Consider the following 144,179-nt stretch of genomic DNA (forward strand, 5'->3'; position numbering starts at 1 on the left):
AGAGCAGCAAAGACAATAAATATCTCAGACTTTTTGTCAGAAACCACACAAGTCATAGACAATGGAATATCCTTAAAGTGCTAAAAGGAAAATAACTTGCTAACCTAGAAAGCTAAAACCAATGAAAATAGCTTTCAGAACTGAAGGCAAGAATAAACTTTTCCAGACAAACAAATGTTGGGAGAATTTGGGTACAGCAAACTTGCGCTACAATGAATGTTAAAGGAAGTTCCAGACCCAAGTGGTTACACTCATGAATTCTATCAAACACTTAACAGAAATAACACCAATGTGGCAAAAACTATCTTATAAAGTAGAGGATAAAGTAATACTCCTAACTAAGTTTCTAAGGCCAGCATTAACCTGATACCAAATCCAAACAAAGACATTATAAGTAAAGAAAACTACAACTAAATATCCCCCATGAACATAGACACAAAAATCATTTACAAAATATTAACAAATCAAACCCAGCCAAAAAAAAAATTCTTGAGTACATGAACACACACACACACACACACACACACAGGTTTATCCCTTGCCCAGGAATGTGAAGTTGAATTAATGTGCAAAAACTAAGCAGTATAGCTCACCATATGACAGAATAAAACAGAAAAATTCATACGATTATCTCAATAGAACAGAAAAGGCACTTGTCAATTCAAAATTCCAAGCAAAGTAAGAATAGAAAGGAATGTCCTCAACCTGATAAAGGACATCTACAAAAAACCCCACAGTTAATATTATACCTAATGGTGAAAGACTGAATGCTTTCCCCTTCGGGTCAGAAACAAGGCAAAGATTGACATTCTCATCACTTCTGTTTAACACTGTATTAGAGGTCTTAACCATTTTAACAAAGCTCAAAAGAGAAACAAAAGGCATACAGATTGGAAAAGAAGATAGAAAATTGTCTATATTCACAGATAACACGTTTCTCTACACGGAAAATTTTAAGGAATAAATGATTTAGAAAGGTCTTAGGATCTGAGGTCAAAGCGCTAAAATGAGTTGAATCTCTACAATGCTAAAAAGAAAAAACTGTAAAATGAAACTTTAAAAATACTACTTACGGGCTCCCCTGGTGGCGCAGTGGTTGAGAGTCCGCCTGCCGATGCAGGGGACGCGGGTTCGTGCCCTGGTCCGGGAAGATCACACATGCCGCAGAGCGGCTAGGCCCGTGAGCCATGGCCGCTGAGCCTGTGCGTCCGGAGCCTGTGCTCCGCAACGGGAGAGGCCACAACAGTGAGAGGCTCGCGTACCGCAAAAAAAAAAAAAAAAATACTACTTACAATGGCTTTCAAAGATATGAAATATCGGAACTCCCCTGGTGGTCCAGTGGTAAAGAACCCACCTTCCAATGCAGGGGGCACGGGTTCCATTCCTGGTGGGGGAACTAAGATCCCACATGCTGCGAGCCAACTAAGCCCTTGGGCCACAACTACTGAGCTCACATACCTCAACGAGAGAGCCCACCTGCCACCAACTACAGAGCCCACGCGCCCTGGAGCCCACACACCACAACTAGAGAGAGAAAAACCTGCATGCCACAAGTAGAGAGAAGCCTGCGCACCGCAACAAAGAGCCCGTGCCGCAACAAAAGATCCCCCATGCCTCAACGAAGACCCAGTGTTCCACAACTAAGACATGATGCAGCCAAGAAAAATGAAAGAAAATAAGAAAAAAAATCTAAAAATAATATAAATGAAATATCTAGAGATAAATTTAACAAATTATGAACAAGAGCTGTACATGAAAACTACAAAATATTTCCAAGAGAAATGAAAGAAGACCTAAATAAATACATATAGAATGTTCATGGATTAGAAAACTCAATATTGTTAAGATGCCAAGCCTCAAAATAATTTATAAATTAAATGCTATCTCAATAATAATCCAAGCCTAAACTTGTTTTTTATAGAATTTGATAAACTGATTCAAAATTGTGTTTGGATATGCAAAAGATCTAAATGGCCAAACCAACACTGAAGTAGTACAATAGAGTAAGAGGATTTATACTACCTGATTTCAAGACTTATTATAAAGCTACAGTAACCAAGACAGTGTGATATTGGCACAAGGAGAGATATAAAGCTTAATGTAACAGAACAGAAAGTCTAGAAATTGACCCATATATATAGGGTCAGTAGATTTTCAACAAAGCTGCCGAGGTAATTCAGTGAAGAAAGGATATTCTTTTTGAAAACAAGTCCTGGAATAACTGGATATCCATATGAGGAAAGTGACTCTCAACTCTTACTTTATACCATACACAAAATTAACTAAAAATGTATCATAGACCAAAACATAAAAGCTGAAGCTATAAAACTTCTAAAATAAAACAAAGAGGAAACTATTGCAAATTTGGGGGTAGCCAATTATATCAATATTTTTAGAGAGGACACAAAACATAATAACAAAAAATAAAAATTAGGTAAGGGAACCTGATCAAAATGTAAAACATCTGCTCTTCAGAAGGTATCATTTAGAAAATGGAGGGCTTCCCTGGTGGCACAGTGAATCCGCCTGCCAATGCAGGGGACACAGGTTTGAGCCCTGGTCCAGGAAGATCCCACATGCCATGGACTAACTAAGTCCATGCACCACAACTACTGAGCCTGTGAGACTAGAGCCTATGCTCTGAAACACGAGAAGCCACTGCAATGAGAAGCTCGCGCACGGCAACAAAGAGTAGCCCCTGCTCACCATAACTAGAGAAAGCCTGCGTGCAGCAACAAAGACCCAGAGCAGCCAAAAATAAATAAATAAAATAAATTATTTTATTGGTGGTGTGATGAATTGGGAGATTGGGATTGACATTTATACACTAATATGTATAAAATGGATAACTAATAAGAACCTGCTGTATAAAAAATAGAATTCAAAAAATTCAAAAAAAATTAATTAATTAAAAAAAAGAAAAAGAAAATGGAAAGCTAAGCCACAACATTATTACTCATCAGGGAAATGCAATTTAAAACTGTTGTGAGGTACTACACACACCTATCAGAATGGTTAAATGTGAAAATATTGACAACACCAAGTGTTAGCGGGATGTGGAGCAACTGAAATTATCATATTGTGGGTGGGAATGGAAAATGGTACAACTACTCAAAAAAGTTTGACATTTTCTTAACAAGTTAAACGTAACTTACCATTATGACCCAGCAATGCTACTCCTAGATATTTACCCAAAACAAATGAAAATATATGTCCACCCAAAGACTTGTACACTAACATTCATAGCAGCTTTAGTCATAATATCCCAAACTGGAGACAACCTAAACATCCACTAACAAATGAATGGAAAACAAACTGTGATAAAGTCATACCATGGAATACTACTTAGCAATAAAAAGGAATGAACTTTGATACATACAACAATGTGGATAAATCTCTAAACAATTGTGCTGAATGAAACAAGCCGGACACAAAAGACTACATAGTGCATGATTCCATTTATATGAAATCCTAGAAAAGGAAAAATTTATCTAAAGTGGGAAAAAATGGGAATGAGTGGGAAGGGGCCGGGGACAGTTTGGGAGTGATGGAAATGTTCTATATTTTGATTATGGTGGTAGTTATTGGGTTAGGCATATTTGTTGAAATTCATTGAACTGTATGTATACTTGTAGGAGAGCATTTTATTCAATGTAAGTTATGCTTCAATAAAAATGATTTTAAAAAGAAAGAGTGTGTGCAAGCAAGCTAAGGGTCAATGGAGTCAAGTAACCTAAACTAGGCCAGCCATCAATAACACTCCATCCAACCATGTGACAATTTCAAGAAGGGGCAATCAGGGCTTCCCTGGTGGCGCAGTGGTTGGGAGTCCGCCTGCCGATGCAGAGGACACGGGTTCGTGTCCCGGTCCGGGAGGATCCCACGTGCCGCAGAGCGGCTGGGCCCGTGAGCTATGGCCGCTGAGCCTACGCATCCGGAGCCTGTGCTCCGCAATGGGAGAGGCCACAACAGTGAGAGGCCCGCGTACCGCAAAAAAAAAAAAAAAAAAAAAAAAAAGAAGGGGCAATCAGAGCCCACCATGAATATTTCAGTCTGCTCCTAGAAGGGAAAAGCTGCTGGTGGCCACATGCTCACTGCGTGGAGAAATCTCTTCCCCGGAAGAGCAAAAGGTAGAGAAAGGAGGTGGCAGCCAAGGTGGAGGTACAGGCTGTGCTGAGCCCCTGGTTCTCGGCTCTTGCAAGGCCTACTCATCACCACTCCCGCTCCTCTGACACTTTTAGTTTAAGCTAGTTTGGTTACACTCCTGTCAGCGGCCACCAGAAGGGTTTTTATAGGAAAAGAACACTGAGCTTTGAAGAAAGCACGTCCCGGATTCCAGCCTTGTCCAGTGGCCAAGAGAGAAGGAATGTTGGGATGGAGTGGGCGGAGGGCCAGGGAGGGGCAGCTCTTGCCTCTGTTTAGTAAACACAGAGCCGACTGGGAGAGTGAACTTTTGGTCAGTGCCTGACGCTGCCAAGAGCGGGGACGGGGGACGAACAAACAACAGAAGCCTTGTTCAGGACGAATACGGGAGAGGCCAGGGGGCTGCACTCCGGGTTTTCTGCAGCCACAGTTGGACCACAGCTGTAGCGACATTGCCAGCCTTCCCCAGCCCCAGCAGAGCTCCCCGTGTGGCCCTAGGTGGCAGCACTGGGCCAAGGAGGGCCACCCCCATCCCTGAAAGCACTCCTTGCCTTTCCTGCCTTCTTCTGCTCAACCCAGGTTACCCCTCCCCCCACGATAGATACCCTACCCCAGAAATGATCTAAGACAGCCTGAGACCTGACAGAATCAGGGCTGGACAGACCCCAGTTGTCCCGCCAGGCAGGGGTCTCCACCTGCATGAGGTCAGTGACTGCACCATTACCTTCCTTACAGTTACCCAGCCAAGAGCCCTGACAGCCCCCCAACACCGAAAGGGGCCCCCTACATTTACATGCAGGATTTTTTTCCAGTGATAACTCACCTGTGCCTAGAGCTCTGCCCTTAGGTACATGACTTCATGTCACTTTCACAGCAACTGTGTGTTTGCTGTGAAAAAGTAATTTCTACAGAACTGAGGAGGGAATTAGCTCAGAGAGGAGGGCAAGGGACCACCCAGTCACATGGCACCGAGTGGCAGGTGGATTCCATTCTAGGGTGATTGTTTCTCCCCTATATTCCTCCACCTCCCTAGTGTGTAGTCGGGATGGGAGGCATTGTACAGTTCAGAGCAGGAAAGATCCTTCTGGTTAGATACCTGACATGACAAGCTTACCTGATGTGCCCCTCCCCCTCTTAATAATAGTCCTTGAGCCCTCGGAAAAAATCCCTTCTCTCTTCTGAGCCTGTTTCCTTCACTGTAAACTGGACGAACAGCCTCCAGGCCAGGAGTCATGAACTTTTTCTGTACTGGGCTAGCTAGGCAATTACTAGTTTTGTGGGCCATACAGTCTCTGTGGCAACTACTCCACTCTGCCCTTAAAGCCTGAAAGCAGCCGTGGACAATACTTACCTGAATGAGCATGATCATGTTGCAATGAAGTTTTATTTAGGGACGCTGACATTTGAATTTCACATAATTCTCATGTGTCAAACTATTTTTCTTTTTATTTTCTTTCACACATGTAAAAATGTAAAACCCATTCTTAGCTCTTTCGGCTGTATATCAGGCAGCTGGCGGCATTTTGTCGGCTGGTCAGAGTTTGCGAACTCCTGCCCTAGCCTGCAGGGTTTCTGCAAGGGCGAAAGTTGGTCAGGTGCGCTGATGCACCACCGGCGGTGGAAGGCACCTTGGGGCCAGCCGGGCGCTGGGTTGCTTCGAAGCCGCCTAGACGAGGCAGTGCAGTGTCCCGCCGTGGCTGACCCTCGGCTGGCACCCGGTCCCATCCTAAACGGCCGGCCCCCACCCGGCTCCCAGTGCGCACTCACCCAGGGCCCCCGCGCACAGCACGGCGCAGACCGCGAGCCTCATTCTCCTCGGCGGCGCGCGACTCCTACCCGGCTCCCGGGGCCTCGGCCAACTTTACCTGCCCGCGAGGGGGCGGATCCGCCTCCTCCGAAGGGTTCGCCCTTCCGGCCCATCGCCCTCGCCACACCCCCACCCCTCGACCAGACAGCTCGCAGGGGCTCGCCGCGGCTGCACCTCTGCCCAGCGTCCGGAGCTGAGAGGCTGGATCTCTGCTCGCGGGCTACGAGTCCGCACCCCGCAGGTACGAGCCGCAGCAACCCCGGAGCCCGCTAGAGAGAGAAGCCGAGGCCCAAGATGAGAGTGACCGCCTGGGCCCCAGAGTAGTTACTAGAATGCGGGTTCCTTGACCCCTGGACCTTCATCTAGACAAGCAACTCTTCGATGTCTCCAACACAGACTCTTCGGGACTGAGGGGCGGTCCACGAGGTGAACACTGTGGACCCTTCCCCCAGGAGAGCAGGTGCACACGCATACACAACGTTTTGACCTCAATTTTCAGGTATCCTCAGACTCTTCCTCCAAAAGCGTCTCGGTTGCCCACTCCGGGTCCCTCCCCCACCCCCAATCCCCCTGTCACGGTCTCCTGCGACCCTGGCTGAAGGCTGAGGTCAGGTGAAGCGCTGAACCCTGGGAGGGCTGCTTCTACTCACCAGTGCAGCCGGCAGCCCCACCCTCCTGAAGTCTATGAGCTCTGCCTGGGGGAAGTCTTCCGAATTTAGACTTTTCAAGAATTTTCTTGAAGTGTAATAAACATACATAAAACTTAACATATCCTAAGTATACAACTTGAGCAATTATCACCAAGAGAGCACACCCATGTAACCAGCACCCACATCAAGAAACAGAACGTTAACAGAGCCGGGGCGGGGTGGGGGTGGGTCTTTCCTCCAATTACCTACCATCTCCCCACAAAGATATCCATTATCTTGACTTCTGGCAACATAGACTAATTCTGCTGATTGTTTTACTTTACAGGAATGGAATCATACAGTATGTACAATGTTGCATCTGACTTCTTTCTGGTTACATTTGTAAGATTCATGCATGTTGTTGTGTATAGTTGCCCGTCAGGAGATCTTGGTGTTGCATATGACCCCATATTGTATATGCAGGACTTGCTATTTATCCTGCCTGTTGATGATAGTGGTTTCTAGTGGGCTCTTATAGTGTGGGCTGCTGTGAACATTCTAGTACATGTCTTTTCCTGCACATAGGTATACATTTCTGCAGGATATTTTCCTGGGAGAGTAACTGCTTGGTAATAAAGTAGGCATATGTTCAACTCATAGATACTCCCAAACACTTTTCCCAAGTGGTTGAACCAATTTCCACTCCCACATTAAGAGTACAAGAGTTTGGCTATTCCACACTTTTACTGTTTTGCTGGGAGTGTGGGTGGTTTTGCACCATAATTTTGAGTTTTTCTGATGACTAATGAGGTTGAGTATCTTTATATGCTTATTAGCTATTTAAATGCCCTCTTGTTCAAGTCTTTTGCCCTGAATACATTTTAAGTAGACTTTCTCTCAAATGAAGTATTACGACTGGCAATATAGTAATTCAAACTACAAACCAAGACTGTAAGAGTGTGTTATAATGGAGTTTAAACAGTTGATTATTTTAGCCCACCATAACCCTTTACTCTGCCCCCTTCTTCTTGTGCGCAAAGCGTGACTCTTTGCTAAGGAAATATTGTTGTTTGTTTCAGCTCCTACCAAAATTATGAAAAGTTCTTCCCTCTGTCAGAGATTAACCCTGCCTTCCACTGAGGCCAGAGATAGTCCTGAGGGAGTAGGAAGAGGTTGTAAATCACAGAATTCACAAGGTCAAAGGCATGAGACTATTATACACAAACCTGGGCTCTCCTCCCCTTCTCTTGTACATACACACACACATTCACACATATACCTCAAAGTAAACAATGTGTCCTCTTCCTTCCATATCTTACAGACATCACCACCATTGGACAACCAATGGGAGAGTGTCCCCATTCTCTCCCCCCTCACACCACCTCTAGCCAGCTAAGTTGAGATTTCAATTCAAGAAATGTATTGTCTCTATGTGCCAGATAACTAGGGACAGGATAGAGTGAGGAGGGGACCTCTCACATCTGATCAGCTTTCGAGGTGACCGTCTGGGCTTTGGAGTAAGACCAGCTGGAGGGCACGGAGAAAGGCTTAGGAGCCTCGGTCGCACAAGGTCCGTGCTGTGCAGAGAGGCTGTCGGGGTCCCTGAGACCACATCCCATATGTTCATGAGCTGGAAATAGCCAGCATATTTCTGGTCAGAGATTAAAGCAACCTCTAGACCAGCAATCTGCTGAACACCATCTCAAGGGAAAGGATGAACATGTCCCCTCCTTGGTGAGACACTCATCAGGGGGTTCTTGGCATGGGGTTTGTCCCAGAGACTGCTATGGGGTAAACCCTTACTCTGGGCCTGCTGTGAGGGTGACACAAAGTCCTGAAGGCCACCTGCTGCCCCCCCATGCCAAAGACACTAGAGGCCAGAGATTCCACGTTGGGACTCTCAGCTACTTCTGTGTCTCCTTCCACTCAAGGAATCCTTTGATCTTTAGAATTTTTGAAAATGAGAATAGCAGTCCCTTCCTCTTTTTAATCTAGAGAAAAAAAAGGATTTATATCTTTTTAATGCGAACCTTTTATTGAACTTATACATACATATAGAAAGTGTACACATCATGTGTACAACCTATGGATTAACACGGCATGAACACACCATGTAACCAGCACTCAGATAAAGAGACTATTACCAGCTCCCTAGAAGCCCCCTCATCCACCTTAGAGTCACCAGTGATCAAAAGTAATCATCATTATTCCGATTTCAAACACCACAGATGTTTCACCTGTTTTTGTATTTCACACAAATGGAATCATAAAGTAAGCACTGCTTTCTGTCTTGCTTCTTTGTCCAAATGTAATATTCGCAACAGTCAACCATGCTGTTTCATACACTGTAATTTGTTCATTCTCATTACTGTGTGGTATTCCAATAGTGAATATATCAATGGCTATTGATGGACATTTGGGGTTTTTTGTTTCTCAATTTGAGGCTATTATGAAGTAATACTGCTGTGAAAATTTTTGTACGTGTCTGTTGGTGAGCATGTGTCTGCATTGCTGTTGATTATACACACAAGGGCACGATTGCTGAATCACAGCCTATGCCTATGTTCAGCTTTAATAGGTGCTGCCACACTGTTTTTAAAGTAGTTGTACACTTCCCACTCTCCTCCCACTCCCACCAGCATATGAAAGTTCCAGTTGCCTCACATCCTTGTCAACCCTTGGTTTGGGCTGACTTTTTAATTTTAGCTCTCCTGGAGCATATGATGAAGTTCCCTGTAGTTTTAATATTAATTTCCCTGATGATTAATAAAGTTGAACACTTTTTCACATGTTTATTGGTGATTCAGATATCTTCTTTTGTGATATACCTATTTTTTATTGGATTATTTGCACATTTTTTGTGTTGTAGGAGTTCTTTATTTATTCTAGATATGAGAACAGTGTTGGACATATGTATTTCAAATATCTTCTTCCATTTTATGGGTTTTCTTTCACTCTCTTGATGGTGTCTTTTAATAAACAGAAGTTTTATATATTTCTGAGTCCTATTTCAACATTTTCCTTTATGTTTAGCACTTTTTGTAAACTGTTTAAGAAATCTTTGCCTGTCCCAAGTTCATGAAAATATTCCCTTATGTTTCCTTCTAGAAGCTTTATAGTTTTACCCCTCACATTTAGATCTAGAATCCACCTGGAATTGATTAAAAAAAAAAAAGAGAGACATTTATTTTCCATTCATGTGAAAGAGAAATTAGGTTAAAAGAAGTGGATGGGGGCTTCCCTGGTGGTGCAGTGGTTGAGAGTCCGCCTGCCGATGCAGGGGACACGGGTTCGTGCCCTGGTCCGGGAAGATGCCACATGCCGCGGAGTGGCTGGGCCCGTGAGCCATGGCCGCTGAGCCTGTGCGTCCAGAGCCTGTGCTCCACAACGGGAGAGGCCACAACAGTGAGAGGCCCGTGTACCACAAAAAAAAAAAAAAAAAAAAAAAGAGAAGTGGATGACTTTTCTTAACATGACATTTTTTTGCCCCAAATATTCACTCAGTAGGTCTCCTGGCATTTAACAAATGATGTATAGACCCTCTAATTTGTGCTATAGAACGACAGTTATAAACTGAATAACTTAGTGAGCTAGCATGATGTCATAGAAGACAAGGCTAAGGCACATGGCCTGGATCTTTTTGGAACTGATATTTGTGAATGGTATGGGATAGAAGCCTGTATTCATTTCTCCTTCCATATGTGCGCCCAGTTGACCCGGCACCATTTACTTGAAAGATAATTCTTTTTTTACTGCACTTTAGTATAAACTTTGTCAAAAATCAGGTAACTGTCTATGTGTTTCTAGACTCTCCACTCTGTTCCACTAAGCTGTATATCAACACTTACACTTATATCTGTCTCAGTATCTGTAGCTTTATAATAAGTCTTGATATCTCAGTGAAGACACCCATGTCTAGAGTTTTATTAGTGGAAAGGTTTTCAATTCCAGATTAAATTTCTTTAATAGCTAAAGAAATGTTCAGATTTTCTGATTCTTCAAGTCTTGGTATTGCTAAGTTTTTCAAGAAATTTACCCATTTCATCTAAATTTCAAATTTATTGATGTAAAGTTGTGCACAATATTACCTTTATTCATTTTTTACGTTTACCAGTTTATTATAAAGGATATAGATGTACAACCAGATGAAGAGGTTCATTGGTGAGGTCTGGAAGGGTCCTGTTACAGGAGCTTCTGTCCCTGAGAAACTGGGATGCACCGTCCTCCCAGCGCGTGAAAGTATTCACCAACCTGGAAGCTCTTATACATTTTTAATGTGTGGAGGATCCTTGCTATAATTTTCTTTTTCATTTCTGATATTGGTAATTTGTGTTTTCTCTTTTTTCTTGATTAGTATTGCCAAGGTTTTATCTATTTTATTAATTTTCATAAGGAGCCAACTTTCGGCTTTGCTGATTTTCTCTATTGTAAACTCACTTCTTGATTTCTGCTTTCTTGACTTTCTTTGGGCTTTGTTCTTTTTCTGGTTTTTATAAAAGGAAGTTAAGATCATTGATTTTCAGCCTCTCTTCTACTCCAATATATGCATTGAAGGCTATAAATTTCCTTTTTCTTGATATATTATTATATCTTTATGATTATCTAAAATATATTCAAATATATATTCTAATTCAAAATATATTCCAATTTTCATTGTGATTTCTTGTTTGACTCATAGTTTATTTAGACATGTATTGCTTGATTTCCAGTGTTTTCAATTTCCTGGTTATCTTTTGTTATTTATGTCTAACTGAGTTCCACTGTGGTACGATAACATACTCAGAATGATTTCAGTCTTTTGAAATGTGCTGAAGATTGTTTGGTGGCCCAGCATACAGTCACTTTTTGTTGTTTAGTATGCATTTTAAAATAATGAGTATTCTATGGCTGTTGGGTAAAGTGTTTTATTTATAATGCTATATATAAATCAAATACATACATATGTGTGTGTTTTATATATATATATACACACACATTGAAAATTGTGTTGTTCAGCTCTATAATTTTTTTAATTCAATTGTTCTATTAGTACTGGAGGAAAGTGTGTTCCCCACTATGATTGTGGATTTGTCTATTTCTTCTTTTAACGCTGCTGACCTTTGCTTTATATATTTTAAAACTATGTTTTTGAGTACATACATATTTGAGATTGTGATACCTTACTGTTAGGTTATTCCCTTTATAATTCTAATCGTTATGAAGTGCCTCTCTTTATCTCTAGTAATGTTTCTTGCTTTAGAGTCTTGTCTAATATTGGGGTAGTTACACCAGCTTTCTTTTGGCTATTGTATGCATTGTATATTTTTTAATCCTTTTGTGTTCAGTGTTTCTGTGTCCTTATATTTAAAGTGTCTTTTACAAGCAGCATATATTTTAAAAACTCCATCTGACAATCTTAGACTTTAATTGGCATATAGTTTGTTGACATTTAATGTAATTACTGATATGTTAGAGTGTTATCTGCCACCTTATATTTATTTTCTATTTGGCTAACCTGTTTTCAATGTGCAAATCTTCTGGCAGAGCATTTTCTCAGGATTTTTAATGTTTTAACTAACAGTTTGTAGAGTTTGTTCTTTTCTTCCATAACTTTAATAATGTCACTGTATTGTGTTCTTTTGTCCATAATTTCTGTTGAGAAGTCAACTGAGGTCAACTGTTGTTCCTTTGAAGGTAATTTGTCTTTTTCCTCTGGCTGCTTTTAAAATATTCCCTTTATCTTCTTCATGTTCTTTGGTTTGACCGTCATATGCCTAAGTGTGATTTTACCCTAGCTGTGAAGGTTTGGGCTATTTTTTTAATCACTTTTGGAAAATTCTCAGCCATTGTTTGTTTAAATATTCCTCCTGCCTATTCTGTTGATTCTGCTTCTACAACTATAATTGTATGTGTAGTAATCTTTTTTTAAAATATTTATTTATTTATTTTGGCTGGTCTTAGTCACGGAACATGGGATCTTTATTGCGGCATGCAGACTCAGTTGCAGCATGCGGGATCTAGTATCCCGGCCAGCGATTGAACCGGGGCCCCCTGCATTGGGAGCGTGGAGTCTTACTCACTGGACCACCAGGGAAGTCCCTGTAGTAATCTTTTTCAAATGCACACATGTATCATGCCTTTTTCTGTATTTCCATTTTTTTTCTTGTGTTTCAGTTTGGATATTTTATATTAAACTAACTTTCCGTTTACTAATCCTCTCTTCTTTGCATCTATTGTATTGTTAAATCTACTTAATGAGAAATTAACATAAATTATTGCCTTTTTCATGTAAACTCACATTTCAGACTTTTTGTGGGGAGTAAAACAGGCTCTTTGCTGTTTAGAAGGTTATTTCTGAGTTGCAAAAATTCTCTTTCCATGGTTTTGTAATTCCTGTATTCCCCCATTCAGTCTTGGCTGCCACAAGTGCAAAGACACTTTTTCTTGCATCTTTAGTGGAATGATTGCCTTTTTCACTGCTAGAATGTCCATTTTTATTTCTTCTTCATAGATTCCAATTCTCAAATGAAATTCTCCACTTTTTCACCCTTTTATTCTACTAAGAAGATAAAATGGGGACTGATCACTTTCATCCAATCGAGGTTTAGCTGAATCAAGACTAGCCTGCAGTTTTGATAGGCTCCTATGTCTTCCCACTGAAAGCCTGGTGTGGTGGGCAGAAAAATGGCCCCCTAAAGACATCCATGTCCTAATCCCACAAACTGTGAATATGTTATGCTACATGGCAAGGGAGGATTAACGTTGCATATGGAACTAAAGTTGCTAGCCAGGCAATTTGGGAATAAAGAGATTATCCTAAATTATCTGCGAGGGTCAATGTAATCACAAGGGTCCTTTAAATGTGGAAGAGAGAATTAGAAGAGTTAAGTGTCTGAATAAGGCAAAGAAAGCCTGCAGTTGCTGGCTTTGAAGATGGAATGGGCTGCAGTCACGAGCCAAGAAATGTGAGCAGCTCTAAAGCAGGAAAAGCCAGAAAATGGATTCTCCTATGGAGCCTTCAGAAAGGAGAGCAGCCCTGCTGACAACTTGAGTTTAGCCCAGTGAGACCCATTTCAGACTTTAGTCCTACAAAACTGTAATATAATAAATCTGTGTTGTTTTAAGCCACTTAATTTGTGGTGATTGTTACAGCAGCAATAGGAAACTAATACACCTGGTATATTCTTTGGGACCTCTCTAAGGTGTGGAATTATATTTTTTGCCTCCCTTTCCATGGAACTTCAAATTGTGCCAAATATCTTAAGGGGAGAACTGGTCATTTATCAGGCTTCGTTCTCTGCACCTCCCTTCTCATTGGGATCTTGACTCCACTTGCGTTTTTCCAGCCGTGAGACTGCCAAAGCTCTGCTAGCAGGAGCCCTCTGCTCAGGCAAAGCCAGATACCTCTTACCTTGTACCAGGAAGTGGCAAATTCCCCCAAGGAAATGTGGTTCCAGAATGTCATCTCACCTCCCTGGGTTACCCCTTCCCTTTTCCAGAAATTTGGCACCTCTAATGTCTAATGTTCTTAAATAGGTTTTCTGGTGCTTTATCCACATCTAGATGTGCTCAACAAGAGCACAGTTCTTGAACAAGCTACTTCACCATTACAGAAGCACAAATGAGGACATTAACTACAATTTTTAATCTTTATTTTTGAAGATTCTAGTATATTGTTACTGAATGAATGAATTTTACAAGTTATTGTGCTCACAACTGCTCTAACACCTCATTTATTCATACCTTTGAAAGGAAATAGGGTCTATGAGGGCAGAGACCACATTCTTCTTGTTCAGCACGCTAACCATGGGTTGGAAAACAGTGCCTGGTATAAGATTCAAAAAAAAAAAGATCAAATATATGATAATTATTATGAATAAATGCATGTAAAGGATTGACTCAAAAGTAGGTTGAACAATCTTCTCTGTAGGCCTGTGGACAAAAACCAAATAGGGTCAAGAGGTGAGCATTGCTCCTAAGGTTAATGATCTACCTAAAGCTAACACAGCCTAAATCCAATAGACCAAGATGCCCTCTGACCTCTGAGTGGAGCAAACTCTGGAAAATTCCTATGTACCGGAACAAAGTCATATTGCAAAGGAAGGACATCCATAGTCCTAAAGCCATCTCTGTTGTTTTGGCACAATCTCTCATAACAGCAGAGCAGGAGGTTAGGAGATTGTATTGTAGGAAACAATGTAAAGACTTCACTATGGCCTTTGGAAAATTAGGAATTTGTGAATTTATCATTAACTGTGTGCGAGGCACTGAGCTAAGTGCTTTTCAGGTATTAATTTATAGCAACTCCATAAGGTAGGGGCTATTGTCATCCCCATTTCATACAGGAAGAAAGCGAAGCACAGAGAGGTTAAGTTACTTGCCGAAGGTCAGACAGCCAGTGCATGTCACAGCCGGCCATCAAACTAGGCAGCCTGCTTCCAAGTCCAAGCTCTCCCCATGTGGCCTCTGGCATTTGTCTCTGAAGCAGTTTCACTTTCCTCTTTCCAAGGGCCTTTGTGGTAATAAAAAGTTTTTGAAGTGGCAGCACATTTGTTTAAACCCCGGCAACTTCAGAATTGATTAGGTTGGTACTAGTTGACATAACAGATGAAACTCCCAATCTCAATGGTTTAACATAATGGAAGTTGGCTTCTTGCTAATATAAAACCCAGATGGCAGCAGTGGTCTTGGTTTGTTGGAGAGGCAGGGATGGGGAGTTCACCTTCACAGCTCTGGTCAGTCATTCAGAGATCCAGGCTAAGAGATGCTCTGCCAGTTTCAACGTGTGGTTTCCAAGATTGCCTTGTGTATTGACATCTAGAATAAGGAATTGTGTAAGGCAGTACAAGAAGTTTCCATGAGCCAGGCCTGGAAGTGCTAAACATCACTTCTACCTATATTCTATTGGCTATAACTCAGTCACACGATCCCACTGAGATGCAAATATGATGGGAACTGGAATCCCTGGCTGGGCAACTTTGTCCCAGCAACAACACACACTATCAAAGAGGACTGCATGCCTTGGGTCTTCTGTCTCAGTTTGAGTTTCCCCAGAAAGCACACTTTTAGACAAGCCTTTCTAAATGTTTTATTTGGTAAGTGAAGAAACAAAGGTTAGAGAATGGGGAGGGGAGACAGGGATAAGAAGGCATCCAAAGGATGTACTGACAGGTCAGTTACCACTGTGGGGACTGGGGCTTAATTCCACTGGGGAAACTCTGGGAGCCAGGGTAGAATATTCCATTAAGAGGCTTGCAAACAAGAGTCTTTATACACGAACTCCTGTCAGTCATTGTTTGAGGGTTTTTTCCCATGGGTCATAAATCACCTTGCCTTCTAGGATACTGTGCAGGTGGCTAAGCAGACTTCTGGTCAGAGAATGCCTTCATGCAAAGGAATGCAGGTGCTGGCAGTTGGAAGTTTCCCAATATGTCTGTGAGTGGTAAGGCTGAGGGGATATGTATGGGATACTAAGGATCTGCTACACAGTCTCAGCCAGAGTCCACCGGATGGTCCAGTGACATGTGGACTAACAAGACCAGTTGTTGCCCACCCCTCACCCCGACCCAATCGCATACCTGATATACAGTGGTGGAGCAGGGACGGAATAATTACAATAAAATTCCTTTTCAGAAAGGGAAGGAGGGGAGACTCCTAGCTGTTGCTGATCAGCATTAACTTTGAAGTCCTACTGGGCAGGCATTGGGTGGTTCCTCGGCCTGATTAGACCCAGGTTCTGCTCTCTGAAAGCAGGTCCTTTGCTCATTGCTCTCCAAGGTCCCTGGCCCCTCCCTCTGGGATGGTCTTCCTTTTCTATCAATATTATCCTCTCTAGCCAGGTCTGGATGGGGTACTGAGGAGCTTGTGCTCCCTGGGGGCTGTATGACTTTTCACCCACTTCCCACTATGCAAGCTTGAAGGTTGTACAAAGTTTGAATCCTCCAGATTTCTGGTTTTCTTCACAAAACAATGAACCTTCAGAACCTTAGCAACCTCCAGATCTATTTGCTCCCAGTCAGTTTCACACATACAAGACAAGGTCAAGGGCAAGGCCTGACTGATGAGGCTGGTGAAGATACATGAGACACGTTGATTGTTCCACAGATAGCAAAAAGGAAGAAGCCAAAGGTGCCGACTCCCTGGGTCCTTACCACACACCAAAAAGGATGACACTGAAGGGTCTGGTGACTGCAACTTGAGTTGTGGGAAACCCCACCACTGGGGAGCCACATCTAGATGGTAGCTAAGTCGTTTTATATTCTGTAGCTCTATTCTGAGGGGAGTGGTGCAGAAAGCCCCACACTTCATCAGAATCTGGGAGGTGATGAGAAACTATCTGAGGACAGCCTTCCGGGGGAGGCAGGAAGACAAGTGGGAGGTGGCCTCCATCCTCCCATGTTCCTGCAGGATCACAGGGTGTTTTGCCTCACATATGCTGCAATCCCAACCTTAGCCTGCATGGATGTGTGCACGTTTGCCAGGAAGCCATGGCAGAGCTGCTCCCCTACAGTAGCTGCCACACCCACAGTTCTCTCCTGGACTAATTTTCATGCCTGATTGCTATCCTTGGCCCCAAACCTTTCTCTCTCAATTAATGGTGCCTACCCAGCTTGGGTGGGAGGACCAGACTCTTAACTAGGTCTTTTCCACGGGGATGGGTTGTAATGTACGTTTGTTCTGGAAAACCTCTCTTGGGTTTCTCTCTCCCTTTTAGAGCCTAGATGCAGTCAGCTTTTCCAACCCTGCAAATCGCCAGTTTTGGACTTTTTAATTCCTTTTATTTTTTGCTTGCAAACAAGCCAGTTCTTCCCTGAGTTTATCACTTTCTTATAATGCCTAATTAAATGCAGCCAATAGCAAACAGCACGTGCCACTAACACTCCATGTTACCTCCTCTTCCCAACACTTCAGCAGACTCAGTAGAGGCCTATGTTCTGCCTTCCAGGTGGTACTGAAGACAACAGTTTAAATAAATATTTTGCCGCTGCAAAGACTATTTCTGCAGCAATAAAGATCATTTACTAATCTCATTTTTAAATTATACATCCCCTTATTTGTACATATTTATTCATTTATAGCACTGGAAACAAATCTAAAACCCTATCACTGAAAAAAAATCTACTTTTAGTTTATGTTTTAGTTTTGAGAAATCTTACGTAGCAAAACATAACAAGAAATACTCATATTCCCACCACTCATATTTTAAAAGTAACCATTTTGTGGGCTTCCGTGGTGGCGCAGTGGTTGAGAGTCCGCCTGCCGATGCAGGGGACATGGGTTCGTGCCCCGGTCTGGGAAGATCCCACATGCCACAGGGCGGCTGGGCCCGTGAGCCATGGCCACTGAGCCTGCGCGTCCGGAGCCTGTGCTCCGCAACGGGAGAGGCCACAACAGTGACAGGCCCGCGTACCGCAAAAAAAAAAAAAAAAAAGTAACCATTTTGTCATATTTGTTTCCTGTATTTTTTCATTTTACAAACAGATAAAGTTCCCTTTAATTCTACTCCAAGCAGGATCTGGAGTGACTGGCTCTAGGTGACAGAAGTGCCAAGGAAACAGGGAAGGAAAGGGGTGGCTAATGCCCAGACCCCAACTTCAGAGGCAGCTGCCTGAGGACACATCACAACTATTCCCGGCTGTCATCAACATCTTCATGGACCACAACCCATATAATCATTTTCACCTTTTCCTAAGGGACTGCTATTCAAGCAAACGTTAATATGCATCAGAATCATCCCGAGGGCTTGTTAAAACACAGAGCAGCGGCCCCATCCTGGACCCCAGCAGACCTGTGGTCAGACTCAAGAACACTCACATCTAACAAGTTCTCAGGTGACGCTGATGCTGCTGGTCCAGACACCACACTACGTAGAGAACCACCGCTCTAGCCAATGCCCAAGACTAGGTACCTCAGGGACAGACACAGAACCTCTCTGCCCATGTGGAGACACAGAGGGGAAAACTTGTCACCTGGCCTCCTATTCTGAAGAGGTCAACTCCCCAGCTATTCCAAGCCAGCCACGAAAAGCTAAAGGGTCGATTTCATTTTCATCCTCCTCCTCTTCAGTAGCAGCATCTATGACTCCCCTTGTCCTCCGCTGAGCATCCACTGGGCCCCAGAAATGTCAGGAACGGGCTCCCGCCCCGGTGCAGAGATGGGTGGCAGGATGTGACAGGGAGCACTGCGGTGGGTCAGGAAGGGCAGGGGGGCTCCAGTCACGGCGCCTCTGCTCAAACCCAGGTGCAGCCACCTCCCGGCTGTGTGGCCCTGGGCAAGTCACTCCGTCCCGGAGCCTCACCTTCCCATCTACGTGATGCGGCCAGCGACGCCCATGCTCTAGAGGACTTCCGAGCAGAGTGAGCAGAAGCAGTGCAAGCATGAACCCTCTGTCCACTGTGACATGCCCCACGATAGACCTGCTCCTTCACGGTGGACTGCGGCTGTGCCATCTCTCTCTCTTTCTTTTTTTTTTTTGTTTAACAACTCTAATAACTTTGGTTTCTTTGTAAGGCTTTCCTCACTCCCTCCCTGACAACAGGCCTTTACCTTTGAGCCCCAGGGTTACTGATTCTGACTCACCTCCCACAGGTGTGTTCACACACTGCTGCTCTTTGCCATCTTGAGATACTAAAAACAATTGAAGTACAGGTCATGAAACTGTCACATTACTCAAGTCCTGATTTTCTCAGTCTCAATAGTCAAGAATAAAATGAGGAAAAACGCTAACTAAGCAGTTTGTCATTGGCCATCAACAAGCGGAGATCCTGCAGTCCTATTTCACCTCCTCTCCCCTGACCTGTGCTATCTGAACATTAGGTTCCATCCCAGAATCTGCCCAACACTCGGGGAATTACAGAGAAAGAAAATGAGATGCTCACTGAAGGGGGTGGTGTGGCACTCCTGAAGAAGTTGGCAAAGACCCCTTTGCACCAGGTGTGTAATTCACGTCATCCTGACATCTTTCTTCCCTTTAGACCTCTTGGCTGTGGTAGCTGGTGAGTACATTCGGGGTATACTGGAGGAAAAAGAATCCAGTCTGCCAGTCCATGGAGTCAAAAAGACCGGGATGCAGTCTTAATTCTACCACTTACTGTGACCTTGAACACATCATATACCTTCCCTAAGCCTCAGTTTTTACATCTGTAAAATGGAGATACCACTATTTGCCTCACAGAGTTGTTTTGGATGATAATATATGGTTTCTCAGTATAAACTATTTATTAAAGAAACCTCTTCCCTGCTTATACTTTTGGATGTGTTAGGGCCTCCTCTAAGGCACTTCTGGCCTGCGGCCCCACCCGCTAGCCGTGGGCGCTTGGCCAGCTCCCAGCGGAGCACAGGCCCGCGCTTGCAAGCCCTGATCACGAGGCTCCGACCTCAACGATCCTGGTAACTCTCGCCCCTGGCCCAGCGCGCCACGCGCTCCACCCACCTCCGCCGCCTTACGTCTCCGCCCTCCTCCCGCAACTGCGGTGCCGTCACTTCCGCAGGAAGGGGCGGGCGCGTCCGCGAGGTTGGCGCGAAAGTTGGGTGGCGGTTAGGCAACTTCCGGGTCTGCGCTTGCTAGGGTCGGGGGCGCTGCCGGGGGCGGCGGTTGTGTGCCGGCCTGGCGCCCAGCCCCAGCCGCCGTCCCGCCGGCCGCGCGGCTCCCCACTCGCCGCCTGGAGACCCCCAGGCTCCACGGAGGTGAGTGCGGCTCGGAGTAAGACACACCCGCTGGGGTGTCGCGACGCTGCCTCTGGCCTTCCGAGCCCTGGTTTCCGGACCTTGTAACCGGCCCCTGGACCGGCGGATAGGACTTAGACGCCGGAGAGGGAGTAACTGCGGCTGGACTGAGAGCTGGGGCTTTCCCTGGGACCTGGGGAGCTAGAGCGTCCAGCCTTTTAGGCGCCTGACTTTGCTGGCTGGCTTTCATGTTTATATTTGAAGTCCGTTACTAAGGGCTGAACCTACCTCGAGGGCCGCGGATACCCGCAGGGACCGATTCGTTCTGAGCATCCTTAAGCTTAATGCAGTTGAATGACTGTTGGCTTAGGGGACTTAGCCCCAGAGCAAAGGTCCTAGATGTATTCAGTTTAGCGACATTGATTTGCAAGGATTGGTGTTGTCATCTTTTTCCTTGATTGTGCCCACGTTCCAGCGTTTCTTACAAATCGTAATGGACGAATTCATGGGCAAGGCCGGAATGTTTTTCCTGGGGCATTCTTGTCTTCGCAGAAAAATAGGTGCTTTAAACATTTAACTTAATATGTAACGTGTTTTTGTTCTTGTTAATGGTTCCTTTATTTTGACAGTTCAAAAATGTCCCCAAATGACAAAGAACCGTTTTTTGTGAAGTTTTTAAAGTCTTCAGACAATTCTGAATGTTTTTTTAAAGCTCTTGAGGTAAGACTACTTGAAAATGTCTTGTTTGATGCTGTGAATCCATTTTCTTGTTTTTAGTGTTTTTGATTTATTAGGCCTTTTTGTCTTAGTCATAGTTATTTTATTTTCATAATAGTTTTTACTGTAGTCTACATTCATAGGTATCTCATTGTTACACATTTTTGAATTGACATTAGTATATCATTATGTATTTTGGGGGGCTTGAAATCTTTAATGACATTTCTATTGAAAGTGATGGACCTACTATTCTTGAAAATTGTTTTCTTTTGTCTACTAACCATAGACCTTTGTGTGCTGAAAAAATTTGAGTCAGTCCTATATTGGTTACACTTCATTTTTGTTGTTGTTAATTGTTAACTATGTCTCATTATGTACAGTATTATATTATCTAGGTAGTGTAGGGCCTTGCTACTCACAGACCACAGTAGCATCACCATAGCCTGAGAGTTGGACCCCAACTCAGACTTACCAGTTGGAATCTGCTTTTTAACAAGATCCTGTGTACTTTAAAGTTTAAGGAGCACTGTTGTAGCAGGTTTTTCTTTAAAGTTCATTCATTGAGCAAACAATTATTGAGTGTCCATCATCTAAGAAGCACTGTTCTAGTACTTGGGATATATCAGTGATGAGAGCAGGCAAAGATCCATGCTTTCTCAGAGCTTACATTCTATTCTAGCTGGAGGAAATAGACATTAATCAGACATATAAATGAGTAAACTCTAATGTTAAAGGTGCCAAGTGCTATGGGAAGAGAAAAACAAAGCAGGTTAAGGTGTTCTGGAGGTTGTTTGTTGGGGGAGAAGGGAAGGTTACAATTTATTTTAAATGGAGTGTGATCAGGGTAGACTTTATGGAGAAGATGATATTTGAGTATGCTTGAAGGAGGTGAGAAAATGAGGCATGTGGATATCTGCAGAGGAAGGTTTCAGGCAGAGGAAATAATCATACACAAGCCCTGGGAAAGTGCTTGCGGTGTCTGTCCTGCTTTAGTGTGGCTATAGTGTAGTGAACAAGGGATGTGGAAAGAATGCTAAGGTATGCTTTAAAGAGTAAGAGTAAGGAGGTCATGAAGGGCCTTGTGGGCCATGGTAAAGACTTTGGCTTTTTCTTCCAGTGAGATGGAGAGCCACTGGGGACTTAATTGGAAGAGTAACATGATCTGACTTAATCGTTTTAAAAGGATCACCCTAAGTATTTAATGTAAGGACTTCAAAATTTGTTCAGAAAATATTCGAGTGTTTACTGGGAGCCAGGATATTTTGGCAGACAAGATAGATCATGAAATTTTCATTCTTAGAAGGGAGAGAGACAAAAACAGTATGTGTATACGTGTGTGTGTGTGTGTGTGTGTGTGTGTATGTGTATATATATATATATAATATCTATGTTATTTTTTTTTTTTTTTTTTTTTTTTTTTTTTTTTGCGGTATGCGGGCCTCTCACTGCTGTGGCCTCCCCCGTTGCGGAGCACAGGCTCCGGACGCGCAGGCTCCGGACGCGCAGGCTCAGCGGCCATGGCTCACGGGCCCAGCCGCTCCGCGGCATATGGGATCCTCCCAGACCGGGGCACGAACCCGTATCCCCTGCATCGGCAGGCGGACTCTCAACCACTTGCGCCACCAGGGAGGCCCCTATGTTATTTTTTCTTCATAAAATACACTAGAGGGATAGGGAAAGAGTATTTTAGAAAAGGGTGATAAGGAAAGGCATCTCTGAGGAAGTGACATGTGAGCAGATATGGTTGAAGTGAGGTAAGTCAGGTGAAGTCCTGGGGGGAAGAGTATTCCAGGCAGTGGGAAAAAGAGTAACACCTCTAAATGAGGTTATGCTTAGTTTGTTCTAGGTTACAAAAGAAAGCAGGAGTGGCTAGAGGAGAGTGAGCAAAAGGGTTTAGAGGAAGAAGGTAAGTGTGGGGAGACAGACAGGGTCCAGACTCTACGGTCTTGTAGGCAATTGTAAGAAACGTGGATTTTATTCTGAGTGTGGTGGGAAGCTGCTGGAGGTTTTGAGCAGGGTGATATGACCTTTTTTGTATTGTTAAGAGATTACCAGCTGCTGGCTAGAGAATAGATTTAGGGGAAAGGAGGGAGAAGGAACCCCTTGGAGACTTCTGCACAGGTCTAGTGAGAGATGACGGTTCCTTTCAATAGGAGAAAGGCTGGGTTTGAGATGGATTTTAAAGATAGAGTTCATAGGGCATAAATACAGGTGAATTATTTCATATGCATTCTTACTTTTTCTTTCAGTCAATAAAAGAGTTCCAATCAGAAGAATATCTTCAGATTATTACAGAAGAAGAGGCATTGAAAATGAAGGAGAATGATAGATCACTTTATATCTGTGACCCTTTTAGTGGCAAAGTCTTTGATCATCTCAAAAAGGTTTGCTAACTTTTAGTGTGTTCTTTCAGGTAGTCTGTTTTTTGGGTTGTTTTTGCTTCAGTGGACATAAGTTCTTTACTGATCGTGAAGTATTTTGCAAATTATGAATTGAGAGGAATCCTTTGGTTTTGGAAGACCAGAATAGTATTTTTCAAGGTTAATCATTACAGTAGGCTTTGGTTAGTATGTAATTTTTATATTTCAGGGAATTTAACTTCACTTAGAATAATTTAACCCTGTAGTAATGAAGCATTTTATTGATGAAGTACTACTGTACTTAAACTCAGTTTGATTGCAAGATATATTAGGGAAAAATAGTAGAGTAGGAAAAGACTTCAGCATAATCCTTGGTTACTTACTGTCTTTGCGATGTGCTCTTGAATTTTAGTACCTGTACTTTGTATAGGGTCTGAAAAATGATATGCTAAAGGAAGCATTTGGGGGCCGAGCATTGCTAATATACCATTGAGCCATCTTATTTCTTTTTGTTGATTCTAGAGTCTACTGACTCATTACTTTTTTGGTGTCTGGAGAAGAGAGAAGCATTGAAATAAAAGTAAACTGGCTGTAATTCCATCCAGATTACAAAGAAGTGATTCTTGTTTGAAGGAGAAGAAAACATAGAAGAGTAGGTAGCTGCAGTACTATCTGTGCAGTATATGGAAGGTCTGTGCCCACCTTTGCCAAAAGCATTGTTGGTCTTACCCTCCTTTTGGAAATAACACCGCTTGTAAGATAGAAGCAATAGCATCGGAAACTCAGTTTTCTTATGACTGACTGGAAAGATAGTCCTCCTTTACCCTGTAGATGTCTGCATCGGTCATGCTTTGGTGACTTTGGCAGCTGTAGGCTTTTTAGTCTGGGTTGGATGTGCTGATGTTGAGCAAGATTGTCACATTTCTCAGTTATCAATGAAAGTGATACCTTAGGAGAAGTCTTTGTGGGTCTTCCTTGGAAAGACATTGTGTTGCGAACAAAGTATTTAAAAAACAAATGTAGGAACTGCCTAGGATACATTTTTTGTAGCAGAATAGGTTTTTTAGAGGGGGGTTAGTTGGGCTCTCAACACTTTTTAACTGCTTCATTGGCTGGCTGCTTCATTTGAAAAGTAAATGTAGATATATCCTAATTATTATGGCATAAGACTGTTACTCATATCCCCTATCACTAAGATTGTGTTTGTTTCAGAGATTAAAATTTTAATGGCAATTTTGAGTCAGTGTGGCTTTTGGAGCCTATTTCTTTTGATAGCCTGCATTGTTTGATTTGCTTGTGTGTGTATGTTAACGTGGGGTGTGTCTGAGAAATTATGTAGTGGTTATTTTTTTTTCTTGTAACAATTTGGTGGTTTTTCTGCAGTGGTCATCAACTTCTGTAAAGAATTGGTAAATACAGTATTACAAAATGTAATTTTATAAGACTGGAGGTCTTTTTCTACTTAGTAAAGTTTCTCTGTTTTTGTAGCTTGGCTGCAGAATTGTTGGTCCTCAAGTAGTCATATTTTGTATGCACCACCAACGATGTGTCCCAAGAGCTGAACATCCAGTTTATAACATGGTTATGTCTGATGTAACCATATCTTGTACAAGCCTGGAAAATGATAAAAGGGTAGGTGTTGCGGTATTGAGTGAAATATCATGGTCAATATGTATGTATTTCCACACTTAACTTTTCACTGTGTAGGGGATATTTTGAAAGACCTTGACTTGGTGTTTATGACCGATAACCAAGTCAAGATGACAGTGTATACCTTTTTTTATTTTTTAATAAATTGAATACAGTGGAATCTTTTATTGCAATCTGGCTAGTTGAAGTTTTTTGTTTTGATTTAAAAAGGAAACTCACTTTTTTCCCTGTGTAATTTTCCCTGTTTGTTTTTGAGTCACATTTTTCCACCATAGTTGCTTAATCTTTTAAAAAAGGATTGAGATTTACATATAATATATGTTTTTATATATTCTATATATAATTTGTATATTTTTAAGTATCAATATGTATGTAGCATATTAAAATATATAGTGTTTACTGTAGAACCAACATACTTAAATTCATGGAGTTGCAAAAGATAAATGTAGGAAAATAATGTATATAAAGGTAATTATTCTAAAATGTATACTTTATCTTCCAAAAAGTAATTTCATTAATTATTTAACTTTATAGTGGTGAGAAACATTTGTGCATTCAAGCTAACAACAACAAAAGATGTTTATGGGATATTGTATAAAAAAATGGAAGAGATATTGTTTGTTTCAGTATTAATAATATATTTTCTTTTGGGGCTACAGGAAGAAGTTCATAAATATGTACAAATGATGGGTGGACGCATATACAGAGACCTTAACGTATCAGTAACTCACCTTATTGCAGGAGAAGTTGGTAGCAAAAAGTATTTAGTTGCTGCAAACCTGAAGAAACCTATTTTACTTCCTTCTTGGGTAAAAACACTTTGGGAGAAGTCACAAGAGAAGTAAGAAAGATATTCAGATATTTTCTAGATTTGAATAAATGATACATTCAATCATTTTGGCACATTGTGGGTTTTCATAGGGGAGGTCTTATGGTATCCTGTTTGGATTTGTTATTTGGGGACAAAAATAGGATCATTACTCTTCTCTCCAATGAAAACAAAAGATAATCTACAAGCTCTTATTATCAAGGTATAAGTTGATAGGTGGAATGGGCTATGGGCTTTAGCATTAGCTACAAGGTAAGAAATGCTTTGATAATAAAATGGTTTTCAGAAGTAAACATTTATAAAATAGTTGAGAAAATCAGTGTGGCAACTGTAGCTTTTTTTTTTTTTTTTCTTTTTGCGGTATGCGGGCCTCTCACTGTTGTGGCCTCTCCCGTTGCGGAGCACAGGCTCCGGATGCGCAGGCCCAGCGGCCATGGCTCATGGGCCCAGCCGCTCCGCGGCATATGGGATCCTCCAAGACCGGGGCACGAACCCGTATCCCCTGCATCGGCAGGCGGACTCTTAACCACTGCGCCACCAGGGAGGCCCGCAACTGTAGCTTTTATGCTGCGTTTATCCTTCAGTACTGTGCCAACATGTTAAGATGGAGAGTAAATTTTAGCCACTTTGGCATTCGTATTCCCTCCCAAAAGAGACATATTTAAGGTTGAATATAAACACATATAAGCCATTAACTGAGATGTGATCATTCAGTAAACATTAACTGAGCCCATTTTATGTACCTGGCTTGAGTTAGGCATTAGATATAAGTGGAGAGCAGAACAGGACAGCATCCCTGCCCTCATGGAGCTTAGAGCCTATTTCAAAGGATAGAATTGAGTTTCCATTAGAATTAGATTAACAACCAATAAGTGCAGGTACCACTGTTTGAATTAAACAGGCATTTTCCAGTCTTCCTTTCCACACCATCTAGCACATCCTAAACACGTCTCCACGTTGGCACCCTCATTCCTAGCCTGTTTCGTCAGCACATCTGCCTAGCACGGCAACAGAATGATAATGATATTTTTGTTGGCATTCTGCCCAAAATCATTCCTTATTATTTGTATAGTATGGAAAAATTAAAAGTCTGTTTTTCTAGTAGGCAACCAAAGAAGCTTTGGGTTTTTAGGTAGAAATTTAGACTTACAATTTGGAAAATGCACCACTTTCACCAGCATGGATTTACAGTTAATGAAATGTATATTTTCCCGTAAAACAGTTTTATTTGAGAGACTCTGAAACATTAGTTTTTATTAGAGGCATGGTGTGAGCTAGATGAGCAATTAGTATCATTCGAAGTGTGTTTATCAGTTTCCCTTTTCTTAATAATGATTAAAATCCTAAAAAATGAGGAAAGCATTAGTGATATTTCTGTTGTTTTCATTATTCTTCTGGTATATTTAATTTGTTAATGTTTTTTCTTTTTTATTGTTTGTTTTCCCCAGAAAAATAGCTAGATATACCGATATAAACATGGAAGACTTCAAGTGTCCTATTTTTCTTGGTTGCATAATCTGTGTCACTGGCTTACGTGGCTTAGACAGGAAAGCAGTTCAGCAACTCACAGTTAAGCATGGAGGTCAATACATGGGACAGTTGAAAATGAATGAGTGTACACACCTCATTGTGCAAGAACCAAAAGGTAAAACTGTTTCCCAAATGAACAAATGCAACATTTTCTTCTATTTAACATTTTAAGGTCATCATAGAATACCTTTTACTTCTGACATGTCATAAATCTGCTATGATTTTTTTTCTTGCAAACATAGTTTGGTTTATAATCTTTAGAAAAATTGCATGACTTCCCAAGTCTTTATCAGGTCATTGAATAAATATTAAAAAACAAAAATTTCCAGTGGTGTTTTATCTAAATTTATTTTCAGATCTTTTTTTTTTTTTTTTTTTAAGTCCCCACACGGTTACCCATTACTTAAGAGATGAGAGATTTGGATGAATAACAAGAAAGCTAATAGATGTCACTAAATTACATTTCTTTCTAATTATAAATTTTAAAGGCTTGTCTTAGTTTTTAATTGAATGAATCAACCTTACTCAATGAACTACAAGTTTTAACTTGAAGATGCACCTTGCAGAACATGAGACAACTAAAAGAAGAAAAATATATTACCAAGAAGAAGAATTCCTTAAAATTGCAGTTAATTTTAGTGTTCTATAACCTTTATTCTGGAGAATATTTTTTACCAGTACTCTTAAAATGTATAAAAATTGATAAGAGCAGAGTTTTATTAATATTTTATTATATCTTTTTATACTGTGTTTTATTAAGCTCCCTAAATAATTAAAATTAAGGAAAAAAATTAAAATCAATTAATAATTGTTGTTAAGTGAGAACTTTGGGTATGGCCAATTATGATATTATGATTGTGAGTAAAGTTGATAACTGCTATTGGTTTTCTGAATCTGAAGACAGTACATCTCTCAGCTCTCAAGAACTTCAAAGAAACCTTTCTTGTTATTGTTTACTATATATTGTCCTCAGTTTCTCTATACCGTTTCAAAATACATTGTGTTAAAAAGTTTTTAAGGCAATAAAAGATACGTATTTTTAATATGACTTATTTAACTGTTTGCCTCTCTATCCTGGACTTCAAGTAGAATCCTTTTGACATAGGAGTAGTCTCTTGAAAGTTGGTGTTTTTTATATTGCAGACATTTATAATTTTCATGGTTATTTTATACAATTTATTAAACCACATAATTCTGTGAGTTATCCCCATGTTACAGATTAAGAAAATGGTTTAAAGAATTTAAATGATGGAGGCTGTACTCGAAAATACTGAGTTAACCCCCAGTTGCCTCTGTCTCTGTGAAGTTTTGTAAAAGATAACCCCCCCCCCACATAGCATGTGTATTTAACAACACATAGAAAATACAATTGAGCAATAACCTAATATATTACCTTTTAATACACTGTATAGCATACTGTTAAAAGTAAGAGTAATTGCTAGTAACTTTAATTTTGTCCCAGGTAGATTTTTTTTATAACCTGTCATTTAAATATTTCTGCAAAGATTTTAATGGTTTGCATTTCTCTCTCTCTCTCTGTTTCTCTTTCTTAATGAACATAATAGGTCAAAAATATGAATGTGCCAGGAGATGGAATGTACACTGTGTGACTGTGCAGTGGTTTTTTGACAGTGTTGAGAAAGGTTTTTGTCAGGATGAATCCATATATAAGACAGAGCCTAGACCAGAAACAAAGACTGTGCCTGCTACTTCAACTCCTACTAGCCAGATCAACACAACTAGTAGTAAGTCTTTTTTGGATTAAAGTAAACAATCAGCTTTGAGACAGTTTTCTGTGTAAGAATTGATTTGTTAATAGGATCAGGGAGGTACAGTAGGGAATTCCATCTTTTTTTGCTATGCTTCCAGGTATAATTGTATAATAAAATAACCAAATTGTATTAAAAAATTAGTCCAGAACTCCTGATATTTCTTTTTATAATGTGTACTTTCATACCCTCATGTAATGCACAAGATTATTAAAGAAATTAAGAATATTAATAAAGACTTAAGAGAATTAATTTATTAGTTTGCTACAATTGTTATAGATCATCTATATTCATATAAAATTTAAAACCATTTCTGTTTTGGAGGTATTATGTTGGCAATTTAACAAATGTTATAAATTTTTTTTTTTTTTTTTTTTCTTTTTTCTTTTTGCGGTATGCGGGCCTCTCACTGTTGTGGCCTCTCCCGTTGCGGAGCACAGGCTCCGGATGCGCAGGCCCAGCGGCCATGGCTCACGGGCCCAGCCGCTCCGCGGCATGTGGGATCCTCCCGGACCGGGGCACGAACCCGTATCCCCTGCATCGGCAGGCGGACTCTTAACCACTGCGCCACCAGGGAGGCCCTATAAATTTTTTTTTCAGATGTAACTTTGCTGGACCTTAAAGCCAGCAACTTCAGATTTTTATTGGAAGCAAGTCACTATTAAGAGAATGTATTAAATATATTTTCATTTAAATAAGATATGAGCCTTAATTAGTTTCATTTTCCCTTTTCATACTTTGCCATCAAGATTTCAGTAAAAGCATTTGAATCTTACTTTAGAAATTGTTCATGGCTCTTTTTGTATAAGAAAAGTTCATGTGTAGGAAAATATGTAATCACTGTTATTTTATCTCCATAAATTACATCTTTCTTTTTAATATGTAGGTTATGCTCTTTCAGATGTCAGCCATATTTCCAACAGCAGTGCAAGTTGCATAAATGAATCGATATGTAGTTCAGTTCTTAATAGCAAAGTGGAGCCTATACTTGAAAATCTGTTTGTCAGTGCATTTCAGGCACCTGAAGATTTATTAGATGGTTGTCGGGTATGTCTTTATCATGTAGTAAATGCAGTAAGTGATAATATACTTTAGTACTTGTAGCTTCACTTTGAAGACCCTTCAGAGTTGGGCTTGTTCCTTATTTACATAAGCCCTCCACTCTAGCTAAGCAGATGCACTCATTAGGCCATGTCTATCTTTTAGCTTAGGGGCTCTCTGCCTGGGATGTACCTTCATCTCTCATCCATTAAAAGTTCATATCATTTTTTTCAACTCTTCTCTGAACATTCCTAATAACTACCTTAATCTTCCATCTGCTGTGTTTTGAGAGCATTTAGTTTCTGAACCACTTAATGGATTTTTATTTATAGCTATCATTTATTAAGTGTTTATAATATGCTAGACACTGTGCTAATTATTTCATATACATTGTTGATACGTTTTATATATAATCCCATTTAATTCCCACAAATAACTCTAAAACAGATAATATTGAGACTGATACTTAGAGGATTAAAGTTCCTGTTCAGAATCTCACAGACATTAAGTAGCCAGACATCTACTCCAAAGCCTGTATTCCTAACCATTAGGTGCACTGCTTTGATCAATATCTCTTGAGCTATTTTATTTTTTAGTGTCTGAGTAACTATCTTATAAGTGCCTTTGATGGGATCATCATATATATCTTCTAGAACTGAATACTTAATATATTCTTGTTTGTAGAATCAATAGGCTAAGCATTAATTCTAGAGTAGCAAAGATTTAACCTTATTTTATTGATAAAGAAATTGGGCAAATTACCTTCCTTTCTATACTTTTAAAACTTAACGGTTTACTAGTAGAACAGGAAGTATGTTGTATAATCTTTTATCTAGACTATACTAATTCTGGATATGACTTAATTATTCTTATAGAAAAACATATGATTCCTCATTTTTGTTAAAGTGTATTCTAGTGATGGAGGTTATTTAGTTTGGGATATAAATGCAGTTAGGAATAGATTGGTCATTAAGAAGTTTTTTAAAGACACGTTATGTAAAATAGAGTTGAAGATGATTGTTATATTGATTAAATTCATTTAAATACATACATAACCCTGTCCGTGCCTCCAGAAGTATATATATACATATTGATAGTTAAAAATAAGTTACTGCTTACATATCATCCTAAGCATTCTGCTTAGCTCTTTGACTTAAATTTTCTTGTTTAATCAACTCTGTGAAAAAGATATCTCAATATATAAGTGAGAAAATTGGTTTAAGGAGTCTGAGTATCTTGAGGTGGTCATGTGGTTAATCATTGGCAGCTGAACCAAAATTTAAACCTAGCTTTTCTGAATTCAAGTGTTTAACGCCAGTTTATTTCTGTAATTACTTTAAAATTTAAAAGTGGTAAGACCAATTTAAGAAGCTACCTGATTTTAGAAATTGCTATGCACTAATGTTCAGAAGATAATTGAATTATTCTGGCTTCTATTTTATTTAAAGCCTCAGAATACTTATCAAGTAATGTCTACTGTAAAGGGTAAGAATGCTATGGGACTGTGAAATGATAAAATTTAAGAATACTTTAAAATTCAAACCTTCAGAATATACTTCACTTCCTAATGTATCTTAAAATGTAAACAAGAGTTGTCTTATTTACACGCAATGGATTTAGATATATGCTTTTAATAAATAGGTTTCTATTGAGAGAAATAAGCCATTTTAAATACATTAAACTAAATGTTTTCTTTCTTTGCAGATCTATCTTTGCGGTTTTAGTGGCAGAAAGCTAGATAAACTGAGAAGACTTATTAACAGTGGAGGTGGAGTTCGTTTCAATCAGCTCAATGAAGATGTAACTCATGTTATTGTGGGAGATTATGATGATGAATTGAAGCAGTTTTGGGATAAATCAGCCCACAGGTTTTGTCAGTTTTTAATTCAAAGCAATTTCTACTCTCATAATTTTTTTTAAATTGCATGTCCTGACAATTATGTAAACTGCATGGCAAGTGGGATTGTGGTCTTTATAGTTTAAACTAATATATAACTATGTACTGTTTTTGTAGGCCTCATGTAGTGGGAGCAAAATGGTTGCTAGAGTGTTTTAGTAAAGGTAATATGCTTCCTGAAGAGCCATATATCCATGCTAACTACCAGCCAGTGGAAATTCCAGTTTCAGATCAACCTGAAAGTAAAACAACCCTTTTAAAAAGGAAGAACAGCAGCTTCTCTAAGAAAGACTTTGCTCCTAATGAAAAGCATGAGGAAACTGATGAAGATCTGCTCTCTCAATATGCAACTATTAACCCAACCATAGGTAAGAAAGAGTGATTAGTGTTTACAGTAATTAAATATTTTGGTAGCAGAATACATACATATGTGATTTCTGCCAGGTTCTCTAGAATTTAGTTAAATTAACGTTTTTCTTGAAGTTTTTTTATGTGTGTTACTTCTTTTTTTTAAGCAGGCAAGGCTAAGGGATTCTGGACCTTCAGACTCCCTCTTCTCTCTTCAACTCACTTGTTCCTCTTAGATCTGTTTTATACACAGGCATTACTTGGTTTGTGTGAGCTTGTAACACCCTGAACTTTTATTTTAACCTTGTAACAAATGTCTCTTACTTGGTAATCCTGCTCTTTGATGGGTATAATGCTGCACTGTAGACTACCATCTGAGGATTTAGTCTTCTCAGTGTGGTAAGCAAAATTGCCAGTAAAGAGTTGTGGGCAGCATTTCTTATTTTTTTATTCTTTATACTTTGTTATTCTTCTCTCCTTTTGGCTTGTTCCCAGCCCCCACCCTTTTTGCTTTTTTTTTCTGTTGTCGTTTTATTTTACCTTGTTGCAGTTGTTTCAATTATAGTTTTATTTTTTCCTAATATATTTTGTATCTTTCTAATTGTATTTTGTTTTTTATTCTTTGATATTGTACTGCTCCATCCCTCCCCTCCCCTCCCCTCCCCCATGAGTCTTATGGAATCTTGGTTCCCAGGCCGGAGGTCAGGCCCGAGCTCCTGTGGTGGGAGCTCTGAGTTCAAACCTCTGGACTAACAGAGAACATCTGACCCCAGGGAATATTAATTGGAGTGACACCTCCTGGAAGTCCTCATCTCAGCACCAAGACCTTGTTCTATCAAACTGCCTGCAGGCTCCAGTGCTGAACGTCTCAGGCCAAACAACCAGTAAGACAGGAATACAGCACCACCCATCAAAAAAACAAAAAAAACAAAAAACTATGTTGCAGATGATGGAGCAAGGTAAAAACTTACAAGACAAATATATGAAGACGAAATAGGCAACCTACCTGAAAAAGAATGCAGAGTAATGATAGTAAAGATGATTCAAAATCTCAAAAACAGAATGGAGAAAATACAAAAAACATTTATCAAGGATCTAGAAGAACAAAGGAGCAAACAAACAGTGATGAACTACACAACTACTGAAATTAAAAATACTCAAGGAATCAATAGCAGAATAACTGAGGCAGAAGAACGGATAAGTGAGCTGGAAGATAAAATGGTGAAAATAACTGCCAGGGAGCAGAATAAACAAAAAAAAAGAATGAAAACAGGAGAGTCTCAGAGACCTCTGGGACAACATTAAATGCACCAACATTAGAATTATAGGGGTCCCAGAAGAAGAAGAGAAAAAGAAAGGGACTGAGAAAATATTTGGAAAGATTATAGTTGAAAACATCCCTAACATGGGAAAGGACATAGTCAGTCAAGTCCAGAAAGTGCAGAGAGTCCCATACAGGATTAATCCAAGGAGAAACACGCCAAGGCACATATTAATCAAACTCAAAAATTAAATGCAAAGAACAAATATTAAAAGCAGCAACGGAAAAGCAACAAATAACATACAAGGGAATCCCCATAAGGTTAACAGCTGATCTTTCAGTAGAAACTCAGCAAGACAGAAGGGAGTGGCAGGACATGTTTAAAGTGATGAAAAGGAAAGACCTACAACCAAGATTACTCTACCCAGCAAGGATCTCATTCAGATTCAACAGAGAAATTAAAACCTTTACAGACAAGCAAAAACTAAGAGAATTCATCACAAAAGCAGCTTGACAACAAATGCCAAAGGAACTTCTCTGGGGGGAAACACAAGAGAAGGAAAAGACCTACAATAACAAACCCAAAACAATTAAGAAAATGGGAATAGGAACATGCATATAGATAATTACCTTAAATGTAAATGGATTAAATGCTCCAACCAAAAGACATAGACTGGCTGAATGGATACAAAAACAAGACCCATATATATGCTGTCTACAAGAGACCCACTTCAGACCTAGCGACATACACAGACTGAAACTGAGGGGATGGAAAAAGATATTCCATGCAAATGGAAATCAAAAGAAAGCTGGAGTAGCAATACTCATATCAGACAAAATAGAGTTTAAAATAAACTATTACAGTAGACCAAGAAGACACTACATAATGATCAAGGGATCAATCCAAGAAGATATAACAATTGTAAGTATTTATGCACCCAACATAGGAGCACCTCAATACATAGGGCAAATGCTAACAGCCATAAAAGGGGAAATTGACGGTAACAATCATAGTAGGGGACTTTAATACCTCACTATCACCAATGAAGAGATCATCCAAAATGAAAATAAATAAGGAAACACAAGCTTTAAATGTCATTAAACAAGATGGACTTAATTGATATTTATAGGACATTACATCAAAAAGCAGCAGAGGGCCTCCCTGGTGGCGCAGTGGTTGAGAGTCCGCCTGCCGATGCAGGGGATACGGGTTTGTGCCCCGGTCTGGGAGGATCCCATATGCCGCGGAGCGGCTGGGCCCGTGAGCCATGGCCGCTGAGCCTGCACGTCCGGAGGCTGCGCGTCCGGAGCCTGTGCTCCGCAACGGGAGAGGCCACAACAGTGAGAGGCCCGCATACCGGAAAAAAAAAAAAAAAAAAAAAAAAAAAAGCAGCAGAATACACTTTCTTCTCAAGTGCTCATGGAATATTCTCCAGGATAGAACATATCATAGGTCACAAGTCAAGCCTTGGCAAATTTAAGAAAGTTGAAATCGTATCAAGTATCTTTTCCATCCACAACGCTATGATACTAGATATCAATTACAGGAAAAAATCTGTAAAAAATACAAACACATGGAGGCTAAACAATACACTACTAAATAGCCAAGAGATCACTGAAAATCAAAGAGGAAATCAAAAAATACCTAGAAACAAATGACAATAGAAACACGATGACACAAAACTACTGGGATGCAGCAAAAGCAGTTCTAAGAGGGAAGTTTATAGCAATACAATCCTACTTGAAGAAACAAGAAACATCTCAAACAACCTAACCTTACACCTAAAGGAATTAGAGAAAGAAGAACGAAAAAACCCCAAAGTTAGTAGAAGGAAAGAAATCATAAAGATCAGAATAGAAATCAATGAAGTACAAATGAAGGAAACTATAGCAAAGATCAATACAACTAAAAGCTTGTTCTTTGAGAAGATAAACAAAATTGATAAACCGTTAGCCAGACTCATCAAGAAAAACAGGGAGAAGACAAATCAACAGAAATGAAAAAGGAGAAGTAACAATTGACACTGCAGAAATACAAAGGATCATGAGAGATTACAAGTGACTAAATGCCAAAAAAATGGACAACCTCGAAGAAATGGGCAAATTCTTAGAAAAGCAAAACCTTCCAAGACTGAACCAGGAAGAAATAGAAAATATAAACAGACCAGTCACAAGCACTGAAATTGAAACTGTGATTAAAAATCTTCCAACAACTAAAAGCCCAGGACCAGATGGATTCACAGGCGAATTCTATCAAACATTTACAGAAGAGTTAACACCTATCCTCCTCAAAGGCTTCCAAAATATAGCAGAGGGAAGAACACTCCCAAACTCATTCTACGAGGCCACCATCACCTTGATACCAAAGCCAGACAATGATGTCACAAAAAAAGAAAACTACAGGCCAATATCTCTGATGAACATAGATGCAAAAATCCTCAACAAAATACTAGCAAACAGAATGCAACAGCACACTAAAGGGATCATACACCATGATCAAGTGGGGTTTATCCCAGGAATGCAAGGATTCTTCAGTATACACAATTCAATCAATGTGATACACAATATTAACAAATTGAAGGATAAAAACCATATGGTAATCTCAGTAGATGCAGAAAAAGCTTTTGACAAAATTCAGCACCAATTTATGATAAAAACTCTCCAGAAAGTGGGCACAGAGGGAACCTACCTCAACTTAATAAAGGACATGTATGACAAACCGACAGTCAATATCCTTCTCAAAGGTGAAAAACGGAACCATTTTCTCTAAGATCAGGAACAAGACAAGGGTACCCACTCTCACCAGTATTCAACATAGTTTTGGAAGTTTTACCCACAGCAGTCAGAGAAGAAAAAGAAATAAGAGGAATCCAAATCGGAAAAGAAGAAGTAAAACTGGCACTGCTTGCAGATGACATGATACTATACATAGAAAATCCTAAAGATGCTACCAGAAAACTACTAGAGCTAATCAATGAATTTGGTAGAGTAGTAGGATACAAAATTAATGCACAGAAGTCTCTTGCATTCCTATATACTAATGACAAAAAATCTGAAAGAAATTAAGGAAACACTCCCATTTACTATTGCAACAAAAAGAATAAAATACCTAGGAATAAACCTACCTAAGGAGCTAAAAGACCTGTATGCAGAAAACTATGAGACACTGATGAAAGAAATTAAAGATGATACAAGCAGAGAGATACACCATGTTCTTGCTTTGGAAGAATCAATATTGTGAAAATGACTATACTACCCAAAGCAATCTACGGACTCATTGCAATCCCTACCAAACTACCAATGGCGTTTTTCACAGAACTAGAGCAAAAAATTTCACAATTTGTATGGAAACACAAAAGAACCCAAATACCCAATGCAATCTTGAGAAAGAAAACCAGAGCTGGAGGAATCAGGCTCCCTGACTTCAGACTATACTACAAAGCTACAATGATCAAGACAGTATGGTGCTGGCACAAACAGAAATATAGATCAATGGAACAGGATAGAAAGCCCAGAGATAAACCCCCACCTCTAATGTTCACCTTATCTTTGATAAAGGAGGCAAGAATATACAATGGAGAAAATACAGCCTCTTCAATAAGTGGTGCTGGGAAAACTGGACAGCTACATGTAAATGGATGAAATTAGAACACTCCCTAACACCATATACAAAAATAAACTCAAAATGGATTAAAGACCTAAATGTAAGGCCAGACACTATCAAACTCTTAGAGGAAAACATAGGCAGAACACTCTATGACATAAATCACAGCAAGATCCTTTTTGACCCACCTCCTAGAGAAATGGAAATAAAAACAAGTAAACAAATGGGACCTAATGAAAGGTAAAGCCTTTTGCACAGCAATGGAAACCATAAACAAGATGAAAAGACAACCCTCAGAATGGGAGAAAATATTTGCAAATGAAGTAACTGACAAAGGATTAATCTCCAAAATATACAAGCAGCTTATGCAGTTCAATGTCAAAAAAAAAATCCAAAAATGGGCAGAAGACCTAAATAGACTTTTCTCCACAGAAGATACACAGATTGCCAACAAGCACATGAAAGGATGCTCAACCTCACTAATCATTAGAGAAATGCAAATCAAAGCTACCATGAGGTATCACCTCACACTTGTCAGAATGGCCATCATCAAAAAATCTACAAACAGGGCTTCCCTGGTGGCGCAGTGGTTGACAGTCCGCCTGCCGATGCAGGGGACACGGGTTCATGCCCTGGTCCGGGAAAATCCCACATGCTGCGGAGCGGCTTGGCCCGTGAGCCATGGCCGCTGAGCCTACGCATCCGGAGCCTGTGCTCCACAACGGGAGAGGCCACAGCAGTGAGAGGCCCGTGTACCGCAAAAAAAAAAAAAAAAAAAAAAAATCTACAAACAATAAATGCTGGAGAGGGTGTGGAGAAAAGGGAACCCACTTGCACTGTTGGTGGGAATGTAAATTGGTGCAGCCACTATGGAGAACAGTATGGAGGTAACTTAAAACACTAAGAATAGAACTACCGTATGACCCAGCAATCCCACTACTGGGCATGTACCCTGAGAATACCATAATTCAAAAAGAGTCATGTACCACAATGTTTATTGCAGCACTATTTACAGTAGCCAGGACATGGAAGCAACCTAAGTATCCATGGACAGATGAATGGATAAAGAAGACGTGGCAATGTATACAATGGAATACTACTCAACCATAAAAAGAAGCAAAATTAAGTTATTTGTAGTGAGGTGGGTGCACCTAGACTCTGTCTTACAGAGTGAAGTAAGTCAGAAAGTGAAAAATACCGTATGGTAACACATATATGGAATCTAAATTTTTAAAAAAAGGTTCTGATGAACCTAGGGGCAGGACAGGAATAAAGATGCAGACGTAGAGAATGGACTTGAGGACACAGGGAGGGGGAAGGGAAAGCTGGGATAAAGTGAAAGAGTAACATTGACTTATTTACACTACCAAATGTAAAATAGATAGCTAGTGGTAAACATCTGCCTAGCAGGTCCACCTAGAGGGTTGGGATAGGGAGAGTTGGAGGGAGACGCAAGAAGGTGGGGGTATGGGTATATTCGTATGCATATAGCTGATTCACTTTGTTATGCAGCAGAAACAATATTGTAAAGCAATTATACTTTGATAAAGGTGTTAAAAATTTATTATGAACTATTTAATACATCCAAAAACATACAAAGAATAATTTAATGAGTAACCGTATACTACTAATCTAGCTATTAGAAAAAATAAAATATTCTACTTGGTCAAAATTCTCCTGTGAATCCCTTCCCATTTTCTTTGTGGTTTACAACGTGTATATATCTGTAAGTAATATATACACTACTTCGTTTTGTGTGTATTTTGACTTACATAAGTGATACATGGTATGTACTCTTTTGCTATCCTAACCTCAGCATGAGAGATATTCATCTCATCCAAGTAACTGGTTATGAATGTACCACACTGGTATATGAACATAACACAATTTATTTTCCCACCTAAGGATATTTTTATTGTGTTTTTTTTGGTTTTGCTTTGTTGTTTTGCCAATACAGTACAAACCGTACTGCTGAGATTGTTCTTATGTACGTCTCTGTGCACATGAGCAAGAATTTTTCTAGGGTGGGCATGGCTGATTCCTGGGATATGTACGTCTTCCACTTTCTTACATAATGCATATTGCTTTCTGAAGTGTTTGTTCTAGTTTACCACTTTATACTAGAACAATAGTAAGGATTCCTATTGCACATCCTTTCAACATTTAGAATTTCCCATAAGGCTTGAAATTCTTATTAATTTGATGGATGTAAAGTGGGATCTCATTGTGTTTTTAATTTTATAACTGATTGCTAGTAAGGTAGAGCATCTTTTTTAGTGTTATTTGATGAATATTTTAAAGTAGTTGGATTTTTCAATCTGTTATTTTGTGGTTTATGGTTTTCTATTTTATACAAGTTTTCCTATCTGAGGGTCATAAAGTTATTTTTATGTGTATTTTTTAGAAGTCTTAAAGTTTTGCCTTTCCACGTTATGTCTTCAGTCCACATGGAGTTGATTTTTGTATTTGATAAGAAGTGTTCAGATTATCCATGTGGATAATCACTTGTTTTCACACTTTTTATTGAATAGGCCATCCTTTCTCTACTAATTTGCACTCCCGCCCCTGTCATTTATTAAGGGTCTGTTAAGTGGGGATCTGTGTTTAAGCTTTTTTTTTTTGCAGTACGCGAGCCTCTCACTGTTGTGGCCTCTCCCTTTGTGGAGCACAGGCTCCAGACGCACAGGCTCAGTGGCCATCGCTCACGGGCCCAGCCGCTCCGCGGCATGTGGGATCTTCCCAGACCGGGGCACGAACCTGTGTCTCCTGCATCGGCAGGCGGACTCTCAACCACTGCGCAACCAGAGAAGCCCTAAGCTTTTTATTCTCTTCCATTGAGATACTGCACTGATAAACCATCTTATTATAATATCCTTGTGTAATATGTTTTGATATCTGAAATAAAAGGACTACAATTTTCTTTACAAAAGTGTCTTACCCTTTTTTGGACCTTTTCTTCTAATTTTTAAAATTAGTTTTTCAGTTTGCATAAATCAATATGGGAATTTGGTTGGGATTGTACTGAATTTATAATTTGGAGCAGAATTGACATCTTTACAATGAAAAGATCTGCCTTTCTATGACTATAGAATATCAGCATAGAGTTTTATCTTTTTTTAATGTTTTTCAATAAAGTATAACCACATTCATAAGATCCTACACATGCTGTGTTATAACTATTCCTAATTTTTTGTTTTCTATTTATATTATGTTCATTTGTTCTTTTTGATATTTTAATTCTTATGTCTTAAAATTACATTTTTGAACTGTTTGCTGGTATATAAGAATGAAATATTTTTAATACTAGATTTCATATTTAAACTTTTCTATAGAACTTTTTGGGTATTGAGTTTTTAAAAATTGTGGTAAAATATGCCTAACATAAAATTTACCATTTAAACTATTTTTAGGTATACAATTTAGTGGTACTATATTCACACTATTGTGTCACCATCATTACCATTCATGCCAGAATTTTTTATCTTCCCAAACTGAAACTTTATAACCATTAAACAGTAACTCTGTATTCCTCCCTCCACCCAGTCCCTGGCAACCACCATTCTATTTTGTGTCTCTAAATTTGACCATTCTAGGTAGCTCATATAAATGGACTCATACAATATCTGTCCTTTTGTGTCTTATTTCACTTAGCACAATGTCCTCAAGTTTCATCCATGTTTTAGCCTGTGTCAGAATTTCATTCCTTATTAAAATTGAATATAGTTCATTGTATGTTGGAATTATCTGTTCCTTTCTGTTGATGGACACTTGAGTTTTCTCTGTGGTTGGCTTTTTAAAATAATGGTGCTGTGAACGTCGCTGTACAGATATCTGTTCAAGTCCCTGCTTTCATTTTTTTAGATATAGTCCCAGAAGTGGAATTGATAAGTCATATGGTAATTCTATGTTTAATTTTTTGGGAAACCACCTTGCTGTTTTCCACAGTGGTGTACCACTTTACATTCTCACCAGCAATGCACAAGGGTCCCAGTTTCTCCACATCCTCACCAACATATTATATTTTCTGTTTTTTTTTTAATAAACATCATCCTAATGGGTATGAAGTGCTATCTCTCTGGTGGTTTTGATTTGCATTTCCCTGATGATTAGTGACATTGAGCATCATTTCATGTTTTTATTGGCCATCTATAAATCATCTTTGGAGAAATGTTTATTCAATTGAGTTGATTTTTTTTGTTCCTGAGTAGGAGTTCTTTATGTATTTTGAATATTGATCCCTTATCAGATACATGATTTGCATATATTTTCACCCATTCTTTGGGTGGCCTTTCTACCCTGTGTTCTTTGATGGACAAAAGTTTTAATTTTGATGATGTCCAATTTATCTATTGTTTTCTCATTGCCTGTGTTTTTGGTGTCATAATTAAGAAATCATTGCCAAATCTAATGTAATGATGCTTTTCTTATATGTTTTCTTCTAAAAGTTTTGTAGTTTTTCTTCTTTAGGGCTTTGATCTGGGTATTATGTACTTTTCCTCTGCTCATTAGAATTATCATACTTTTTTTCTCCTTGGTGTGGTAAATTGCATTAGTAGATTTTACATTGTTAAATCAAGTTTAAATTCTGGATATGATATATTCATGTTTTTTTTACTGTGTTCTGTTTACTAATATTTTATTTAGGATTTTATCTATTCGGTGTGATATTGGCCTATAATTTTCCTTTTCCTGTTGTCTTTGTTGGGTTTCGTTATTATTGATAAAATGGATTGGTGAGTTACTTTTTTTTTTTCCTTTAATCTCAGTTTGTGTAAGACTGGAGTTCCCTTATACTTGAATGTGTGATGAAACTCATCTGTCTAATGGCCTGGTGTTTATTTTGGTTTGTTTTTTTGTTTTTTTGCGGTACGTGGGCCTCTCACTGTCGTGGCCTCTCCCGTTGCAGAGCACAAGCTCCGGACGCATAGGCTCAGCGGCCATGGCTCACGGGCCCAGCCGCTCCACGGCATGTGGGATCTTCCTGGACTGGGGCACGAACCCACGTCCCCTGCATCGGCAGGCGGACTCTCAACCACTGAGCCACCAGGGAAGCCCCGGCCTGGTGTTTTTTTGTAGGAAGGTTTTATAGTATGGATTTATTTAATGGATATGAAACTATTTCATTGTTCTGTTTCTTCCTGAATGAATTTTGGTAAACTATATTTTCTAGGAGATTTAAACACCAGTTTTAATCTTTTTAACAAACCAACTTTGATTTTTGTTTCATTAATTTATTGTCTTATTCTTTTTTTCCTTCTCTTTTTTCTTCTGATTTCTTAAGTTGTACAATTTGGTTTTTTTGTATTCTTTTTGTCTAAGTGTTTATGTCAGTAGATTTCTCTGAAAGTACTAAGTTATATTTCAAAAGATCTTTTATGTAGCATTTTTGTAATTGTTCAAGTCTAAATACTTTCTAATTTTATCATATCTTTGGTCTATGACGTGTTTAGGAAGTGGTTTTCATAAATGTTCTTCTGTGCATCAGAAAAATAAAGTGTACTCGTCATCTCCTTTTGCAGGGTGGACTTGGTGGTGGTGGTGGTGGTTGATTGGGTTTTGGCCGACATTTTCACTGAAGGCATTTCCCTTTAGGGTTTCTGAGTGGTAAGGTATACTCTGCCCCACCTCTAATTTGTGTGAGATCAAAGGCTTGACTCCTATCCCTCTATGTGATATCCTTAAATTCTAAGGGTCACTGCCAAAATAGGTGGTAATCGTTAGCTTTAGTAATCACTTAATGATCTGAATTCATGCTACTACTTCATTTTTAGCCCTTGAGAATTTCCCTTGCTTTCTTGCAAACTCAGCTATGTAGTTATAGGGATATCTTTAATATTTCATCCTGTATTCTAGGTGTTTTTAGTGAGTGGGTTTTGAATATCTAGCCTACCGTATTTCTAGAAGGGAACGCTCAGTACTCTTATTTTTTTATCCACACTATTTCTCTTCATGGTGTACTACAGAATTGACTTTTGTCAGACCACTTGTTTATGCTTTAGTAGTGTGTCATATCAGATCATCCTAATTTTTTAGGATGTACTAAGAAGCCACAGATTGGCTGGAAGTAGTTTTATGCATTATCCTTCAACAAGGGTACTTGCTGGAGGCAGGCAGTTGGTTTCTCAAACCTTCCTTTCTAAAGCAGCTAGTAGTCTACTGACTTTGAAAGGATTTAGTAACAGTAAATCTCAGTGAATCCCCAAGCACCAAATTTAGAAGAATGTAATCAAGTGTTTTACAATTACTTCTTAAAATTACTTTTGATTTGAGAGAGCTTTTTCAATAATAGGCTTGTCAAAAAGCCTATTATTATTCGGTAGTTTATTGGGCTACTGAATGACATCTATTTGAGAAAGGGTTTTATTTCTAAAATAAATGGGAAGAACTACTGTAGAACATGTTAATTTATTCTGAGTCTTTAATAACTTCAGGGTTTTACTTATCATTTATAAGAACTTAGTATTTCTAGTTTGTTTTTATAGCAGTCTAAAATTCCCCTGGGCTTCTTCCTTCTTCCCATCTCACCACCTATATATAGACATCAAAAAAAGTTGTTTTTTCCCTCCTAGATGTGATTGTGAACAATTTTAATGGCAAAATACTTTGTTTTTATATTTTATATTAGAAATACCTATTTTAAAAACTACTTTCCAAAATGTTTTATAGTATCATGTCACCTTTATTTCCATCTAAGCTTATTCATCCTCATACATCTCTATAAATTATAAATATACTGTTATCCCTTATTCCTTATAATATGAAACTGAGGGTCATAGTCTCCTGACCTACTGATCAGTAATGCTCTAGACAAAACTACTTCTTCAGAGTGTCAGGAAGAGCAATTTAAATACTTGTATTAAGTAGGAATTAAAGTATATATAAACAGTAATTAGTCTAAAAGTGAAAATGGTCATGTCTATTGGAGATGAAGATAGAAATAAGAAGATGGCACTATAACATAATGTTATGGACCCTGGAGTCAGACAGACTTCGGTTTATATCTCATTTCTGCCACCTAATAACTGTATGACTTTAGGTAAGTTACATAACCTCTTTAAGCCTGGTATTCTTCTTGAAGAAAGGGTATAGATACAGCAATAGAATGAGCCTAATAGTATCATGTCCATTAATTACATGCATGTAAAGCACTTAGGCACAGTACCTATATAAATAAATGTTAAGAATCCTTGAATACCTTCCAGGCTTGTTGGAATCCCATGAAGCAGGGCTTGGCAAACTGTTTTTGTAAAAGGCCAGACAGTAAATATTTTGGGCTTTGCCAGCCACATTCTGTCTCTGTCACACATTCTATTTTGTATTGTTCTATTTTTGCAACCATTTAAAAATGTAAAAACCATAATACACAGGCCATGGGCCCACTTTGGCCCCTAGGCTGTAGTTTGCCTATCTCTGCTGTAAGGCATTACCCTTCATCACAGCACCACTAGAGTTTTCAAAAACATACTAAGTTTTTACCTCTTAAACTTTTAATACTGATTACATAATATTTATTGCATGTTAGGGACTGCATTTTCTTTTTTTTTTTTATACAGCAAGTCGGTAGAGCAACTGCTCCTAATCTCTTTACTTTTATTTTTTTAATTTAATTTTATTTATTTTATTATACAGCAGGTTCTTATTAGTTGTCCATTTTATACATATTAGTGTATGCATGTCAATCCCAATCTCCCAATTCATCACACCACCCCACCTCCACCACTGCCCCCCCCCACTTTCCCCCCTTGGTGCCCATATGTTTGTTCACTGCAACTATGTCTCATTTTCTGCCCTGCAAACCAGTTCATCTGTACCATTTTTCTAGATTCCACATATATGTGTTAATATATTTGTTTTTCTCTTTCTGACTTACTTCACTCCGTATGACAGTCTCTAGATCCATCCACATCTCTACAAATGACCCAGTTTCATTCCTTCTTATGGCTGAGTAATATTCCATTGTATATATGTACCACATCTTCTTTATCCATTCATCTGTCGATGGGCATTTAGGTTGCTTCCATGTCCTGGCTATTGTAAATAGTGCTGCAGTGAACACTAGGGTGCGTGTGTCTTTTTGAATTATGGTTTTCTATGGGTGTATGCCCAGTAGTGGGATTGCTGGGTCATATGGTAATGCTATTTTTAGTTTTTTAAGGAACCTCCATACTGTTCTCCATAGTGACTGCATCAGTTTACATTCCCACCAACAGTGCAAGAGGGTTCCCTTTTCTCCACACCCTCTCCAGCATTTGTTGTTTGAAGATTTTCTGATGATGCCCATTCTAACTGGTGTGAGGTGTGATACCTCATTGTAGTTTTGATTTGCATTTCTCTAATAATTAGTAATGTTGAGCAGCTTTTCATGTGCTTCTTGGCCATCTGTATGTCTTCTTTGGAGAAATGTCTATTTAGGTCTTCTGCCCATTTTTGGATTTTTTTTTTTTTTAATATTGAGCTGCATGAGCTGTTTATATATTTTGGAGATTAATCCTTTGTCCATTGATTTGTTTGCAAATATTTTCTCCCATTCTGAGGGTTGTCTTTTCATCTTGTTTGTAGTTTCCTTTGCTGTGCAAAAACTTAAGTTTCATTAGGTCCCATATGTTTATTTTTGTTTTTATTTCCATTACTCTTGGAGGTGGATCAAAAAAGGCCTTGCTGTGATTTATGTCAAAGAGTGTTCTTCCTATGTTTTCCTCTAAGAGTTTTATAGTGTCTGGCCTTACATTTAGGTCTTTAATCCATTTTGAGTTTATTTTTGTGTATGGTGTTAGGGAGTGTTCTAATTTCATTCTTTTACATGTAGCTGTCCAGTTCTCCCAGCACCACTTATTGAAGAGACTGTCTTTTCTCCATTGTATATCCTTACCTTCTTTGTCATAGATAAATAGACCACAGGTGTGTGGGTTTACATCTGCACTTTCTATCCTGTTCCATTGATCTATGTTTCTGTTTTTTTTGCCAGTACCATATTGTCTTAATTACCATAGCTTTGTCATGTAGTCTGAAGTCAGGGAGCCTGATTCATCCAGCTCCATTTTTTTCCCTGAAGACCACTTTGGCTATTCGGGGTATTTTGTGTCTCCATACAAATCTTAAGATTTTTTGTTCCAGTTCTGTAAAAAATGCCATTGGTAATTTGATAGGGATTGCATTGAATCTGTAGATTGCTTTGGGTAGTCGAGTCATTTTCACAATATTGATTCTTCCAATCCAAGAACGTGGTATATGTCTCCATCTGTTTGTTTCATCTTTAATTTCTTTCATGAGTGTCTTATACTTTTCTGCATACAGATCTTTTGTCTCCCTAGGTACTTTATTCTTTTTGTTGCAGTGGTAAATGGGAGTGTTTCCTTATTTTCTCTTTCACATTTTTCATCATTAGTGTATAGGAATGCAAGAGATTTCTGTACATTAATTTTGTATCCTGCAAGTTTACCAAATTCATTGATTAGCTCTAGTAGTTTTCTGGTGGCATCTTCAGGATTCTCTGTGTATAGTATCATGTCATCTGTAAACAGTGACAGTTTTACTTCTTCTTTTCCAACTTGTATTTCTTTTATTTCTTTTTCTTCTCTGATTGCCGTGGCTAGGACTTCCAAAACTATGTTGAATAATAGTGGTGAGAGTGGACATCCGTGTCTTGTTCCTGATCTTAGAGGAAATGCTTTCAGTTTTTCACCATTGAGAATGATGTTTGCTGTGGGTTTGTCGTATATGGCCTTTATTATGTTGAGGTACGTTCCCTCTGTGCCCACTTTCTGGAGAGTTTTTATCGTAAATGGGTGTTGAATTTTGTCAAAAGCTTTTTCTGCATCTATGGAGATGATCATATGGTTTTTGTTCTTCAATTTGTTAATGTGGTGTATCACATTGATTGATTTGCATATATTGAAGAATCCTTGCACCCCTGGGATAAATCCCAGTTGATCATGGTGTATGATCCTTTTAATGTGTTGTTGGATTGTTTGCTACTATTTTGTTGAGGAATTTTCATCTATACTCATCAGTGATATTGGTCTGTAATTTTTGTAGTATCTTTGTGTGTTTTGATATCAGGGTGACAGTGGCTTCATAGAATGAGTTTGGAAGTGTTCCTTCCTCTGCCATTTTTTGGAAGACTTTGAGAAGGATGGGTGTTTGCTCTTCTCTAAATGTTTGATAGAATTCACCTGTGAAGCCATCTGGTCCTGAACTTTTGTTTGTTGGAAGATTTTTAATCAGTTTCAATTTCAGTGCTTGGTCTGTTTATATTTTCTGTTTCTTCCTGGTTCAGTCTCGGAAGGTTGTGCTTTTCTAAGAATTTGTCCATTTCTTCCAGGTTGTCCATTTTATTGGCATAGAGTTGCTTGTAGTAGTCTCCTAGCGTGCTTTGTATTTCTGCGGTGTCTGTTGTAACTTCTCCTTTTTCATTTCTAATTTTATTCATTTGAGTCCTCTCCCACTTTTTCTTGATGAGTCTGGCTAATGGTTTATCAGTTATGTTTATCTTCTCAAAGAACCAACTTTTAGTTTTACTGATCTTTGCTATTTTTTTCTTTGTTTCTATTTCATTTATTTCTGCTCTGATCTTTATGATTTCTCTCCTGTTGCTAACCTTGGGTTTTGTTTGTTCTTCTTTCTCTAGTTCTTTTAGGTGTAAGGTTAGATTGTTTATTTGAGATGTTTGTTTTTTCTTGAGGTACAATTCTATCGCTATAAACTTCCATCTTAGAACTGCTTTTGCTGCATCCCATAGGTTTTGGATTGATGTGTTTTCATTGTCATTTGTCTCTAGGTATTTTTTGATGTCCTCTTTGATTTCTTCAGTGATGTCTTGGTCATTTAGTAACGTATTGTTTAGCCTCCATGTGTCTGTGGTTTTTACGTTTTTTTTCCCTGTAATTGATTTCTAATCTCATAATGTTGTGGTTGGAAAAGATGCTTGATATGATTTCAGTTTTCTTAAATTTACTGGGGCTTGACTTGTGACCCAAGGTGTGATCTATCATGGAGAATCTTCCGTGTGCACTTGAGAAGAAAGTGTAATCCGCTGTTTATGGATGGAGTGTCTTATAAATATCAATTAAATCTATCTGGTGTATTGTGTCATTTAAAGCTTGTGTTTCCTTATTAATATTCTGTTTGGATGATCTGTCCTTGGTGTAAGTGAGGTGTTAAAGTCCCCCACTGTTGTTATTTTTATTAATTTATTTATTTTTGGCTGCGTTGGGTCTTCGTTGCAGTGCGCGGGCTTTCTCTAGTTGCGGGGAGCGGACTACTCTTTGTTGCAGTGCACGGGCTTCTCATTGCGGTGGCTTCTCTTGTTACAGAGCATGGGCTCTAGTCGCGCAGGGTTCAGTACTTGTGGCACTTGGGCTCAGTAGTTGTGGCTCGCGGGCTCTAGAGAGCAGGCTCAGTAGTTGTGGCACACGGGCTTAGTTGCTCCGCAGCATGTGGGATCTTCCTGGACCAGGGCTCAAACACGTGTTCTCTGCATTGGCAGGCGGATTCTTAACCACTGGACCACCAGGGAAGTCCCCCCACTATTATTTTGTTACTGTCGATTTCCTCTTTTATAGCTGTTAGCAGTTGCCTTACATATTGAGGTGGTCCTATGTTGGGTGCATATATGTTTATAATTGTTATATCTTCTTCTTGGATTGATTCCTTGGTCATTATGTAGTGTCCTTCCTTGTCTCTTGTAACATTTTTTGTTTTAAAGTCTATTTTATTGGATATGAGTATTGCTACTCCAGCTTTCTTTTGATTTCCATTTGCATGGAATATCATTTTCCATCCCTTCACTTCCAATCTCTATGCGTCCCTAGGTCTGAAGTGGGTCCTTTGTAGACAGCATATATATGGATCTTGTTTTTGTATCCATTCAGCGAGCCTGTGTCTTTTGGTTGGAGCATTTGATCCATTCATGTTTAAGGTAATTATCGATATGTATGTTCCTGTTACCATTTTCTTTGTTGTTTTGGGTTTGTTTTTGTAGGTCCTTTTCTTCTCTTGTGTTTCCCACTTATAGAAGTTCCTTTAGCATTTGTTGTAGAGCTGGTTTGGTGGCGCTGAATTCTCTTTGCTTTTGCTTGTCTGTAAAGCTTTTGATTCCTCCATGGAATCTGAATGAGATCCTTGCAGGGTAGAGTAATCTTGGTTTTAGCTTCTTTGCTTTCATCACTTTAAATATGTCATGCCACTCCCTTCTGGCTTTTAGAGTTTCTGTTGAGAAATCAGCTTTTAACCTTATGGGAGTTCCCTTGTATATTATTTGTCACTTTTCCCTTGTTGCTTTCAATAATTTTTCTTTGTGTTTAATTTTTGCCAATTTGATTACTGTGTGTCTCGGCGTGTTTCTCTTTGGCTTTATCCTGTATGGGAGTCTCTGTGCTTCCTGGACTTGGGTGGCTGTTTCCTTTCCCATGTTAGGGAAGTTTTTGACTATAATCTCTTCAAATATCTTCTCTGGTCCTTTTTCTCTCTCTTCTCCTTCTGGGACCCCTATAATGTGAATGTTGCGTTTAATGTTGTCCCAGAGGTTTCTTAGTCTGTCTTCATTTCTTTTCATTCTTTTTTCTTTATTCTGTTCCGCAGCAGTGAATTCCACCATTCTGTCTTCCAGGTCAGTTATCCGTTCTTCTGTCTCAGTCATTCTGCTATTGATTCCTTCTAGTATATTTTTCATTTCAGTTATTGTATTGTTCATCTCTGTTTGTTTGTTCTTTAATTCTCCTAGGTCTTTGTTAAACATTTCTTGCATTTCCTTAATCTTTGCTTCCATCCTTTTTCCGAGGTCCTGGGTCATCTTCACTATCATTATTCTGAATTCTTTTTCTGGAAGGTTGCCTATCTCCACTTCATTTAGTTTTTTTTTGTGGGGTTTTATCTTGTTCCTTCATCTGGTACATCGCCCTCTGCCTTTTCATCTTGTCTGTCTTTTTGTGAATGTGGTTTTAGTTCCACAGGCTGCAGGACTGCAGTTATTCTTGCTTCTGCTGTCTGCCCTTTCCTAATCCCTTTATTTTTAAACCAGGACTTTTCCAGTGTATAACACCCTGCTAGTGTTGGAAGGTCTCCTGCAGAGGCAGGGGGTAGCTGTGTCTCACCGTGAGGACTAGGACACTGGCAGCAGCGGCATTTTCATTATTGACATGTATATTTTAAAATAGTTATGGTTTTTTCTTCTACTACCCATTTATCAGCCAACTTTATCCTGAAATGAAATTGTTGAGACTGTTGGGTCCTTGATCAGTTGTTTTCTTAAGAATCTATATAGAAGCTAAATAGCTCCAATTTCATTATGAAACTTTTTAGAAATTTTTGAAAGGGAAGTAACCATAATTCTCTTATTATTGTATTTATTCAGTTATTTCCATGTGATGGGCTTGACCACTTAAGCCTGTTGCTTCCATTTTTTGCTTAAGGATATTTTCTTAATTCTGTTGTGAATTATCTGAACCAGTTTCGGAACTCAAACAGGCCCATGGAGTTATTGGAGCTTCATAATTTTCAACTAATTAGAGTTTTCTAGTACACTAGCAATACTTAGAATAGTAACATGATTGCTGTTGTCCTAGTAATACTGATAACACTCCTGGGAACCCAGAGAATGGGATGGTTCATATTCTTTCTTCATTGTGTGCTTATAAAGCCTTAGTTTTATACGTGTGATCACAGTTCTCAGGTTCCATGTTACCTTAATATCCTTACTAGGAAATAAACTTTATAAAATAAACTACCTGTTAGAAAACATTTCTTTTTCTGTTCCAGTTGAAGTTGCGAAGTCTGAAGTTGGGCCCTTTAATGATTCTGCTCATGTGGAGCCCCTTATTGATTCTACTCATATTTCTCTGCAAGAAGAAAACCAGTCTTCCGTCAGTCATTGCCTCCCTGATGCTTCTACAATTACTGAAGAAGGTTTATTTAGCCAAAAGAGTTTTCTTGTTTTAGGTTTTAGTAATGAAAATGAATTTAATATTGCAACTATCATAAGAGAAAATGCTGGAAAAATTGTGTCACTTCAGAGCAGAGTTGTTGCTGATTATGCTGTGGTTCCTCTGCTGGGGTGTGAAGTACAGGCAACTGTGGGAGAAGTTGTTACAAATACGTGGCTGGTAAGAAAACACTGTATCAGTTGAAATGTAGTATTGAAGGATGTCTGAAACTAAGAGTACACGTTTATTTCTTAGGCAGTTCCGTTTCAGTAAATTGGTATTTGGGTTTGAGCACTGTCTGGATTTTGCTTTTAGCAAAGGAAATTGTAAATAATAAACTATGCAAGCTTCATGGTCCTAATCCTGGTAGAATAGAGGGGCCACACCAGCAGTGTTCCTTCTTAGGAAGTTGCTACAGGTCATCTCATACTATTTCAATTTTCCTAATTTTCTTACTACCAAAACATGACATACACTTTTGTATTATTCCATCTTGCTGGCTTATCACTAATAATTTCATCATTGATTTATTTTTCAACTTTCAAAGAAAAAATGGTAATACATTGGAAGAAATTAAATTTTAAGCAAAATTCAATAAATTCGATGATAAATCTGACTGATTTTAACATCCTATATAATGGATTGATGTGTATGTATTTCTTTAATGTTATAATTTTAAATGGTTGAGAATGCGCATATATGCACATTTATATGAAAGTAAAATTGCTTTTCATCTAAACTAAAATTACTGTTACTGTAACTGAACCAGTGTTAACCACTAGTTGCTTATTTCAGGTTGATGTTATTGTTTCTCTTGTTTTTAAAAGGTAACTTGTATAGACTATCAGACTTTAATTGATCCAAAGTCAAATCCTCTCTTCACACCAGTCCCAGTAATGGCAGGAATGACTCCTTTAGAGGATTGTGTTCTTTCATTCAGCCAGTGTGCAGGAGCTGAAAAAGATTCGTTGACATTCTTAGCAAATCGCCTTGGAGCAAGGTATGTAGTATTTTTAGTGTACCTGCTGTCTTGGTGTACTTTTTATTTGTTTTGACTTATAGAAGAGCATTCAAATTAGGATTTCACTGGGTGTCTTTATAATATTTATGAGGAGTGTGTTGAATATCTATGTGATGGCTCAAAGTGGGAGAGGGAGAATGCTGTTAGAAGGCTGCCTGGCAAATGTTAAGACTCCAGGTATTAATGCTTACCTACCAGGAAAGGGAATATTTAAAGCTGATACATAGGTAGTTATTGAGTGTTGCTTATCTAAGCATTATTTATTTCCTTCCATGTGCCATATGGATGATTTGTTCTTTTTCAATGAACATTCATTGTTTTTCTGCAGTGCAGATGTTAAGCAGGAATAATGACTACTTTGGGAGAAAGAAAGTGAATTTTAAAATTCATTTTAATTTAAAAAAAAATTTTAAATTCATTTTAAAGTTCCAAAATCCAAATTAGCCCAACCTGTAAGTGAACTTTAATGGTGGCTATTTAAAAAGGAAGTAGAAAACTCATTATATAAATAAATATAAATGAACTAAACTTTACATTAAAGGAAAAGTTCTTTTAGATTATATCATTAAGCAGCACTTAAAATGCTTTTAAACAAGAGACACATCTAAACCGAAATGATCCGGAACATTCGGGGAAAAAAATAAGATGGGCAAAGATATATCAAAAGAAAAGAGAGTGTTGCAGTTTTAATGTCATAGACAAGTTTGGATTCAAATCAAAAGGCATTAAACAGGAAAAAGAAGAGCACTGTAAATAAAGAGTGCTATTCACACTGAAGGTGAAAAATATGTATATACCAAATAGAGCGTGACTGCCATTCATAGAACAAAAACAGCAGGAAATTCAATGAGGAATCAGCAGAAACATTAACTGTAGGAGACTTTAATTCCCACCTTTTACCTCATGACAGGTCAAATGGAAAACAAGAAAGGATACAGATTTAAACAGCATAGTTAGCTATCCACCCTAAAACAGTGACCATACCATTTCAAGCACCTTTGGAACACTCATAAACGTTGCTTGTATAGAAATTGGCCACAAAGAAAACCTCAGTAAGTTCCCTGAAGTAGAAAGAGTGGAGACCATATTCTGTAATCACAGTGCAAAAAAAAAAAAAAACCCCAAAATTAGAAATGAGTAGTAGAAATAGAAAATGAAAAGACTTTATCAACTGGACATTTTAGAACTTTTTAGTAACTCTTGGTTCAAAGAGGAATTCAAAACCACTTTTAAGCCTAGAAATCATTATCAACCTGATAGTAACAAGCAACACCAGTGCCCACATTGTGACCTTAAAATACCACTTCCCACTAAAAGAAACTAAAGCTTAAAGAAATGATCAGTTCTAGGTCTGGGGCAGAGAAGATACCAGTGAGTCTGAAACATTTTGTCAGAACAGAGAGCAAGTATTGATATATTATTGAAGACTAGTAGGAAGGGTTGTGTCAAAAGGAACTCCACTGGCCAAAGACAGGAAAAGTTAAGTGTCACTAGAAATAATAATGGCAGTGGATCCAGACACATCAAATAATGTTTAAATCATAACTTCATAATGGCACCAAACAAACTAAGCTAATTGGTCATGTTTGAAGGATGCTAGGAAACCAACTCATTATTTTGAAAGCTGGTAAATAAAGAGAAAGGATCAAATATTTATCCTGCCTTTGCTATACAGTCTGTATCAGAGTACCATAATAATGGATAAGACAATTTCCCTTTATAGAAGAATTCCAACAAATAAGTGAAAAAGGAATGATAAGATTGTGACTCCTAATAAATGAAAGAATCTAGGCATTGAAAACCAACAGTTAATCACATACTAAAGAGAAAACCAGACATTATATGCTTCCTTGTGAAGAATACATCACCACCTTGAAGTAGTCTTAGCAAAATAATGAAACCTCAATCTAATAAAACCTAGATTCAACTACTGAATTATAGGAAATACAGGAGAATAACGTTCTATTACAGCACAGCAATACAATCAGCAAGATCCAGACTCTGAGATAACTCTACATTATACTGTCTTCAACAAGGGGGCAAGGAAAGAAGAGGGAACCTGCAAGCTAAAAGACATAAAAAATTAAATGTAGTGTTTAAGGATGCACTATGTGATAAAACAAAAGAAAAGTAAGGAAGTGATAATCATAAATATCCAAATAGTGGCTACTGTTAGCAAGGGAGGGAAGGGGGTTAGTAACTGAGAAGAGGCACATTGGAGAGGTTCTGGAGTGACTGGTAAGATTCTGTCTTCTGACGTGGGTGGTGGATATAAGGGTTTTCATCTTATGATAATTCATTAATTGTATATTTCCTTTTTTGCTGTGTTGTGTACTTGGATTATACCAAACAGTAAGCTTTTGGAAAAAACTGAAATTGTAGCAAATAACAATAACAAAATATGGCAACAGACTGAAGTGGTGCTCACAGAAAAATTCAGCAAAGTGGTTATGTAGAATATTAATATACAGAAGTCACTGACCATCATATGTACAGCCAGTTAGAAGAGCTAATGAAAACAAAGGTCTCTTACTAAATCTGTAATAAGAGATAAAACACCTAGCAACATGGTGTGGAATCTAAAAAAACAAAACAAATGAACAAACAAAATAAAACCAAAATAGGCTCATAGATACAGAGAACAAATTAGTAGTCACCAGAGGGGAAAGGAATGGAAGGTTGGGCAAAATAGGTGAAGGGGATTAAGAGGTACAAAATTCCGGGCTTCCCTGGTGGCGCAGTGGTTGAGAGTCCGCCTGCCGATGCAGGGGACACAGGTTCGTGCCCCAGTCTGGGAAGATCCCACATGCCGCGGAGAGGCTAGGCCCGTGAGCCATGGCCGCTGAGCCTGCGCGTCCAGAGCCTGTGCTCCACAACGGGAGAGGCCACAACAGTGAGAGGCCCGCGTACCGCAAAAAAAAAAAAAAGGTACAAAATTCCAGTTATAAAATTAAAAAGTCACGGGGATGTAATATTCAGCATAAGGAAAAAAGTAATACTGTACTACCTTTGTATGTTGACAGATGGCTACTAGACTTTTGGTGTTGATCATTTGTAATGCATTTAAATGTCGAGTCACTACGTAGTACACCTGAAACTAATATAATATTGTATGTCAACTATACTTTGATTTTTAAAAGAATTTTAAAGGGAAACTTGGAAGAGCTACAGAAACTTGTAAAATGCTATTGAGGGAAATAAATAAGACTTAAACAGTATGAAAGATGTATCTGCTCTTGGACAGGAAGACTAAACGTTATAAAGAAATTTTTTAGAGAGGGCAATAAGCAAACTAATTCTTAAATTCAAAGAAAATATTAGCAAGCAGGAAAGTCATAAAAATTCTGAAGTAGAATAGTTATTTAAATATATATTGTAAACCTCACTAGATAAAATAGTGTGTCTGTAAGTAGCAGAAAGTTCAGTGAACAGGCAGAAAGTCTAGAAATAGACCTAAACACAAACAGGAATTTGGTATATGATAAAAGTGATATTTCCACTTATTGAGGAAGAGATGGTTTATTTAATAAATATGATTCAGTAAAGTTGGAGCAACATCTCATCCCAAAATAAGTACCAAATTAATTGATCAGTGGGTTAAATGTGAAAAATGAATCCATGAAAGTACTAGGAAAAATGTGGAATATTAAAAAAATCTTAAAAGTGGGGATCTAGACCTAAAACCCAGAAGTCCTGAAAGAAAAGGCAATTCTGTTTATATCTCATATTCTGTTTTTGCCCCCATATTCTCTTTAATATTCTGTGATCATGAGGAAGGCGTTTAATTTCTCTGCATCTTTTCCCAGGTCGTATTTTTACAATAATTTGTAAAATATTGGTATTTCACAAATATTGAGAGGATCGAATGAGATATGTGAAGATACTTGGAGCAGTTGTAGTGGGCTAAACGATACAATGTGTTATTCGTACTCTTCCTTTGCTCCCGTAGTTGTTCCATGCTGCCTCCTTTTGGGAGGAAAGACAAGGTGGATGGGTGATGACTAATTAAATAGATGGTTTTTCTGGTTATTTCTTGTAAGTCTAGTTTAATTTGCTTATGTTTTTATAAAAAGTTTAATTGTAGTAATACATTTTCATTCTAGAGTAAGCACTTGTAAGTGGATTAGCTTAATTTAAGAAATAGAGCCAACTTTTAATCTGTGAGTATTTTCTTATATTCAGAACTCTAACAAAACCATCGTATTAGAAACTTCATTCTTACTTTGCTGGCTAATTGTGCATATGACATTTAGTTTTCTTTAAATGTAACTTTCAGTGTTCAAGAATTCTTCGTTCGCAAATCCAATGCAAAGAAAGGCATGTTTGCCAGTACACATCTTGTATTGAAAGAACCAGGTGGTTCTAAATATGAAGCTGCCAAGAAGTGGAATTTACCAGCGGTCACTATAGCTTGGCTGTTGGAGACTGCTAGATTGGGAAAGAGAGCAAATGAAAGCCATTTTCTGATCAAAAATTCACCTAAAGAAGGTTAATACTTTTATTTTGTCCTTTTATATATATATTTTTACAATTTGATGGTTTCTGGGATATGAATGTGCTAAAACTTACTTTTAGGACAGGTCATTAAAATTTCTCCCTTTCACGTGAGCCACTCTTGGGCACTCATTATTGGGGGTGTGGGCAAAATAAATATGCGTTCATAGCACAAATGTTTAATTTGTATCTGTACTATCAAGTGTAGGCACTATCTGAAAGTTAGAGGGTACAGAACAATATAGGAACATTCTAGGGTCTCAGTGTTTGAAGTCTAATGAGCTTAGATCCCATTTACTGTTCCTTCAGTGGCTCATACTGACACATCTTGTGAGTAAAGTACTCTCTATTCCTCATCTTTGGGCTTTTGCATGTTATCTCTTACCTGCTTCATTCTTGCCTATTCCTCCTTATCTTTCAGTTCTCGACTTGGGTATCACTTTCCCTGGAAAGCCTTCCTTGACTCACCAAGTATGGCCTTTGTCTTGCCATAACACCCTGGCCTTTTGTAGCTCTCGTCCCAGTGTTACCATTCTAGGTTACTTTCATGTTTCCCCGCTCAACCAAAAGCCCTGAAAAGGCAAGGAGTACATGTGTCTTGTGCATTATATATTTTCATTGTCTAGATCGGGCCTGGCACGGAGCAGCCGTCTAATAAGTGTATTCGTTAAATGTTGAAAAAAGGTAGGAGGCAGGGTCGGAGGACACAGTAGCCTCTCTTGTAAGATGATGGCATCCCTGGGCAAACTTCAGGGAAGCTTCTCAAAGCTATTACTTACTACTTTTTTCTAGACAACCTGGAAATTTTACAATGCAGGCAAAGTAATATTAAAACTTCATTAAGCACTTTCCAAAAACTTGACCGTAGTTGTTAACTCTGAGTGCATGTAATTGGGATTTTCTTTTTTACTCTGCCATTGACTAAGATGACATTATTTATATTTTTGGGCAAATTACGAGGTTTATTGAGAATATTTCAAGTTACAACAAGATGAAACAGGAAATCTAATTTCATTAATTATTTGTTTCAGTTGATGTACTTGCCTAACTCAACACATATTTTAATAGATTGTCTGGTTTGTTTCTTTGAAAGTAGGTATATAACTTTGTGGTTTGAAGTATACTTGAGAATTCACATGAAAACTCACAATAAGATGTAAAAACATCACTTCTTGTGGGCCTCTTTAGACACAAAAAGACATTACTGGCTCACATTTGTTTCTTTTCATTTTAAAGCTCTAGAACAAAGTTTGGAAACTGAAACAACAAACGGGGTGAATCTAAATCCAGATACTCCAGAGCATCCTGTCACAGACCTGGAAACTCACAGAAAAATGGCCGTTACACCTTTAGATATGAACCGCTTTCAGAGTAAAGCTTTCCATGCGGTGATCTCACAGCACTCCGGACAGGCTTCAGTCTCCCCTGCAGCAGGACAACCACTTCAGAAGGAGCCCTCATTACGCCTGGATACACCATCAAAGTTTCTGTCCAAGGACAAACTCTTCAAGCCTTCCTTTGATGTGAAGGTAAGGCTTATAGAAAATGGTCCTGGAGATAACAGTTTTATAGCTTATAAAGTAAAGCACCAAGTTCTCCATCACCTCTGAAGTTTGTAGTAGTAACTTCCAGAAATGTTGGCAAATAGATGCATAGTATTGAGTCTCTACATATATCCAGGGTAGAGGTAACAGCTAGAGATATATATGGTGTGAAATCAGGACATCTGGATTCAAGTCCTATATCTGTCATGAACGGTATGACTCAGATCATTTAACATATCTGAGCATTAGTTCCTTTTGTACAAAGAGCATAGTATCACTTACTCTGAAAACTTACAGGTTTATCATAAGGATTAAGTGAAATTGTGTGATGAAATAATTTCGTAAACTGTAAAATAACATAAACACATTGCTACTTATGTTTTGATTCTAGGAGTACACCGGTGCTCTTTCTGAAAATGTCTGTTACCACTTTACTTTTCAATCATTTCCCTTAAAAAGATGAGTTAAGTGTGCATCTTTCTTTGATCTTCTGAGCACTGGAGTATGGCTCCCTTTCTGAAAAATTCATTCACAAATCAAGGGCTAATTCAAGCTTCTCAAATGGTTTCCTTTCATTCCCCAAAGATAATTTCTTCACTATTCCTTTAGTAGTTTTTGGCCTTTCAAGTGGCTATTCAAACCATGTTTTTTTAATCCATGACTTTGCAAAATTATTGTACGGTTTATCTATTGAGGTTTTACTCATAGAGTTTAATAATCTTTACTAGTATGTTTTGGAGCAGACTTAAAGTTTACAGATTGTTCATCTTTAGAAAATAAATATAAATTGATACCCAGGACAGTTTTCTCCAAGCTAAATCTTGGATCAAATTTCTTCTGAAGTGACATTTTGTGCTGTGAATAACACTGTTCCTTGTGCCTTAAGAAGTAGAGGAAAACCACTGGTTTGGGAACTGCAAGATCGAGTCAGGCCTCTGCTTTTCCTTTTGCAGCCTTTTAAGGCGAGTCAACCTTCTTGGGTTTCATTATCCCCGTCTGTAAAATCATGGAGCATATCTAGATGATTTCCAAGGTCTCAAAGGTCATAGACTCTTTGAATAGTAAATGAAATAATATTGGGAGACAAGAAGTTAGTAGAAATATTTCTAGTCATTGAGACCATTCTTCTACCTTGCAGTGAAAAGCTGATGGTTCTGAAATAGAAATAGTCTCAGTGAAGGTACAAAAGACATTTAAAGGTTTCATTGTTTAGTCATAGTGTATTTAGCAGTGTCTCTCTCTCCCTCTGTCTTTTGTGATATATAAAATAGTTCTTCATCTTATAATCAGTGGTTCTTCAAATTGATGTAAAATGGTATTTTGAATTTTTTCTCTGAAAACAGAAGGGCCCATGATTCCATGTGGGTCACAAAATTGAACATACATTAGCCCTCACAATAAAAAGCACCCCTTATTTAACTTAATTTTTAATTGACACACATCCAGAAAAGTACAACAAATGTGCTGGTAAATGAAACATTAGTGTTAACAGTTGGGAAGACACAATACATATTCAGAAAGAGATCATTGCCAATGCTATAGAATCTTCCTCAAGTCCTCGCTTCCCATCACTTCTTCCTCCTTCCTTCCCAAAGGTAATACTCCTGACTTCTAACACTAGCTTTTTTTTTTTTTTTCTTTTTTTCCCCCGGTACGCGGGCCTCTCACTGACGTGGCCTCTCCCATTGCGGAGCACAGGCTCCGGACGTGCAGGCTCAGTGACCATGGCTTACGGGCCCAGCCGCTCCACGGCATGTGGGATCCTCCCGGACCGGGGCACGAACCCGTGTCCCCTGCATCGGCAGGCGGACTCTCAACCACTGCGCCACCAGGGAAGCCCCTAACACTAGCTTTGTTACGCTTGTTTTTCACTTTTAAATAGGTGGAATCATAACATGTATTATGAGTCTGTCTATTTTTGTTCAACCTTCATTTAGAAGATTTGTCCATGTTGCTACCTCTAACTATAATTCATTGATTTTATTACTGTGTAATAATCCAGTATATGGATATATCACAATTTACATATTCAGTCTACTGTTGATGGGCATTTAGGTGGTTACTAGTTTTTTGCTCTTACAAATAGCACTACTGTGAACATTCTTGTGCATGTCTCTTGGAATATGTATACATGCTTTGCTTTTTGGTATATACCTAGAAGTGAAATTGCTGGGTCATCTTTCACCTTCAGTAGAGACTGACAGGCTGTCCAAATGGTTGTACCAGTTTATACTCCCACCAATAGTGTATTGAGCACCCAGTTTCCCCATCCTTGCCAAAGAAGTATTATACGTTTTTTTTTAATATTATACTTGGAAATAATTCCTAACTTACAAGAAGTTGCAAAATAAAAATAGTATAAGGAATACTCACATAACCTTTTACTCAGATATGTAGAGTTTTCATTAATTTCCAGATGGAAGGATTTTGTTTGTTTCATTTTTAATGTCTAGTTTTATTGCCTTGTGATCAAACTTTTGTTGGTAATATTTCTACTTCACAGAACTTACTGATCTTTTCTTTGTACTCTGATATATGAGCAGTTTTTGAGAACATTCTTTGACTTTTGAGAACATTCTTTGATAAGAAGATATATTCTTTATCAGGGTTTTCTCTCTATAGATAGAAGTCTGACATATTGATTATATTGTTTAGATCTTTTATATCCTTTCCTACTTTTTGTTCATTTAACTCTTCTTATACTAAGTGGTATTTTCAAGTTTCCTAATATTGGTGTGTTATTTCTCCTTGCATCTGATGTGGTTTTTGTTTTGAGTAGATAATTGCTGTATTACTTAGTGCATAGATAGTCATAACTGTTTGTAAGTAGGAATGTGTCCTTTGTCTCATTTAATGCTTTTGGCTTGAAGTGTACTTTGGTATCAGGATTTCAATCGCTTCTCTCTTACTGTTTTCATTTCCCTTATAAATCTGTGCATTCCTTCATTTTTAGCCTTTTTGGATTGCTGTGTTTTAAGTGGGTCTCCTGTGTACAGCATAGAGTTGGGTTTGCTTTTTGAGCTATTTTGAAAATCTTTCAGTTAGGCAGGTTAAGCCCATTCACATTTAATATGACTTATATTGTATTTGGTCTCATTTCTGTCATATATTATATTGTAATTGCTTCGTGATTATGTTTTATATATTTTTATTATATGTTTCTTCACTTATTGTGTCCTCTTTGCGTTTTTTTTTCTTTTGGTATTTAGGAAAGAGTTTGTTTGTTTTATTCTCATGGTTTCTTATAGTGTTCTTATTCCCCCTTCTTCTTAACCTTTTGTATGTCAGTTTTAAATTATGTCTAGATCCCCTGCTTACTGCTTCTATTGCAGTCAATGATCTTATTCTGTTTCCACCTTTTCTCTCTTCCACTGTTTTTAGTTATATTTGTCTACTTTGTCAGAAAATAAAATGTTTATATATTCTTCAACCCATGGACCTCACCCTTGTTTTAATCTTAACTCTGCATTTAAATATATGAAATGCCCACTGTCTGTCCTTTGTGAAGCTTCCCAGTCCTCTTTTGGTAGGAATGAAGTTCTCCACCTTTAAAACTTTTACTAAGGCCTTGATTCTTCAGCAAATTGTTCAGATGTACTATTCTTGGTTTGCTTTTTTTTTTTTCCTGCTTGAGTTTCCGGAAAATGCTGGTCCACTGCTACCTTGGTTTTTTTTTTTTTTTTTTTTTTTTTTTTTTGCGGTATGCGGGCCTTTCACTGTTGTGACCTCTTCCGTTGTGGAGCACAGGCTCTGGACGCGCAGGCTCAGCGACCATGGCTCACGGGCCCAGCCGCTCCACGGCATGTGGGATCTTCCCAGACCGGGGCATGAACCCGTGTCCTCAGCATCAGCAGGCGGACTCTCAACCACTGCACCACCAAAGAAGCCCTCCCTACCTTGCTTTTATGTATGTTGTTTTTGAAAATTGTAATGCCAATCTAATTATGTTGTCTTTGTAAATTATTTCTTTTTTACCTGAAAGCCATGCGGATTTTTCTTTTATTTTTAAAGTCTAATAGTTTTACAAGGATATGTCTAGATATTGATCATTCTCAATCAATTTTCCATAATACATGATAAGTTTTTTTTTTTTTTTTTTTTTTTTTTTTTTTTTTTTTTTTTTTTTTTGCGGTATGCGGGCCTCTCACTGTTGTGACCTCCCCCGTCGCGGAGCACAGGCTCCGGACGCGCAGGCTCCGGACGCGCAGGCTCAGCGGCCATGGCTCACGGGCCCAGCCGCTCCGCGGCACATGGGATCCTCCCAGACCGGGGCACGAACCCGTATCCCCTGCATCGGCAGGCGGACTCTCAACCACTTGCGCCACCAGGGAGGCCCCATGATAAGTTTTTAAATGTTTAGAATTTGGCTTCTCTGAATTTTGGTCTGAGATTAGAAAAATGGAGCTCAACTGAGTTGAATAGAATGCTTTGGGATTAGAGCCTAAAGATCAAGAGCTCGTGTTTTGGACACATAAAGTTTGAGATGCCTGTTAGACATCTAAGTACTTTTGTCAAATAGGCAGTTACACATAAAGCCTGAAGTTTGAGGAATGGTGAGTGGTCTGGGCTAGAGAAAGAAATTTGGAGATCCGAGTTTGTAGGTAATATTTAAAGCCATATAAGAGATGCCAAGAGAGCAGAAGAAGAAAAGAGAAAAGGTCTAAGGAACACCCGTAGGGGCTCACATTTAGAGAAGGAAGCAGCAAAGGAGAGTGAGAGGAGCCACCAGTGAGGGAAGAGGAAGCCTAGAGATTGTCTTAGAGGCCAAGTAAGAAAGTATTGAGGAAGGAGTAGTTCACTATGTCAGATGCTGCTGAAAGATCAACAAAGGTGAGAATAGAAAGTTGACCACGGGATTTGGCATTGTGGACACTGATGATCTTAACAATAAGGGTTATTGTGACATTGTGGAGGTGGAAGCAAGTGGGTTCCTACAGGAATGTGGGAAGTGTTCGGGACACTGACTATAACTATGCGTTTGAGGAGTCTTACTGTAAAGGGGAATGAAGAAATGGGGTGCCAGCTGTAGGGCAAAGTATGATCAAAAGAAGGTTGTTTTTTTTAAAATGGAAGAAATAACTGTATGCCAATGTGATGGATCAGTAGAGATCCAGTTGATGGTGCAGATGAGAGGGGAGAATTAGTGAGAGGGGTTGGGATCTAATGTTTAAGTGGGGGAAAGTACCAGAAGGAAAGCAGTGCTCATGGCATAGGTGCAGAAGGCGGGTAGACATGGTGTGGGCGCTCCGATTTCTTTTGTATATGAAGAATTCTTTTAAATGCTGCAGAGAAGTTAAAAAACAACAACAAAAAAAACTTTTGCAAATAGAAAGCCTTACCATGTTCTCAAAAAAAGATTAAACATCCTAAAGATCTAAAAAGATAATATAGATCCTATTAAAAATATAAGCAGAAATAGTATAAAAATTCTGAAGAGAATAATTAAGGGAAGGCACTAGCCCTACTAATTATTAAAACATCTTATAGAGCTTCAGTAATTGAAGCAGTGTGTTATTGTTACGTGAATAATCAAATCAGTGCAGAAGATTACACCCCATAGATAGAAGAATGCATTATGTGATTAAGGGGACGTTCAAATCAGACAGCTGGGTAGCCATCTGAGAAAACAGTTAGGATAAAACCTCAAACCTTACATCAGAATGAATTTCTGAGGATCCGATACTTAAGTACAAGAAAGGAAGGCATAAAAATACTAGAACAGGCCATGAGAGAGTGAGTTTGTTTTTAAATAATTCCGTTGTGAGGAAGGTCTTTCTAACTATAACATAATACCAAAAGAAATAAAAGATTCATATGAATTTGACAGCACTAAAAAATTATCTACATTCAACTATGCAGATTTTATAAATATGCAATAAAAGTATTTGTTTTAAAAAAAATTCTCCATGGCGAAAATTTGACAAATGACAAATTGGGAACGAATATGTGCATATCATAGTGGGTATATATGTGCATAAAAATCTATACAGATATATTTAGGCAAGTGGATATTTTAAAAAGACTAATAACCCAATGGGAAAATAAGCAAAGGATAGGAAGAGATATGTCACAAAAAATTGAATAGAAATATTATATATGCATGAAGATGTTTAACCTCATTCAGTATAAGAGGATGGAAAATTAAAGCATGCAGATATATTTTTTAACCTATCAGATTCTCAAAAAAGAAAAATCTGATTACCCACTGTGCTGTCAAGCATGTTGGGAAACACTAATGCTTTGCTCGTGAGAATGTCAGTGTTGGTGCGCACATTTTGCTTAAATGGTTCCCTTTACTCTTGTGGGTGCAAAATGTGTGTGTGCAAGGTTATTCACTACATCGTTATACTGGCAAAAGATTGTTAATCTAAACATTCATCAGTTGCGCACTGGTTAAATACCTTCTGCTGTATACATGGAATACTGTGTAGATGGGAAAGAGAATGAGCACGAGCCCTGGACAGCAGTGACCTCTGCTCACGAGGGAATTGTGGGTGGCTTGGGAACAGGAATACATTTTGTACCTTTGAAGATTTTTCACAATTCTCAGCTCAATCTAACTTTTTAACCTTCTTTATAGTTCATGTCTTGTTTATATCCATCCTTACTTGTTTCCGTCTGTGTGTTTTGTTTGTTTACTTGTTCGTTTATTTTGTTTTTTGGTATCATTAATTTTAACCAACTTCAACTCTAAGATCAGACAAATGTGGTAAGTGCTGCTGAAAATGTAAGCTTGTCAGTCTCTTTGAACTAATTTGCTGGACAGTATGAAATTTTTTTTCTTCATAATAGATACTAGTTCAGTCTTTTTATTGTTGTTTAGAGGAAAACTGGAGGAGGTTAAAACTATAATCCAATTAATATTGAGGATTATTCCCTTTCTTTACCTCTTTTTTCTCCCTCTTTCCTTATTCTGTGTACCTCTCTCTCTTCCCTTCTCTCCCCTCTTCTTCCTTTCTCTCTCCTTGTCTTCTCCTTTTCCTCTCTTCCTTTCTCCCTCTCCCCCTCCATACATACAGGATGCACTTGCAGCCTTGGAAACTCCAGGAGGTCCCAGCCAGCAGAAGAGGAAACTGAGTACACCACTCTCGGAAGTCATCGTCAGAAACTTGAAACTTGCTGTGGCAAATAGCTCTCGAAATACTGTCACTCTTTCTGCCAGCCCTCAACTGAAAGATGCCCAGTCAGAAAAGGTAGAATTAAATCTCTCATTATAAGGAAGTTTTAGATAAAAAAAAACACTTAAAACAATAATGGTTGATCTGTTTCTTTTATTTTCCATGGGCAGGAAGAAGCTCCAAAGCCACTTCACAAGGTAGTGGTATGTGTTAGTAAAAAACTCAGTAAGAAGCAGAGTGAACTAAATGGGATTGCAGCCTCTCTAGGTGCAGACTACAGGTAGTTGGCTCATCTTTCTGTTTGGTGGTGATATGGCCTAAATTTATAGGGAAACCTAAAACTGTTGTGAGCATCTACAAAAAACATTATTTTGACTTTTAGTTTGTCATATTATCTACAAAATCTCTCTAATTGACTTTTAATTTAGCACATCCTTTTAAAATATTCTCTGCCATATTAATTCACTCTTACAAGTTTGTTTTTAGGGCATGTTTAACAAATATATGAGAACTTATTTTGTGCCACTCTTCTAAAAACTTGGGATCCATGAATGAGTATAATCTAGAAAAAAATCCTTGTCTTCAAGGAGTTTATAGTCTAGTAATACATTTAGGTCTGACATTAAGCATGTTTCTTAGTGATTTTCAAATTAGAGCCTTTCTGTACGTAGTACTAAGTACTGCAGCACTCCTGAATTAAAAGTGTCTTTTTGAGGATGTTTGAATTTCTATCATTTTTACTACTTTGGAGACATAGTTTATCAGATCCACTCTCAAACTGACAGCCAAACTAGAGACAGGTCTCTAGCATAAATGGCATCAGTATCAGGCAATGAGAGACCCTTGCCTATTCCGGCCAATCCTGAATTGATTGTATTCCTTCATTGTCTGTGGTGCTTGCTTTCTTGATCACTTGTTTTCAGCCATTCATAGATAGCATAATGATTGGTTTTACAAGTAACAAACAGTTTGAGGAATATGATTATCTTTCCCTTTGGTAAGTCATTTCAGTTATCTTTCTTTTTGATAAAGAAATTAGATCAGGAGAATGTAAAAATAAAATGGGTCCGTGGTAGTTATAAGCACCTTAGTGTTTAATTCATCTATTGTCGAAGGGTAAAGCTTTCTTACTTACTATAACTATTATTTGTATTGTCTATTTTATAGATATATTATTCTATAATAATTATGTAATTATCTAATATTATATATTACTATTATACTTATATTACCTATTACTAGTTGCTGAGTGCTTAGTATGAGGCAAGTATTATTTCATTCTCACAATAGCCCTATGAGAGTATACATATTTGTCAAAATTGAATGCTTCCTTCGGTATTCTGTTTGGATGTGGAGTTGATGTAAGATTTAAAAGGAACATATAGGTAGGACTTGTGTTTCTGTAAGATTTAAAATGCCAGTCCTGGGAATTCCCTGGTGGTCTAGTGGTTAAGACTGTGCTTCCACTACTGCGGGTACAGGTTCCATCCCTGGTCAGGGAACTAGGATCCTGCATGCTGTACAGTGCAGCCAAGAAAAAAGGAAAGAAAGAAAGAAAGAAAAAATTTGCCAACTCCTGATCTATCTACCTTTACTGTCTACAGCCATTGATGGTCTGTTCTTGAAGGACTAAAAGGCACAGTTTTTGTATTATCACAGTGGAGTTGGATAGTAGTAAACCAAGATGATTCAGGCAAAAGATATTCCTTTTTAAAAAAAATTATCTTGATAATTTATTTACATTTTACTGTTTTACCTCACAGCAGAAATAGAAACAATTATTAGAAAGACTGGCAATTCAATTAGCAAGGGGTTTTTCACTATTATTTTTAAGGACACATGGGCAGTGAGAAATAGAATGTTTATAATATAATTTAGGAGGGAATATTCCTTCTTAATTTGTTTAACTTGGCTATTTAAAAAGTTCAGAAATAGGAGTTCCCTAGTGGTCTAGTGGTTAGGATTCTGGGCTTTCACTGCCGTGGCCAGGATTCAGTCCCTGGTCGGGGAACTCAGATCCCGCAAGCCGAGCGACATGACCAAAAAAAAAAAAGTTCAGAGATATTTCTTATTTAGGAAATGGGAAGTATGTTAGGTATCCATGAAGAGAAACCTCCCTTTATTTTGGTGATTACATTTGGAATTACAATTTTTATTTCCTCCTTGGTTTTTACTTGATCTTTTGAAGGATGACATATTTTACTCTTTTTAGATTATTTTCCTAAAATAATCAAGAAAATATTAAATGGAAGGAAATCAGGAGCATAATGTAATAGCTAAGAGTGTGAGTTTTGAAGTCAAAACTGGCTCTACCTCTTATTCACTGAATATCCTTGAAAAGGTTACTTTAACCATGCCCTTCAGTTTTCTTATCTGTTAAATGAGTGAAATAAATACATTGTTTTAGGATTGTTGTGAGGAATGGATGAAATAATGCTATGTAAAGTACACAGTGTGTTATGGGGCACAGAGCAAATGTACAGTGAATAGTGGCTGCCAACAACTGGAGGACAGATTGGATGCTTTGCTATTTCATTAACTTGGAAATACTTTTATTGTTATATCACCTTTATAAAATGATATTATAAAAGAAAATTGAAAATTTAGAAAAGTATACAAAGGAAAGTAATATTTTCAAGAATATCCTTCTAAATATATCTCTGCATTTATATACCTAGAGATATATGTATAAAATTTGACAGTGAAAGTGGAGCCTGTCATTTAATGTTTTTTGCTTACTCTGGTTCTTGAAAGTTTTGAGAAGGTCAGAGTATTCTGTTTATAGACAGTAATGATCATCTTAAACGAATGTAGTTATTTCTCTCAGGTATTCATTTTTTTGTGTGTTTGCTTGTTCCAGGTGGAGTTTTGATGAGACAGTGACTCATTTCATTTATCAAGGGAGACCAAATGACACTAATCGGGAGTATAAATCTGTAAAAGAAAGAGGAATACACATTGTTTCAGAGCACTGGCTTTTAGAAGTAAGCCATACTTTTTTCCCTCCCCTCCCTGTTAAATGAAAATGCATGTAAACAGTATTTCAAGGCACAAACCCATTTCTTTGTATGTAAACAAGTTCGATAACCTTAGTTAATTACACATTTCATATCTTTGGCATCAAAAAATTAAGATCTTTAATCCTTAAATGCTTAACGAGTCTTTAATGGGTACTCTTTCAGATTCTGATTCTTTTTGCTAATTAAAAATGGTATGAGGGCTTCCCTGGTGGCACAGTGGTTGAGAGTCTGCCTGCCGATGCAGGGGACACGGGTTCGTGTCCCGGTCCAGGAAGATCCCACATGCCGCAGAGCGGCTAGGCCCGTGAGCCATGGCTGCTGAGCCTGCACGTCCAGAGCCTGTGCTCCGCAAAGGGAGAGGCCACAGTAGTGAGAGACCCGCGTACCGCAAAAAAAAAAAAAAAAAAAAAAAAAAATGGTATGAAAGAAAATTTTATAATTTGAGGAGAATTAATTTAGCATGCCAATACAGCTTCTTTTCTTTCCTCTTCTTCCCTTTCCTTTCCTTTCTGGGTATTGCCTGGAATGTGATAGATACCTTGGCAAAAGCATAGAAATAGAATTAGATTTTATACTTTAGTGGACATGACATTTAAAAAGTGAGGACAATTTGTCATTTGATGGAATTTTTAAGTGTAAAGTACTTTTCAAAACTTTAATTTTGTGGACTCTTGCCATCTTAGAACATAATGTATTAGCTGTCTTTATTCTACTTGACATCACTTATTTGCTAAGATTTTTTTTTCAGTCCTGTTTTAAAGCACACCATTGTATTGCAGTGTGCCCAGGAGTATAAACATCTTCCTGAATCTCTTTATCCACATACTTATAATCCCAAAATGAGCTTGGATATCAGTGCAGTGCAAGATGGCAGACTTTGTAATAACCGACTACTACTCTCAGCTGATTTGACAGCGAAGGATGATGAGGTAGATGATATGGATGATACATTTACCCCCTCTTTAAGCTGAATGTACAATCATTTATTGCTGTGAAACCTTATACTGGGCTTGGTTTGAGAAGTGGTAATTTTTCTCCTTCAATAGCCAGATCATTTGCCCGTAGAAGAAAATGATATAGACAGTATGACCACCAGTAATAAAGAACCAGCAACATCAAATGGAAATGGAAGGAATAACTCTAAAGGAGGTAAAATATTTTAAATTACAAACAAAAAAATTTATAAATATGTATCTTTAATATGGAATGATTCCTTTGCATCAGATGGACAAATAAAAGTTTTTTTCTGTGTTGCTAAATACAAGTAAAGCATATATTTGAGGATTGAATTGAGGTTCCATGCCAATCATTAAGTAATAGTTAACAAAGCTTTAAGTGATTTAAGTGTGAAACCTGTGAAATGTGTGGAACTAGGTATTTTACAGAGTTAGTGTGACACAGCCCTATTCTATTAAAGGTAGGTGGAGTTGGGAATTTTTTAAACATTTGTCCTTTGGTTCAGTTCCTTTCAGTGACTTTCAAAAAGTTTTATTATGTGCACAGTATATTTTAACATAAATTCACATGGTTTTAAAGGTACAGAAGGAGGTGTGAAAAGTTCCTCCCACCCTTCTGATGTTATTTTCTTATGGAGCCTTCTAGAGCTATTTTATGCATACAATCAAACGTGTTTTCTGGGACTTCCCTGGTGGTGCAGTGGTTAAGAATCCACTTGCTAATGCAGGGGACATGGGTTTGAGCCCTGGTCTGGGAAGATCCCACATGCCGCAGAGCAGCTAAGCCTGTGTGCCACAACTACTGAAGCCTGCGCGCCTAGAGCCCGTGCTCCGCAACAAGAGAAGCCACCACAATAAGAAGCCCGTGCACCGCAACGAAGAGTAGCCCCTGCTCGCCACAACTAGAGAAAGCCCGTGCACGGCAACAAAGGCCCAAGACAGCCAAAAATAAATATATAAGTTTTCTCCTTCCCCACTTTAAAAAAAAAAATGTAAATATTGACTATTGTATATTCTGTTTTATACTTTGATCCTGATCTTTTTATTTAACAGTTCTACCTGTGGAGTGTCTTTATTAGTACATAGGATCTTTTTCAGTCATTTTCCCTTTTTTTGGCAACTGTATAGTATTCACAGTATGAATGGCCCACTTTATTTAGCCAGTTCCTTGTTGATGGGAATGTAGTTTATTTCTAATTTCTTGCTGTTATAAAGAGTGCATCATTGAATAACCTTATATCTATAGGTGTCCTCTTTTTAATGGATTAATATTTTCTATTTTTCTCACCCTACCATAGCTTTCCCTGTCTATGCTTTACCTTTTTAGTTAGTCCCACTCTGTTCATTCCAAAAATCTTTATTTAGTACCTACTTCAATGTTTAGTCTACAAGGAAACCAAAGATAAGTATGGTGTGGTCTGTGTTTTTGAGGACCATAGGGGAAAATCATAAATGACTGTAATGTACCTTGGTGTAGTACAGAACATGAGAGGGTCAGAAGCAGGCAGGGAGCTCTACAAAAGGATGACGACTGTGGGTCTTAGCACAGTGTCTGCAAAGGGCTTCCTGATTATTTCCTCTACAGTCCTCGTAGTAATGGTTGCCTTTATGTTCTGCAGGATTCATAGTCTTAGTACATTACTATAGCCTATAGTAAGTATCTGATAAATGTCAAGTTAATAAATTTATGTTCAACCAAATCTAGACAAAATAGTTAATGTGAATAGGGCATGATAGAAAGGAGAAACTTACCTTGATTGGTGTATTTCTGTTTGTTTCAAGCTCTGACACAGACCTTGGAGATGAGAGAGAACTTTCAAAAGCAGCTGCAGGAGATCATGTCTGCAACTTCACTGGTGAAACCCCAAGGGCAGAGGACTTCCCTTTCGAGAAGTCATTGTAACAGTGCCTCTTCAACGCCTGACAGCGCTCGCTCTGCCCGCAGCGGACGAAGCAGAGTCCTAGAGGCACTGAGGTCCGTACCTGTCGCTGAGGCAGGATAGCTTTTCCTTCCTCCCTTCCTTCCTGACTTTTCCTTCTTCCTTCTCTTGTTCCAGGCAGTTCTAGAATTCTTACTTGGGGACAGGAAGCAGAGGTTTATTCCATACGAAGCAACTGCTTCCAGCGAGGCATGATTAATACATTTTATTACCTCCCCTGAGAAAGAAATGATTTTAAGATCCAGTTTGCCTTGTTTGAAATGGATTCAATGGATAGTCCCCTCAGTTCTTAGTATTAGAATTAAATAATATTGGTATTAAACAGTAAGTGCATATATATGTGTGTATATATATATTTAAGCAGTTATTTCTTATTGGAACTACATGTGTTTTGTATTCTCTTTATAAATCTATCTTCTAGGGAAGGTGATTACAGGTCTTAGTGTGGTGTGACTGAAGTTCAGTAGAATAACTTCATCTTTTCCTTGATAGAAAAATCTCTAACTGATGAATTATAGTACTTATATCTTGAATTAATTGAACTGTGCATTTATCTACATTAACTGTATATTTCACGAGGCTATTTCTTTTATCTGAGTACTGAGCAAAAATGGTTTTTTGTTTAATAGACTAGATCATGTTTTATCATTTTAGAGAGCCTAAATCTTGTGTCAAAGTCAGAGTAAATAAATATGCTCTGAGAATAAAAGGCCATCTTCCTTGTATTTGAGGCAAATGAACACTTTGGGAGTACCATCAGCTTTGGCAAATTATTTTTACTAAGATTCCATATATATATAGAATTGAAATATTCAGTATACACATTGAAGGAAGATATTGGAATTCTATTTACTTTCCAGTGGAATTGTTACAGTTATACCATAAAAACATGTTTCACCCTAGTTCACTGTAAGGCTGTTCTACCTTAGACTCTGGGAGGTTCGGTTACCAGTAGCCAAAAGGACCTGCTTTTAAGGCAGCCTGTAGATAGTACACTTCCTGTGTAATTATAGTTCTTACTATTTCCAGTGATAAAAATACAACTATTGACTGGTCAGCAAAGTAACCAGGTTTCTAAACATTACCACGTTACCCTAAGCCTATATAATTAAGAGAAATCCCTTTTTAAAAGCAATAATCATTTAGAATTTTTTTAAATTCCTTGACAGTAAACTCCCCCTTTGAAGTTTTAAATATATGGACATTCAGTCAAAATATGTATTTCATTTTCTAGGTAAAACAGGTAAGTTTCTGGAAGAAACATTTTAAAAATAAAAAATTTCCCGAAGTTCACTTATTCAATAAGTATTTTCAAGTGCTTACTATGTGCTAGATGGTGGACATATAAAGGTGAACCACCAATTTACAAGACTTACAGAATTTATGAGTGTGGATTTTGTTATGGCTATCCATTACTAAAATTGTGACTTTTATTCCTTAGGCAGTCTCGTCAAACAGTACCTGATGTCAACACAGAGCCCTCCCAAAATGAACAGATCATTTGGGATGACCCTACAGCCAGGGAAGAGAGAGCAAGACTTGCCAGCAACTTGCAGTGGCCTAGTTGTCCCACACAATACTCTGAGCTTCCGGCTGATGTTAAAAAATTGGAGGATTCTCCTTTCCAGGAGCCTTTACATGATTCAGAACTTGCTGAACAGGGTAACGAGAAAGAAATCTATTTAGTTGTTTGTATTAGGTACATGTTGACCTCTTGACAATAAACAGATAAGCACCTGTGGTTACTGTGGTTCTCTGAATTGTACATGCAAATGAAAAACTCACTAGATGTTTTAAGTTTAAACCCAAACCTTAGATTTGGGTTTAAACTTTAAGAAGTCAGAAAAATAATTATAAATTGAGGTAATTTATCAGTAAATTGAAAAATATATTTTGATTCTTAAATTTGGAAATTTAGGGTTAGGCATTTTTTTCCCCGTACATTTTTCCAGTCCTTTTTGCGTTGTGTAGTTAATGCTTGGTTTTTCTTCCAGTCATCTTATTTTCATTTAAGTCTTCTTCTGAATTCCACCCAGCACATACCTACATTTGGAGTTGTATGTGTTTCTTTCTGAATTCCCTATTTTTTTCTTCCTTGGACTTTTACCTTGAAAGCAAAATACTTCCCATCTCTCATCATTGGTCATTTTCCCCCCCTTTCTCTTTCACATGATTATTTCTCTATACTAGATATATAGATTTATCTCTGCTTCTGATTTTCTTCAGGTGCAGAATTGTTCTCATTTTTAAAATTTTGTTTACATTTTACTGGTGAGAGCGTGGTACTTAAAGAAAGGGTTAGGAAACCCACAGATAAGCCATTTGCCCTTTTAAAGCTAACTAATTGCATTTAATTATAAGCTCTAGAAATAGGTTACTTTTTTTGCATGTGCTTTTTACATTCCAGAATTTGTGTTTAATTTCATCTTGGCTAAGACAGATGAGAATATTTCCCAGACTTTGTTCTTAGTCGTATTTGGATAACATCACACTGCAGCATTTTATTGCCCTCAGCTGTCTGTGATCCTGAGAACATATGTGTGACTGAAGCCCCGAAACACCCGATCTCTGAAGAACTGGAAACTCCAATAAAAGACAGCCACCTGATCCCTACGCCTCAAGCCCCCAGTATTGCCTTCCCCCTAGCCAACCCACCTGTGGCTCCACACCCTAGAGAAAAGGTTCGTTTATCCTTAGTTTGGTGATAAGGCTTTGGATATTGCTCTTATGCTGCATTCAGAATTTATTGATATCAATATCGAGGGTTCGTCGAATGTTGAAAACTGCATTTCTTTGCACTCTATTATTATTTCTATATTTGATAACTCAAAAGACTAAGTAAAATGTCACTATAAAAGAACCATAGGCCTGATAACTTTTTTAATGTTAATTTTTTTCTAAAATAAACTCTTCCATTCCAGATTATAACGATAGAGGAGACTCACGAAGACTTAAAAAAACAGTACATATTTCAGTTGTCATCTCTGAATCCTCAAGAACGTATTGATTATTGTCATCTGATTGAAAAACTAGGTACAAGTATTTTACTTAGGTCAAAAATGTCCCATATAGTAACCTTATTTGGAAGTCAAATGTAGCTAATTATTGATATCATTTGTAAGCTGTGGAAATTGAGATTAAAAAGATGGGTAACTTGCCTCAGGCCATACACGGAGTCACCAGTAGAGCGTCGATTTTATAAAGCTCTAATCTAAATCTAAAGTCACTGGGTCATAGGATTTAAAGATTTAAATGGAAACCAACCATTAAGGTTTAAGAATCTTGTGCTGCTTTGAGCATTTGTTCATTGTTGAAACCTTGGACAAAATCCATGGAATTATAGACTTAAAATATGATTAAAACTACATTTTTATGAAGTTGAAGGTACAGTGACGTCCAGACAGGAGCTCCTCCTCATGTGACATTCTTATTCCACTAGTTGTCAGGCTCTCCATCTGACACCATTCTGAAGGCAGCATACTAGGAAAGTAAACTTTCTAGGAGCTACATTTTAAAGAGTAGAAAGAAAGAGGTGAAATTAATTTAAAATATATATTTAACCTAGTATATGCAAAATATTATATTCAATGTGTAATTAGTATAAAATATCAGTGAGATAATTTACCTTTTTTTCTTACTATGTCTGAAATCTGGGATATATTTTACACGTACAGCACATCTCAACTTGGACTGGCTGTGCTTCAGGTGTTCAGTAGCCACATGTGGCTAGTGGCTACTGTATTGAACAAAGCAGCCCTATAGAGCTAAGAACATTACTGGAAAGAACTTAATATGACAGCTTGACCTAGAGAAAACATTAAGAAATAATGGTTGTTTTTAATAGTGGCCCTGAATCATCAAGAAAAGATTAAATGTCATTTAGTGCTATCCTTTTAAGGATGTGGAGAACTTTTCTGTCAGTCACAGAATAAATTTGTTATGTAGAGTTAGATATTGATATTAATAATGGAATTTTTACCTATTGCTCTTTTGTCACTGTGATTCTGGGTGACTTACTCTGTACCTGTGTCCTCATGTGTAAATTGCACATAACAATAGTACGTTCATAGAGTTGTGAGGATTAAATGAGTTAATACTTTCAACTTCCAACAGTCCCTGGCATGTATATAGTAAGTGCTCAAAAGGTCTTGTTGCTCTTATTATTAGAGTCATCTGTAAAGCATGAGTGGAGTTCCATTTTTTGTTGAAATCTTAGAAAGTTCTTGATACTCTGCCTAACCTCTGAAGTGTAATCAAAAAAGCCATGCTTTACATAAGCTTACATTTACTTATGCCTTCTTCTGTCCTCAAAGCCAGACTTCATAATACATATCTGAGAAAAGGGTTCAGCTCCCACCTTCTTCATCTCTATTTACCTAGTGTTTTCCTCCCAAGCTTCTGTGTTGGTCTGCTGACCTTATTTCCACTAAAAGCAGAAGAAAAATTTTTTCTTCTGCTTTTAGTCTGTAGTTTCCCCCCTTTGAACGAGGATTTAGCATTGAGAGAGCAAAGAATTTTTGTTAATTATATTAGATCTGATAATGGCATTGTAGCTGTATGAGAAAATTTCCATGTATTTTAGAGATGCATACTGAATACATAGGGATAAATTAAAATGATATCTGGTATTTGCTTTAAAATGGTTAAGCAAAAATGGGGTAGTTTGAAGTAAGGATGGTGAAATTTTGATAATTTTAGAACCTAGGTAGCCAGTGTATGGGGGTTCATTTTACCGTTTTATCTACTGTTGGATTTAAAATTTTCATAATAAACATTATTTTATTTAAAAAATATATGTAAAGTATGTTAGAGGTTTTGTTTATTGGTGCATTTTGTTTATAAATAATTCCTCTGCATAGTTGAGGTACATTTTCCCTCAGGAAAAGTTAAGAATCAATAAAGTACCTATTTTTTTCTAATCAAGGTGGATTAGTGATTGAGAAGCAGTGCTTTGATCCCAACTGTACACACATTGTTGTGGGACATCCACTTCGCAACGAGAAGTATTTAGCTTCTGTGGCAGCTGGGAAGTGGGTGCTCCATCGCTCCTACCTTGAAGCTTGCAGGACTGCTGGGCGCTTCATGCTGGTGTGTATGCAAATTCACGTGAAGGGTTGTTTTTCTTTAAAAGTAAAGGTCTTAATAACTGATTCCAGCACATAAAATATTAAGCTAATTATTTGAAATATTTTGGTTCCTAACTGACCATTGCAGTAATACCTATCATGTACTTTTTGAAGTTTTCAATCAAGATCATTCAGGGATCTTGCCTGTGTAGACAGGTAATCAAGCTGTTAATACATACCTCCTCTGAGACCATGTCCTTCTGTGAAGTTCATCTTACAGTAGGTGAAGCCCAATAATCTATTACCAATTGCTAAGACATAGTTATCTGTTTCTTAGAAATGTATGCAATATTCTTCTGATTTCTAATTAAAAGCCAGATGTACTTGACTTTCATATGAAGCCAAATTAATCTACATTTCCTCCATGCTCATAAACTGATGCTTACTTAGTATCCTCTGTATTTAGAGGAATGGAATGTATAGCTTGTAACTCATTAGATTGTGGATTCTTTGAGGACATATTGTATGAACTCAAAAGTTTGTTGAACTAATTCTCTAGGAAGAAGACTATGAATGGGGAAGTAGTTCCATACTTGATGTTTTGACTGGAATCAGTGTACAGCAACGAAAACTAGCACTTGCAGCAATGAGATGGAGGAAGAAAATCCAGCAAAGACAAGAATCAGGCATTATTGAGGTATTAACGTATATAACTATGTAGGTAGTATAAATGGCATCTGATGTCATGACTAGTCCAGATTTTTTTTTTTCAGAGAATGTGCTTGACAAAATAAGAAAATTCTACTTGTCTTTTATCCCTTGATTGATATACTTAATTTGGGCATTCTAAATTGAGCTTAGTGTTGATTCCTAATTCTTCTAATTGTGATCAACAGTAAGATATATATAATGTTGATAGCTCTCTTAAAAATCATCTATATGTGTAAAATGTGACCCATACTGTATTTCTCCGAAAGAGTCTTTCTAGCATCCAGCTTCAGGGCTTCTCAACTTGGGGTCCACAGACTCTCCCAAAGGAGTTTTTTTGTTTTTTGCGGTACGCGGGCCTCTCAGTGTTGTGGCCTCTCCCGTTGCGGAGCACAGGCTCTGGATGCACAGGCTCAGCGGCCATGGCTCACAGGCCTAGCTGCTCCGCGGCATGTGGGATCTTCCCGGACCAGGGCACGAACCCGTGTCCCCTGCATCGGCAGGTGGACTCTCACCCACTGCGCCACCAGGGAAGCCCCCAAAGGAGTTTTATAGATCAAATTCAGGAAGGCTATATACACTTTGTTTTTGTTTTGTTTTGTTTTGTCTTTTATTGGAGTATACTTACTTTACAATGTTGTGTTAGTTTCTGCTATACAGCAAAGTGAATCAGCCACATGTATACATATATCCCCTCTTCCTTGGATTTCCTTCCCATTTAGGTCACCACAGAGCACTAAGAGTTCCCTGTGCTATACATTCTGTTCTCATTAGTTATCTGTTTTATACATACTAGTGTATATATGTCAATCCCAATCTCCCAATCCATCCCAGCCCCTCCCTTCCCCCCTTGGTATCCATACGTTTATTCTCCACATCTGTGTCTCTCTTTCTGCTTTGCAAATAAGTTCATCTATACCATTTTTCTAGATTCCACATATATGCGTTAATATACGGTATTTGTTTTTCTCTTTCTGACTTACTTCACTCTGTGACAGCCTCTAGGTCCATCCACATCTCTACAAATGACCCAGTTTTGTTCCTTTATATGGTTGAGTAATATTCCATCATATATATGTACCACATCTTCTTTATCCATTCCTCTGTTGGTGGACATTTAGGTTGCTTCCATGTCCTGGCTATTGTAAATAGTGCTACAATGAACATTGGGATCCAGGAAGGCTTCCACTTTGGATGGGGGAAGAAATACATCCTTATTTTTACTAACCTCTAATTGAAAGTTAACATTTCCTTCATTGTAAGTCTAGGCAACAAATTGCAACACTATTAACAGTACTATGATTTTGCCCCCCAGGAATCAGATATTTTTGGTTGCATTATGATTGCAACTTGAAATACTGTTTATGTTTGTCACAACTTTAAAATAGTACATACAGACCTCCCCAACTTGTGATGGTTTGACTTTATGATGGTGCAAAAGTGATACACATTCAGTAAAAACCATAGTTTGAATTTTGAATGTTGGTCTTTTCTCAGGCTAGCATTATGCAGTACAATATTCTCTGGTGATACTGGGCAGCAGCAGCAGCCACAGCTCCCAGTGAGCCACGTGATCATGGGGGTAAACAACCGATACACTTAAAACCATTCTGTTTTTCACTTTCAGTATAGTATTCAATAAATTACATGAGATATTCAACAACTTTATTATAAAATTGTCTCTGTATTAGATGATTTTGCCCAACCACAGTCTAATATAAGTGTTACGAGCATATTTGAGGTAGGCTGGGCTGGTAAGCTATGATGTTCAGTAGGTTAGTTGTATTTAAATGCTTTTTTGGGGGTTGTGTTGGATCTTAGTTGTGGCCCATGAGATCTTCGTTGAGGCACGCGGGATCTTTCATTGCAGCACATGGGCTCTTCGTTGGCGTGCGGGCTTCTCTCTAGTTGTGGCACGCAGGGTGCATGGGCTCTCTAGTTGTGGCGCGTGAGTTCCAGAGCATGTGGGCTCTGTAGTTTGCAGCACGCAGGCTCTCTTGTCGAGGCATGCGAGCTCAGTAGTTGTGGCACACAGGCTTAGTTGCCCCGCGGCATGTGAGATCCCTGGGACCTGACCAGGGATCGAACCTGCATCCCCTTCATTGGAAGACAGATTCTTTACCACTGGACCACCAGGCAAGTCCCTTAGTGCATGTTTGACTAAACCGTATTTTCAACCCCATGATGGGTTTAATATAGAAGCACGTCTATTATTATGTCACAAATTTTGAAATATTTTGATACTTTTCAATAAAATGGTTTCTTTTGTAATAGTTTGTATTTTATTTTGGACATTTAAAAAACATTCATATGGTATGGAAATTACATCTCAATAAAGCTGTTATTTTTTTAAAAGTTATTTAGAGAACAGATCCATAGGTTTTACTAGACTTCCAAATGGGTCCATGGCTCACAAAAAGGTTAAGAACCTGAGTTATATCATCATTTGTGTTATATTCTGAGTTCTCTGCTGTCTTCAAGTCCCTGTTAGCCTTGATTCCCTTTCTTTTAAAGTAATTCCACTGGCTTCTGTTAATTGTTAATTCTGTACTTAAATATTTTATGTTTCAAATTTGTAAACATTTTCAAGACAAATATTAACTGGAGGCTTCATCTCATCTAAGAAGCTGTGCTTTAGGCTCTACCTTTGATTAGTTGTAAGAAAAAAATAGTAGAAAAGACTAAACAAATGTCACATTGCTTTGTTTTAATGTTACCTAATCATTAAATCATTTTCCTTCATTCTTCAAGTATTTATTGATGGCCTACTGTGTGCCAGACACCGTGGCTATCTGTTTCAGAGTATTCTGACCAAGATAGTTATCAGTGTGTTCATCAGAAGTAAATGTTTTAAGATTATTCATTGACAGAGAAAATAATGTATTTTTTGTATTATTTTGTCATTTATTTTTCCAAATAATTTCAACACTGATTATTTTTTTATTTGTAGGGGGCGTTTAGTGGGTGGAAGGTTATTTTACATGTTGATCAGTCCCGAGAAGCAGGATTCAAACGCCTTCTTCAGTCAGGAGGAGCAAAGGTTTGTATCGACAAGGTTGCTGTGATCAATTCTTGATTTTCTGTGCTTTATGAGATGGTAATCCTTTATGTGTAGATTATACAGTTGAACTGCTTTGAAACACTGATAGATTGTGATGCTTTTTGTTTTTTCCTTAGGTGCTACCTGGTCATTCTGTATCTTTATTTAAAGAAGCTACACATCTCTTTTCTGACTTTCATAAACTAAAACCAGATGACTTGGGAGTTAATATAGCAGAAGCTGCTGCCCAGAATGTGTACTGCTTGAAAACGGAATACATTGCTGATTTTCTTATGCAGGTTTGTAAGATCCTGTCCTTGACCTCCTCGCCACTAGAAGTGTGCTTATATGCATAGAGTCCCCTCGGCGTGTTATTCATAGAATGTTAATCTCTTGTTAGTCTCCCCCATTCAACCCCTTTCAGTTTCAGTCTATTTTTTAAAATAATGAAAACCTATGTAAACATTTAGCCTAGAAGTTAAATATGAAACAGGTATAAAAATCTGGATACCTCTAAAAGCACCCTCTAAAATGTTGGAATATAAAGAAAGCAGAAATTGATTCCACGAGTCCAAGGAGAAACATTTACCCAAGGGTCCTTTTTAAATTTTGACCTTTTGTTTTGATACACTGTAAATACCTGTGTTAGACAGTAAGGGAAATGAAGCACTTACTACATGGAGGGCTCACTAGACTCCTGTTCAGAATTGGCCTATGTTGGGTGATTTGAATGGGCAAAGAAAAATCTTCCTGACACCAGAGTGCCTAAAATGCCATCAGGAATCAGCAAGATATGACACATGATTTTAAATGTCTTACAACAAAGGATTTCAAACAGATTAGTGTAGAAGTAGGGGGAAGCCAAAACTAACCTGCGTTGTGGTGGCTGCTGCTTGTGTTTGGAAGTTGGCCAGCTTTTAATCGGAGTGCCTGAAACCTGCATGCAAAGCCCCTGTCGTAAAGCAGTGGGGGGTATCGATTAGGACTTAGTAAACCAGCACTAGGTCTCCTTGAACGTCTAAAGAACGTTTTACAAATCTCTGTTTGTTGAGACATGAGGTTTTAAAATATCACCCACTGGGAAAAGGGCAGGGATTGGGGGAATGTAGAGAACCTCCCATACCTCTTCCCTCCAGAAATTCCTGATCATTTCAGGGATACAGCGGCCATCTAAGATGGGACCCAACATAGATTAATTGCTTAAACTTGTGCTGTGTTAAACTTGCACATGTGCTATAATTTGGGGGTATTTTTTCTTTTTACATAAAAAAGAGTGTATAGAAAATATGTCCTGGTTAAAGAATAGCAAAATGTCATTCAGGTGCCCAGGATAAGAAATAGAAGTTTGCTAGTCCCATAGGAGCTCCCTGTTGCTCCTTCCCAGTTGTTCATGTCCCTGCCTTTCTCAGGGTTGTAATGTGTGTCAAATACTAGATGTCTGGAGAAACACCTTGGGGGAGTGAGCTGCTCTGTATTTCTGCATCTGAGCTTATTGTTGCCTATCTCTAGCTCTCAGGAGTAGGTCAAAACAGAACACTTCTATAGCGTGAAGCAGCAGGCTAAGGAGGGGAGAGCAGCAGCTTCGTCGGGTTCATGGCCAAGATAAGCCAAGCACAGATAGGACTCGGAGATAGGCTCACCCCAGTGTTCTGACTTCAGCTTAGAAACTAGGTGTGGTGGCTGCAGAGATCTTGGTCTTCAGTCACACTGCTGCAGTCTGGTTGTCACCCTCTGCCTACTTCTGTACACGGCCATCGTCCCAGAAGCTCCGTTCACCACCACTTGTCTCTTTTCTGTTAAATCTCCTGTTTCTGAATCGCATGTCATCTTGATCTGCCATCTATCTCATTGTGATGGAGGTCTCTTCTCGTAACTTCTTGAGAGGGAACACATGGAAGGTAAATTGAGACATTCTATGTGTGGAAATTCTTTTCTCTATTCTCATTCCTACTAGACTGGTAGTTTGGCTGGGCATCAAATTCTAGGTTGGAAACTGCTTTCTCTTAGACTTTTGATTCTTTGTCTCTTTGCTTCTAGTATTGCCATTGAGTAGTCTAAAGCCATCTGATGCTTAATCTTTTCTATGTAGCTGTAATCTAGTTAGGAAGTGCTTTTTTTGCCCCAGTTTTATGAAATTTCAAAATGATACACTCTCATGAGGATCTGTTTATATTATGCTGGGCACTTGGGCCCTTTCTGGTCTGGTAACTTCTATCTGTGAGTTCTGGGAAATCTTGAATGATTTCAATGATGAGGGTTTTGTTTTCCACTTTCTGTTCTCTCCTTCTGTACTTCTGCTATTTGTATATTAGATTTTATTACTTTTCATTTATTTTTATCTTTTTGAGAGATTCTTGCAGTTCAATATTCTATCAACTTCATTTTGCTATCATGTTTTAGACCTGTTTTCATTTTTTTAAATAAATTTATTTATTTTATTTATTTATTTTTGGCTGCATTGTGTCTTTGTTGCTGCACGCAGGCTTCCTCTAGTTGTGGCAAGTGGGGGCTACTCTTCGCAGCAGTGCGCAGGCTTCTCACTGTGGTGGCTTCTCTTGTTGTGGAGCACAGGCTCTAGGCGTGCAGGCTTCAGTAGTTGTGGCACGCCGGCTCAGTAGTTGTGGCTCGTGGGCTGTAGAGCACAGGCTCAGTACTTGTGGCACATGGGCTTAGTTGATCCGTGGCATGTGGGATCTTCCGGGACCAGGGCTCGAACCCGTGTCCCCTGCATTGGCAGGAGGAAGTCCCTGTTTTCATTTTTTGAATTTATATTTTATTGTTTTAATGTTTTCTTGTTTCATCGATTAATACCTTCTGTAAGCTCTCAGAGGATTTATTGATGTATTTTTTTTAAGTTTTCTTATCTTTGCATAGTTTCTACTTCCACCAAGCTGTGTTTTTTCCTTTATCTGGGTTTTTATCTTCCATGTTAGAGGAATTTATCAGATATCTAGTAATTCTTGGTTTTCTGTCCATGATTAAGAGTAGGGGGTAGGGACTTCCCTGGTGGTGCAGTGGTCAAGAACCCGCCTGCCAGTGCAGGGGACATGGGTTCGAGCCCTGGTCCGGGAAGATCCCACATGCTGCAGAACAACTAAGCCCATGTGCCACAACTACTGAAGCCTGCGAGCCTAGAGCCCATGCTCCGCAACAAGAGAAGCCACTGCAATGAGAAGCCTGCACACCGCAACGAAGAGTAGCCCCCGCTTGCCGCAACTAGAGAAAGCCTGCACACAGCAATGAAGACCCAACACAGCCAAACATAAAAATAAATAATTAATTTTTTAAAATATCACTTTAAAAAAAAAACAGGGGGTAAGAAGCTGATTAGAAGTACTGAGCACAGTTGGGTCTTGTCCATTTTGAGCTGGGTGAGATGGTGTGGGTGAACTAGTTATTGGACACCTCTCCTAGATTCATAACTTTATGTGCTTCTTGAATTTTTTCATTTTTATCCAAAGGGGAGTCTTCTGATCTGCCTAAATGATGAGTCTGGCCACCATTTTTTTTTTGAATTGAGATACAATTGGCATATAACATTAGTTTCAGGTGTCCAAAATAATGAATGATTCAGTATATGTATATTTTACGAAATGATCTACGCAGTAAGTCTAGTTAACATCCATCACCACACATAATTACAATTTTTTTAATCTTGTGATGAGAACTTCCAAAATTGAGTATCAACAACTTTCAAATATACCATACAGTACTATTAACTATAACCATTATGCTGTGTATTATATTCCCACAGCTTATTTATTTTATAACAAATTTGTACCTCTTGACCACCTTTATCCATTTTGCCCACCCCTCACGCCCCTGCCTCTGTCAAGCAACTACCAGTCTGTTATCCGTATCTATTGAGTTTTGAGGGTTTTGTTTTTTTTAGATTCCACTTACAAGAGATCATACAGTATTTATATTTCTCTGTCTGACTTTTTTTGCTTAGCATAATGCCCTCAAGGTCCATCCATGTTGCCGCAATTGGCAGGATTTCCTCTTTAATGGCTGAATAATATTCTGTTTTGTGTGTGTGTGTGTGTGTGTATATATACATAACAGTTTTCTTTATCCATTCATTCACTGCTGTACACTCATATCTTGGCTATTAGATATCTTCGAGTTAGTGTTTTTGTTTCCTTTGGATAAATATCAGAAGTGGAATTGTTGGACCATATAGTAGTTCTGTATTTAATTTTTTGTGGAACCTCCATACTGTTTTCCAGAGAGGCTGCACCATTTACATTCCCACCAATGGTGCACAAAGGTTCCATTTTCTCTGCATCCTTGCCAACATGTGTTATCTCTTGTCTTTTTTACGTTAGTTATCCTAACCGCTGTGAGGTGGTATCTCATTGTGGTTTTGATTTGCATTTCTCTGTTGATTAATGGTGTTGAGCACCGTTTCACGTACCTGTTGGCCATCTGTATGTCTTCTTTGGAAAAATGTCTCTTCAGATCATCTGCCCATTTTTTAATCCGATTTTTTTTTTTTTTGCTGTTGAGTTGTATGAGTTCTCTATATATTTTGGATATTAACTCCTTATCAGGTATATAATTTGCAAATATTTTCTCCCATTTGATAAGTTGCCTTTTCATTTTGTTGATGGTTTCCCTCACTGTGCAGAAGTTTTTTGGTTTGATAGAGTTTCACTAGTTAATTTTTGCTTTTGTTACCTTTGCTTTTGGTGTCAAATCCAAAAAATCATCACCAAAACCAGTGTCAAGGAGCTTGCTGCCTATGTTTTTTTCTAGGAGTTTTATGATTTCAGGTCTTATGTTCAAGTCTTTAATCCATTTTGGGTTTATTTTTGTGTATGATGTAAGATAGTGGTTGAGTTTCATTCTTCTGCATGTGGGGGTTCCGTTTTCCCAACACTATTTATCAAAAAGACTGTCTTCTCCCTATTGTATATTCTTGGCACCTTTGTCGTAAATTAATTGATCATGTATGCATATGTTTACTTCTGGGCTCTCTAGCCTATTCCATTGATCTGTTTTTGTGCCAATACCATATTATTTTGATTACTATAGCTTTGTAATATAGTTTGAAATCAGGGAGCATGATGCTTCCAAGTTTGTTGTTCTTAACATTGCTTTGGCTATTTGAGATATTTTGTGGTTCCATACAAATTTTAGGTTTGTTTGTTCTGTTTCTCTGAAAAATGCCATTGGAATTTTGATAGGGATTGCATTGAATCTGTAGATTGCTTTGGGTAGTAAGGATATTTTAACAATATTCTTCCAGTCCATGAGCACAGATTATCTTTTCATTTATTTGTATCTTTTTCAGTTTCTTTCATCAGTGTCTTACAGTTCTCAGTTTACAGATGCTTTACCTCCTTGGTTAAATTTTTTCCGAGGTATTTAATTTCTCTTTTTTTAATTTTTAAATTATTTATGTCTTTATACTTAAAACGGCTTTTTTCTAAACAGGATATAGTTGGGCCTTGCTTTTTATTCTCATAGTCCATGATGTAATTACTGATACTGTATTTTTTTTTTTTTTTGCCATTTGTTTTTGGTTTGTCTCTTCAGTTCTTTGTTCCTCAGTTCTTCTTTTCTTGCTTTTTTTGGTATTTAATATTTTTTAGAATTTCATTTCATCCATTGTCTTTTTTTTTTTAAATATTTATTTGGCTGTGTTGTGGCATGGGGGATCTTTGTTGCCATGTGCGGGATCTTTGTTGCAGCTTGCAGGATCTTTAGTTGCTGCACATGGGAACTAGTTCCCTGATCAGGGATCAAACCCAGGCCCCCTGCATTGGGAGTGTGGAGTCTTAACCACTGGACCACCAGGGAAGCCCCCTCCATTGTCTTTTTTTTTTTTTAATTTATTTATTTTTGGCTGTGTTGGGTCTTCGTTGCTGCACGTGGGCTTTCTCTAGTTGTGGAGAGCAGGAGTTACTCTTCGTTGCAGTGAGTGGGCTTCTCATTGCTGTGGCTTCTCTTGCTGCGGAGCATGGGCTCTAGGTACATAGGCTTCAGTAGTTGCAGCACGCGGGCTCAGTAGTTGTTGCTCACAGGCTCTAGAGGACACAGGCTCAGTAGTTGTGGCGCATGGGCTTAGTTGCTCCACGGTACGTGGGATCTTCCCTACCCAGGGCTCATACCCATGTCCCCTGCATTGGCAGGCAGATTCTCAACCACTGCGCAACCAGGGAAGACCCTCCATTGTCAAAGACTTCTCTGCTTTTTTTTGGAGGGGCAGGAGTGTTTTGCTTTACAGATTACAATATACTTCCTTAATTTTTCATAATCTTTCTAGAGTTAATATTGTGCCACTTTGCATAAAATGCAGAAATCTTGAACCATATAGATTCCTTTGCTTCCCCTGTTCTTCAAACCAAGGGCCGTTAAACTGTAGCCCACAGGCCAAATCCAGCCCACTGCCTGTTTTATTAATAAAGTTTTATTGAAACACAGCCACGTTCATACATTTGCATATTCTTTGGCTGCTTTTGCACTACAACTGCAGAGTTGAGTAGTCGCAACAGAAATTTGCAACTACTAAAATATTTAATGTCTGGCCCATCTATCTGTTTTAGCCCCACAGTACAGTGTTACACTTTAAGTAAGTTTTGCTTTAAACAATCCAATGTATTTTAAGGGAATCAAAAAGGAAAAAAGTATTTTATATTTACTCTAATATATACCATTTTGAGTGATATTTTTTTCTGAAGATCTAAGTTTCCATCTGGTATCATTTTCCTTCAGCCTGAAGAACTTTCTTTAGTTTGTAGTACAAATATGATGGGGACCAATGCTAGTTTTCTTTTTTTTCTTTTTTTTGAAAATGTCTATTTTACCTTTATTCTTGAAGATTTTTGGCAGGATATAGAATTTGGGGTTGAGTTTTTTTCTTCTTCTGGTACTTTAATAAAGACTTCATTTCTCCTGGCCTCCATTGTTTCTTTTTCTTTTTACTTTTCTAAAAAATATTTATTTTTTAAAATAAATAATATTTTTTGGCTGCATTGGGTCTTAGTTGTGGCACTTGGGATCTTCGTTGAGGCATGCAGGATCTTTGTGGCGTGGGCTCTTCATTGTGGCAGACAGGCTTCTCGTTGTGGTGTGTGGGTTTTCTTCTCTCTCTAGTTGTGTCATGGGGGCTCCAGAGTGCCTGGGCTCTGTAGTTTTGTGGAATGCGGGCTCTCTCGTTGAGGCGCACGGGCTTAGTTGCCCCAGGGCATCTGGGATCTTAGTTCCCTGACCAGGGATCGAACCTGCGTCCCCTGAATTAGAAAGTGGACTCTTTACCACTGGACCACTGAGGAAGTCCTAAGGCCTCCATTGTTTCTGATAAGAAGTTAATGGTAATTTGAATTGTTCCCCTTTATTCAATGTGTCATTTTTCTCCTGGCTGTTCTCAGGATTTTCTCTTCAACTTTGATTTTCAACCATTTATATTTCCAGGTATGGTTTCTTTGTATGAATCCTGATTGGTATCCACAAAGCTTCTTTAAACTTATGTCTCTCACCAAGTTTGGGAAATTTGGGGCATTATTTCTTCATTCTGCTATTTTTTCTGCTTCATTCTTTTCTGTCTGGGAATTCAGTTACTCATGTTACTCTTTTGATATTGTCCCACAGGCCCGTAAGCCTGTATTCACTTATTTGCAATTATTTTTCTCTGTGTTCTTCTGATTGCCCAATTCCTGTGTATCTATCTCCAACTTCACTGATTTTTTCCTGTTATTTTCATCTGCTCTTAATCCTATCCAGTGAGACTTTGACTTAAGTCTTATATTTTTGGACTTCCCTCTTGGCGCTGTGGTTAAGAATCTGCCTGCGAATGCAGGGGATGCAGGTTCAATTCCTGGTCTGGGAAGATCCCACATGCCACAGAGCAACTGAGCCTGTGCTCTAGAGCCTGCACGCCACAACTACTGAAGCCTGTGTGCTCTAGGGCCCGCATGCTGCAACTACTGAGCCCACATGCTGCAACTCCTGAAGCCTGCGTGCCTGGAGCCCGTGCTCCACAACAAGAAAGCCACTGCAATGAGAAGCCCGCGCACCGAAACGAAGAGTAGCTCCCACTTGCCACAACTAGAGAAAGCCCACGTGCAGCAGTGAAGACCCAACACAGTTTTTTAAAAAGTATTACTTGTTTATATCTAAAATCTCTTTGGTTCTTTTCTGTGGTTTCTGTTTTTGTGCTGAGATTTCCTCTGTTCACTCATTTCAAGCATATTTTCCTTTATATCATTAAGAACAGTTATAATAGCTATGTTGGAATTGTCTACTATTTCCAACATCTGGGTCATGAGCAAGATGTTCTGTTACTTTTTTTTTAAATTAAACTTTTTATTTGGAAATAATTGTAGATTTACATGCAGTAGTAAGAAATAATACAGAGAGATTCCATGTACACTTTCTCCAGGTTACACTAGTGGGTAGCATCTTGCAAAAACTATAGTACAGTATTACAACCAGGATATTGGCTTTATACAATCCAAGCTTATTCAGATTTCCCCAGTTTTACTTCTATTCATGTATATTTGTGTATTTAGATTTCTGCAGTTTTATCATGTGTAAGTTCATGTATCTGTCGCCACAGTCAAGATACAGAACAGTTCTATCACTACAAGAATCCTTCATTTTTTTAATCTTAAATAAATGGAATTAACAATAGTGTGTAAACTTTGGCAATTGGCTTTTTTCACTCAGTAAAATTCCCTTTAGTTTCATCCAGATTGTTGCATTCTTATGCAACATTGAATACTTTTATTACCTTTTATTGCTGAGTAGTACAGATGTACCACAGTTAATCATTAACCTATTGAAGGACATCTGGGTTGTTTCCGTTTATGTACAGCTTCATATGTGAATATAAGATTTCATTGCACTGGGATAAATGCTCAAGAGTGTGTTTACAAAGTGGACATATTTTACATTCTCACCATCAATGTATGAGTGATCCAGTTTCTTTGTATCCTCATCTGCATTTAGTTGTCATTTTTTATTTAGCCATTTCATTTGGTGTATGATCTCTCTTGTGGTTTTAACTTGCATTTTCCTAATGGCTAATCAAAGTGAACATCTTTTTGTGTGCTTATTTGCCATGTTCATATCCTCTTCCTTGAAATGTCTCTTCATGTCTTTTGTCCACTTTGTAATTGAATTGTTTCTTTTACACTTGAGAGTTGTTTGTAATAGATACGTCTCTTGTTGGATATGTATTTGCACATATTTTCTCCCAGTCTGTGGCTTATGTATTCATCCGTTTATCTTTATCCTCTTTTTTCTTTTTTTTGGCTTAGCCACACAGCTAGCAGGATCTTCGTTCCCCAACCAGGGATTGAACCGGTGCCCCCAGTAGTGGAAGCACTGAGTCCTAACCACTGGACCACCAGGGATCCCCTACCTTTATCTTCTTAACAGGAATTTTTGCAAAACAGAAGTTTTAAAAAAGGTTTTGTAGTTTTTACTTTTATGTCTGATAATACGTAGAGGTGTAAGGTTTAGGTCAAAGTTGTTAGGAGGTTGGTTGAGGGGTTTTCTGCCTCAGAATGTCCAGTTGCTCCAGCACCATTTGTTGAAAGAACTATACTCCATTTAGTTGCATTTGCACTTTGGTCAGTATTCAGATGTGCATTTTGTGTGGATCTATTTCTGCATCCTCTGTTCTGTTCCATCAATCTATGTGTCTTTCCCTCTGCAAGACTCTTAATTACTGTATACATAATAAGTCCTAATATTAGGTAGTGATTCCTTCCTCTTTATTCCTCTTTTTCAAAATTGTTGTTGCTATTCTAGGGCCTGTACTTTTTTTTTTTGCCTGTATCTTTATATGTAAATTTTTAAATAAGCCCGTTTGTCTATAAAAATACCTTGCTACGATTTTGATAGGAATTACATTAAACCTACAGATCAGTTTGAGTGTTTGACATCTTTACTATGTGAAGTCTTTTAGTCACTGAGGACTAATCTCTAATTATTTAGGTTGTCTAATTTCTTTCATGGGCATTTTGTAATTTTCAGTATATGTATATTTTTTTCTTAAGTTGATACCTAAGTATTTCCATTTTGGGGGGTGATTGTTTTTTCTTGAGAATAGTTCATGTTCTGCTTCTTCACATGTATAGTAATTTTGGGTGTATCCTAGAAATTACAGATCAGTTGTAGAGACTAGATCCTGTCATGTTCTTCTGAAGAGGACCATTTTATTTGTTTAGCAGGCAGTTTGTTTGGCTGACCTTCCGCAGTGAGTGGCAGCTCAAACCTTAGTTGGGTTCTTTGAGCCTTACCTTGAGTCTCTGCACGTACATGATTTAGGGGTCAAGCAAGGATTTGGTCAGCGTTTATAACACAGAGTTTGGAGCTCCTCCCAAACTTGCTGGAATTTCCTACCTTATTTTCTAGTGCTGTGGTTGCCATTCTGTCCTCTGGTTCTTCAGAGTTTTCTGTTAGAGTTTTAGCCAGTCAACAAACAGGGGCTTCTCCTCAGACTAAAAGCCATAAAAAATGAAAAGGGGAGTTCATCCCATTCCATTCAAAGATTTTCAAAAATTTACACTAAACATAACATCTCACAGTTAAATGATAGCTATTAACTGTATTTTACCATATTTTCCATATTCTGTATTTAATCCATATTTTACAGATGAAACCATTAAGATCTGAGCTAGCCCCACTCTGCCTGAGCTATAAACTCATTTTTCTGATAAAAGGTGAAATTTTGTTACACAGGATCTGTTCACTAAAGGTGACAAGTGCTAAATAGCTACCTTGAAAGACAAATGTTTAAGTTTTTTGTTCATACAGCAGAGTAAAGGAATCTATTACCTAATTAACAGTTTGAAATCTGAAAAAAATGAACAATGTTGGTTTTTTTACCCCCTTTTATAGGAATCCCCTCCTCAAGTAGAAAATTACTGTCTACCAGAAGCTGTTTCATTTCTTCAGAATAATAAGGAACCTGGGCCTGGATTCTCACAAAAGAGGAAAGCTCCTAGAGAGAAAAATAAAATCAAACGACCTAGAGTACAGTAATTGTATTTACTCAGTTACCAAACAAACATTAAATGTGTTTTTAATTAATAACTTGAATGTAACTGTGATGGATTTGTATAGTAATTTAAAGACAAGAACTTGAAGAATTCAGCTTCAGTGTAACAATGACCCTGCTTGAAGTTAGTTTTTAACACCTGAAATTTTAATCATTGCAATATTAACTGTTCCTAAATGGAAAGTTACCTAAAATAACAAAGTGCAACTCCTCAGCTAGCTTGTCATTAAATCATATTGACATGTGTAAAGGGCTTTTTGTTTATTTATTTTCTTGTAAATATCTGAGTCTGTAGCTTAGTGGAAGTTTTAGCAAGGTGATAGATTTTGCCTTAAAATGTCTGTTTTAATTCATAACAAGGAAATTATCAATTGGGATTTATTCATGTTTTCCATGATTTTTAGCGTCTCACCATTTTACTTCTTTTTAACAGGAGCCTGAGCACAAGGTTTAACGAGGAACTGAGGCTTTAAACTTAAATGTGTGTGTATATATGTAGATGCATGTTTATACAAATCTCCATGATGTTTGCCAAGTTTGGGCGCCAAAACTTGGAAAATAAGGACAATAAAGAATAAAAGTAGTGACTCAAAGTAGTTCAAATAAGTTTTTAAAAAGAAAAGCATTCTGGCATCCATTCTCTTGTTGAAGCAATAAAAGATTTGTAAAACACATTAAAAAGTGAATCTAGTCATGTTTCTGATGTTGTTTATATAGAATATTGTTCTAGTGGGTTGAAAAAAAAGGAACTACAAAATTGCAGTAGCCTCTATTAATCTAAACCTAAACACCAGGTACTACATGCATGACCACAGTTCTCTAATTATAAAGCTACCTCATTTTGTTTGACTGTAATTTTGATGTAAACTGTTCATTCCTAATAATTCTTTTAAAGCCAAATTCAAGTGGTGATGGATTAAAGTCCTCAACCTGGGCATCAAACCCCTGAAGTTTCCATCAGGTTTTCCTCTAAATAGAGTAGGGGTTATCCCGCCCTTCACAATACGAATTCCTACACTGCCAAACAGGGAGCACTGTTACATAAACTGTACTCCTGTCCCTCCCCCAAGCAAAAAAACACATGGGCCTCGTTTTATTAGAGCCATTTTGTGTTAGCTGGGTCCTTTCATTGGCAGTTTGCAGTAAGTTTCTCCCTGAATTTCACTACTTAAAAATTCTTTGAAATAGTTACTCTACAAATCTTCTTGATGAGCACACTGTTGACAAAACAAATGTTATTCTCCTATTTCTCTATCCCAGGAAAAATTAACTAATGTACCATTTTCTTTTCTGCCAAGATTATGAACTATTTTTTCAGTTCAGGCCTTCAACACACAGTTTACAATTTTAAGGCTCCAGATCGGTCTACACCCTGCATAAATCATTTCAACTCAGGCTTTGACTCTTACACTGTAAATGTCCTAATGCCAGCAAGTTCTTCTTAACATGCAAGTAACTCCAAGCATAGGTAGGTATCTCATTTAAAAAGGAAAAAAAAAAAACAAAAATCTTTCCTTGATTATTCTTATTTCCTCCTTAGAATTACTACAGTATTTTAATCTGTGCCACTTAAATTAACATCTTATATTCCTCCATGAATTTTTCTTGTTCATTAGTCTGATCTCATCACCATTAATTCAACAAATAAGACACCTTAGCTGTAAGGTAGTGCGTGGGCTTCAGGAGCAAACCACTTAGAGCACGTGCTCTCTGAGGCAGCTTACAGAAGCAGGGCCCTCTGTGCAGACACAGCACTCAGTTATACTCAGTATTTATATTACGGGCTGAACTGTGTCTTCCTCGACCCCCAAAAGAAAATTTTGTAAATTGAAGCTTAACCCCGTATATAACTGTACTTGGAAATTGGGCCATTAAGGGGGTAATTAAGGCTAAATGAGGTCCTATGAGTGGGGCCCTGCTTTGGTAGGACTGGTGGCCTTATGAGGAGAGACCAGGAGTTCATGGGCACAGAGGAAAGAGAGGAAAGACCAGACCATGTGGGGACACAGAGGTAGCTGTCTGCAAGTTAGGAGGAGATGCCTTACCAGAAGCCACCCATGGCAGCACCTCCGCCTTAGACTTCTAGCCTCCAGAATTGTGAGAAGTTTGTTGTTCAAGCCACCCACTCTGGTATTCTCATTTGGCAGCCCCAGCAGACTAATACAATATTACCGTGCAGAGGTTCACAAGCTGCGCCATAATGCTCAGGAATGGCATAAGCACACTTCCGTAGGGTAGAGCTCAGAGTTTTAGAGTTCACATCCGTGACTTCCCACCCAAAAAAGAAACAAACCACTGCTCTAGTCCAAACCTGTTAAAAGACAGGAGGGAAAGGGGAGGACAGAACAGCTAGAAAAAAGGAGGGGCGCAGCTGTTGGGATGCAATGAAAAGGAGCTGGAACTGGCTGAAACCAAGGAGCCTTCAAGAATGGCCTGGTCATTGACCTTTAGCTCATTATACCTACATTAATTATACCTACATTATACCTATACCTTGTAATACAGTGATCCCCAACCTTTTTGCCACCAGGGACCAGTTTCGAGGAAGACAATTTTTCCACGGACGGGGGGTGGTGGGGTGGGGGATGGTTCAGGCGGTAATGTGAGCTATGGGGAGCGGCAGTTGAAGCTTTGCCGGCTCACCCGCTGCTCACCTCCTGCTGCGTGGTCCGGGCGTTGGGGACCCCTGTTGTAATACTAAAAATCACTCCCCCTTACGTGGACCAGAAAAGTGGGCAGTGGCTGAACACCTGGGAAATACCCACCCTTCACTGAAATAGCAAGAATATTCCTCCCACTCATTAGCCTATGAAATTAGCCCATAAACCCCAAAACCCCATGCCCTGGGGCCACTCTCACTTCTGAAGTCATCTGCATTCTGCCTGTGGAGTGTGTATCCCTCCAGATAAACTCACTTTCACTTTTCTTCCAGGGCCCGAGAGTGGGCTCTTGTCTCACACTCAGACATGAATGGTCCGAGGAGGCACACATTGTGTTGACAAAGCAAGGGACTTTATTGGGAAGGGCGCCTGGGCAGAGAGCGGCAGGTAAGGGAGCCCAGGAGGACTGCTCTGCCGCGTGGCTGGCTGTCTCCGGTTCTATGGCAATGGGGTTAGTTTCCGGGTTGTCTCTGGCCAGTCATTCTAACTCAGGTTCTTTCCTGGTTGTGCATGCATAGCTCAGCCAAGATGCATTCCAGGGAGAAGGATTCTGGGAGGTTAGTAGTACTTATGAACTGGCATCTCTTTTTGACCTTTCCTGAATTCTTCCAGTTGGTGGTAGCTTGTTAGTTCCATGTTCCTCACCAGGACCTCCTGCTGTAAGATAACTAACTCATGCAAGTGTTTACTACGGTGCCTGGCCAGGGTGGGTGGTTTCAGTCACTGGTTCACCTAAGATACACTGCATCCACAGCTGCATACAGAACAATTTCCTCTAAAAGAAACCACAAAACTAGCTAAGTGGCTCCTACCCATCAGGCAAATGAGAAAACCACATCAAAGCAGGTAGGAGGAAGCTGAGACAGTGTCCCACCATAAACCCCACCCCCAGCACAGCAACCCACAATCAAGGGAACTGGCAGCCCTGAGCTCCTCCCTGAGGAGCAAAGGTTTTGAACCCGGCATCTGACACCCCAGAGTTTAAGAACTGTACCTGAGAGACAAGCCTCCAAAACACAGAGCTTTGACAGCCAATGGAGCTTGTGTCCACAAGGCCCACAAGGCTACAGCAATCTGAGAACACAGCGCAGAGGCAGACTGAAAGGGCCCGTCTTTCTGTAAAAGGGGCCCAGCTGGTTACTGTAAAGCTTCGGCGTTTATGTTATAAATGGAATAGAACTTCTAAACATTGTGAATCACTGTTTTACACCTGAAACCTATACAATATCGTACATCAACTATACCTCAATAAAACAAACAAACAAAAGCTTTGGCCTGAGGACCAGACATTTAACACACAAAGAGGGGACCACTGAAACACTCTGCAAAAGACAGAGGCCACCACGCCTGCCTTCCGTGCAGTCTCCTTCTGCCTTGCTCCAGGTCGCCAGTACCTCCAAGAAAGGAGCTCGTGCCCTTGCCTGGCGCCCTGACTTTTGCAGCTGCCACCCACAGGACACCATCTGATCACCTGGCTGTGGCAGCCACTGGGGCTTAGGCCAGCAGGTCCCACAGGACTGTAACAAATGGACAGAGTTCTTAAACAGCTACCACTTCCAGGGCAGAGCAGGGAGGCAAAAGACCGAAACACCAATTCTTTCTGTGAAAGAGGCCTAGTACTTACCTTCATTGCTACAGCCTGGGGGGCAGGCTTCTATTTAAACTCACGTCAAGAGGCCTCCTGAAATACTTCCTAAAGTCTATAGAGGCTGGTGGGAGCCATCTCCAACCTCTCCCTCTGCCTCACTCCAGGTCACCTGTATCTCCTGGAAAGGAGCTTATGCGCACCCCTGGCACCCAGGTTTTTGTGGCTGCTGCTCAGGGTACACCACTTCATCACCTTGTTCTGGTGGCCAGCAGGGCTTATGTTCACAGGTCCCAAACTGTAACAAATAGAAAAACTGTTTTTAACCAGCTACCAACCTCAGGGCACATCACAAGGACAGCAGACTAAAACACACCCAGTCTTTCTGTGAAAGAGGTAGATTAGCATGTCTTCTTAGCTTTGGCCTGAGAGGCAGGCTTCTAATTATACACACACACAAGGGCTGGCTACAGTCTTCTCTAGAGACCTCAGAAGGTGGACACCATCTTCATGCTCCCCCTCTGCCCTGCCCCAGGTCACTGGTATCTCTGAGAAAGTTGCTTGTGTACATGTCTGGTGTCCCAACTTTTGTGGCTACCACCCAGAGGACACATCCCTTGATAGCCCAGCTCCAGTGGTCAGGGGGACTTGTGTTCACAGGTTCAATGGGATGGTAGCAAACAGTTCATAACTGGTTATCACCTCAGGGCTCAGTGCAGAGAAGCAAACAGAAATGTTCTTTTCCCAGTCTTCCCCTGAAAAAGGCATATTTGCATACTTTAAAACCTGCTTCCTAAGAGTCTGGCTTCCAATCAGCCTGAATCTTAGATGCTGACTGAGATCCTTTAGGACACTGACAGGTCTTGGCACACCCTCAACTACTGGGAGCCACTAAGAATAAATTAGGTTGCTTGGACAATCACAAAGGTTTGAAGGACAACCAAGAGCTAGAGCAGGGTTGAATGATCAGTTTCATCTCCAACACAAGCCCACTCCTTCAAGACTAGGAGAGGTGGTTGTTTTATCTAATGTACAGAAACAAATATAGAGAGGCAAGAAAAATGAAGAAACAAGGGAATATGTTCCAAGAAAAAGAATAAACTAAAACCTCAGAAAAGGACTATAATGAAACAGAGATAAGTGATTTAGCTGATAGAGAGTTCAAAATAACAATCATAAAGATGCTCCCCAAGCTCATGAGAACAATGAATGAACAAAGTGAGAATTTCAACAAAGAGAGAGAAAATGTAAATATCAAACTGCAGTCTTAGAGCTGAGGAATACAATAACTAAACTTAAAAAAAAAATACAATAGAAGGGTTCAACATCAGACTAGATGAAGTGGAAGAAAAGATCAATGCATGTGAAGACAGGACAGTGGAACTCATTGCATCAAGCAGCAAAATGGGAAAAAAGAAAAAGATGAAAAAGAGTAAAGATAGCTTAAGGGACTTATGGAACAACATCAAGTGGACCAACATTCACATTATAGGAGTCCCAGAAGGAGGAGAGAGAGAGAGAGAGAGAGGCAGAAAATATTTATAAAGAAATAATGGCTGAAAACTTTCCTAAAGTGGAGAAGAAAAAAGATATACAGATTGAGGAACCTCATAGAGTTCCAAATAAGATGAACCCAAAGAGACACATTACAATTAGGGTGTCAAAAGTTAAAGACAACAAAAGAATCTTAAAAGCAGGAAGAGACAAAACAACTTGTTATGTACAAAGGAACCCCCATGAAGATTATTAGCAGATTTTTCAACAGAAATTTTGCAGGCCAGGAGGGAGTGGCATGATATATTTAAAGTGCTGAAAGAAAAAAATACTATGCTGACAAACTTGTCCTTCAGAATTGGAGGAGAGATAGAGGGTTTTCCAGACAAGGAAAAGCTAGAGAAGTCCATCAATACTAGACCAGACTTACAAGAAATGCTAAAGGAACTTCTTTAAGCTGAAAGAGGGGTGGGGGCACTAATTAGTAATGAGAAACATGGAAGTATAAATCACATTGTTAGAGATAAATATATAGTAAAATTCAGAATAATCTAATGTAAAATTGGTGAGTTAATCACTTATGAAGGTACTAGGAAGGTTAAGACAAGAGTAGTAAAAATAACTACAATTTGTTAACAATAATAACAATATTATTAATAATATTAATAATAATAGCAATAATAATTTGTTAATGGATACACAAGGTTAAAAGATGTAAATTGTGACATCAATATAAAACGTGGTGTGGGGAGTAAAAATGTAGAGCTTTAGAATGAGATCAAACTTAAGTTGTTATCAATTTAAAATAAACTGTTATAAATAAAAATATAAGTTGTTTTATGCAAGCTCATGGTAACCACAAAGCACAACCAACAGTAGATACATAAAAGACAAAGAGAAAGGAATCAAAGCACACCACTACAGAAAACCGTCAAATCAAAAAGTAAGAGAGGGCTTCCCTGGTGGCGCAGTGGTTGAGAGTCCGCCTGCCGATGCAGGGGACATGGGTTCGTGCCCCAGTCCAGGAGGATCCCGCATGCCGCGGAGAGGCTGGGCCCGTGAGCCATGGCCACTGGGCCTGCGCGTCCGGAGCCTGTGCTCCGCAGCAGGAGAGGCCACGGCAGTGAGAGGCCCGCGTACCGCCAAAAAAAAAAAAAAAAAGTAAGAGAGCAAGAGATGAACAAGGGAACAGAGGAACTACAAAACAGCCAGAAAACAATTAACAAAATGGCAATAACTATGTACCTATCAATAATTATTATAAATGTAAATGGAGTAAATTCTCCAAACAAAAGACATAGAGTAGCTGAATGGATAAAAAAACAAAGCAGGGGCTTCCCTGGTGGTGCAGTGGTTGAGAGTCTGCCTGCCGATGCAGGGGACATGGGTTCGTGTCCCGGTCCGGGAAGATCCCACATGCCGTGGAGCGGCTGGGCCCGTGAGCCATGGCCGCTGAGCCTGCACGTCCGGAGCCTGTGCTCCGCAACGGGAGAGGCCACAACAGTGAGAGGCCCGCGTACCGCAAAAAAAACAAAAAAAAAAGAAAAGATCAATGAAACTAAGAGCTGTTTTTGAAAATGAACTATCAAATATAAACTAAAGAAACAAACCTTAGCTAAACTCAAAAGAAGACTCAAAGTCAGAAATGAAAGCAGAGACATTACAATGTCTACTATGAATAATTATACACCAACAAATTGGACAACCTATACAAAATGGATAAATTTCTAGAAACATACAGACTACAAAGACTAAGTCATGAGGAAATAAAAAATTTGATTACACTGATTACTAGTAAGGAGATTGAATCAGTAATCCAAAACTTCTCAACAAACAAAAGTCCAGGACCAGATGATTCTACTGGTAAATTCTAGCAAACATTTAAACAATACCAATCCTTCTCAAACTCTTTCAAAAAAACAAAAGAGGAGGGAACACTTCCAAACCAATTTTATCAGGCCAGCATTACCCTGATACCAAAACCAAAGACACTAGAAGGAAAGAAAATTACAGGCCAACAATGAACATAGATGCAAAAATCCTCAACAGAATATTAGCAAACTGAATTCAACAATACATTAAAAGGATCAGAAACCATGATTAAGTGGGATTTATTCCAGGGATGCAAGGGATAGGGGTGGTTCGATATCCACAAGTCAGTCAATGTGATACACCATATTAACAAAATGAAGAATAAAAATCCTATGGTCATCTCAATAGATGCAGAAAATGCTTTTCACAAAATTCAACATCCATTTAAAAAACTCTCAGAAAAGTGGTTATAGAGAGAATGTACCCCAACATAATAAAAGCCATGCATGACCAGCCAACAGCCAACATCATACTCAACAGTGAATAGCTGAAAGCTTTTCCTCTAAGATCAGGAACAAGACAAAGATGCCCACTCTTGCCACTTTCATTCATCATAGTATTGGAAGTCTTAGCCAGAGCAATGAGGCAAGAAAAAGAAATAAAAGGCATCCAAATTGAAAAGGAAGAAGTGAAACTGTTACTGTTTGCAGATGACATGGTATTATAGCAAGAAAACCCTAAAGACTCCACCAAAAAACCGTTAGAATTAAATAATGAATTCAGTAACGATGCAGGACACAAAATCAATATGCAAAAATAAATTGCACTTCTGTACACTAATAATGAACTATCAGAAAGTGAAATTAAGAAAACAATCCTAGACCTATACGCTGAGAACCATGAAACATTGATAAAGGAAATTGAAGATGATTCAAAGAAATGGAAAGAGATCCCATGCTCTTGGATTGGAAAAAATAATATTGTTATAATGGTCCTACTACCCAAAGCAATCTACAGATTTAATTCAATCCCTATCAAATTACCCATGACATTTTTCACAAAACTAGAACAAATAATCCTAAAATTATTTGGGACACAGGTTCAATCCCTGGTCCAGGAAGATCCCATATGCCATGGAGAAATTAAGCCCATGTGCCACAACTACTGAGCTTGTGCTCTAGAGCCCGCCAGCCACAATTACTGAGCCCATGTGCTACAGCTACTGAAGCCTGTGTGCCTAAAGCCCATGCTCCACAACAAAGAGAAGCCACTGCAATGAGAAGCTCATGCACCACAATGAAGAGTAGCCCCCGCTCGCTGCAACTACAGAAAGCCCGTGTGCAGCAACGAAGACCCAATGCAGCCAAAAATAAATAAATAAATTTATTTTTTTAAAAAAAAGAACACTCCTTCATACCATATACAAAAATAAACTCAAGAGAGTTTAAAGACCTAAATATAAGACATGACACTAGACTTCCCTGGTGGTGCAGTGGTTAAGAATCTGCCTGCCAATGCAGGGGACATGGGTTCAAGCTGTGGTCCGGGAAGGTCCCACATGTCTCGGAGCAACTGAGCCCATGCGCCACAACTACTGAGCCTGCGCTCTAGAGCCTTCCAGCCACAACTACTGAGACTGTATGCCACAACTACTAAAGCCCACGTGCCCACAGCCCGTGCTCTGCAACAAGAGAAGACACCACAATGAGAAACCTGTGCACCACAACGAAGAGTAGCCCCCACTTGCCGAAACTAGAGAAAGCCCGCGTGCAGCAACAAAGACCCAATGCAGCCAAAAATAAATAAATAAAATTATTATTTAAAAAAAAACATGGGAGCTTCCCTGGTGGCGCAGTGGTTGAGAGTCCACCTGCCAATGCAGGGGACACAGGTTCATGCCCCGGTCTGGGAGGATCCCATGTGCCGCGGAGCTGCTGGGCCCATGAGCCATGGCCGCTGAGCCTGCATGTCCGGAAACTGTGTTCCGCAACAGGAGGCGCCACAACAGTGAAAGGCCTGTGTACCGCAAAAAAAACAAAACAAACAAACAAAAAAAGACTTGACACCATAAAACTCCTAGAAGAGAACATAGGCAAAACATCCTCCTATATAAATCGTAGAAATATGTTCTTAGCTCAATCTCCCAAGGCAAAAGAAATAAAAGCAAAAATAAACAAATGGGACCTAATCAAACTTATAAGCTTTTGCACAGCAAAAGAAACCATAAACAAAATGAAAAGACAACTTACAGAATGGGAGAAAATATTTGCAAATGATATAATGCCAAGGGGTTAATTTCCAAAATATTCATACAACTTAATATAAAAAATAAACCAAACAACTCAATCAAAAAAGGGCAGAAGACCTAAATAGACATTCCTCCAAAGAAGACACACAGATGGCCAAGAAGCACATGAAAACATGCTCAACATCACTAATTATTGGAGAAATGCAAATCAAAACCACAGTGAGCTATCACCTCACATCTGTCAGAATGCCTATCATCAAAAAACCTACAAATAGAATTCCCTGGCGGTCCGGTGGTTAAGACTCCATGCTTCCAATGCAGGGGGTGCGGGTTTGATCCCCGGTCAGGGAACTAAGATTTCACATGCTGCGCAACGTGACCACCCCCCACCCAAGAAAAAGAAGTCTACAAATAATAAATGCTGGAGAGGGTGCGGAGAAATAGGAACCCTCCTACACTGTTGGTGGGAATGTAAATTGATGCAACCACTATGAGAAACAGTATGGTGGCTCCTTAAATAACTAAAAATAGAGTTACCATATGATCCAGCAATCCCACTCCTAGGCATATATCCAGAAAAGACAAAACCTCTAATTCAAAAACATACATGCACCCCAATTATCATAGCAACACTATTTACAATAGCCAAGATATGGAAACCACACAAGTATCCATGAACAGATGAATGGGTAAAGAAGATGTGTGTGTGTGTGTGTGTGTGTGCATGATATATATATATATATATATATATATATATATATAGATATATATAGATATAGATATAGATATATAATGGAATATTACTCAGCCAGAAAAAGGAGTGAAATAATGCCATTTGCAGCAATGTGGATGGACCTAGAGACTGTCATACTAAGTGAAGTAAGCCAGACAAAGACAAATATCATATGATATTGCTTATATGTGGAATCTTTTTTAAAAAAGATACAAATGAACTTATTTACAAAACAGAAATAGACCCACAAACATAGAAAACAAACTTATGGTTACCAAAGGGAAAAGGGGTGGCGGAGGGATAAATTAGGAAGTTGGGATTAACATATACACACTACTATATATAAAATAGATGACCAACAAGGACCTACTATATAGCACAGAGAAATATACTCAATATGTTGTAATAACTTATAAGGGAAAAAAATCTGAAAAAGAATATATTGTCATATATCTATATATATAGCTATATGACTGAATTACTGTGCTCTACATTTAAACTAACACAACATTGTAAATCAACTATACTTCAATTATATATATATAATTATATATATAATTTGATGATTAAAAAATAATATATATATTATATATAGTATACATTTTATATATATATATACAGTAGTCCTAAAATTTGTATGGAATCACAAAAGACCTGAATAGCCAAAGCAACTTGAGAAAGAATAACACAGCTGGAAGCATCATGGTTCCTGATTTCAAACTATATTACAAAGATATAATAATCAAAATAATATGGTGTGGGGCTTCCCTGGTGGCTCAGTGGTTAAGAATCTGCCTGTCAATGCAGGGGACACGGGTTCAAGCCCTGGTCTGGGAAGATCCCACATGCGGTGGGCAGCTGAGCCCGTTGGCCACAACTACTGAGCCTGCACACCACAATTACTGAAGCCCACGTGCCTAGAGCCTGTGCTCCACAACAAGAGAAGCCACTGCAATGAGAAGCCCGCACAATGCAATGAAGAGTAGCCCCCGCTTGCCGCAACTAGAGAAAGCCCACATGCAGCAACGAAGACCCAACACAGCCAAAAATAAATAAATAAAATAAATAAATTTATTAAAAAATAGTATGGTGTGGACATTAAAAACAGACACATAGATCAATGGAACAGAATAAGCTCACACATACATAGTCAATTAACTTACAAAAAAGGTGTTAAGGATATACAATGGGGGAAAGATAATCTCTTCAATAAATGGTGATGGGAAAACTGAGCAACCACATGTAAAACAATGAAACTGGACCGCTATCTTATTCCATACACAAAAATAAACTCAAAATGGATTAAAGTCCTGAATGTAAGACCTAAAACCATAAAACTTCTGGAAGAAAACATAGCAGTGATCTCCTTGACATAGGTCTTGGTGATGATACTTTAGATTTGACACCAAAAGCAAAAATAAACAAGTGGGACTAAATACTTCTGCACAGCAAAGAAAACCATCCACAAAATGAAAAGGCAAACTACTGAATGGGAGAAAATATTTGTAAACCATATAACTGATAAAGGTTAATCTCCAAATTATACAAGAATTCATTCAACTCAACAGCAAAAAAACAATCTGACTAAAAAATGGGCAGGGGCTTCCCTGGTGGCGCAGTGGTTGAGAATCTGCCTGCTAATGCAGGGGACACGGGTTCGAGCCCTGGTATGGGAGGATCCCACATGCCGCGAAGCAACTGAGCCCGTGAGCCACAACTACTAAGCCTGTGTGTCTGGAGCCTGTGCTCCGCAACAAGAGAGGGCGCGATAGTGAGAGGCCCGCGCACTGCGATGAAGAGTGGCCCCCACTTGCCACAACTAGAGAAAGCCCTTGCACAGAAATGAAGACCCAACACAGCCCCAAATAAATAAATTTTTTTAAAAAATGGGCAGAAGGGACTCCCCTTGTGGCTCAGTGGTTAAGAATCCGCCTGCCAATGCAGGGGACACGGGTTTGATCCCTGGTCCGGGAAGATTCCACATGTCACGGAGCAACTAAGTCCACGTGCCACAACTACTGAGCCTGCACTCTAGAGCCCGTCAGACACAACTACTGGCATCAAAGAAGTTCTTGAGAATAAGCATATCTTTGCAAGGCACTCTGACCCAAGTGAAGAATCTCGGGATTTTCAAGAAAACGTTCGCCTCCTCAGCTAACACAGGAGGGCAAACTATGTCCACTGACAAGGAAGGCTCAGAGAGACTTGACTTTTTAACACTCTCAGTTTAGTCCGATTCCAACCAGAATTTGCCATTCCAAGTTCCCCCATCTCTCCCAGTCAGTATCCTAAATTTCACATAAGCAACTTAATGAGGTTGTGAATTCAACTGATGTCATAATTCTACAACCTGAACAATTAAGTTTTGTTTGAATTTCAACAACATTAGCTCCCTGGCTCCGTGAAATGATTCTCTTAGGGCTGCCATGGATGCTCTCTGGTCCTTGGACTGTAACTTGAGCTGAGAGTTTCAGGACCTGAGCTTGTCATTTCTTCTTGTAAGCACTCCAGTGCATGGAGAACCAGCCCCACACTAGCCCTTTCAGGCATCATTACTGCCATAAAACTCAAGTGCAGCCCAAGTCCCAGGGGCTCCCAAAGCACTTGCTTCAGCAGACACTTCATCACAAGCAGAGGTGGTAGCTGAACTGTAATGCATGTCGTGGATTATGAGTATCCCATTTCCCACTGGCAAGGAGCTCATCATTTTTTTTTTTTTTGAGTCCAAAGGTACCACCAAACCAATCCCCAAATCCAATCTTTGAAGGTTTGTCTCCTTAGACCACTCCTGATACCATTTCATCAGCCAGCATTCAGTCAGGAAACAAATTAAGCCAGTAATTTAGACAGGAAAAATACAAAGAATTATTAACTAGTAAAAGTGGTTAACGATTAAGAAGGGTAAAAGAGTGTGCTTAGAGGTACAGCAGTAGCAACTACAGAAAGCAGCCACTAGCCCTAGAGCTGAGGAAGAGTGAACAAGAAAGGAACTTAGAAACTTAAAGGCAAGGGTCCCTCCCAAGGTTGAGGTTCAAACCTGTGAAGGGAGAGCATGGCTGCCACTGCAACAGCCAACCTGCCAGTGGCAGAGAAACTTGCTGGGGAATATGGGCTGGAGTAACTTCTGGAGGGTGGCTGAACCGCGAGGGCTGCTGAGGTGAACATCCCAGGCTAAACATGCCAATCCTCCCAGAGGACCTGAAAAAAGACGCAGTCCTCTTGCTAACTCTGCAGTGTTCCTCTGGCGCCCTCTGTTGGCAAAGCACAGATGTGTACAGGGTCCAGAGTTCTTGAAGCACAAAATAAGGCTATAAATTAATAACGGGCACACTACTCATTTATAGAAGACATAGGAAAGTAACCTGCTAAGTTCAGAATGTGGACAGTTCTACAAGCCAAATGACCAGAATTGTGGTAAGAATACAGTGGGAAAATTATAGGAGCCTTAAAGACTAAATGCAATGGGTCATCCTTGTCTGGATTGTTTCAAACAAACCAACTGTAAAGCACCAGGAGAAATCAGAGTAATTTGAACACCAATAGGATATTTGATATTAAGAAAATGTTAGTTTTCAAGCCCGTGCGCCACAACTACTGAGCCTGCGCTCTAGAGCCCACGAGCCACAACTACTGAGCCCACGCACCACAACTACTGAAGCCCGTGTGCCTAGAGCCCATGCTCCTCAACAACAGAAGCCACTGAAATAGGAAGCCCACGCACCGCCATGAAGAGTAGACCCCGCTCGCCACATCTAGAGAAAACCCACGTGCAGCAAAGAAAACCCAATGCAGCCAAAAATAAATAAAATAAAATAATTTTTAAAAAAGAAAGAAAATGTTAGTTGCTTAGGTGTGGTAATGGTCTTATGGTTAGGGATCTTTATCCCTAGGTGAAACATTTATGGATGAAATCAGTCTGGGATTAGCTTTAAAGTAATCCGGGAAATGGGGAGGGTGTTTGCAGGTGAAATAAGAGTGGCCCACAGATTGATAATTGTTGAAGTTGGGCCATGGGTTTGAGGACATCTATTATACTATTCTCTGTACTAATGTATTTGAATCATAAAACATCCTAAAAAATAAAATCCCACACCCAGAAAAAAATTTTAAGGTAGTACACCTCACCTCAGTATCAGGAACTCTACCTTCTGCTGCTTTGAGAGGGAGACTGTAAGGAAGCCAGCCTCTAGGACATCCATGCCGACCTTGGGATGGGAATATGGCAAAAGGCATTTTCAAACCAAATTCGAAAAAACATTAGTTACACACTTTCCTTCCCTAGCCTTAAATCTAGCAAGTGGAGTGGAAGCAAAGCCTCATGGTTAAGAACACGCCAGGGCCAAAACACCGGGGGTGGAATCCTGGCTCCTTCATCACCCGCCCTGTGATTCAGGCAAGTTTACCTAACTTTTCAGAACCTATTTTCCCATCTTTAAGGGACTGCCAGGAATTAAATGAGTAACATTTGTTAACTGTTTTGAAGAGTGCCTGGCCCAAGGTTAAATACTATATGAGTAATTTTTAAAAATTCTAACAAATGGGGACTTCCCTGGTGGTCCAGTGGGTAAGACTCCATGCTCCCAATGCAGGGGGCCCGGGTTCGATCTCTGGTCAGGGAAGTAGATCCCACATGCATGCCACAATTAAGAAGTCCACATGCCACAACTAAAGATCCCGCATGCCACAAAGAAGATTCCACGTGCTGCAACTAAGACCTGGTGCAGCCTAAATAAATAAATTAATTAAAAAAAATAATTCTCTAAAAACAAAATTCTAACAAATGATTTGCTATTTAACACTCTTGCCAGACTAGAGCTAAGGTTAAAAAAAGAGAAGGAAGAAGGGAGTGTCAGAGGACATAACAGAAGCTGCAACTTGCTTTCATCCCCGTTACACTAACGTGGTGTTACTGAGGTTGGGAATCCCTGACATGCAAGTTTAATTCAGGTCCTAATTAAAGGCATACATCTGAACTCTAAAATCAGAGAAACCCAGGAAGACAACTGCATTAGTTCCAGCCATCTAAAGCCAAAGACAAGCCTAAGAAGATTCCTCTCTGTGCCCACACGCCATTCAAAAGGATGCTTCAGTGCAACCCAACAACCCCTAGAAGGTGACTGAAGTACACCACCGGCCAGGAGTGTGGGCAGTAAAGCATCTGAAGTTCCAGGGCTGAGTAGGTGAGCAGTAGGATAGTGCAGTTGCTAAAGCCTGTCTCTGGTAAATTTAATCATGTTCATTTCATAGTCACCAGGGAGAACTCAGAATTCCAAAGAAACCCTTAAGACCCAGAGGTGGTGTCACTGGGCAACATAATGGAAGGACAAATTAAAGGCAGATTAACATGTACAGTGCGTAACTTCTGGAATGGTCAGGCTTATTGTCAAGACACAAGTCAAATAAATTACTGTATGAGAAGGAAAACAAAGTAGCTATGGTAATTATATTGATGGTGAGGCAGTTTTCTGGGAAATATTTAACATAGTCTTTATGCTGATAATTACTGAACTATAAAAAGGTGTATGGAAAAATCAAAAAAACTTAGTATTTCAGCTTTCAGGTCTTCCCCCTCCCCGTTTCAGTATCCATTTCCCTCCCCCCCATTTCACAGTCTCCAATAATGCATTTAGAAATATGATAATCTTTTCTGGGCTAAGAATACAGTAGAAAGGATTTCCTACATAGTCTAATGAGCTCTGTGACTGTTTCCCCACTCAGTCACAGACAGATCATTGGTCTCTCACTGATATAACCCAGTGGTTCCCATAATTTGCCACACATTAGAATTAACTGAAGAGAAAAAAAAAATCCCTGTGTGCAGGTCACACCCCAAACCAATTAAATCAGAATGCCTGGGAGTGGGAGTCAGACATCAGTATTTTTGGGGGTTTTTTAAAAAAAATTTTAAATTTATTTTTTTATATACAACAGGTTCTAATTAGTCATCAATTTTATACACATCAGTGTATACATGTCAATCCCAATCACCTAATTCATCACACAAACATCCCCACCCTGCCACAGCATTCCCCCCTTGGTGTCCATACATTTGTTCTATACATCTGTCTCAACTTCTGCCCTGCCAACGGTTCATCTGTACCATTTTTCTAGGTTCCACATACATGTGTTAATATACGATATTTGTTTTTCTCTTTCTGACTTACTTCACTCTGTATGACAGTCTCTAGATCCATCCATGTCTCAACATGTGACCCAATTTTGTTCCATATGGCTGAGTAATATTCCATTGTATATATGTACCACTTCTTCTTTATCCATTCGTCTGTCAGTGGGCATTTAGGTTGCTTCCATGACCTGGCTATTGTAAATAGTGCTGCGATGAACATTAGGGTGTATGCGTCTTTTTGAATTATGGTTTTGTCTGGGTATATACCCAGTAGTGGGATTGCTGGATCATATGCTAATTCTATTTTTAGTTTTTTAGGGAACCTCCATACTGTTCTCCATAGTGGCTGTACTAATTTACATTCCCACCAACAGTGCAAGAGGGTTCCCTTTTCTCCACACCCTCTCCAGCATTTGTTGTTTGTAGATTTTCTGACGATGCCCATTCTAACTGTGAGGTAATACCTCACTGCAGTTTTGATTTGCATTTCTCTAATAATTAGTGATGTTGAGCAGCTTTTCATGTGCTTCTTGGCCATCTGTATTTCTTCTTTGGGGAAATGTCTATTTAGGTCTTTTGCCCATTTTTGGATTGGGTTGTTTGTTTCTTTAATATTGAGCTGCATGAGCTGTTTATATATTTTGGAGACTAATCCTTTGTCCATTGATTCGTTTGTAAATATTTTCTCCCAATCTGAGGGTTGTCTTTTGGTCTTGTTTATGGTCTCCTTTGCTGTGCAAGAGCTTTTAAGTTTCATTAGGTCCCACTTGTTTATTTTTATTTCCATTACTCTAGGAGGTGGATCAAAAAACATCTTGCTGTGATTTATATCAAAGAGTATTCTTCCTATGTTTTCCTCTAAGAGTTTTACAGTGTCTGGTCTTACATTTAGGTCTTGAATCCATTTTGAGTTTATTTTTCTGTATGGTGTTAGGGAGTGTTCTAATTTCATTCTTTTACATGCAGCTGTCCAGTTTTCCCAGAACCACTGATTGAAGAGACTGTCTTTTCTCCATTGTATATCCTTGACTCCTTTGTCATAGATTAGTTGACTATAGGTGTGTGGGTTTATCTCTGGGCTTTCTTTCTTGTTCCATTGATCTATGTTTCTGTTTTTGTGCCAGTACCATATTGTCTTGGTTACTGTAGCTTTGTCGTATAGTCTGAAGTCAGGGAGTCTGATTCCTCCAGCTCCGTTTTTTTACCTCAAGACTGTTTTGGCTATTCGGGGTCATTTTTGTCTCCATATAAATTTTAAGATTTTTTGTTCTAGTTCTGTAAAAAATGCCATTGGTAATTTGACAGGCATTGCATTGAATCTGTAGATTGCTTTGGGTAGTATAGTCATTTTCACAATATTGATTCTTCCAATCCAAGAACATGGTATATCTCTCCATCTGTTGGTATCATCTTTAGTTTCCTTCATCAGTGTCCTATACTTTTCTGCATACAGGTCTTTTTTTCTCCCTAGGTAGGTTTATTCCTAGGTATCTTATTCTTTTTGCTGCAATGGTAAATGGGAGTGTTTCCTTAATTTCTCATTCAGATTTTTCATCATTAGTGTATAGGAATGCAAGAGATTTCTGTGCATTAATTTTGTATCCTGCAACTTTACCAAATTCACTGATTAGCTCTACTAGTTTTCTGGTGGTATTTTTAGGATTCTCTATGTATAGTACCGTGTCATCTGTAAACAGTGACTGTTTTACTTCTTGTTTTCCAATTTGCATTTCTTTTATTTCTTTTTCTTTGATTGCCGTGGCTAGGCATTCCAAAACTATGTTGAATAATAGTGGTGAGAGTGGACATCCTTGTCTTGCTCCTGATCTTAGAGGAAATGCTTTCAGTTTTTCACCATTGAGAATGATGTTTGCTGTGGGTTTGTCGTATATGGCCTTTATTATGTTGAGGTACGTTCCCTCTATGCCCACTTTCTGGAGAGTTGTTATCATAAATGGGTGTTGTATTTCGTCAAAAGCTTTTTCTGGGTCTGTTGTAGACAGCATATACATGGATCTTGTTTTTGTATCCATTCAGCAAGCCTGTGTCTTTTGGTTGGAGCATTTAATCCATTCACATTTAAGGTAATTATCGATATGTATGTTCCTGTTACCATTTTCTTAATTGTTTTGGGTTTGTATTTGTAAGTCCTTTTCTTCACTAGTGTTTCCCACTTAGAGAAGTTCCTTTAGCATTTGTTGTAGAGCTGGTTTGGTGGTGCTGAATTCTCTTAGCTTTTGCTTGTCTGTAAAGCTTTTGATTTCTCCATCGAATCTGAATGAGATCCTTGCCGGGTAGAGTAATCCTGGTTGTGGGTTCTTCCCTTTCATCACTTTAAGTATATCATGCCATTCCCTTCTGGCTTGTAGAGTTTCTGCTGAGAAATCAGCTGTTAACCTTATGGGAGTTCCCTTGTATTTTATTTGTCTTTTTTCCCTTGCTGCTTTCAATAATTTTTCTTTGTCTTTAATTTATGCCAATTTGATTACTATGTGTCTTGGTGTGTTTCTCTTTGGCTTTATCCTGTATGGGACTCTCTGCACTTCCTGGACTTGGGTGGCTATTTCCTTTCCCATGTTAGGGATGTTTTTGACTATAATCTCTTCAGATATTTTCTCTAGTCCTTCCTCTCTTTTCCTTCTGGAACCCCTATAATGCGAATGTTGTTGCATTTAATGTTGTCCCAGAGGTCTCTTAGGTTGTCTTCATTTCTTTTCATTCTTCTTTCTTTATTCTGTTCCACAGCAGTGAATTCCACTATTCTGTCTTCCAGGTTACTTATCCGTTCTTCTGCCTCAGTTATTCTGCTATTGATTCCTTCTAGTGTATTTTTCATTTCAGTTATTGTATTGTTCATCTGTTTGTTGTTTAATTCTTCTAGGTCTTTGTTAAACATTTCTTGCATCTTCTCGATCTTTGCCTCCATTCATTTTCCGAGGTCCTGGATCATCTTCACTGTCATTATTCTGAATTCTTTTTCTGGAAGGTTTCCTATCTGCACTTCATTTAGTCGTTTTTCAGGGGTTTTATCTTGTTCCTTCATCTGGTACATAGCCCTCTGCCTTTTCATCTTGTCTATCTTTCTGTGAATGTGGTTTTTGTTCCACAGGCTGCAGGATTGTAGTTCCTCTTGCTTCTGCTGTCTGCCCTCTCATTCATTGTTTTGATTGAACTCCTCCTCCTCCTCCTCCTACAGACATCAGTATTTTTAAAAAGATCTCCTGGGTATTCCAAAATGAAGCAGTTTGAGAACCAGGGATGTAACCCATAGAGCTGCTTCACTTCTTAAGAAGAAAATCGCTACAGGATAAAAACTTCAGCTGCAGTCTTTTTAGGGATGATCCACTGACTGAACTTTGGAGTTGAAAATCCAGGATACAGTCTCTGTCCCGAGGTAATGTTCTGAGTTTCCATACGCTCACATTCAAAATTATCAATAGTTTATTTTGTACGTTTTGCCTCCTTACACAAAAAAGATTAAAAAATCAAAGTTTGAGTTTTCCGGGGGAAAAAAAGGTTAAGTTATACAACAGGAGTTAAGAGATGGTATAGAAAATTATTGCTACTTTGTCATAACAAAGTAAGGAAAGTTAAATACCCTGGTTTAAGATTTAAAACCCAAGAGCTTCGGTCAAAACTGCTCAGGTTTAAAGAAAAACAAAACCAGAAGACCATGTTTCCTAAAATGGCACTCCAAATATGTAGAACATCATACTAAATATTTGCAATAATTTTTATTAATAAATTTATTTATTTTTATTTATTTATTATTGGCTGCGCTGGGTCCTCATTGCTGCTGGGGGCCCGCGATGTGTGAACCTCTCACTGTCGTGGCCTCTGCTGTTATGGAGAATGGGCTCCAGGTGCACAGGCTTCAGTAGTTGTGGCTGGTGGGCTCTAGAGCCCAGGCTCAGTAGTTGTGGTGCACGGGCCTAGTTGATCCATGGTATGCAGGATCCTCCCTGACCAGGGATCGAACCTGTGTCCCCTGTGTTGGTAGATGGGTTCTCAACCACTGCGCTACAAGGGAAGTCCCTAAATATTTGCAATAAATTTTAAAAATCATCCCCTCAGTTGAATCTGCTACCCTTTTTAAGGAGAAAGTGGCCGCCTCCTTAGATGTTTTCACCTGATATTAAAGCTGTCTGCTCAGGCCTATTACCAATTAAGACAAGACAGACTATGGATGCTGCTTCCTTCATACTTACACACCATCTTCCATCATATTTGGAGACAAAGGATCTTATCCTTACACACAAGTTTCTTGCTGCCTGCTCTGACTGGATCCCTATGGAGTGCAGTTGCAAGAGGGTGTTCAGTGGGGAGGATATTCACAGGTGAAATAAGAGTTGACAACTTAAGTTCAACGCATTTTCTGTTACTGTATCCAGCTATTGTCTAAAATGCTAGTTCTCACTTGGGTTATAATTTCAAAAGGCTTAAAATACCTTAATGATTTTATATATATATATATATATATATATATATATATATATATTCTAAATCCTTGATGTGGATATAATCCCTTCTCATTGATTTTTAGATAATAAAAACACTTATTTAGATCAGTTATTTATGTTCTTTGATTAATTTATTCTTCATAATATTCTTCACCTTTATATCAAGCTCTAGAAACAATTCTTCGGAATTCCCTGGTTGTCCAGTGGTTAGGACTTGGCGCTTTCACTGCCAGGGCTGGGTTCAATCCCTGGTTGGGGAACTAAGACCCCGCAAGCTACACAGCATGGCCAAAAAACAAACAAAAGAAGCAATTCATAACTTGCCTGCATTCTGCAGGCCCTGTTATGCTTTGTCAAAGTAGCTGGGTGATAAATTAAAACTATTATACGCCTGCAGTTTCAAGCACTGGTTATTAGAGCATTTGTGTATATGATTCTCTGCTTCCTTGATTCCCCTTCCTAGCTCTGATTATCCCATTAAATTCTGTCTCCACTGTGTAATACTGATTCTTTTTTTTTTTAATTTTTAAAATTTTTCATTAAAGACATTTTTTTTTTTTGGCTGCATTGGGTCTTCATTGCTGTGTGCGGGCTTTCTCTAGTTGCGGCGAGTGGGGACTATTCTTTGTTATGGTGTGTGGGCTTCTCATTGCGGTGGCTTCTCTTGTTGCAGAGCACGGGCTCTAGGCATGCGGGCTTCAGTAGTTGTGGCACGCGGGCTCACTAGTTGTGGCTCACGGGCTCTAGAGCGCAGACTCAGTAGTTGTGGCCCTCGGGCTCAGCTGCTCCATGGCATGTGGGATCTTCCCAGACCAGGGCTTGAACCTGTGTCCCCTGCATTTGCAGGCAGATTCTTAACCACTGTGCCACCAGGGAAGTCCCTGTAATACAGATTCTTATCATAATCCTTTCATGTCTACCTGACCTCTCTCCCCAAATCCTATGCCACACTCCGAACCTGGCATCACTTCCCATATGTTTCTACTCCAATTTCACATTCTAGTGGAGGGAGATAAACAAGATGTCTAATGTGCAAAATAGTGGACGAGTCTTAATGATGGAGGAGTCTTTTTAACAAATGGTGCTGGACAACTGAATATCCACGTGTAAAAGAATGAAGTTAGACTCCTACCTCACACCATATTCAAAAAGTAACTCAAAATGGATCAAAGTTCTAAATGAAAGAGCTAAATCGCAAAACTCTTAGAACAAGTATCTTTGTGATATTGGTTAGGTAAATTCTTGGATATACCCAAAGCATAAGCAATTTAAAAAAAAAGATAATTGGACTCCATCAAAATTAAAAACTTTCGTGCTTCAAAAGACACTATTAAGAAAGTGAAGATGGGAGAAAATGTTTGCAAATCATGTATCTGATGAGGGAGTAGTATCCAGAATATACATATAGAACTCTTATAACTCAATAATAAAAAGCCAAAAAGTCAATTTAAAAATTAGCAAAGGATTTGCATAGATGAATTTTTCCAAAGACATACCAATGGCCAATAAGCACATGAGCAGATATTCAACATCATTAATCATTACAGAAATGCAATCAAAACCATGAGATATCACTTCATGCCAACTAGGATGACTAGAATTAAAAGTCAGGTAACAAGTAATTATGAGGCTATGAGGAAATCAAAATCCTCAGACACTGCACAGCCATTTTGGAAAAGAGTTTGGTAGTTACTCAAAAAAAGTTACCCTGTGACCCAGCAATTTCATTCCTAGATATATACCCAAGAGAATTGAAAAACATGTTGTCATAAAAACTTGTAAGTTCATAGCAGCATTATTCATAACCAGGACAAAGTGGAAACGACCCAAATGTTCATCAAATGATGAACGGGTAAATGGAATATGGTATATCCACACAAGTCTGGCAATCAAAAGGAATGAAGTACTGGGACTACCCTGGTGGTCCAATGGTAAAGAATCTGCCTTCCAATGCAGGGGATGTGGGTTCGATCCCTGGATGGGGAACTAAGATCCCACATGCTGTGGGGCAACAAAGCCCTTGCGCCACAACTACTGAGCTCACACGCCTCAACGAGAGAGCCCACCTGCCGCAAACTACAGAGCCCATGCACTCTGGAGCCTGCACACCACAACTACAGAGCACATGCACCCTGGAGCCCGCATGCCACAAATAGAGAGAGAAAAAAAACCCGCATGCCACAACTGGAGAGAAGCCCATGTGCCACAACTATAGAGAGACGCACGTGTGCTGCAATGAAGACCCGACACAGCCAAAAATAAATAAATAAACAAAAACAACAAACATGCCAAATGAAAGAAGCCAGTCAAAAAAGACCACATATTATATAGCCCAGTTTATATGAAATGTCCAGAATAGAGAAATCTATAGAGAAAAAATAATAGTTGGTATCTAGCATTGGGGATTTGAAAGGAAGTAGGAAAGGACTGCTCATGAGTATGGGGTTTCTTTTGGGGATGATGAAAACATTCCAGAATTAAAAGTAGTGATAGTTGCATAACTTTGAGAATATATTGAAAACTACTTAATTGTACAATTTAAAATGGTGACTTTTATCTCAGAAAAAAAAGTTGGTTAAAAAATCTATGGAAGGGCTTCCCTGGTGGCGCAGTGGTTGAGAGTCCGCCTGCCAATGCAGGGGACACGGGTTCGTGCCCCAGTTCAGGAAGATTCCACATGCCGCGGAGCGGCTAGGCCCGTGAGCCATGGCCGCTGGGCCTGCTCATCTGGAGCCTGTGCTCCGCAACGGGAGAGGCCACAGCAGTGAGAGGCCCGCGTACCGCCCCCCAAAAAAATCTATGGAGGAACTCAGAGGAGGGAAGAGTGATAGGAAGTGTGTTTTTGTGTGTGTTCTATTTTAAATAGGGCTATTGAGAATAATCTCAATCAAGTAGAAAGAATGACCAAATAGTAAATCGTTAACATTAATGGCTGGCAGCAGCCATTCTCGGGAGCTTATTCTATCACAAGGGCACTGGTGCTGGCAAGTGCTATTTTGGAATCCTCCTTCTAGATTATTAGCACCGGGACCCCACCCCACCAACCAGTTTATTGGCACCAGTCCTGGGCACCACCCCCCCAAGCCAAGCAGCTATGTGCATGGGGACACAGCTTTACCCATCAGGAGGCCAACAGCAGCTGTGGGCCTGGCCTGAGGCCCCCAGGGTCCCTGACCTGGCCCCTCATAACATAGAACCCAGGAGCTGGCCCCACCCACTAGTGGTGCCCCCAAAGCCCGTAAGCCAGCCATGTCAGGACCTAACCCTGACCACCAGTGGGCTGATACCAGCTCCAGAACCCTGGGCCCCTACAGCCAGAGACCCCAGGACCCAGCTCCACCCTTTAGTGGGGGTTTAGTGAGACCAGCACTAGCCCTGAACCTGGTCTCACTCACCAGTGTTGGACACCAGCTCCGAGACACCTTGGGCCCCTCAGCCAGCAGCCTGGGGTCTGGCCTCACATACCAGTGGGCCAGCACTAGGCCTGGGCCCTGGCCCCATCCACCGGCAGTCTAACACCAGCTCTGGGACACTTGGGCCTGCAAGCAACCACCCCAGGACTCAGCTTTCTCACCAGCAAGCTGGCACCAGCCCTAGAAACACCCCCCCACACCACCTCCTGAAGCCAGCTGCCCATGAATCAGCCCTGCCCACCAGTGGCTGGTGGCCTGTGCACTAAGCAGGTCCTTGTGACCAACTGGACCAGGGACCAGTCATGACTACAAGCATGCCCACGGCAGTCTGCTCCACCACAACAAAAAAGCCCAGAAGTTCACAGAGAGGGCACCCCTAGAGAATACAGGTCTGGTGACCAGAGGGCAGTGTGCTGCTGGGACACATAGGACATCTCCTACATAAGGCCACTTCTCCTAGATCAGGAAACATAACAGACCTACCTAATACATAGAAATAAAAACAGCAAATTAGGCAAAAAGAGGAAATAGAGGAATATGTTCCAAACAAGGAAAAAGATAAAACCCCAGAGGAAGAGTTAAATGAAGTGGAGATAAACAACCTACCCAGTAAAGAGCTCAAAGTAATAATAATAAAGATGCTCAATGAACTCAGAAGAATGGATGAACACAGTAAGAAGTTTAACAAAGAGTTAGAAAATATAAAGAAGACTCAAAAAGATCTGAAGAGTACAGTAACTGAAAAAAAAATACACTAGATGGAATCAACAGTAGATGAGATGATAGAGGAACAGACCAGCAAACTGGAAGACAGAGTGGTGGAAATCACCCAAGCTGAACAGAAAAAAGAAAAAAAAAAAAAGTGAAGACAGTTTAAGAGACCTCTGGGACAACATCAAGTGTATTAACATTCGCATGATAGAGGTCCCAGGAGAATAAAGAGGCAAAGAACATATTAGAAGATAAGAGTTCAGCACCACTAAACTGGTTCTACAAGAAATGTTAAAGGGACTTCTCTAAGTGGAAAAGAAAAGACCACAACTAGAAATGTGAAAATTACTAAAGAAAAATCTCATTGGTAAAGGCAAATATAGTCAAGGTAGTAGATCAACCACTTATGAAGTTACTAGGAATGTTATATGAAAAAGTAGTAAAATCACCTATATCCACGAGTAGTTAAAGGACACATAAAACAAAAAAAATGTAAAATATGGTGTCAAAAACATTAAACATTGGGGAGTAAAAATGCAGGGTTGTTAAAATGTGTTCAAACTTGAGATAATCAACTTAAAGTAATCACATATATATATAGTTATGTATAAACCTCATGGCAACCACAAACCAAAAATCTATAATAGATACACACACAAGAGAGGAAGCCAAATATAACACGAAAGAGAGTTATCAAATCACAAGGGAAGAGAACAAAAAAAAGGAACCAAAAAGAACTACAAAAACAACCAGAAAACAAGACCCAAATTTTTGTGCTGCCTATAAGAGATTCACTTTAGATCTAAAGATACAAAGAGACTGAAAGTGAGGGGATGGGAAAAGGTATTCCATATAAATGGAAATGAATAGAAAGCCAGGGCAGAAATACGTATATCAGACGAAAGAGACTTTAAAACAAAGACTGTAACAAGAGTCAAAGAAAGACATTACATAATGATCAAGGGATCAATCCATGAAGGTATAATAATTGTAAATATAACAACTGTAAATCCAAGAAGATATAACAATTGTAAATATATAACAATTGTAAATATACATGCACCTAACATAGAAGCACCTCAATATATATGGCAAATTTTAACAGACATAAAGGGAGAAATTGACAGTAACACAATAGTAGGGGACTTTAAATAACACCCCCCTCTCCTTACATCAATGGACAGATCATCCAGACAGAAAATCAACAAACACTGGCCTTAAATGACACATTAGATCAGATGGACTTAACAGATGCATCTTTTCCAACCATAATGCCATGAGACTAGAAATTAATTACAAGAAAAAAAAAACAACTGCAAAAAGTACAAACACATGGAGGCTAAACAATATGCTACTGAATAACCAATAGGTCACTGAAAAAATCAAAGAGGAAATAAAAAGAAACCTGGTGACAAATGAAAACACAATGATCCAAAATCCATGCGACACAGCAAAAGCCATTCTAAGAGGAAAGTTTATAGTAATACAAACCTCAGAAAACAAGAAAAATCTCAAACAACCTTACACCTAAAGGAAGTAGAAAAAGAAGAAACAAAACCCAAGTTAAGTAGAAGGAAAGAAATAATAAAGATCAGAGCAGAAATAAATGAATCAGAGACTAAAAATACAATAGAAAAAAATCAATGAAACAGCTGATTCTTTGAAAAGATAAACAAAATTGATAAACTTTTAGCCAGATACATCAAGGAAAAGAGAGAAGGCCCAAATAAGTAAAAATCAGCAATGAAAACAGAGAAGTTACAACCAATGCCACAGAAATATAAGATCATGAGAATACTATGAACATTTATATGCCAATAAACTGGAGAACTTAGAAGAAATGGATACATTCCTAGGAATGTACAATCTCCCAAGACTGATTCAGGAAGGATAAAACATGAACAGACTAACAGTAATGGAAATTAAATCAGTAATAAAAACAAACAAAAAAACAAAACAAACAAAAAAACCCAAAAACTTCCAACAAAAGTCCAATACCAGACAGCTTTACAGCTGATTCTACCAAACATTTAGAGTTAACATCTACCCTTCTCAAACTTCAAAAAATTGCAGAGGAAGAAACACTTCCAAATTCATTCTACAAGGCCAGGAAAAATCCTCAAGAAAACATTAGCAAATCAAATTCAACAATACATTAAAAGGATCATACACCATGATAAAGTGGGATTTAACCCAGGGATGCAAGGATGATTCAATACCCCCAAATCGATCAATGTGATACACCATATTAACAAACTGAAGAATAAAAATCATGATCATCTCAATAGATGTAGAAAAGCTTTTGACAAAATTCAAAATCCATTTATGATAAAAATTCTCAACAAAGGGACTTCCCTGGTGGTCCAATGGGTAAGACTCTGTGCTCCCAATGCAGGGGGCCCGGGTTTGATCCTTGGTCAGGGAACTAGATCCTGCATGCATGCCACAACTAAGACCTGGAGCCGCCAAAATAAATACAAAAATATATTAAAAAAAATTATCGACAAAGTGGGTACAGAAGGGAACATACCTCAGTATAATAAAAGCCATGTGTGACCAGCCTACAGGTAACATCATATGGTAAAAAGCTGAAAGCGGGCTTCCCTGGTGGTGCAGTGGTTGAGAGTCTGCTTGCCGATGCAGGGGACACAGGTACGTGCCCCGGTCTGGGAGGATCCCACATGCCGTGGAGCGGCTGAGCCCATGAGCCATGGCTGCTGAGCCTGCACGTCTGGAGCCTGTGCTCCGCAACGGGAGAGGCCACAGCAATGAGAGGACCGTGTACTGCAAAAAAAAAAAAAAAAAAAAAAAAAAGCTGAAAGCATTTCCTCTAAGATCAGGAACAAAACAAGGATATCCACTCTCACCACTTTTATTCAACATAGTATTGTAAGTCCTAGCCACAGCAATCAGACAAGAAAAGAAATAAGAGGAATTCAAATTTCAAAGGATGAAGTAATGCTGTCACTGTCTGCAGATGACATGATACTATATGCAGAAAATCCGAAAGATGCCACCAAAAAACTATTAGAACTTATCAATGAATTCAGTAAAGTTACAGGATACAAAATCAATATACAGAAATCTGTTGCATTTCTATACACTAACAACTATCAGAAAGAGAAATTCCATTTACAGTTGCATCAAAAAGAATACCAGGAATAAATCTAAGACGGTAAAAGACCTGTATTCACTGATGAAAGAAATTGATGACACTAACAAATGTAAAGGTGTACCGTGCTCACAGATTGAAGAATATTGTTAAAGTGACCACACTCCCCAAGGCAATCTACAGATTCAATGCAATCCCTATCAAAATACCAATGCTATTTTTCACAGAACTAGAATAATTCTAAAATTTGTATGGAAACACCAAAGACCCCAAAAAGCCAAAAAAATCTTAAGAATGAAGCTAGAGGTAACATGATCCCTGATTTCAAAGTATACTACAAAGGTATAGTAATCAAAACAGAATGGTACTGGCATAAAAACACACACAGATCAATGGAACAGAATAGAGAGCCCAGAAACAAACCCACACTTTTATAATCAATTAACCTATGATAAAGGATATACAACAGAAAAGACATCAATAAATGATTTGGGAAACTGGACAGCTACATGCAAAATAAACTGGACTACTTTCTCACACCGTATACAAAAATAAACTCAAAATGGAGTAAAGACTTAAATGTAAGACCTGAAACCATAGTTTCTAGAAGAAAAAACATAGGCAGGATGCTCTTTACCGTTGGTCTCAGTTGTGTGTGTGCGTGTGTGTGTATATATTATACATATATATGTATATATATTATATATATATATAATATATATATATACATACATATATATATATATATATATATAATATATATATATATTATATATATATATCTGATGTCTTCTCAGGTAAAAGAAACAAAAAAGAAATATAAACAAATGGGACTACATAAACCTAAAAAGCTTTTGTGCTTTTGCACAGTGAAAGAAACTACCAACAAAATAAAAAGGCCACCTACTGAATGGAAGATATTTGCAAAGGATGTATAAGTGTTTAATATCCAAATATAAAAAGAACTCATACAGGGACCTCACTGGTAGTCCAGTGGTTAAGACTCCATGCTTCCACTGCAGGGGGCATGGGTTCGATCCTTGGTCAGGGAACTAAGATCCTGCATGCCACGTGGCATAGCCAAAAAAAAAAAAAAAAAAAAAAACAAATTTAGAAATGGACAGAGGGGACCTGAAGGACCTGAGAAGACATTTTCCCACAGAAGTCATACAGATAGATGCTAAACATCACTAACACCACAGAAACGCAAACCAAAACCACAGTATCACCTCACACCTGTCAGAATGGCTATTATCAAAAAGACAACAAATAACAAGAGTTCTCAAGCATGTGGAGAAAGGGGAACCCTCATGCACTATTTGTGGGAATGTAAATTGGTGCAGCCACTATGGAAAACAGTCAGGAGGCTCCTCAAAAAATTAAAAATAGGGCTTCCCTGGTGGCGCAGTGGTTGAGTCCGCCTGCCGATGCAGGGGACATGGGTTCGTAAGCCGGTCTGGGAAGATCCCACGTGCTGCGAAGCGGCTGGGCCCATGAGCCATGGCCGCAGAGCCTGCGCGTCCGGAGCCTGTGCTCTGCAACGGGAGAGGCCACAACAGTGAGAGGCCCACGTACTGAAAAAAAAAAAAAAAATTAAAAATAGATCTACCATACGACCCAGCAATACCACTCCTGGGTATTTATCCAAGGAAAGTAAAATCATTATTTTGAAAAGACATGTACATCCCTATGTTCAATGCAGCATTATTTACAACAGCCAAGATATGGAAGCAACCTAATGAAGAAAATGTGTTACATAGATACAATGAAATAACAGCCATAAAAGAGAATGAAAATTTGCCATTAGCAACATGGATGGACCTGGAGGGTATTATGCTTAGTGAAATAGTTCAGACAAATAGTGATTTTACTTATATGTGGAATTTATAAAATAAAACCAAACGTAACAGAAACAGTCATAGATACTGAGAAAAACACATGCCAGAAGGGAGGGGTGTGTGGGGGGATATGGGAAATAGATGAGGAACATTAACAGGTATATACTTCCAGTTACAAAATAAATGAGCTGTAGGTATGAAAAAAATACATATACTTACATTCCAAAATGAACAGTTCAGTTAAAAAAAAACACCTGTATTTGATTTTTGATATTTCAAAAAAATTTACACTCCAAAAAATGACTGAAAATATACTTCCTCTAGTTTAGAAATTTAGGGACTATAATTCAGACTAAATCCTGAAATTAAAAATGGCTCTCATTTGAGAAATTCGTAAGTTCCTCAGAGGACAAGCCCTGAAATCTTTAGTTTACACAGTAGAGACTGTAGATTTCCCTACCATGGTCTAAGATAATACAATTTAATATAGCAATGAAAACAAGAGTACATTTCAATGTTTATCTCTGGAAAAGAATATTCATCACAGGTTCACAGCCAATTTCATTCCAGGTCTGGTTTTAACATTAAGAGTACTCTACAGACATTTCTCAAATGGAAAGGTCACTCGAGATGACATTATCAGCCTCCTAGAGCAAAGGAGGAATGTCATCAATTCTCCATTTTCAAAGATAATCAGTTACCAGTTAAGAGTAAAAACCACCAGACTCCAAAATCTACATATTTACTTTTTATTGAATTTGTTAATGTTAACAGAGTTTTTCCACTGCCAAACCATGCCTGAGAATTCAAAGAAAGAAATGGTACAATGGACAGCCTCATCCACCCATCATACAGCATATTAAAACTTGATTCATGTGCATTTTGATAATTTCACAATCTTTTAAAAAGTTATAACAAGGGTTGGAATTTTTAAATCTCCTGCAGGTCTTCAGATTTCTATGCCATTAAGTAACAGTTCCACATATTCATCTCAGTTCATTCCTCAATAACATAAACCCCAACGAAATTTTGCTGGAAAAAAATGCATACTTTTTAGGGGAAATATGTGGCTCAGGGTCCAAGAGGTTATTTGTTAAAAGATTTTTGGTTCTCATATGAAGTCTTCAGATGAACCAAGAGTCCTTTCTCACTCATCCAACCTCTCCTTGGCTGGCTCAGCTACTCACCCAAGTACACCAGAACGTAGGCATCCTGCCTGCCACTTCAAACAATACCATTACTGCCCAGATATGGTTCGCATCTGACAGCAGATGACTCTGTAACACTCCTAGGAGTGCGATTCCTGCACTGACACTTATGAAGACTGAACTCCTCCAGGAAAATGCTCCCACATCAGGATAGTTTTACTCACCCATTTGCTTCACTCTTGCCAGTAGCACGTCTGCAACTCCTACATTTGGCAAAGGGATTTTATTATAGAGAAACCCAGACTCTGCATCAAGTGGTCACATGCCACTTTGAAATATTTCTATTGAACCGAAGATACAAAACTAGGAAATTACCAGACTATCTCATTAGATGGAAGGACTTTTCAGTAATCCTGGGGAGCGTCCTGATGGCCTTTCCCAGGACTAAAAATTACTGGATAGTTTAAGCTGTAATCATTAAAAACAGAAGTGCTACATCACCTGTCTTTCGCCCCTGACTCTCCAAATGAACAACGTAAAAGGACACACCAAGAGGTTGATGACAGAGCTAGGCTGGGACAATCACTGCGTCTAATACCCTAAACGTTTGGGTACAAGTGCATCTGGAATTGTCAGAGATCATGCAAGATCCATGAAACTTCAGTGGGTTTTAGGTTGAGGTGCTGCTCTCACTGCTTTGAATTTATAAGGACACATCTGTGATTCCCTTGGCCTGAGCAGAAAATATACTCTTTCCACCAGTTTACTATACAACTTAGACCTGATGAGAGGAAGCTTTAACAGCACCTGAAGTAGAGCCCCTGCATCTACTGCCCTTTATATCAAAGGCCATCTGGTCCTGCTCTAGGGATTGGCAAATGCATGAGACGTTTCACAATTCCAATGCATATTTCAGGTTACTTAGTCAAGCAATATGCTCTGTCAAAGAACTATTCCAAGTCAAAGAAAAAAAAAAAAAAAGCCTTAATATGGAACACAGAAAAAGCACTACCCAAATAAAAAATTACTAAAAAAAATAAGATTATTCCCCCACACACACCCCTTTTCCCACTTGGTGACCCGAGTTTGGTTGAATTTAATTTGTGGTTACCTCAGAATACAACTCAAAGTTTAAATTATAAATCACAGCCCTACACAGACAATCTGAACACATCAGTTCTTTTGAGAGCGGCATGTTCCAGGAAGTCTAATACCCACTACAGTGTTCCTTATGAATGGGGCACAGGACAGGTTAATTAAGGTCACTTAAATCTTCATCTTTTACAGCAGATCAGAACCCAGATGGCTGACTTTCTGCAGGATTTCTGATAGGAATCCAGTAGAGCTGGTTTCAAGTTTCACATCGACACTTAAAAGCTGTAACCTTCTTATCCAGAAGTTGTGATCCACATGAAGTCCACAATGAGTGCAGCAAATCTGAGGTAGTCAACCCTTACGAAGGCTCAGTATCTGAACATAAAAAGATTTTGAAATGACCACTGGCTGCAGTTTTTGATTTTTTTGTATTTGCAGAGTAACTCTGAAAGAACACTGCTGAATCTAGTTCACACATTTATTTAACAATGAAAATCCCCCTAAATCCAATACACATAAAGAGCAGTTGTGATACTTTAAACTTCCATAGTGCAATAGGGCCGGTCCCGTATACTGAGTAGTCTGCATCAGTTGTAGATCCAGCAGAGATCAGATGATGATGGCTGTCCGTGGTGGTTAGCTGTGGTCTAGTTACCTTAGAAGGGTTAGCAAACACCATTCCTTAATTGTACTGTGTGTGGCTGCTTTTCTGATTCTCAAGCACAGCATACTGGTTGTCTAGCTGAAGTTTAAGGGCCTGGTTTTTTGAAACCTCATCCCTACCTCTAGTTTTGTGTCTTACTACTTCAAAGCTCTTCTCCATTTCTTTATCCCTAAGGGAAAAGAAATGTAATCAGTAAATATTTCTTCTTCACTAGGTTGTTTTGAAAATATCCTTCCTTGAATTTAAAAAAAAGCCACCCCTTAGAGAAATCTTGAGGATGGGACAGGAGGGGGAAACTGGTATATAAATCCTTTTTACCAAAACCATTTTTCAGGCTTCACTTGAACAGGAAGTACAGAATACTGTACTGAAGCTCCAGGGTCCTATTTTCTGTGGTAGCAAATCTACTGAATACTATTAACTGAAAACCTACTTGGGGACCAACTTCAAGACAACTGGAAAGTTAAAAAGCTGTCTAATGACATGGTGATTCCTTCTAAGACTCACGGTTACTCTTAGCAAATAACAGACAATACACATCTCTTTCTTTATGCATAAAGTAAGAACAACAATTTCCTCATTCAAGTAAAGTTCTACTCGTTATTCAGAGGACTCTCCACACATCTACTTTATGGGAGTGGGTCAGATAAAGGGGAGTGTGGTGAATCCCTGCCTCCCGTGGAGGACGGAACAGAGGAACAAGCCAAGTACAGGTGTAAGTTCAAGCCAGCTGTGCTCTCAAAGAGGCAAAAGCGCTGGGATTTAATTTAAAAGCCACCCCGAAAAATTTCCATCTGAGGTCATTTACATTTCTTCCCATTTTACTCTGTAAAAAATTCATGTCCCTAAATAAGATGTGGATGTGCCATATGTGGTCATTTAACTCCAGGTAGCATTCATTTTAAGTACCTGCTGAAATAAGATTATTTGTAATATTAGATTTATATATGCCAACATCTTTCATCGACTCACATTAACTGGGAATATAATGAAATATTGCTGACTTTTCTAGTTTCTATATTACAAGGAACATAGAAGCAGCAATAATGTACTTAATATTTATTAAGAATTCTCACTGGGTGAGACTTGTCATGGCTACAGAAGGACATAGACTAGGGATAAGGGACACTTGCAGACGAAGTCTGTCTTTGGTGCTCTTTCCTCTCGCCCCCCCATCCCGGTCCTTCCCCCCTTCTCCCCCCAGTCCTGGGCATACAAATCCCACCTTAATTCTCAGTTGCCTCTCAGCTGCAGCTTGGGTTTTCAAATCCCAAATACCCCACTCCCTGGCCAAAGGACAGGGCTCCAAACCACAATATTGAGAATACTTACTTCCGGCTTTCTACATGCTTGGCAGTGGACTGCAGGGATGGGAACTGTGTATCACTGTAGATTTCTGGTGGTCCTTGGGGTGCTTTCCTTGTTGTGGTCAACCTGGCCCCAGGAGGCCTATACACACCACTAGTCATTGTCGGTTCTGGGGGTTCTGTAACTAACATTTCAAAACAGTTTAGAGAAACTATTCAAGTGCTTGGTGGTTTAATAAGCTACTCCTGAATTCCTGATAATTTTAAAAAGTTATGGAAAAAAACAATACTTACATTAAGGGTCTCTGAACAACAGAAGAAAAGTTATCTAAGGAAATGTCCAAAAGCAAAGGCCTATTTTTCTAGGGTAAAAGTAGTCTTCCAATTTCTCTTCCATGTACAATTTTAATTATCTATGTAAATGAGTTCTATTAAATCAACTTATTGGAAGTGGGAAAGGAATCTGCTGGTCCTGGGAGACAGGCCTCATCAGGGACTACCTTTCAAAGTATGACCACTTTTACATCATCAATGAATTTTTTATTTTCTAATAAAACAGGAGAAAAAAATTAAGCAGCCCAAAGTCTTGTACCATGACCAAGATTTTGGGGACACAGCCTTCCAGCTTTTCTTACATACCATTCGCCCCCAGATCCTAAACATGAATTCAGTGTTTTACACGTTTTCTAGTTATCAAAAGCTTCCTTTCAAATGAACATCTCTACATGATTTATTAGCTCAAGTGTAATGCAGCTAGAAAGAAACATGCAAAAACTATGCATGGTAGTAATCTGTGATCTTTGGACAGTAACATTTGGGGTGATTTGTTATTCTTTATATTATTCTGTATAAAATGGGTATACATTAGAGCATTATTTCTCAAATTTTTTTCTTTATTGCTTTCCTAAAAGAGACTTTTAGACAACTTTCTCCTAAATAGTACCATCCCCATGCCCCAAGCAAAAAATGTTAATACCACAGATACACTGTACACATGTTTACATACCCTGGCCCTCTGATGGGCCACAAACCACTGTAAGATCTAAGATTTCTTTACCATTCCCACTCTCCCCCGACCCAAGAAGCACTTTTCATCCTCTCGGGAGTCATAAAATCCACCCTTCTGAGAATTCATTCTTCAGACAGAGTAAAATGGGGAATGGAAAAAAAAAAGACACAGGTACCCAATATTCCTTAGTCAGCCGTCAAACATTGAAAAAAAAATGCTTAAACATGTAAATCTGGCAAGCTATAGGACTGCAGTAAGATTTAAGCAGCCTACAGCCTTAACTTCCAAATTTCTTTATTGAGGATATGAAAGTCTTTAGATCAGGCACAAATCTCTCTCCTAGGAATGGAAAGACCCTACTCACCCAGTGCAAGCATGCATTTAGTTGAAAGCTGACTGCATATAAAATTATACACAAAGAGACATCTTCATGAAAATGAAATATGAAGATTACCAACTACTGGAGCAGGAGGTGCTTGTACCGGAGCTGTTTTATTCCAGGGACCTGAAGATTTTTCTACACCACCACCACCTCCTCCGCCTTCTTCCCAGTTATCACCTGGATCTTCTCTTTTTTCATTTTCATCTTCTTCCTTTTCACTATTGGAAAATAAACAAATGAATTCAATTACAGAAACACCAGGAAAACTGTCAGTCCACATCCTTAATTCTATCAATAACGATCTGTGATTCTGGAGAAGGTACTTAACCTCTTCAAGCCCAAACGCCTCACTTGTTTTAAAAAAAAGAGGAAGAATTAGGGAATTTATCTATTTTATGCATTAGGACTTCATGTAAAAGGATTCACTGCTGGAAAAAGGTTCAGAAAACCTCTCTGTCTGACAGTCTCCGTTTCCCTTTTTGCAAACTCCATACACTCAAGAACATCTAGAAATATTTATACTGACATGTCAGGCTTTTAACAATCTGTGTTGATTATTTATAGCAGCCCCTAATAAGGGAGGGAAGAGAGGTCAATCTAGCCTGAAATGTAGAGAAAAGGGCAACTTGAAAGATTAAAAGTACAATTACTTGATTTTTTTCTAAGACCAAAGTGTACAAACAGGCACTTATGGTAAGCATATTTTTAGTGATCAAATGAATGGGTTTTAAAAGTTGTATAATTTCATTTGCTAATCCTTTAGTACATGTAAAAAAATACTCTCAAAATTAATTCACATTCCAACAGAGGAAAACAAGTTAGCATTCAGTATTTACATCAGTGCTTCATACTTTATTAGTGTCAGTCTCTACTGTCTAGACATAGGAAATATATAGAACTGGTCCCTAACATCAGAGACGTGTCACCCATTTAAAGAAGAGAATACAAGAACTCAGTCTTTGGCTCACTAGTGATTATAAATGCAAAATATATCCTCAGTGGTAACATACCATTCAAAGACTGACTGAACTGTTCTATTTAATTCCCATTTTTAATTTTTTAAGATTTGATGTGGACCATTTTTAATGTCTTTACTGAATTTGTTACAATATTGCTTCTGTTTTATGTTTTCTTGGTTTTTTGGCCACAAGGCATGTGGTATCTTAGCTCCACGACCAGGGACTGAACCCACAGCTCCTGCATTGGAAGGCAAATTCTTAACCACTGGGCTGCCAGGCAAGTCCCTATTTCTTTATTCTTGAATTGACTTGAGTCAGAAGTCTGTGATCTCTGCAAGGTATCTTTGATTATTTCTCCTTGTGTTGGATTACTTATTACTATTTTATGTAAGCCTGAATGTGCTAAATTATCAAGTACATATATCTTGCCTCTCTATACCGCTGGCTTGACAGCACAAAGATAACTGCCAAATCAAACTTCCTTTTTGCAACTCTTTGCCCTTGAAGATGATGCACCTGGCACAGACCACCAACCTTCTCCCTGGATTACTTTCCATGACAGTGGTGGTGTTTCCTAGGTCTTCAGCTTATCAATCTCTGTCATCAATCTGTCCTTTCCTCTATTAAAGAAACAGGCTGCAGGACTTCCCTGGTGGAGCAGTGGTTAAGAATCCGCCTGCCAATGCAGGGGACACGGGTTCAATCCCTGGTCCAGGAAGATCCCACATGCCGCGGAGGAACTAAGCCCGTGTGCCATAACTACTGAAGCCCACGCACTGCAACTACTGAGCCCATGTGCCTCAACTACTGAAGCCCCCATGCTCTAGGGCTCACGTGCTGCAACTACTGAACCTGCATGCTGCAACTACTGAAGCCCGTGTGCCTAGAGCCCATGCCCCTCAACAAGAAGCCAATGCAATGAGATGCCTGTGCACTGCAACAAAGAGAAAACCCGTGCACAGCTGTGAAGACCCAACGCAACAAAAAGAAAAAAAACAAAAAGCTACATGCTGCTGCCTAAAGCTCTGTCCCTGGCCTTCCACTCTTTCAGACATCTTCTCCTTTTGATATCTGATCCATGACAATGGCCATAACAATGTATATATGACTCCCACCCTGACTGTGACCTTGGGAACATCAGGGCATATCCTGGTTTCTGCAAAATGACATCTAAGGGTGCTTTCTTTCCATGTCTATTAAAATAAGTCCTGGCTATATAACAAATTTCTTGAATAGCTAATGGTCTTCTTTAAAGACACTCATATAATAGTACCATCACATATTGCCCACCAACCAGAGATGATTCCAGAATTTAGAGGCCTAGGGTGGCAACAGAAAGCGGACAAGGGAACAAACTTATTTCAATCTGCATTTAGAGCATGATTTTACTAAAGACTATAGTTTGAGAGGAAAAAAGCGTGGGGAGTATGGCTAAGCCAGCCTTCAGTCTTCCTTTTTGCTAATACATAATAGAATCCCATGGAGCCATTTAAAATGATGTTAGGCCTACACTAACATGGAAGTAATAATGTCACATAAACCAACAATGTATCAATACTAAAAATCTATGCACCTAATATAGGTAGAAAGACAACTAGAATGATTTCTTGGGTAAATGTTAAAAAGTGGGTGCTAGAATGCATGACTTTATTCTCTTCATGGAGCAAGCAGTTATGAGCAGATTTTAAAGCCAAACTGCCTGGTTCAATACATCCAGGCTCCGCCATTTACTAGCCAGGAAGACTAAGTACGGCATCTAACTTCTGTATGCCTCAGTCTCCTTGTGTAAAAAGGGGGTAACAGCCCCATTATGAAGATTGACTAACAGACATAAAGCACTGAGAACAGTGCCTGGCACATGGTAAGTGCCGTAAGCATTTGGTATTACATGCTTTTTATTTATTTATTAATTATTTTTAAAACATCTTTATTGGAGTATAATTGCTTTACAATGGTGTGTTAGTTTCTGCTTTATAACAAAGTGAATCAGCTATACATATACATATGTTCCCATATCCCCTCCCTCTTGCGTCTCCCTCCCACCCTCCCTATCCCACCCCTCTAGGTGGTCTCAAAGCACCGAGCTGATCTCCCTGTGCTATACGGCTGCTTCCCACTAGCTATCTATTTTACATTTGGTAGTGTATATATGTCCACGCCACTCTCTCACTTCGTCCCAGCTTACCCTTCCCCATCCCCGTGTTCTCAAGTCCATTCTCTACATCTGTGTCTTTATTCTTGTCCTGCCCCTAGGGTCTTCAGAACTTTTTTTTTTTTTTTTTTTTTTTTAGATTCCAGATATATGTGTTAGCATACAGTACTTATTTTTCTCTTTCTGACTTACTTCACTCTGTTTGACAGTCTCTAGGTCCATCTACCTCACTACAAATAACTCAATTTCGTTTCTTTTTATGGCTGAGTAATATTCCATTGTATATGTATGCCACATCTTCTTTATCCATTCACCTGTTGATGCACACTTAGGTTGCTCCCATGTCCTGGCTACTGTAAATAGAGCTGCAATGAACATTGTGGTACATGACTCTTTTTGAATTATGGTTTTCTCAGGGTATATGCCCAGTAGTGGGATTGCTGGGTCATACAGTAGTTCTATTTTTAGTTTTTTAAGGAACCTCCATACTGTTCTCCATAGTGGCTGTATTAATTCCCACCAACAGTGCAAGAGGGTTCCCTTTTCTCCACACCCTCTCCAGCATTTTAGTATTTGAGTTTTCATATAAGCACCACATATACCACCTTTACAATAAGAAAAAACATAGTTTTCATTAAAAAAAAAAAAGCAACATGAAAACATGTTCTTTTAAAATGGACACTAAGCAGTATGACCTTGCTTCCTAAAGCTTTTAAGTAGAATGATCAGGTAAGAGTATGAAAGTCATAATTTATCCAGGAGTCTAACAGTGGTATCCAAATATCAAAATTGTCCCAAAAGAAGTTTTTTTTTAAAAAGTTACCCACCTCTGAAGCCACAACTCTGTAATTACACTAAAATGTAATTTGCTTGGTCCATTAGTAAAAGCACAGGTGTTACTCACCTAGCTATAATTGACTACGTAGTTAGCAATGTCACAGCAACCCAATCCATGCCAGACAGGGTGATAAGATCCCCACAAAGATTTAAGTGACTTCATGGCACTTTTACTCTTATATCCCCAAACTGTGATAGCTTTCATTTGGTCAATTACATTTAGAAATGGTTAATTTCAACAATGCACTGCATTAAAATAGCTTTTCCCTGAAATTATTTTAATATTTAAACTCCAGAATTATCAGCTTGCAATAAACTGAAAACCAAAAAAATTTTAACACTGATTATCCCTAAGCAGAAGGGATTATGAATAATTCTTGCATATTTCTTTATGCTGTTATACTCTTCAAATGTTCTAAAGAACAAAAACATTGTTTTTCCTAATCTGCAAAAAAATAAATTTCGAAGAAAAACTCCAATTTGGTCTGATAGAATGCTGAGAGTCTCAAAGAAAAGAAGATTCCTTTACTGTCTAGTGTTCATCACCTTTTCACCCTCAGAGACAAGTGAAGAAATGAATTTAAAAAAATCACAAATCTAAAATACCTCTAGATTACAAACTATCACTAGAAAATAAGAGTGATCTGTTTTAATTAGAGGGATTGTATATTGATAATAGGCACAAGACAACTTAGTATTTTGTTTCGTAAGATTCTGAAATATCAGCTAAACTAAACATTGGAAATTGTCTAGTCAAGACACTTCATCCAACAGAGGGGAAATAAGACCCAGAGATGCTAAGAGCCTTGTCAAAGTGCTATAGTAACAATGGCAGGATAGAAATAATAGCCTACTACTCTTTCATATTTACATATTCCAGAAAATGTCAAACCTCCAGATGCCAAAGAACAAAAAACATGTTGCAAAGAATTATTTCCACTGAAGACAACTAGGCTAAAATTTGGCGTTTGACCCAAATATAATATACAACGCCTCATCAGCTAAATTTGATGTTTTAAAAACTACAATGCTTAAAAAATAAATAAGTAAATAAAATAAAAATAAAAACTACAATGTTACTGTAAATTCATTATCACAATCCAAAGTATACTGTCTTAAATATGCATTAGTCTGTAAGGCACTATTTTGGGGTAGGGGGAATGATAATGCTACAAAAAGGAATATTTACTGAGCATCTACTATGCCAGGCAGTGTTGTACCCACTTTACAAAGTTAAAAATCGAAAGAACACTAAGGCGGGGAGAAGACCCATTGTACATATGAGGAGACTGATACTCAGATACTTAAGTACTTTCACCAGGGCTACAATGTAGCAGAGCCAAGTCAGTGGGACTCCAGAGCCCATATTCTTTCAGGTTGCCTATTACTTCATTTCACTCTCTTTATAGCTCTAAAATATGAAACAAAAATTTTCCCTATTTTGAGATTTGAGAAATTCACTTTTTTTTAGTAAGATTGATTAGGATCATACATTCTACAGTAGTGTATTTATAAAGAAAAGAACATTCTTACCTCCTTATCTCAAGGGACATTACAGGAGAATTTATGTATCCTAACTCCCCCTTCCCCAAAAGCAGCTAAAACAAAATCCGGACTTGACTGCACTTTAGCCGAATGCTGGGCAGCTCCACTGGTTTAACCCTATTATCCAACCACTGTTACAACCGTAAACTGGGGGGACAGAAATGGCCTGATGTGCCATGGCTGGCAGCTTAAAATGTCACTGTATTTCATCCAAGGACTCTTTCTTGACCCGTTCACGGCAGACCTAAGCGTCTCTCCTGGACTCCACGGCCCCGACACATCACTGAAATGATCTACTAGGGTTCAGTAGAGCATGAGTTATTTTTTTTTACAACTCCGAGACCCAGCGGTCGACGCCCAATATCCAGGACTCAGCAGTCCCACAACTATTTGCTACAACGAATCCAGCTTGGATGCTGGAATAATTCCTTCTCTTCAAAGGACAACTTAACCAGCTCTACCTAATGGGTTTAAAAGTCTAGATCTTAAGATTCTTAGAAAACCACTGGGCTCCAAGGACTCAATTTTTTACTGAAACATGACAAATGCTCACCATTTAGTAATAAGTAGTAAATGAAATCTTTCTTCCTCAAATCCATTTTAAAGATGGGAAAGGCCTATAGGTCCTACTATCAACCAATAATCTAAGCTCAAGCAGTAGGCCCCTTCTTTTATCACCATCTCAATGGCTTCCCTCTCAGAACTTGTCTGTAAACAACGATGTGATCTTGAATAAGATTTATTAACTTAGACACAAAACTTGACACATGACCTCATAATACTCTTGGTACTTAAATCTTGAGCTAATGGGTAAATGTGAGCTAGGACATTAATACAGTATGCTTGCTGCTGCTGAAAACCTACCCCCTTTCAATTGCACACTCATCTTCAACAAACGTCCAGCATGCTAACTTACTACGAGGACTAGTGCCAAGAACTTTTAAGACTGTATGCAGCTAACTAAAGAGAAAGTAAGTGTGGGCAAAAATGATTTGTAGATCTCCGGCAAGAGCATAAGGGTACTTATTCTACTATTCTTGCAACTTTTCTCAGGTTTGTAATTTTTCAACACAATAAGTTGGAAGAAAAAAAATTAAGACTATAGATGGAGAATTTCAAGACATTTTTAAGTCAACTTCAAAGTTTCATTTTCCCTTGTTTCATACTGAAATAGCAAGGCTGTCTCTCTCACGGATAGAAAAGGTAACAAACTAAAGGCATGACCACCCCCCTCCAATCCTAGAGGAGAGATCTCATTTCTCTCCCCTTTTAAGGGCTTCTGCCCAAAAGGTAAGACCAAGTCATAAAAGACAATCATTCAAGATCTCCAGCAACTCTGAGAAGGATTTCTCTTTGTATGGTTATACTAATGCCAACCTGAACATGTCATGTTCTTCTATTAAGTCCATAGTGAACTGACTCACCAGAGTAGGACTTTAGTCATGATAATATTATGTGCCTCCACTACCCCTTCTCCTCAAATATTGGTATCATAAAGCGGGTGCCTCATGGTTAAATAGCAGAGAAATTCTCAAGAGTAAGACATTCTAATTTACCCACTAAATAGAGGTTGATTAACATTAACCAAGTGGATATATTATGAACATCCTGTTCAAAATCCTCACAAAAATCCTGAGTAGTCATCTCAATTTTGCAGATAACATTCACAAGTAAAGTAACTCGCCCAAGGTCACACATAAGCAGCAGGGCTAAAATGCAAGCCCAGGTTTGTTTTTCCCTAAAGTCCATGTTTTTGCTACATTATCAACTATATCCTATTTGTGTGAGTAACCTACTTCCCATTCTATTGAACCAATGCGTCTTTCCTTGTAGACTCCCACTCCTACTGAGTTTCAATGTCAAGAACATTTAATACAAAGTTTATAAAGATATTCAGTACATGGTTGACCCTTGAACAACAGGGGTGTTAACATGCCTCATCTGCGGTTCCTCCGTATGGGTAGATTCAACCAACTGCAGGTCGTGTAATACAGCATTTACTATTGAAAAATATCTGCATATAAGTGGACCCATGCAGTTCAAACCCATGTTGTTCAAGGGTCAGCTGTATAAAGTGAAAGTTTTTGTCATTTTTATTAACCCTCTGATGGCTTCTCACTCTCAAGCCTTCCCTGGAAGCCATTAGATTCCCCTCTGTTGATTTATGAAGGCAATGGAGATAGACCCCAGACTCCACAGTGACTGAGAATCCACAAAAACAGCTTCCTGAAGAAGGTATGTTTCTCAATGTTAGCAGGTAAGAGAAAGATCTCTGGATGGCCACTTAGGGGCAATGACTAGATGCTAAATAATGAAAAATGCAGTACAAAAAAGCTGGTCTACTTCAGGTCAAGCAGACCTTAATGCTCATAGTAGCCGAGATTTACTTATGCCCCTGGCAAAGGTGAAGGATATAAGTGATTTTAGAAATGTTTCACCACCTCGGGAGTAGCCAAAAATGAAGAAAAAATAACCTTGAATGGATATGGGATATATATTCAATGACAAAAATAGGTGCAGTTTAAATATCCTCATGAACTTCTAGCATTCAATGAACTTGAAACCTTTCCCTCAGAAAGGGCTGCTATTGCTCAGTAAGTCTGAGTCTTCGAGAACATGCAGTCTAGGGCCTGCAGTCAGAAAAGGCAGAGCAAGAGCCTTATTCTACAACAGAACACAGGAACCAAACACACAGGCAGTTCCACTATCACAAATGGCTGTTAATAATTCCACATCCCTACCTCCCCATTTTTAAAAGTCAAGCCCTAGGAGAAAGAAAACGGATATTTTCTAAACTATGTCTCTTCAAAAACATCTAACGTTGGGACTTCCCTGGTGGCGCAGTGGTTAAGAATCCTCCTGCCAATGCAGAGGACATGGGTTTGATCCCTGGTCCAGGAAGATCCCACATGCCGCGGAGCAACCAAGCCCGTGCACTGCAACTACTGAAGCCCGTGCACTCTAGGGCCCGTGTGCCACAACTACTGAGCCTGTGTGCTGCAACTACTGAAGCCCATGTGCCTAGAGCCCATGCTCTGCAACAAGAGAAGCCACGGCAATGAGAAGCCCGCGCAACGCAATGAAGAGTAGCCCTTGCGGCAACTAGAGAAAGCCCATGCACAGCAACAAAGACCCAACACAACCAAAAAAAGAAAGAAAAAACAAAAACAAAAAACATCTAACACACAAAGAAAGCCAAGAAGTGGCTGGGAATAAACCTCCAGTCTAATCACCTCTACTTCACACCAACACGGAAGGTATTTCACATGTGGGGAAGCTGCATTTCCTAAAAGTTTCCCACTGTCAATCAGGTTTCACTTTGCTTAAGCTCACACAGCGACGTGAAAGAACCTAGGACATGAATACCTAGTTGCGGTAAGTATCCAACAAATGTCATAAAAGTTAGCCCTGGTTTTTTAATAAGTTATTTAGCACCATAAATGTTACCATCTAGAGAGGTCAAAAGACAGTATTTTGTTAAGGAAAAGTATTTCCTCCACTGTGCCAGGCAGTCACGGGCATATATAAATCACAGACTTCAAACTGGGAGGCAGTGCATCTGGTTCACTTCTTTTTTTGGCTGTGCTGTGTAGCGTGCGGGACTTTAGCTCCCTGACCAGGGATGAACCCCAGGCCTCTGGTAATGAGACTGCTGAGTCCTAACCACTGGACTGCCAGGGAATTCCCAGGGATCACTTATTTCTTGAAACTCAGAATAAAGAGTTTTTTAATCTAAACCAATGGATTTTCTACTTCACGAGACCCTTAAAAACATGACATTTATTTACATGAATCTGAAGTTCATGTGACTACCATAGACTGGACTTGATAAAATACGTTAATTTCAAATCCTCTAAGCCAACCAATCCAATTTTCAGAAATTACTGTTTTCTTGAACTTTAAAAATGTACTTAGACTATGATTCCATTTCCACAAATTTCTAGGAAAATTAATCTAGTGTTAGGTTAGTGGTTATTTGAGGGGTGAAAACAGTGACTACGAGGGAGCTTTCTTCTCTACCAGTAATGTTCAGTTTCTTGACCTCAGTGCTAATTACACAAGTTGGTTTCACTGTGTGAATACGTAAAATCTTTATTTCCCTCTAACTATGCTTCAATTACGAATACATATATAGCTTGTTTGTAAAATCTGTTATTTCCCTCTAACTATGCTTCAATTACGAATACATATATAACTTGTCTGTCACAGAGGATCTGAAAACCACCCGTTATTTTTGGAAACAAAAAGAAAAACTAAGTTCGACCCACCAATATTAAAAGTAAAAATTTTGAAACCACAAAATCCATTTTAGCTGTCTCAAAAAGGCCTAACCGAGATTTGAAGCAGGCAAGCTCTCACAGGATTTTAGAGCTGGCAGCTAATTTGATCAGCGTATAGAAGGGCTGCCATCAGAGCAATAGGCACAATCCATTAGAGTCATAATAAGCATATCTAAAACACAAGAGTACTGTGATGCTGTTTTGGGGCTAAAAAACCCCAAACATACAGTATCTATCCTTTGGGTTATCTAAGCACATCTGTAACCAGACCATACCTTATTTGCATTGCTTGAACTCTTAGGCCGCTGTAATCAACCTCTTTTTGCTCAAATTCTTTCCACTCATCTTCATCCTGTAAAACGGGTACCACTTAGTCAATTAAAGCTATTTGTAAAAACACAACTAAGACAACTATCAGACTATGAAAAAGGGATCAAGCGGCTGGAACCTAAAGTGTGGACTCGTTTTCTGGCCAAAGCCCTTGCTCAATCCCAAGGCCAACTAGGCTGGAGGACAAACGTGAGTAAACTTTACTTCCACCGCGTTCCTTCATGAGACCTGTTACTTTAAAAGCAACCAGGAAACGCCAGATGAAATCAACAGGAAGCCCACAACGAAACGTCTAGCTCAATCCTGCCATGAGACTTTTCTTTTACGGGCTTCGAGACCAAGTCGTGCCAGTTAGAGCTGCCACAAATGTGATTGTTAGAAAATTCAGCTCAGACTACTGGTCTGAAATCAGAACGTTAAATTACTCAGAGTAGACGTCATTCGATAGATGCACTTCCGACCCGGGCCGATTCCCCGGGAGGGTGCCGCCGCCAGCCTGCGTCCTCGCCCGAGCCAAGCGACGCGGGTCGGGAGCGGGCTGTCGGGGGGTCCAGCGGGGAGCGCGAGGCGGCCCGCCGTGGGAAGCCCGCGTCACGTGGCAGCCTCCGCGCCCATCAGCCCGCCAGCCAGGCCCGGGCCGCCCCTCCCGGCCGTTTCCCCGGGCAGGCAAGCAGGCAGGCGGGCGGGGGCGGGCACATGGGCGCAAGCGCGCGGCCCGGGCCCCGACTCCCAGTCTCCCTGGCCCCTCACCTTTGTCACAACCTTGGTGGCGGCCCCGGGGCCCGTGGCCCCCGCGCCCGCGGTCCCGCCGTCGCCCGGCCGGGTCCCCGCGCCCGCCCCACCGCCCGCCGCGCCCGCGGCTCCGCTGCTCCCGCCGGCGACGCCCGCCGAACCCGCGGCGCTCGCCGCCCGGTTGCTCCGTTCCTTCTTCTTCTTCTTGTCTCTCTTGGCGAAGAAGTTGTCCAGGCTCCGCTCCTCCATCTCAGCCATGGTCGCGGCCTCCTCGGCCCGGATGGGTGGGGCCGGCGGCGGGCGCTGCCCGCGGGGCTTCGAGCTCGGGGTCGAGGCCGGCTCGGCGCTCAAGCTCCCGGGCGCGGCGACGCCTCAGCCCCGCGGGGTCGCCGAGGCGTTTGCGGCGGGGCGAGAGGCTCCCCCCGCGTGCTGGCGAACGGTGGTACGGCCCTCCTCCCTCCTCGGGGCTCGCGTGCCGCTGCCGCCGCCCCGCCCGCCCGGGCTGCAGCGACAGCGGTGCAGGATCCCGCCCGCTCCGCAGCCGGAGGGCAAAGGGAACGTGCGGGCCAGAGGTTCCAGCGAGAGTGCTAGGCTAGCGGCGGCGCGTGAAGGAGGAGGACGCGCGCACGCAGGCCCAGAGAGGAGGGGAAGGGGGTTGGGGAGGGGAGGGAGAGGGAGGGGGGCGGGCGGGCCACCAGAAGAGAGAGGCAGCACCCGCGCCTGCGTACTTAGCTCCGCCCGCCAGTGTGGGAGCGTGGAGGGGAGGGCGGCGGGAGGAGACGGAGGCGGGGCTGGCAAAGGAGCCAATCAGATGCCAGAACGAAGTGCTTTAGCGACAATCCCTGTCTCGGACGGGGCGGGGCCATGGCTTGGGGGCGGGGAGAGGGTATATGCTAAATAAGTGACGTGCCTGAAAACTCTTGCCTCCCGATTGGTCGAAGGTTTAGCCTTGGGGGCGGGCATTTAGAGGGCTGGTTGGTGACTTGGCTAAAGAGGTCCGGTCGAAGGGGCGGGTAGGTCCCGTCTGGGCGCATGCGTAGGATACACGTGTGTCTGCTCGTCCGGGGCCAGCTGGGGCTTTGTAGTCGTTTGAACTTTAGCGAGACGGAAAGGCCCTGTGTTAAGCTAGCTATGTTAAAGATGGTACCATCCGCTCTGCTGGCCTCTGTACTTTCACCCTCTCTGGTCTGGCAGCTATTCATTTTCATCGTAGGGGATGATTGTTATGAAAGTGAGGAGCAGTAGCCTTGAAGTTTAGTTCTCATTTACTAAAAGATCTTAGGAAGCCAGTAGGTAGTTAAAAGGAGATTGGTTTTACCTATACTCCACCCTCTACTAGATATTGATATATCTACCAAGGTCAAGCTAAATAAATCTGACCCTCAAGCTCCTGATCTGTAAAATGGAGATGTTAGCTCTTGCAAGATACTTGGGGAAAGAGTACCTCTTAGTTGCAGTGCTTAATAGACATTGGATGCGATAAATGATTTTACATTTAAATAGTATCCCCTGCCCTGACAAGATGATGACTGTAATCTATCTTTTTTTTATCCCTGATAAGAGGAGGGGAATGGCATACCATAGTAATGGGGACCAAATGTGCCCATGCTATATGTGGTTGTCCCATTTAAGTACCTTCTGGGCCTTGAGAATGAAATGAATCCTTGCATATGAAAAAGGGCCTCTAATGTAAAGTACTAAACCTTCCACTTCCTCCTTCTAAAGACAGAACTGTCACAACCACTTAGGAAATGACTCAGACTTATGTTAGTAGCCTTGTGGGGTAGATAGAGCACAGCCAGTAAATGGAGCTACTTCTTGCTCTTTTCCTTTACAGTTTTTCCGTTAAAGTTTGTCTCCCCTATGCCCCCTCCACCTACACTACTATTAACGTACTAAGCCTAGAATATGTCAAAGAAGCAAATCAAGGGCCTGGCCTTGGCCAACAGCAAGCTTCCGTATAATTCCGCAAACAAACTGCCCTCAACCACCTGGGATGGGTCTCTAGGTAGCTTCCTTCTGTGACACCAGGTATCTTCTTGTGATGCAGGCCAAGTTCAGTATTGCCCCTCCCCCACCTCCCTTAACGTCTCTGATCAAATTTCTTTTTCTTCCTTTCTCTCCCTCCCTTGCTTTCCTCCTTCCTCCTTCCCTTCCTTCCTTTTGTTCTTTCTTTCCTCGTCTGTGAAGGACCTCTTTAGCTATATTTAAGGCAACGCGCTTTGTTCCAGGCAGAGTAATTTGTCATTCCTGCCTTCAACTCCATTATCATCTAGAAGAAAACATCTAGATATGAATCACTGAAATTCAGTCCTCCCTTTCTTAGGTCCCCATCAATGTATCCGTGTCTTGAAAGAATTAATGATGGGAAAAAGCAGAGGAGGTACAGCAGTTGAGGGTTAATGCAGCGAAATTCCCTACGACATCTTTCAGTGTGATTGATGGCATGCTCCCCAAACTTGATCATATGTAAAAAGCTCAGGTCAGGCCAGTAGAGAGACCAGGGTCTTTGTGGTTGTGTCATTATCTGTAGTTAATACTCTCCTCCATGAAGCTAGTCTCCTCCACTTTGAATCCCCTGACCTGAAACTGACAGCATATATTCCTACCAGGTTTTCCTCTGAAATCTCCCTTGCTACGCTCCTCCAGATGGGTTACACAGAGCCCTGAATCCTCATCTTCACCCCGTCCTCATCATGAAGAAGCATCCAGCTCTCTCGATGTTTGGACCTTCCTCATCTTTAAAGCAAAACAGACCTTCATTTGTACTCGGTAGATGGAAAGTTGAATAGTGGCGAGCCCTCGGAACATTACCAGGTATTTCAGCACATCTTCTAAGGATCCTAATGCTGTCTGAATGTGGAAATTTCTCTCTGAGTCCTCTGAAGTGGTATAATCCAAAGGACATCATTTATCTCCCTCAACAAGGCCCACTGAGCTCCAATATTCCATGAGCTCAAGAGCTGGCAGAGGGCAGCTGGGCCCAGCCCCATTATCCCTGGGTTCTTTTTTGCTGAGCTATTCATTCCAAGTTCCATTCTGCTACCTAGGCTGGAAATTCCACACACGCTCAGCTCAAAGGAATGCAGCTGATGCTGGCCAAAGACTTGCCAGGAAATGGGGAGTAACTTTTCATTTGTGGCTTCCTCTCTCAGATCTGTGAGCTACTGCCTGGCCTGTTGCACTGACGACCTTTTCCAATTGGGGAGAAGGTACTTTCAGGTCACTTCCTCTGGTGAAACCTCTACTGACTTCTACAGGCAGCCTGGTTCCTGACCTTTAAAGGCCCAGAGACCTTTTGTTTGGTATGTGTGTTTTATGCTTTCCTGGTATTTGCATGATTTGTTGCTTAACTATTCATCCACTCATTAACTCATTCATTTATGTAAAGCATTTATTTAATGAGCACCTACTGTATGCCAGGCCTGATGTTAGGAGTTAAGTATAAGTCAGATATAGGCCCTTCCCTCACAGAGCTTACTGTATGGTAAACTGGTAGCCGGAAGCACACACATATACGTACAATTATAGCACATTGCAAATGTAATAGGGGCCGGGCGGGTGCGCAGCCCTTAGAGCCTGGGTTAGAGGTCCACTCCACCAACAGTCAGCCTTGCAGTGGTCCTTGCAGCAGAGAGTGCGGTGAGAGGGGGATCACGGCTTTCTCCCTGGGACCCTCCAGGCCCTCCGGCCTCGGGGCCAGCAGGTGATCTGGGGGGCCCGGGGACAGGGCTGTGTCCTGCAGGGCTCCAGAGCCCTCGCCACAGGCACCCATTGGCCAGGGCCAGGCCTTGAAGCAGCCGAGAACCTCTCCCTCATCCCCACTTCCGTGACCTAATGGCAGCGGCTGTCTTCTGCAGGACATGGCCCCCGTTTGGGCAGCTTGAGGAGCCTGAGGGCCGGTGGGGTCCTGTGTGCCTTGCCCCCGCAGTGATGACGGCTGGGCAGGGTCTGGGGACCCGGCCCTGAGGGCGCCACCAGCTGAGATCTGCCCCTTCAGCCCGGCCTGGGCACTGGAGGGAGGACCCAGACTGGGTGCCGGACAAATGCTCCTGGGCAGGGTAACCGGCCTATGCAGGGACCCCCTCCCCTTAGCCAGGGCCTGGACCTTGGAGGACGAAAGTTGAGCCTTGGAACCTTGCCCTTTCTAGGTAGAACAGAGGATAGCACTTGTTTTGGTGGAGGTTTACAGGAACATGGTGACCTGACCTCAAGAACAAAGGATCTGACACCAAGAAGTTTGCAGCAACTAACCATGCCTCTCTCTTACCTTTCCTATAAAAGGGCTTTGCTGAAAGCTTTTGGGGAGTTTGGGGTTTTTAAGGCATGAGCCACCCCTCTCCTTGCATGGCCCCGCAATAAACTTTTCTCTGCTCCAGACTCTGATGTTTTGGTATTGTTTCACCTCACTATGCATTGGACACATGGCCTTGTGTTCGGTAACAAAAACACTTGAAGGTAAGAATGGTGTTGGGCGTACAGCCTACGTCACAGAAGCATTTGACCGAAGTTTGTAAAATGTCTCCACTAGTCCCCAGTTTTCCACATTAACAGGGGATTGCACAAACCATGGACTATCTAAGTGTTCCTTAACATCGTTCCTTGTTGGCTTTAGAATACATAGTCAGCCATGTATAGCCAAAAATTTGACCTTCCTCCTCAACCTCAAGTCCCTCGTTAGCTCGTCCCTGACATTAAGGTTCTAGTTGGAGGATAAATGGTTAACAAGAGGAATGAGGTCCCAGACACCAGTGGCTACCCAGAAGAGCCTGTTTCCAGAAAGAGGTAAAGGGCTGCCATGCATGACCCTGAACCCCCCCCCGCCCAATATATAAACCTACCACCAAGACTTGCAAAAGGGAGTTGGACTCATTAAGCCCACCCCTAGTGGATCAGGTCTGCTGTTTGTTGAACCACAGGAAGTTGCAGCTATCTGTTTTTTAACCTACCAAAATAGCAGTTCCATATGGTTCAACCAAATATATCTGAGAATAAACAAAAAAATTCTGTAAATGAATGAAGAGCTTGGGAACAACCAACCCACCCATTAAGGTGATGTCCTTGATGTAATCTTAGGGGGGAAGGGCTGGAATGTGATGACAGTTGAATAATCAGCAATCTAATCAATTGTATTCTATGGAGAATGCATGAAACAAAGAGAAAGAATGAGGCTGGCATATAGAAAGAGGAAGGAAAAAGAAGTAGGGTAAAGCCAAGAGGCTAGAATTTGGCACTTATTACCTACCACTGTCCAGGAAAGAGCAACATGAAATTGGAACTCACACCATACCCTGCTGTGAGGTGGAGATGACTCTCCAAACCCCACCCTGACTTGGATTACATCTGCCTCCCTTAACTCACCAACCAGCCTGCTGATGACTGATTTGGCTCCCAGGGATTGCTTATATTGGGAAAAGGGTGCTCTGGTTGAGGGAGGAGACAGCCAGTTACTGGAGGACTAACACCAACTGTTAATGAATATATGGGCATCTGGTTATATACTTCAGCCTCCTATGAGTTGGATTGCTGGGAGTCAGTCTTCTCTAGGCAGACAAACCTCAGAACACTGACTTGGCTGTGAAACAGTTTCAGCTCTGTGGTAAATTGATCAAGGTAAAACTACCCTGGGTGGCCTCTTTGGGAGCCAGTCAGATGACTCTGGCACAATGCAAAACCTTCTGACTCAATCGTTTTGATCATAGAGTGCAAGGATATAATTATGTTGGCAAGGTACCATTATCCTATCCCTGACCTTAACTCCAGTCCTAATCCTATTTCATGACCCAACAAATAGATGTGAAATTGTCTGACATTTTCTGCTTCTGAATCAGAGCCAGCCCAGTCTTGGTTACCAAGTCAGTAGGTCAATAGTATTGTCATCCTCCTTGGACTAAAAAAGCAGGAAAAGGGTGAGGGTGTAGGGAGCCTAGAGAGAGCTTCCCATACTGAAGGCAAGTCCTTTACATTCTCTCAAGCAACTTGCTCTTTACTTCATGATCAAGCCCCTGTTTTCTAGAGTCAGACCTGGACTCAAATCTCAACTCTGCCTCTTCCTTGCGAGTCACTTAGCTTCTCTGCATCTCAGGTTTTTTCACCTGTAAAGTAAGGATGATAAACACACCTGCCTTGTGGAGCTGTGAGGACTCAATGAGAGGATGGAATTGAAGCCCACCCAGCTCAGTGTCTGACAAATACTCATCCCAGTTAATGTTAGTTATTATTATTAATAGTATTCATGTTATTACTAAGGCATGTAACATGATTTATAGTTGCATAGGGGTTTTTGGTGACTGTTCCTTTATCTGTCCTCTCTGACCCTGCGGCTCATTTTTGGGTCTTCATTTCCTGCTGAGTGAGTGTCAGCCCCATAGTAAACAATCACTAAACATTTGCTGACAATTAAAAAAACAGTTAAAGAAACAATTTAAGAGGATGGCAGAGTAGAGGGACGAGCGCTCACTCCCTCTTGCGAGAACA

The 144,179-nt window shown here is 39.4% G+C and overlaps 2 protein-coding genes across 8 annotated transcripts; one reads left to right on the forward strand and one right to left on the reverse strand.

Annotated features, from left to right (window-relative positions):
• The first annotated feature begins 20,091 nt into the window (after positions 1-20,091).
• On the forward strand, positions 20,092-91,750 carry TOPBP1 (DNA topoisomerase II binding protein 1). Of its 3 annotated transcripts, none has more exons than XM_060099683.1 (28): positions 20,092-20,244; positions 20,853-20,943; positions 23,190-23,324; positions 24,789-24,932; positions 25,610-25,791; positions 27,228-27,424; positions 28,875-29,054; positions 29,965-30,125; positions 31,824-31,987; positions 32,134-32,384; positions 50,985-51,328; positions 51,976-52,148; positions 56,446-56,657; positions 57,900-58,192; positions 65,227-65,400; positions 65,496-65,605; positions 68,186-68,309; positions 69,125-69,274; positions 69,392-69,494; positions 71,084-71,276; positions 72,683-72,903; positions 73,756-73,922; positions 74,163-74,274; positions 76,166-76,329; positions 76,867-77,004; positions 79,966-80,055; positions 80,193-80,354; positions 90,910-91,750. In XM_060099683.1, the coding sequence occupies exons 2-28, from the start codon at positions 20,860-20,862 to the stop codon at positions 91,051-91,053; spliced, it is 4,572 nt and encodes a 1,523-aa protein (XP_059955666.1). In that variant the 5' UTR covers positions 20,092-20,244; positions 20,853-20,859; the 3' UTR covers positions 91,054-91,750. The 3 variants fall into 3 exon arrangements, with proteins under 3 accessions (XP_059955666.1, XP_059955668.1, XP_059955667.1); XM_060099684.1 differs by lacking the exon at positions 20,092-20,244 and adding an exon at positions 22,058-22,143 and having other exon boundaries at positions 20,871-20,943; XM_060099685.1 differs by lacking the exon at positions 20,853-20,943.
• Positions 91,751-121,995: 30,245 nt separating this feature from the next.
• CDV3 (CDV3 homolog) lies at positions 121,996-138,357 on the reverse strand. 5 transcript variants are annotated; one of them, XM_060099688.1, is made up of 5 exons: positions 137,721-138,357; positions 136,916-136,992; positions 126,940-127,085; positions 125,502-125,655; positions 121,996-124,338 (listed from the first exon to the last, which is right to left on the reverse strand). In XM_060099688.1, the coding sequence occupies exons 1-5, from the start codon at positions 137,958-137,960 to the stop codon at positions 124,188-124,190; spliced, it is 768 nt and encodes a 255-aa protein (XP_059955671.1). In that variant the 5' UTR covers positions 137,961-138,357; the 3' UTR covers positions 121,996-124,187. The 5 variants fall into 5 exon arrangements, with proteins under 5 accessions (XP_059955671.1, XP_059955674.1, XP_059955673.1 ...); XM_060099691.1 differs by having other exon boundaries at positions 121,996-124,160; positions 125,502-125,661; positions 137,721-138,354; XM_060099690.1 differs by having other exon boundaries at positions 121,996-123,880; positions 125,502-125,661; positions 137,721-138,353.
• Positions 138,358-144,179: the final 5,822 nt, after the last annotated feature.

This window comes from Mesoplodon densirostris, chromosome 5 (assembly GCF_025265405.1).
Source record: "Mesoplodon densirostris isolate mMesDen1 chromosome 5, mMesDen1 primary haplotype, whole genome shotgun sequence".
In the NCBI taxonomy this organism is placed as follows: domain Eukaryota; kingdom Metazoa; phylum Chordata; class Mammalia; order Artiodactyla; family Ziphiidae; genus Mesoplodon; species Mesoplodon densirostris.

Coding starts and splice junctions, on each gene's coding strand:
- TOPBP1 (XM_060099683.1), top strand. CDS start 20,860: ATGTCCCCAAATGACAAAGAACCGTTTTTTGTGAAGTTTTTAAAGTCT. Junction 76,330..76,866: donor CTGCTGGGCGCTTCATGCTG/GTGTGTATGCAA, acceptor CTAATTCTCTAG/GAAGAAGACTATGAATGGGG. Junction 77,005..79,965: donor AAGAATCAGGCATTATTGAG/GTATTAACGTAT, acceptor TTTTATTTGTAG/GGGGCGTTTAGTGGGTGGAA.
- CDV3 (XM_060099686.1), bottom strand. CDS start 137,960: ATGGCTGAGATGGAGGAGCGGAGCCTGGACAACTTCTTCGCCAAGAGA. Junction 136,993..137,720: donor CCACCAAGGTTGTGACAAAG/GTGAGGGGCCAG, acceptor CCCGTTTTACAG/GATGAAGATGAGTGGAAAGA. Junction 125,662..126,939: donor ACCTCCTGCTCCAGTAGTTG/GTAATCTTCATA, acceptor TTGAAATGTTAG/TTACAGAACCCCCAGAACCG.